Source organism: Pelodiscus sinensis, chromosome 5 (genome assembly GCF_049634645.1).
Source record: "Pelodiscus sinensis isolate JC-2024 chromosome 5, ASM4963464v1, whole genome shotgun sequence".
NCBI classification, from domain to species: Eukaryota; Metazoa; Chordata; order Testudines; family Trionychidae; genus Pelodiscus; species Pelodiscus sinensis.
Window position 1 is genome coordinate 48,075,124 of NC_134715.1, and position 144,179 is coordinate 48,219,302.

Sequence of the window (144,179 nt, forward strand, 5' to 3'; positions counted from 1 at the left end):
AAGGTACAAAAGCACCCAGAAAATTGGTTCCAAATCATTTTTACCAGTGTAAAACGTGGCTCATATTTTAATGGCACCTGGAAAAAATATGGTATGAGAAAGCAAAGAAGCTAGAGCTCACTTATTTAAAAATTCACCCATTTGCATGACAAATGATTACGTGACAAACTTTGAAAAAGTTGCTGACAGTTTTAACTTTTATACCCATTCAGTATAATGGGATCTGAAGAATTTTTTAAAAAGAAAAAAAATACCCAAAAACCTATGCAGAACCCTGAAATTGTCCCCTTTAGTGTAACTCGGTATTGATAAGATGGTGTACCTAATAGAGCTAATTTTGTATGCTAAAGGGTTGAAAGTAGGTGGTCCCCGTAAGCTGTACATATTATGCTGTTTATCTGAGAGGGAAAAATCTTTAACATGTGTTTTGCCTCCAGCATATTGCTAGTTTTGCACACCATTAACAATCAGCCTGCCACAGGTGTAACTGTGCATGACTTCATCTGCCAGAGCGAAAGAAAAGACTTAATGACTTTTTCTACATTTAAAAATCAGTTTGGAAATTAGCAAATGTTTATAGCAATACAAACTTCAAAAGTGAATATGACAATAACTAGGTTATTTCTCCAAAGAATTTACTACTTTATTGTTCCTTCACCCTCCAAAATGTATATAGAGCTCTTATATATCCCCTTATCAGGTAAGAATCAAAGGTGTTGGAAAATGACACAAAGAATATATAACTGTATAAAACAAGAGAGACTCTGAAAGTCCCTGACATTCCTTTATGAGTCAAACTGAAATTTAAGGGTGATGAACAAACACAATGAGTTTCATGTCAACTTCATACACACACCACATGGAAAACATCACAAAATGGGAGCACTCGTCTGGAAATTCCTTATGATTCCATCCTGGCCTCCTTCCACAAGAAGCAGACAGGGATAAGCTTTTCAGGCCCCAAAGCTCCATGAGGTATTCTTTCCACATGATTCCATCCAGTGTTTATCACCAGCTTAAACATCATACAAAGATATGGATCCATGTTTGAGAAGAGCATGGTCCTCTGTGCTGACTATAGCAGGGCTCTCTCTCCCCAGTGGCAGTAAATCTCCCACAGAATATTTGCTGTCATTGGCTGACCATCTACCTTTCGATCCCTCAACATGCCGGATTAGCTATGGAGGGTAGAAGACACTGAGCTATTTCTACCAATATTCATTTGCTAGAGTATTTTATGAGGAAATATTCTGGATTCAAGGGACTGCTCTCCAGTGCTTCTTCTCTAAGTGGCCCGTCTGATCTGCAAGATTCAGACCCATACTATTTGATGGTAAGCAGATTCTGAAGGAGGGAAGGAGAAGCACACAGCAAAGTACCTGCTGCACATCTTTCCTATTGCTCCCTGTACCAATCACCACATGTTCCCCAATTTTCTCCTCATCTCCCAAGGTGAGGAGTACCACATCTTAAGTAGGGATGAGAGAAATGGTTCACATAAAGTAAGATCCAGTCTAAACTGCTGCCAACCTTCAAAACAAATGCAATCTCTTTCCCGAAGCTTCAAAGTGTTGTAATCTTAAAAATAAATATTTATGTCTTTGCATTTCCTGGGATAAGCCAGGAGAAACAGCAGAAATTATTTGTAAAACAAAAACACAAATATGAGAGAGTCGGTTTTGGTGACGGTCCCATTCTGATTTTCAGATCAAGGGAGCTGGGAAGGGATACTTTTAAGATAAGCACCTGAATTTCTGGGTACTTTAAACCTTTAGATCTTTGTTTATCACTATAGTTTGCTCTTATCCTGAAATGGAAACATAAAAGGGAAAATCATTATAAAAAAGAGGGAAGAGAGCTTGTGTGTGTGAGCATGTGCATCTGTTGGGTGGAGGAAATTATTTTTTTCTATCTGATTCTTCGATATATGTCTGTTTTGAAGTGTGGCTAAAATAAATTAGGCAGAAGAGTGGCACAATATTCAATTCTTCAGATAGGCTACAGAGCTGAGAAAGCTGAGCACAGCTGAGGGAACAAGAAACTCCTCAATCCTAAACTTGCCTTTGCAACTGTCTAAGAGGGTGGAAAATCATTTAACCACTGCACATCTCACATTCCTCAGAGTGGTGTTAAGATTAATTATTTACTTTAATGTTTCTAAAAATAGTGGGGTTGTAAATGCTGCAATAATTATAAATAAAAATATGGTCATAATAAGAGAAAAAATAATTTCTTACTCAGTTTGAACTTCTAATCTTATAGTCTTCAGTTTTTGGAAGAAGTTTTGATTTCATGTGCCTAAATCTTCCCCAGTTTATATTTTAATTCCATTTCTTTCAGAGAATCAGAATAAGTATAACTGTAGCATTTGGGCTTGTGAAACCATAGGGCCCCATTTTTATTGTGTAGATAGCAAAATCATCTATTTCAGAATTTTGTATATGCTAAGAAATTTCAATAGGTAAACGGCATACAAATAATAAAACTAGTCTTGCTACAAATGTTTCACATTCTGATTAGAGAGTGTTGTAAACCAGGATGCTGGTTTGGGATCTGCACTTGCATTAAAAGAAAGGGTGGCCCTTAAGCAACATATTTTGTTAACTAGATTCCTTATTTTATCAAGAAGATCCCCAGAAAGAGTTATTTTAAAAGAACAGGGCAGGGCAGAAGAGAAGAACAATTATATATGAATTTTGGCTGGGGTGGGGTGAATTTCATACAACTACAATGATCACAACTGTTTGCCTCACTACACATTATTGAACACTTTTCACTTAATTAAAAATGTCCAGCTTAATGCACTGTACAAGATAAAACAAAAATAACTCGATACATAGATACAAGTTTTTATTTCTCTATTATTTGTATTTACTCTACTTATCTGGCTCTCCTTCCAACTCCTGCAATTTCCTTTCCCCATATTTGCTGGTTACTTTTGGAGAAAGCAGTAAGAGACAATTTTAGCAGTAATACTAAATAGTGCTATTAACCACTTTTGTACACCATCACTTTAGGTCTGACATTTAGCCTTACACTCTATGCAGTCAAATTTAAGATGGATCATTTAAATAATGATAAAGCTGTCAAGACTTTGATGTGATTTTCTTCTTCAGCAATTCACCTTCTATTACAGACTTTACTGTACTTTATAGTGGGCATCTGTAAATCTGTGGATTAGCTTAGTGCTCCTAATTTACACCCATTGCACGTACTACACAGTTTTAACTGACTTACTTTAGAAGGATTCACAGTAGTTGCTAGGAAACCTTTCTGTGTTCTTTTCACTTCTTATATAGCATTAGCTTTTCAATTGATAAGGCTGTACCTTTAGGTACAGAGGGATTTAAGCAGAATCAAACAATGACAGTAGGACTGCAGCATAGATAAGCAAAATAAAAAAAAAGTAAAATCCATGTTCTTTATTGAGGTAATACAGGGGATTAAAGGAAAAGGAAGGACATAGCATATTTTCTCTGAATATTTTGAAGGTATTTTGCATTGTATGAAAAAAAGACAACCCTCCATATTAAAGCTTAAAGTTTATATATTTGTCAATATTTGTAGCCAAGTGTCATTTCATTGTATTGCTTCAATTACAAATCTTGGTCTTCCTTGGGGATAATTATCAATGCCAGTGCTGTGATGAACATTTCTCTCTGAGGCAACAATGACTGGACACTTGTTCATGGTATTAAGAAAGTACTTTTCATGTTGAAAATATCTCAATTGCAAACATAATATCACCTAAAATAGTTCTTTTAGTTTTTCTGCTAAAACATAATTAGTGGTTGGCTGATGTTCTTGGGTTAGTAGACATCACATGAGAAATCGGTGAGGTGACAGAAGTATAAAGACATAATAGAGATTATAGTAAGCACAAATATGTTATCTGCTGTAAACAAACTCTCTCACTATTGTGTTTTACCACTGGGATATAGTACTCTGGTTTTCCATTCAAAGGCAAACCCTTCCCAATCATTGCTAGATATGCCCATGTATATTTGATATACAATAGTAACTTCTTCTGAAAAGAATATTTCATAATCTTTTCCTTCCAAACTATAGGTTCTTTTCAATAGCTTCAAATGACATTTTTAAAGGTTAACTGCAAAGGGCCTGCTGAATCTATTCCAGCTGCAAATCTTTTCCTATTTTCCTGAAAATGTTTCACAGACTTCATAGCATTGCTGTAGTTGTTCATCCATGACTAGGTTATACTGAGCTATGCTTATCAATTTATCCTAAACAATGCCTAATATGACCTTTTTGGAGTATATTGCATTGTTAGTTTTTGGGCAACAAGAAAACATTTCTCAGCTTTACAAAAGGGAAAAGATACTATTGTCATAACAGCCATTGCCACATTTGTTTCAAGTTGGACAGTTTGCCACTGTGCAGGTAGTAGCTCTTTCTTCTGTAATCTTGTTATTTTTGGAGATTCATAACTCTATATGTCCTAGATTCTGGCTCTCTAGCCCCATCACTTTTTCTGAAAAGAATTCACCAAATATCTCAGGTCAGCAAAATGGTGTTTACCAACTATTCTAAATTCTTGGCTCAGAAACATCCTTCATGCATCAAGGTTTCTCAGTAAGAATGGAAAGGAAGAAAGAAGTTCTTTTGCCCAGTATGACACTTCCAGATTCAGTCAGAAAAAAAGAATTAAGAGGAATGTGAAAACAACTATCAAGAATAAAAGCTATTGAAAAATGCTACCAAGGTTTGTAAACCCTTATAAGAAGTTTTTTGTGGTTTAATTTTTTGTGGTTTGATTTGGATGTAGGATGAAAATTTCTGATTCCTTTTATTTTTGCCTAGTTGGTACTTCCAACACCTAATGTCCAGTCATGACTTTCATTTGAGTTTCATTCATGCTGATAAAATTTCCACTAACCTCTCCTCTACACTGGTTATTATTTACATAGCTCCACAAATAGTTATGAAAATAGGTATGGAAATTATAACTATACAAAGTGTACCAGCGCTGAAGAGAAGGATAGATAAATAAGGGTCACATGATTAAGACTGTGTTGCATTCATTATTCATGTGTTGCATCTGGGAGACAGGAAGAGTCATTGTTATTATTATATCTATGTTTGTTTTCTGAAAGAGTCATAAATTCATAGAGTTTAAGGTCAGCAGGAACCATTAGATCCACTAGTCTGAGTTCTTTATCACAGACCATTAGATTACACAAGTTATCCCTATATTGACCATAATAATTTGTGCTTGCCTAATGCATTACTTCCATAAAGGCATCTGTGATGAAGCACATCAGTCCTGCACTCATCCTAATAGGATTAATTCCAGTCTTTGGGCTGAGGAGGCCACACCCCGAAGGCCATGCTGGCCATGCTCCAACCGAGGGCCATCTATAAAAGGGAGTAGCTCAGCTTCTGCAGGGCAGATGACCAGAAAGGAAGGACTTTTGGCAGATGTCCCTGCAGAACTACAGGTACCTTGGCCAGGATGTCCTGCATGCCCTGGAGAATCTACTTTGCGGAGAAATTCAGTGACCCCACTGGCCCATGGATGGTAGCCTCAAGACAAAGGATAAGGAGTGACCCAGAAAGGTTCAGGGAGTGTTACCACCCACCTGGGTGAGTCTGCTGAACCTGCAGTGGGCCTCCCCTCCATTATTAAGGCCCTATGTGGGGCCCAGGGAAATAGGGCCTCTGTGATTGACTTTGGCCATTAAACCACATTGTAGTGAAGGAGAGAGGTGCTGTCATTGTAGTGAAGGAGAGGACTCTGGCCATTAGGCTCATGCTGCTTTGGAGGAGAGGGCCACTGAGGTTGATTCTAGCCACTAGGCAGCACTAAGCTATTTAAGCCATTAGGCTGTGGTGTTCCAAATATAAGAGTTGCACCATGGCAAGTATAAATATCCTCTCCCTATTCCAAGTAGAACCATTGTGCATCCACCCCTCCAATCTTTTTTTTGAAAACGTTAAGAAATAGGGAGCTTACCACTATTTTGTAGCAGCAAAATGTGAGAGTGAGATATATCCAGCTAATCCTCATATGACCTGAAGATGTAACTGCCACTGGGCAGATTTGAACCTGGGACATCTGAAGCTGAGTATAGGAGCCTCTAACCTCTGAGCTAAAAGTCACTGGGCTCCCAGACCATGTTTTAGTGTAGAGGTCTCTTGATCTTAGCTGTTGCTGTGGTCTAGGTACCACTTGCATTGCTCAGTAACCACACTAGGGTTATGTCTACACTGGCGGATTCTTGCGCAGGAATATCTTGCTCAGGTATACTTGCGCAAGATCTCTTGCGCAAGAAAATGTCCACACTGGCCAGAACTGCATTGTAAGAACGCTGAGCTCTTGAACAAGAAAGCGTCCACACTGGCGGGAAGCCCTTGCACAAGAACATGTCTCTGGAAGCAAATCGGCCATGTCAAGAGGTCACAAGCAGCGTCTGTGGGCATGCGCCAGACCCCCACTGGGAAACGTACTTAAAGGGACTCCTGGATGGCCATTTCCCTGTGGCTGCGTGCTCACGCACCCTTTTGAGGGAGCGAGAGCCACAACAGCACCTGTCACCTCTGTTCCTGCAAGTGCCTTTGGGCACCCTCGCTGCCACCGTCACAGCCATGGAGCAGGAGGAGGACCCCAGCCAGCAACATCCACTCCTCATGGCCATTATAGAGGCTGTGAAGCTCCTCCACCAGGGAGCCACATTGCTCCAGCAGGAGCTGGAGACTGGGCAGCATGTGAAGGACCTCACCACGGCTGCAGCTGGGCTCGGGCACCCACACCTCACCACTGACAGATGCTTCTGGAGCAACGACACCAGTGGGGACTGGTGGGAGCGCCTGGTACTGGGACAATGGGGCGACCAGCAAAGGGTGCAGAACCTTTGGATGCTCAGGGGGACATTCCATGAGCTCTACACGCTGCGCTCCGGAAGCAGGACACCCTCCTGCGCCCCGCCATCCCTGTGGAGAAGAGGGTTGTGATTGCCCTCTGGAAACTGGCCACACCGGACAGCTACCGCTCCTTGGCGAACCAGTTAGGGGTGGGCAGGTCCACCGTTGGTGCAGTCGTCCGTCAGGTAAGGCCCTCTATGGACCATGAGCTCGTCCTGGGGAAGGGAAGGGGCCAGACCGGGCGGAGGGAAACTGTAGGGGCAGGGGGAAGCCCTGCACACAGGGGATCACGCTGTCCCTCCTGCACACAGCCCCGCTGGTGGGGGAGGGAGATCACGGAGGGAAGAGGGCCCTGGCCTGCATGGGGGAAAGGGCCATCAAACGGAGGGTGAGCACACCCCAGGGGCTCATGTACTCACTGTGTCTCATTCCATGCGTCCCCTGTGCTCCCATGTACCCCTCTGCAGGTCATCAATGCCATCAATGACGTGCTGCTCCAGAGGGTGATCTGCCCCCGGGACGTGGACACCACCATTGCCGGCTTCGCCAGCCTCAGGTTCCCGAACTGTGGGGGAGCTGTAGACGGGACCCACATCCCCATCTGGGCACCAGAGCACCAAGTGGCCCGGTACATAAACCGGAAGGGCTACTGCTCCGTGGTGCTCCAGGCACTAGTGGACCACCAGGGCCAGTTCCAGGACATTTATGTGGGGTGGTGTGGCCGGGCCCATGACGCTCGCATCTTCAGGAACTCAGGCCTGTGCCACAGGCTGGAGGCGGGTACCTATTTCCCCAGCGGGAATTCACCATTGGGGATGTCAGGATACCAGTCTGCATCCTGATGGCCTGGCTGATGCAGCCATATACCAGCCACCTGGACCACAGCCAGGGCACCTTCAACAGCCACCTGGACTGGGCCCGCAATCCCGTTGAGTGTGCCTTTGGCCATCTGAAGGCACGGTTTACGTGCCTCCTGACCCGCCTGGACATGGGGGTGCAGCACATCCTGGAGGTCATCTCAGTATGTTACGTGCTCCATAATATTATTGAGGGGAGGGGGGAAGCCTTCCTCCTGGGGTGGATGGTAGGTGAGGGCCAGGCCTACCAGCAGCCCCAAATGGCCGCCACCCGGCAGACCAACCGCCATGGGGTTCAGGTCCGGGAAGCCCTCCAGGTGATGCTGGACCAGGCCCCACAATAGGTCGCTCCTACACCTCTGACCACAGGGATGCCCCCATACCCTCACTTCCCGCTCCCATCACCCCCCCTTCGTGCCACCCTCCCAATAAATAAAATGCACTTGCTGTAGATAAATGATAGAAATGCAGCCATGTTAGTCTGGTGTATTATCTTTTATCATTAATTATCTTACCCATTACAAAGATAGCTTCCCCAATTATCACCTCTAATATCATTAACTCACAGACATTTACCTTCCCCCCTCCCCCGCATTCCCCTTCAGTTCTGAAATTTGATTTGTCCTTTTCATATGTGTTCATTTTTTTGAATTGTATCCTTTGGTATATATGGTTGTGACAATTTTCTTCCGCTATTTGATCTGAGGAAGTGGGTCTGGCCCATGAAAGGTCATCACCTAATAAACCATCTTGTTAGTCTTTAAAGTGCTCCTGTATTTTGTTTTGCTTTTTTATTTACATGGGGAAGGGAGTACACTATGGGGAGGAGGAGGAGGGAGCCCTGAACTGGGAAGGCCTCATGATTGATAAATGGAGGCCTCTCCCACCCCCACGGGTGCTGGGGTGCCTCTGCTCCTTGTGCCAGGTTGGGGCAGGCTGCACCAGGAGGTGCCGAGGGTGAGGGACCCCGGGAGAGGGCATGGGCAAGGCAGGGGGAGAAGCGGGCGGAGAGCTGGGAGTAGCAGAGGGGGGCCTGGCAGCATTGGGCTGCTGCACAGGGCCCATCCGGTCGGCAATGGTGCCCAGGAGAGTGCAGACACTCTCGCAGTGCTCCAGATACTAGCCCCACACCCGCTCCCGCCACTCTGCATCTGCGCGGCTCTTATCCGTCAGAACGTGCTCCATGCACTCAATCGTGCAGACGTGGCGGCGGAGCAGGTGGTGGAGGTCCCAGGAGCGCTGCGATGGGCCCTGGATCCTTTGCACTGGCGGGATGGGGCTGGAAGGTCACTCGCTGGCAGGGGGTCCCACTGCAGGAGAAGCAGAGGTGAGCAACATGGTCAGTGAGCCCTGCCCCAAATGGTGTTCCAGAGCCCTGTGCCCTCCTCCCAGCACGTCACAATGCCCGGGGACCGGTGTGGCTGGTGTGGGGGAATTCCTCTGGGGCATCAGGTGAGGGGGTCCCCAGGTGGCCCAGGAGCCCCAAGGGGGGGGCACATGTCCTTGGGGGGGCCTGTTGTGACTTCTCCAGGGGAAGCTACAGTGTCCCAGAAGTGTCCATGGATGTGTGCAGCACCCTTTAGGCTGTGTGGGGTTAGGCCTGTAACCTTGGGGCTGGCCTACTCCTGGCCAAACCTCCCTCTCCCCCCGCCCCGGTTTGGTCGAGCGGAATCCCTGGGGTCCCAGGCATGTGCTGGGGCTAGCTGCCACTTCTCTGTGCCACTTGGTCTGGCTGCATGTATGGTTGCCGGATGGTTTCAACAAAAATACCGGACACACTTGACATTACATGCCAGTCTACATTACATCTTAGTTAGAAAATACCAGACATATATACTTTCTCATTTATATCCTCTCAATTTGTTTCCCGAACAGAAAGCTCAAAGACTGGACTGTCTGGTTCCAAACTGGACACCTGGCAACCCTAGCTGCACGATGTTGCACATGCTGCATGCCTCTGCGCAGCATGTGGCCAGGCTGTGCCATGTGCCGATACCTCTCCCCCATCCTGTGGCCCTCCCCCTCCCTTCTCCAGCACACTTGTGAATGGTAGCCACTGCACTCACCAGACAATCCCTTGCCAGCTTCTGAGGATGCCTGGGACACATCCTGACTGCTGCTGGGCTGGGATGGTGAGGTCTGGCTGCTGTCCTCTGCCACCTCCTCCTCCTCGTCCGAGGTCCGATCTCCCTCCTTCTCCTCTGGTGGCCTGGGTCGGACCACTGGGGTGGCCACCGCCATGTCCACCTGGGACAGCAGGGGACTGGCCCCTTTGTCCCCCAAGATCTGGTGCAGGCGGTGATACTGGGGACAGACAATGGCTCCACTGCCCCCATGCTCACTAGCCCACACATAGGTGAGGCGCAGGTCTTTCACCTTGGCCCAGACCTGTTCCAGGGTCCAGGCTGGGTGTACCTTTGCAGCCAGTGCCTGGGCCATCTGGGTGAAATGTGTGCATTCCTCCTCTGGGACCACAAGTCCCGGAGGGCCTCCTCCTTTCCCCAGAGGTCCAGGAGGGCAGTCAGCTCAGCGGTGCTCCTGCATGAAGCCCGCTGCTTGGTGCCCCTTCGGGCCTGCTAGTTGCTCTGGGGTGGCTCCTCCGTGGGGTCTGAGGGACCTGGCTGAGGTTGGGCAGCTGCCATTCCTCCCTCTGGCTGCTACCTAGGCTGCACGTGGCAAATGGCTGTGCTCCATACCTGTGCCTTTAAGGGGGGCCCAATTAGGGGGAACCAACGATTGGTGATTGCCTGTACAGAGTGTCGGAGAGGCCACCTTCGCTGGAGGCCAATTCTTGCGCAAGTACGCGCTTGCCGAACGTCCACACTGCCCTCTTGCACAAGAGCATGAGAGCTTAAGCCTGATAGAAAACAGCGAAGCTCTTGCACAAGGAGCTGTCTTTTATCACACTGTACTGTACATTTATTTGCGCAAGAGCGGATGGGCAGCGTAGATTCTCTGCGGATTCTTGCGCAAGAATGGCTGTTCTTGCGTAAGAAGCCGCAAGTGTAGACATAGCCTTGGTGTGAGGGTTACATACTTCCCCCTGGGTGAGGAAGCACATCCTGAGCTTCAGAGACCCAGTTCAAATCGCAGACAAGCCCCCACTTGTAATCACTACTGGGGGCATCTGAATCTGGGCCCTCTGGAGCTGAGTATAGGAGCCTCTACCCTCTGAGCTAAAACCCAGCTGGCTCCTAACCTCTGCTGTAGAGGTCTCTTGATCTTAGCTGTTGCTTGGTCTAGGTAACACTTGCATTGCTCAGTAACCACACTATGTGTGTGGGTTACACATACATATGCTGCAGAGGCATGAAGGACTCTCCCCCCATCATAAATGTCATTGCCAATCTGACTTGGGGGAAGATTCCTTCTAAACTTTACATACAGTGATGAGTTAGAGCATATGTGCAAGAACTAGCCAGCTAGGCACCTGAGAAATAAAATGCTTAGTGCATGTCCGAGCCCTGGACCACCTTCTCCAAAGTTCCATCTCCAGCTGTGCCTATGTCTGTTGCTTCAGAGGGAGGAGACCAATCCCAACACTCTCTCCAGAATGTCCCTGAAAGATTACAGTGTTGTAAGGCAGTAGAACTGGAGCCTTCTAGCACAGTCTGAAAAAGTGGTTAAAAAAAAAGCCATAGAGAGCATGACTCATTCAATTGACACAATTATTCAGTTATCTTTTAAGAAGCTTCCGCTAGCTGGGTTCCTGTGTAGCTAAAACCACCAGGTACCCTCTCCTTGGTTGAATGTCTGGGAAAAATCTCTCCACTGCACAGTGGCTCATGCTGATATACAGAGTAGCTGTATATTACAGAGGTGAATTTAGCCTCCTCTTGTTATGGCTTTGGAGAATTTTATGGTCAATTCCATGTATCATATTGCCAGAAAAATGCGGAGAGGGAGCAACAATAAATAGACTTGATAACTGATTTCTCAAGAAAGATTTAAAGAGCTAATGATGAACAGGCATCCTGGCAATCTGTTTGTCATCAAAAACATGGAACTTGCATTTTTACATAGAATCTCTAGGGTTGGGTTTTTTTGTATTTTACTTTTTGTGAAGAAATAGAAACATATATTAAGTATTAATTAAATTTTACTGATAATACCAGTGTCATGTATATTCAGTACATGCAATCTCTCCTTCTGATTGATTTCTTTTTGAAGTACTTTAGATTTACATAGCTAAACATACTCAACTAGACTGCTTCCTGGCTGCATCTAGACTGGCAAGTTTTTCCGCAAAAGTGGTCGCTTTTGCGCAAAAACTTGCCAGCTGTCTACACTGGCCGCTTGATTTTGCACAAAAGCACTGACGATCTACTGTCCGAAATCAGTGCTTCTTGCACAAATGCTTTGACATTCCTGTTTGGGCAAAAGCCCTTTTCCGGAAATGTTTTTGCGCAAAAGGGCCAGTGTAGATAGGAAGCTAAGATGTTTTGCGCAAAAGCAGGCTAAGCAGAAAAAAGCCCTATGGGCGCTCTGAGGCTCCGTAGCCAGGATCAGTTCTCGGACTTCCTGGTAACCCGATCCTCCTTAAAGCAGATGCAGGCTGCTGAGGTCACCAGGCAGGACCCTTCCTTGGACCTCTGTGCTGAGGTCTGCCACGTGGCCCCTGCAATCCTCAGCAGCCACCCCAAAGCAGGATGGCAGCTCCAGGGGGGGATCAGCCACCCGCACCCCCCCCAGCGCAGGAGGCCCCCAGGGGCCGCAAATGAAGGGCCTCATCCTGGTCGTCGGGGGAGCTGGACAGCCTGCTCGGCCTCTGGCAGGAGGAGGAGGCCCTCTACAAGACCCGTTCTCGGTGCCGGAACGCCAACATCTTCGCCCACATGGCCCAGGTGCTCTCCCAAGCTAAAGTCAAGGAGCTGCGCCTGGGCTACGTGCGGGCCAGCGAGGGCCAGGGGGCAGGAGCAGACACCTGCCCCCACTACGACCGGCTCCACAGCATCCTGGGCCAGCCAGCCCCACAAGCCCCGGAGGTCCCCGTCAAAAGCAGCGTGCCCCCCCCCCCGTCACCAGGACCACCGAGGCGGGGGAAGGAGACAACAGCAGTGCATCGGACGATAAGGCCAGCACTGCCACCCTGCAGGCCCCCTCCGGTAACCTCGACATCTCCCACGCATCCTCGGAGGCCGGGGAAGGATCCACCAGTGAGTGTTGCACTTTGCACTCACAAGGGCGGGGGAGGAGGGAAGCCAGGCGCCCGGAGGGGGGAGGGGGAGAGCATGTCACTCAGACCACATGAGCTGCACGCTGTGTAGCATTAGGCAGGAAGTGCAACCATGTGCAGCCTGGTGACCGAGCGGCATGTGGCCGCGACAGGTAGCTCCAGGGCATGTCTGGGAACATGTTGCTCACACACATCCAGCAGGACCCAGGGGGAACGGGTGGATGCCGGCTGGAACCAGCCAGGGCCCCAGCGACTCAGGCCAGAGCCCGTACCTCTGCAAGGGTGCAGTACGCAGAACGGCACATTGTCCCATGCCTGGCTGTGAGGCACAGCCAGCTGCTCCTGGAAAAACCACAGCAGCACAGCCCTGTGAACGTGGCCCCCACTGAGCCAGTCACTCCCTGGTCACTCTCCTGGTTCCGTCCAGGAGATATCCCACATGATGGGGATATGAGAGCCCAGACCACGTCTGCCAGATGTGCTCCCAGGCACTGTGTGGGGATTCATCTCACTCCCTGTCAAACACCAGTGATTAGCCCAAAGCCTCACAGCCTCCACCAGCAGGGAGTTCCACAGGTTAATGCAACACCAGAACCCTCCCATCCTCCACGGGGCCAGGACACAGACCAGTGGTTACAATACATGGAGGAGGACCCTACTCCAGGGGCGGTCCTCTTTACAAACATACAATACAGTGGGCAGGGGAGGAACCGAGTGGGCCCAAGCCACACTACTGTGGTGTCACCTGGGATCGGGGGTGGAGGGCATGAGGTGTGGGGACAATGGCCATCCTGCCTGACTGACCCATCCTTTCTTCTCTTCCCTGCAGCGGGACCAAGCACAAGCCGGGAATCCTCCAGTCTGGCAGCAGCAGCAGCAGCAGTGCCACCCCCAGCTGCCCAACCACTGAGGCAGAGGATCTGCCACCAGGATCAGCTCCTTCGGCGCCACGTGCAAGCCATCGAGTGCATTGAGGCTGCCATTATGCAACGCGTCGAGGGGGACTTGCAGTGGTGCCAGGAGGCCTGGGGCGCCTTCCAGGCCCAGTGCACAAGGATGGCTGACTCTATCGCCACCCTCACCGCCCACATTGGCCATGCCATACATTATGGCATGGCCTTGCCCCACGCCGCCACCATCCCTCCCCTAGAACTGCCCCTGCCCCCTCCTGCAATGGCCACTCCTCCTCCTGTCCCTGCCCCTCCTGCAATGGCCCCTCCTGCCCCTGCCCCTCCTGCTCCTGCCACATAAGGCAGGGGTGAGTGTGTGCTCCCTTGGCCCCCCCCCGTGATTCCCTCTGTCCTCACGCGCACACACACACCAGGGCCCCTTCGCTCCATGGACCCCCCCCCCCCATCAGCAGGCCTGTGCAAGGAAGGGACGGCCCAAACCCCTGGATGACCCAGCCTGGAGTCTTGACTGCCCCTGGGCATGAAGTGCCACCGATCGGTAACTTTTCAGGGTGGCCAGCTTCCAAAGTGCCCGGTGGCTCTCTGGAGCACAGGGGCAAGCCAGGCACACAGCTCCAGGGACGTCTGCTTTCGCATGTGGAAGTTCCGGAGCTGTTGCTGGTCACCCCATTGACCCAGGACCAGCCGGTCCCACCAGTCGGTGCTGGTGTCCAGTCTCCACACCAGGGGTGGGGATGCCACAGAGATGCCATGGCCTCTCTGGTGAGGGAGTCCAAAGCGGTCTGCGCCTCCTGGTCCTGGAACGGGAGGGCACCAGCCTGGAGCAGCAGCTGCAGACACTCCAAAATGGCCGGCAAGGGCCAGAGCAGGCACATGGCTGCCCTTGGCTCCATGGCAGACAAAACAAGGCAAAAAAAAAAAAAAAAAACCCAGGCAAAAGCACTAGGTGGCAAAAGGCAGAGGGCAACCACCGAAACTGCTAGGGCTGTCAGTCCCTGCAAGAGGTCCTAAAGCACAGAGAAGCAGACAAACAGCTGCCCAGTGAGATCCCTTTAAGCACGTGTCTGAAAGGAGCTCCAGTCCCCGCCCCTGGAAAGGGCTGGTGCCGTTTTGCCCTCTTCAAAATGGTTCCGAGCTTCTGCTTTTGCGCAAAAGTGCGCTGCCAATCTAGACGTGCTTTTCCGCAAAAGCACATAATTATAATGATAAATCTGTGCCAGTCTAGACGCTCTTTTCTGCTAATACTTTTAACGGAAAAACTCTTCCGTTAAAAGCATTTGCGGAAAATCATGTCAGTCCAGACGTAGCCCCTTAGTATAGAGATTACTCAATGGCATATAGTGGTTTTTGCTTTATTGCCTCTCAAATTTCACTTCAGCCTCTAGAAGTGAGTAATCAAAATTATGAAATGACACCAAAAGCTTTAAAAATAATTCCTAAATACCATAATACTGAGTTTGGCAATGACAAATTTTATATTGATGACAAGGTCTATTCTTTACTGCATGTAGCAAACCTGTAGATTATGTTTGAAAGCAGACAGAATATATGGGAAGTGCTGAACATAAAATGAAAGAAACAATACAAAAACAAGACACTGACACAGGAGGACTATTGACAACAGTAAAGATACAATACACTGTGTCTGGATCATTCCAGCATTTTACAACTATAAATATATCAGTAAAATATTGTGTTTATCTGATACCTTATATATATTGTTTCTACAAAAGCTAAAGTTCAATGTTTTATTTTCAACACAAAGAATCCCCTACTAATTTTAATTTTTATTTATTGGAGAAATCGGGGGGGGGGGGGGGTATCATGGAAAACTAGGATTCCTGGTGAGTCCGAGTAGGAAACGGTGAACATAACAGCTGTTTACATATCTCTGAATGGTATGAATGGTATTAATATCTAGAGTTGCATATCTTAGGTCAACTTCCTCCAGTAGTGTGGACCTCACCTAAGGTTGTTCCGCTGGTAATGGGGGAGCAATATTTCAGGGATAATTTGTGGAGACTATGACTTTGCTATCAACAGAAACTAAGAGCCAGTATAATGTAAATTGCAATTTTTCAGACTATTTTTGCATTGTTTACTACCTCTACTGATTCATCAAATTTATGGGACTAGAGTTTGGCTCATAGGGTATATCTAGATTACATGCCTCTGTCGGCAGAGGCATGTAAAATAGGCTGCCCAACATAGTCAATGAAGCAAGGATTTAAATATCCCCAGCTTCATTAAAATAAAAATGGCCACCATGCAGTGCTGGCTCAGCTGATCGTCAGCACAGCGTGCAAGCCAACATGTGGATCGGTGACAAGGGAAGCCTTTGTCGACCACTCCCTTATGCCTTGTGAAACTTATTGGAATTAATAAGTTACCTGTCCCACAATGAGACACCTGGAATGAAATGGTATCTCCATTTAGAGATTCCACGCCTATGGAGGCCGAGTATCGATTCCAAAGTCCTGAAATCTATATGCTTTTGACTTTTGAGCAGATCAGAGGGGCTCTATGAATGCATGCTCACTTACTCTGATTTAAATATGTATATAAATATGACTCTTGGTGGGGAAATTGTATATAATTCTTTCTTGCAGTTCCCCAAATATAATTACTGCAGCTAGTCTTAAAAATAACAACAGATTGTAGCAGCATGTACAGTGAGCATTTGAAAACTGATGATTAAACAAGTTTGTTTTCTTTCCTTATGTCAAGAGGAAACTTGAGAAAGAAACAGCCTACACCAGTAGTAGTATTTGTTTTTGGATCAACATATAGCAGATGGCCTCACATTGATTTTTTCAAACACATGCACACATGTACTCCATGTAATAAAAATCTGGCTGCCCTTTGTTACTCCTGGAAATCATAAAGGTTGAATCTTTAGCCTGAAGGACAAAAAGGATCTTTTTCATCTAATAAAATTAATGGGACTGAGCATCATTCCCCTTGCAGGCAGCTATAATTTGTCGGCTAAGAGGCACAGAGATTTAAGAAGAATTGACGATGGAAAGTTTTTTGTCACCAACCTAAACACATTTTAAAAGCAGCTAGCAGTAGACTCACACTGAGAATTGTATGTTTGAGGCAATGCCAGTGGTACTTAGCACAGCTGCTCATGGCTGTGCGCCTAATTGAATGTTGTTTGTCTCAAGATTTTCCAGCAGACCATTTCAAGTGGCAGCACACAGCTGATGTGCCATATAACCCACATTAACACCTCACCTGCAAAATACATAATTACACTCAAATCTGCTGATTAGATGCAAAATGTGAATGCTTGCCAATGGTTGCATTTCAAAACCACCCAGGCCCATCCACAGCAGAGAAACAGAGTACATTGTTATCTAGAATTAGTCCCATATCCTTTCCAAATGAGATGATTGTCAGTTAAAGCAAGAATGGAATTTTCAAAATGATGAAATGGCTCCTTAAGGTTAGATAACTTTAATTATGTTTGTTTTACATAAAGTTATTTTGCATCCTAGCTTCAATGTGCAGCTTTTGTGTTTTTATAAAATATTTCAGTAAAACTAAAAAAGAAATCTCTCTTCCTCCTGTTCTGGCTGTGAAGCCAAACAAACCACATTTGATGCCATTGCTTTCCATATATAGAATTACCTGTCAAATTACCATGATTTATAAAATCAGAGGCTTTTAACTTAATATTTGCCTCTTGATAGAACTATGTCTCTGACTCCATACCTTTCCTTACTAGTAGATTTTTGTGTTGAATTTTTATTTTTATGTTTGTACTAATATTAATGCATATCCATTTAAAAATCCTGAATTCAAGCCATAATTTCTCCTTTGGGAATTCAGACAGACACATAGATTGTTGTTATGCCTTTAGGTTACATAATTTGATGGATGCTCCAACTGAGTCTTCACAGTCATTGTTACCGAGGAGTAACGGTAGTTCGAATTAGAAAGCCTAATTCAAACTACCTACTCTGTGCTGCGTGTAGCCGCGGGCATGGAGTCCGAACTACCGGGGATTTAAAAATGGTGGCGCCTGACAAGATGCAAATGAAGCCTGGGATATTTAAATCCCGGGCTTCATTTGCAACTTCGATTGACTACATTAACCACCCTAGTTCGAACTAGGGCAGTAGTGTAGACGTACCCAAAGAGAGAAGAGGAAAGGACAAACCATGGGCCAGAGCAGACAAACAACCGCATATAAAGGAATCCAATGCATCGGGGAAGGGCAGACAAATAAGCAGTGGCAAATTTTTAAAGTGCTTCTACACAAATGCTAGGAGTTTGACTAATAAGATTGGTGAACTAGAGTACCTCGTATTAAAGGAGGAGATTGACATAATAGGCATCACTGAAATCTGGTGGAATGACGAAAATCTGTGGGACACAATCATACCGGGATATAAAATATATAGAAAGGCTATAGTAGGCAATCTGGCTGCCCTTTGTTACTCCTGGAAATCATAAAGGTTGAATCTTTAGCCTGAAAGACAGAGTGGCACTGTATGTGAAAGATAATGTAGAATCAAATGAAATAAAAATATGTAACCCTTCTGTCAGGTAGGCCTGGCAGTAACCAGAGCTGGGTTCAATATTTTGGGATCCATCTCACACAGAACTGGCTCGAGCCCCCACCCAGTAATCTGGGAAATTCACACACCCCTGGGTGCCTCAGAGAGGAAATGCTTCCCCACTCACAAGTACTGAGTCTGAGTGTAGGAAAGAAACATTTAATGAGAAAAAGAGAGAAGTCATACGGCATTAACTTGGGGAAAACACCACAAACAAAGTTCATAACCCAAACATGAGCTAAGCCTCCCCCCCCCCCAGCCAAGAATCACCTGAAGTCCAAAGAGTCCGACACCCCAAAAGTCTCTGTCCCATGCCACCCAGAGTCCCAAAGTTAACTCACAGGATTTCACCTCCCAACCTGGGTAGAAATGGGGGTGGGGGGATAGATGGGGGCACCTTACGACACTCTGCCACGCTCCACCAACTGTCTTGTCCCATGCCACCGGACGCTCCGCTGGTCACCTGCCTCTGCTCCGCTCCATGCCGCTGGTCGCCGCTCCTTGCCTGAAACCGCTCCACGCCACGCTTCTGGTCACCGCGCCACACCACTGGTTGCCGCTCCTCGCCTGCCACCACTCCACGCCATACCGCTGATCGCTGCGCCTCGCCAGCCGCCACTCCTACTGGCCACGTTACACCAGCAGCCAGTGATTCCCACCAGCTACTCTGCTGACTGCCGCTGCTTCACTGGCTGCAGTGGGTCTGGCTCTCAGCCAAACCAGTGATTTCAGCTCTCCATGATTTCAACTCTTTAGCCACCAGCTGGACTGGCAAAGGAATCCAGCTTCCACTAGACTAGCAAAAGAAAAGACTCCTCAGGGAGTCTGCTTTAGGTCTGTCCTTAAAACAAAGGAAGTGGAGGAAAGGGCAGGTTGGGCCTTACAGACTACAGCTCACACCTGGCAGATGAAATTTAATGGCAAATGAAATTGAATGTGGATAAGTGTAAAGTAATGCACATCGGGAAAAATAAACCCAACTATATGTACAGTATAATGGGGGCTAATTTGGCTACGACAAATCAGGAAAGAGATCTTGGAGTTATCGTGGACAGTTCTCTGAAAACTTCCACACAGTGTGCAGCAGCGGTCAAAAAGGCAAATAGGATGCTAGGAATTATTAAGAAAGGGATAGAAAATAAGACACAGAATATCTTACTGCCCCTGTATAAAACTATGGTATGGTCACATCTTGAATATTTTGTATAGATGTGGTTTCCTCACCTCAAAAAAGATATTTTGGCCTTGGAAAGGGTTCAGAAAAGGCAACTAAAATGATTAAGGGTTTGGAACGGGTCCCATATGAAGAGAGTTTAAAGCGACTGGGACTCTTCAGTTTAGAAAAGAGGTTACTGATGGGGGATATGATAGAGGTATATAATATCATGAGTGGTGTGGAATGGGCGGATAAAGAAAAGTTATTTATTAGTTCCCATAATAGAAGAACTAGAGGACACCAAGTGAAATTAATGGGTAGCAGGTTTAAAACTAATAAAAGAAAGTTCTTCTTCACCCAGCGTGTAGTCAACCTGTGGAACTCCTTGCCAGAGAAGGCTGTGAAGGCTAGGACTATAACAGAGTTTAAAGAGAAGATAGATAATTTCATGGAGGTTAGGTCCATAAAAAGCTATTAGCTAGGGGATAGAAATGGTGTCTCTGGCCTCTGTTTGTCAGAGGCTGGAGAAGGATGGCAGGAAACAAATTACTTGATCATTGTCTTTGGTCCACCCTCTCTGGGGCACCTGGTACTGGCCACTGTCGGCAGACAGGCTACTGGGCTAGATGGATCTTTGGTCTGACCCAGTACAGCCGTTCTTATGTTCTTATAAATGAATTGATATTTGTGGAGCACTCAGATTTTATAGTGATGAATGGCATAGAAAAACCCAGGAAGAAATTAATAATTTTGTCTTCTGAGCAAGAGTTGAATAGTGTACTTTTCAGCGTGTAATTAAGGATGGGATCACACTGAAAATTGAGAAGAAAACAACATTTTGAATTACTGGTCATTAAGTAAGCACCAACCAAACTGTAATTGAGACAGAGTTTTATGGAAAATATAGTATGTGTTTATGTTATTAAAATACCCATGTATTAGATGATTGAAATAGGTTACACCGCAAACTTAATTCTGGTAGGTCCTAATTTTTGAGTTTTGCAATTTTATATTATTCATTATCATAATTTTATGATACACAAACACACACGCACACACATTTTTTAATTCACTAGCTGAAATTCCACAAACCGTGTAGTTTTTCCTTTCATTAAAATGGCAATCCTGCATTTAATAGCATCTAATAAATACCATTCCTTTTTCAAGGCTAGGCAAACAAAGTTTCTCACACTTTTCATATTGCCTTAGCATTTACAGTAAATAATAAGAAGGCACTTGTTCTAGTAGTACTAGTAGTACTTGCTAAAAACTATGTCACGCTGTCAGATGTAATAAAAAAAGGACTAAACTGTGGCTGCTAAGGCACTGTTTTGTAGCAAATGTGGCATCTAACTGAGTCATCTCACTCTCTCAATGGACATTTCACTCCAAGGAGACACAATTCAACAGAGCTCCCTTGTTGCACCGATAAGGAGGAGACTTTCTGGTACCCTTTCCTGTGCTGCAGAACATTGCTCACTATGCAGCTTTGCTTATTATTGTGGTGGATGAGGGCCAAGCCATGGCTTTACCCATTCCATGCCTCTCTTTACTCATTGGCTCTTTTGAGAGAACATCCAGGGTGCAGTGCCTACTCTGTCCCATGATAAACAGTCAGAAGAGTCCTACTATGGCCACAGAGAAGGGCTGGAAGAAGTAATAAATTGAATACTCCTGGTATAGCTGTGTATTGCCAGGTCTGAATTTATACTTTAGCACTTGCTCCTTACTCCCATATGAGTCAAAGGTCTCTGACTTTGTTGGTGTATAATCATGCTCCAAATGCCTGTTCTCTTAATTAAAATTCACCTTATGCTTCTCAGAACATGAATAGCCATGTCAAGAAGGTTTTCATTTTACAATTCTCTTTTCCATTTGCCACACTAATTCACGTCATCATGGTTTATTTTACCATGCAAGGCATCCACAGCATGCTTTAAATGGTTGAGAGGTGAAAAAAAACCCCCAAGGTTCCTCTATCAAGAGCTTACCATCTGAGCTTCACATGGTTTTAGTGTTCCAAAGGAGTGGGCAGAGGCTCAGCTCACTTCTTCAAGTCCCTCACATGCCTTGAATGGAAACACTTTGGGGCTCAGTGGCAATGGATGTACTGGATTTGAGCTTGTAGCTGCACAAAGATAGACTCTAGGAACTCAGTATAAACACTGAGTTTCAAGATGTTGGGATTTTAATAATAAATAAATAAATAATCAATCAAATAAATAAATAATAGCAAATCATAATTTTGTTCATTTTAATTTTAGTAATCCATAATCATAATATTTTATTTGAATAAAAATCCTATATTTTAAATGTTGAAGAAGGCAAAGGAATCATCCAGTTTCACAAATCCTACATCGGGAGCTACCAATAAATACTAAATAAAATATTTTAATTTAGTAATCCTTAGCTTACTCTTGAGACACACATGATTTATTGCTTTATAACTGAGCTCTTTCTTGAAAACCTTCCTTTGGGATTTTTTTCCAAATGCTTGTCTCTAAATGTTCATTGATCAAATAAATCCATATCAGCTTGTTTACACCTTGGTCAGATAATTAATATATGTTAGATTTAATGACAGTTTATAGAATTTTCATACTACTGTGTCTTGAGGTTAGCAATGGCAAAGGGGGGAAAAAAGCTATTCTGACAGAGAAACTATTTGGGAAAGGTAGCTTGAGAATTGCCAGCTGATTAAACTGAAATATACAGGCTGCTCAAACTTTTATGGAGCTATCATGTTTGATTAAACTTTGTAAAAAAGGTTAGCAATTTTCATAATTTCTGTTTACATGATTTGACATTAGAACCTCAGAGAACAAATTATTATGAGAATAACTTTTCATATTTCTTTGCTAAACAGAATTTTAAGGGGGACTTTGATGAAGCTTAACCCTTTTCACCTGCAAGGTAAGTGATAAAACCACCTTAATCATTTACTGGGTCTGGCTGATTTATTAATTGCCTCCTGGCCATAAGAAGCAGAACTAGGTCCTATAAATAGACTGTGGGGCAGTCACTGTGAAGGGAGAAAGGGCTGAGGCAATAAGAAGTTGCTGTGTGGCTTTAGGAGGTGATCTGGGTAGTCAGATTAAAGAAGATCAAAAGCACAGGAAACAGGGGGCAAGATAATAGAGAAAGTAGGCTTTTCCTCAAGAAGGAAATTTCACATAGGGCAGAGTAGGCTTCTCTGGAAGCATATGCTGAAACATGGTTTGTAAATAGAGAGGAGAGACCTTCAGAAACCCAAGAAGGCAGAAGAATTCTTTAGTTTTGTTTAGGCTCCTTTTTGGACCTGTTTGAGACCATACAAGGGCACTGAAGTTAGATGATTTAGCTGGAAATTTGAGTCACATAAGTAAGTGACTATCTTCTTGATGTAAGACTATCTTCTTACAATAAAACCTTTACTGTAAAGATCTAGAACAGGATTCATGAATCTATACTCTGAGTTATAATAACACAGCTTTACATATAAGGCTTCTCTTCATATGAAGAATTTGAAATCTTGACTCTACTTTTTTGTCACTAAGTTTTGTGAAATACTGATTAGAGATATTAACAACTCTTAAATATTTTATTTTTAATAGTCAGTGTCTTAGACATGGAGTTGCAAAAAAATGACTTAATATATTTAAGGAGGTTATTTTTTCATTTACATGGTGTGTGAGCTCTGCTAAGATACAGTAATTTTATTATCATACATATATCTTTTTAAGCCCTTATGTATTTAAATTTTTACCATGTACTAACTCCAACATTCTTAAAGACTCTTTGTAGGATTTTAACTGTGACACTTAAATCAAATATACAGCTCTGAAACTTCAGCAACAAGGCCAAATGTGTCAGTAAATGCATACCCTCAACAACCACATATGGAAAACAGCATTTGCACACATTTAAAGTAAATTGATGTGCAACTACTCAATTCATAGGCCCACTTTTTTTTTAAGAGATTATCTCCAAGCCTGATTAGATTTCTTTGCATTGCTCCCTTGTAGATATATACAACTGCAATACAAAACATTTCACTGATTGATCATCTAAGCCAAAACTCTTGGAATGATATAAAGTATTTGTTTAAAAGTGTTTGGGAAGGAGGCGGAGAAGAGCCCACTGAGTGTCTTATAATCTCCTTTCTTCCCACTAACGTGGTTTCTAGGTTGGTCTATATGGAGAAGCTGATAAGAGTGATAGCCACATAGCTAAATGTTATGATTTTTCCTCAATATCTATATTCCAATGTGTATACCTCTTCTTTAATCAGTCAACAGGTTAAATGTTACATTTAACACATTAGACCAAGGGTTCTCAAATTTTATGATACTGTGACCCCCCTCTAAGTTGCTCGTGACCCCCCCCGGGGGGGGGGGGGGTCGGGGCCCACAGTTTGAGAAACAATGCATTAACCAATGGGATTTTACATCCCTAATGTAGAGCTAGATGGACCTTTTGTATGACCCAGTATAGCTGTTCTGATTGACAAAAAAGCTCCAACTACAGTAACTATCTAGGAGTTTGTTAAATGCACATACTCCATGTAAAGTAAAGTCTTGTTTAGACATTAGGGCTGTGTTTACATTGGCATCCCTTTCCGGAAAAGGGATGCTAATGAGACACATCGCAATTGCAAATCCGCGGGAGATTTAAATATCCCCCTACTTTGAAAGTAGGAATAAGAGATCCGAAAAAGGGCTTATTTTCCGGAGAATCACGTCTAGACTGGTGCTTTTCTCCGGCTTATCCCCAAGCCGGAAAAAAGCGGCAGCCATGTAAATGCAAATGCCGTGGGGGATATTTAAATCTCCTGCGGATTTGCAATTGCGATGTGTCTCATTAGCATCCCTTTTCCGGAAAGGGATGCCAATGTAGACACAACCTAAATGTCTTGAGGGTCACCAGGGCCATCCTCTGACAAGTATGGGTTTGGCCTCTTGTCTTCTGTGCATTATCTAGCCTGTTTTAATATAATGAAAGGATTCAGCAGTTTCCTCGGGAGAGGATTCCACTGTCAAGTGCCATGCAGTGATCTACTGTCTGTCTTCCTTAGAACTAGCAATGTATAGGTTTGATCACTGCACTAGGTTTAACACCATATAAGAATTATTACATGCTGACCAGAAATTAAAGTGGGAACTTGTAAAAGTTGAGACTCTCTAAACTAGCATACTCTGGTCTAGTGGACTATGGATTTTCAGAATGTTCGCCTACAGTCAGTCTTAGGATCAATCCTATTCAACATATTCATAAATGATCTGGAGAAAGGGGTAAACAGTGAGGTGGCAAAGTTTCCAGACAATACTAAACTGCTCAAGGTAGTTAAGACCAAAGCAGATTGTGAAGAACTTCAAAAAGATCTCACAAAACTATGTGACTGGGCAACAAAATGGCATATGAAATTTAATGTGGATAAATGTAAAGTAATGCAAATTGGAAAAAATAACCCCAACTAGACATATAATATGATGGGGGCTAATTTAGCAACAACTAATAAGGAAAGAGATATTGGAGTAATTGTGGATAGTTCTCTGAAGACATCCATGCAATGTGCAGCAGTAGCCAAAAAAGCAAAACAACATGTTAGGAATCATTAAAAAATGGATAGAAAATAAGACGGAGAATATCTTATTGCCCTTATATAAATCCATGGTACGCCCACATCTGCAATACTGTGTACAGATGTGGTCTCATCTCAAAAAAGATATACTGGCATTAGAAAAGTTTCAGAGAAGGGCAACTAAAATGATTAGGGGTTTGGAATGGATCCCATATGAGGAGAGATTAACGAGACTGGGACTTTTCAGCTTAGAAAAGAGGAGACTAAGGGGGGATATGATAGAGGTCTATAAAATCATGAGTGGGATGGAGAAAATGAATAAGGAAAAGTTATTTATTTGTTCCCATAATATAAGAACTAGGGGCCACCAAATGAAACTAATGGGCAGCATGTTTAAAACAAATAAAAGGAAGTTCTTCACGCAGCGCATTGTCTATCTATGGAACTCCTTGTCTGAGGAGGTTGTGAAAGCTAGGACTATAACAAGGTTTAAAATAGAAATAGATAAATTCAAGTCCATAAATAGCTATTAGCCAGTATGGGTAAGGAATGGTGTCCTTAGCCTCTGTTTGTCAGAGGATGGAGATGGATGGCAGGAGAGAGATAGCTTGATCATTACTTGTTTGATTCACTCCCTCTGGGACACCTGGTATTGGCCACTATTGGCAGATAGGGTACTGGGCTGGATGGACCTTTGGTCTGACCCAGTATGCCATTCTTATGTTCTTGTATTGGGTTGGGGGGAAGTTCACTTATTTTAGAATAGTTGCAAAAAAATTATAGTAACTTAGGGTATATCTACACTGCATCCCTAGTTCGAACTAGGGATGCAAATGGAGACAATCGAACTAGTTAATGAAGCGGGGATTTAAATATCCCACGCTCCATTAACATGATCTCGTCGGCGAGCTAGTTCGAATCACAGCTGATTCGAACCAGGAAGTGCGCGCCGGGACGCGTTAGTTCGGACTAAAGCCCTTAGTCCGAACTAATGTTACTCCTCAAAAAATGAGGAGTAACATTAGTTCGGACTAAGGGCTTTAGTCCGAACTAACGTGTCCCGGCGCGCACTTCCTGGTTCGAATCAGCTGTGATTCGAACTAGCGCGCCGGCGAGATCATGTTAATGGAGCACGGGATATTTAAATCCCCGCTTCATTAACTAGTTCGATTGTCTCCATTTGCATCCCTAGTTTGAACTAGGGATGCAGTGTAGACATACCCTTAGAGTTCAATCACAAGACTTCAGAAATGATAACATTTTTATCATTTAGAAAAAGTGAATCACATTGGTTTCAAGTACAGTCTGTTATTCATCCTGACTACAAACAGTTAAATTCACAAACCTGGACTTTCCAAATCAACAGTACAGAGCAACTTTTAGCTGTATAAGCTATTTTCTACCATTTAAGTTTTCTTCGGTGCAATTGTTTAAAAAGTAATTTCCCCTGTTAGTGGCGAACTGCTTTGCACTTGAGCTAGCAGGTTTTTAGAGATGATTTGAACTTCCTTTTGGAATCAAAGGGGAAAAAACACTTTGATTTTTTTTCTAAACAAGAGACTGCAGGACAGATGCTTAGCTGCTGTAAATCATCATCACTCTAAGCCAGTGGAAGTATGCTAATTCACCTTGTCTATTTTTACTTCTGTTTTTTCCATGCTCTTTACAGTAAAAACACTTAAGGCACATCTACACTGCAGGGCAAAGGCCAAATTAAGATAACACAACTTCAGCTACATCAGCTGAAGTTGAAATAGCTTATTTCGGCTTTTGACATCATCTACACAGTAGGAAATCGAAGTAAGAACACTCTTCCTTCGACTTCCCTTACCCCTCATGAAATGAGAGTTACAGAAGTCAGAGTAAGAAGGCTGCTATCTTGAAACTATTTCAAAATAATGGCTTGCTGTGTAGACATACCCTTAAGGAAAAAAGCTTCTCCTGGATCTAGAGTCACACTCCAAGCTTGGGTGATCTGGTAAAACAAAGAATTTGAAACCGTCGCTGATATGAAACTCCTTTGTATTTCTTTGGACCACACAATTATCATATAAATCAGTAATCTAGAGGTGTCTGACAATGCCCCTTTGAGTATTTATCCCTCTTCCTCCTAGTACCAAACCTGTGACAGGTTTATTTCCCTTACTCTTCTTCCCCCATGCTTGATAGACGTGGTTTATGAATATAAGATTACTTAACTTGAAGAAGCTTAAAAATGACAGTTTTAAGTATTTTGTCTAAATGTTACCATCTACTGGATCTGCATATGTTTGTTTGGGTGTATGTATCAATATTGCTTGTGCCTTATGTGGAGGAGACCAGAGAATCTGGCCCAGCGAGACAGGCTGGTGGGGAGGTCCTGAGAGCAAAAGCAAGTGTCAATGGCATAATCAGAACACTAGGGAACAGCCCCAAGAGGTCTTCTGTGATATCATTCTGTCACAAAACTATTGTAGCAGATTTTTTTTTAAAGGTTAAAATCCAAGTAAAATAAATCAGTTGTTACATTCATACACTGATACTACTGTATAACTGCTCATGTACGCAATATTCATAACTGAAGAATGGAGTATTTCACTCATCAGTGGAGAGTAGTTTTAGTAGAGCACAGAAAAATGGAATGTTGAAAGCAGAGCTGAATATTTCCAAAACTTCATTTCAAATGTGTTACTGAGCTGTTGAATTCCCGTTTGGTTGGTTATGTTCTCTACAGGTGCTCATAGAGAAACAAGGCTCAGCCAGGAGCAGCTTTCTACGAACTGAAGCTCTGTTGAAGAGGCCAGAAAAAGAGCAATATGTCTTCTCTCACAAAATGGCTGTGCCAACCACTTCATATGTAGAAAGTTTCATTAACAATATTTCTTCCCTCTGCTTCCATATGTGCACACTCATATATGATCTGTTGAAGGGTTTATTGGAATGAATTTTGGAAAGGTACACTGTTCACTTAACCTCATACTGGTAGAGAACAGCTTGAAAACATGCACGTTAAAGACAAACCCAGAAGGCAAGTTGGTTTTAAAATCAATGCAATTTTTAAATTATTGTGCCCATCTTCAGATTTTATTTTGGGAGAGTTCACTCATGATTTTTAAATGTATGGTGTTGACCGTAGTACTAATGGGGCTTGTTAGGAATCCAGCAAAAGTGTTCAGTACTAAATAGCTTCAATTTCTATTCCTGAAGGAGTAGGAATTACTAAACCTAAGTATTGACTCTGTTTCCATGAAAAATAATAATAATTGATCTGAGTCTGCATCTTGTCTACCACTGGTTTCAGAAGGGTGTCACTTGGAGGTAGAGATGTGTTGTCCAGTTCATTGGATTCCTGAAAGGCTGTTTTAAACTGTTTATAGATTTGGGATGTCAGAATATAATGAATCCTAGGAGGAGAAAAATGAATAGACAGGGAAGGTGAGATAATGAAGGTGCATGACAGATTTATTTTATCACATGGCTCTGAATTGTTTTCCATGTATGTGAATTTATATTTTTCATATACACACAGTGTTAACTTTGCCTTCAGATGCACACCTAGGTAGTTGGTTGAATTTAAGTCCCTTGGGGTCATAGCTACAAATAGGTCACATGAGCCCATGTATCATGAATCCTTTATCCTCATTATGGCATATACATAACAGAAGAACTTGATTTTTTTACGTGATTTGCTGTTGGGTCCATAGAATCATAGAATCATAGGACTGGAAGGGACCTCAAGAGGTCATCGAGTCCAGCCCCCCCGCCCTTAAGGCAGGACCAAGCTCCGTCTACACCATCCCTGACAGATGTCTATCTAACCTGTTCTTAAATATCTCCAGAGAGGGAGATTCCACCACCTCCCTTGGCAATTTATTCCAATATTTGACCACCCTGACAGTTAGGAATTTTTTCCTAATGTCCAATCTAAACCTCCCTTGCTGCACTTTAAGCCCATTACTCCTTGTCCTGTCCTCAGAAACCAAGAGGAACAAATTTTCTCCTTCCTCCTTGTGACACCCTTTTAGATATTTGAAAACCACTATCATGTCCCCCCTTAATCTTCTTTTTTCCAAACTAAACAAGCCCAGTTCATGAAGCCTGGCTTCATAGGTCATGTTCTCTAAACCTTTAATCATTCTTGTCGCTCTTCTCTGTACCCTTTCCAATTTCTCCACATCTTTCTTGAAATGTGGCGCCCTGAACTTGACACAGTACTCCAGTTGAGGCCTAACTAGTGCAGAGTAGAGCGGCAGAATGACTTCACGAGTTTTGCTTACAACACACCTGTTGATACAACCTAGAATCATATTTGCTTTTTTTGCAACAGCATCACACTGTTGACTCATATTCAACTTGTGGTCCACTATGACCCCTAGATCCCTTTCCTCCATGCTCCTTCCTAGACAGTCGCTTCCCATCTTGTATGTATGGAACTGTTTATTCCTTCCTAAGTGGAGCACTTTGCATTTCTCTTTATTAAACTTCATCCTGTTTACCTCTGACCATTTCTCTAACTTGCTAAGGTCATTTTGAATTATGTCCCTATCCTCCAAAGAAGTTGCAACCCCACCCAGTTTGGTATCATCTGCAAACTTAATAAGCGTACTCTCTATCCCAATATCTACATCATTGATGAAGATATTGAACAGTACGGGTCCCAAAACAGACCCTTGCGGAACTCCACTTGTTATCCCTTTCTAGCAGGATTTAGCACCGTTAACAACAACTCTCTGACTACGGTTATCCAGCCAATTATGCACCCACCTTATTGTGGCCCTATCTAAGTTATATTTGCCTAGTTTATCAATAAGAATATCATGCGAGACCGTATCAAATGCCTTACTAAAGTCTAGGTATATGACATCCACCGCTTCTCCCTTATCCACAAGGCTCGTTATCCTATCAAAGAAAGCTATCAGATTAGTTTGGCATGACTTGTTCTTCACAAACCCATGCTGGCTATTCCCTATCACTTTATTACCTTCCAAGTGTTTGCATATGATTTCCTTAATTACCTGCTCCATTATCTTCCCTGGGACAGACATTAAATTGACGGGTCTCTGTTGACGGGTCTGTAGTTTCCTGGGTTGTTCTTGTTCCCCTTGTTATAGGGTAGTTGATCTCTGTGGAATGACTGAGCTCACTGCCCATGGACTGGAACAAGTGAGCCAATCCAGATAAATAACGAGACTTGGACTACAGCTGGGTTACTAAAGGATTGCTAGTAGGAAGGACTGAGACAGTCTGAGCTGTGGGGTGGGAAAGCCAGAGTGCAGTAAAACTAGGTCCTCTGGCCGATCCCAAGAGCAAGGTGTCACTGGGTTAGGAAAGCAGACTTGAAGCTGCTGCCATAGGAAAGGGGTAGAGCTGACTGGGTCTGCTAGGAATTAGTGCCAGAAGCTCCCATGTAGGCTGACCAGATGGCAAAAATGAAAAATCAGGACGTGTCTCTGCGTGCAAGACAAAGCTCCTAATATTAGGAAATCTTATCACTCTAGACCCCTGGTCAGGTTGGCCCTGAAGCCAGTTGCCAAGAATTGAGTTAAAATTGTGTTCTGTCTGTCTGTGAACCACTTACAAAACTAAACATCCTTGATTAAGAGTAGGCATATCAGAGCATGCTTTGGAGTTAGGAGAGAAGCAAAGGCCCCAGTAACAGACTCTGTTCGGTTATCTCTTACTTATCCTTTCAAAAGTGACCCTTCCTGATAATGAATTATGCATAACAGGAAAAGTATGGGTGTGGGGAGGTGATGGGTGAAGGTATAAAGGTGGGAGTCTTTAATGAAAAGGTACTTCCAATTACTGATACCAAATATCTTAAGTTATTTTGCTAATGTTATAAAAGGGGGATCTATATAGGTCTCATTTATACCCTAGCTACATATATTGCTTATGACGTTCATTTACTTCCAGGGTCTCTGCCTTTGTTTCCTCTTTATGTAGTCCTATTCTGGATGATGTCAAAGCATCTGTTCGTTTAGAAATTTTTGGGAAGAGTGGGTGTTACATGAAGAAGAATTAAGGAGAAAGATGAAGAAAAATAATCAAGCAAAGCCACTGGAAAATGAACCTTTAATTTTATAGCTCACAATCTTTCAAACAAATTAAAGAAAAACAAAATAAAATATTATGGAAACAAAAGCAGATGAAATTGAGACGGCGGCAATTTCCAGAATTGGAGCCATCAGTACTTGAAAGAGGTTTTTTAACCCACAGGAATGTTTAAAAGCTGGTGTACTTCAGAATATAGAAACATCTCATGGTTTTATACTCAGTTTGGAATGCAGCATAATATGAAATTTCTTTTGAGGTTCTTTGGGTCTTAGACAATGTTGTGATAGTTGCCAATACAAACGCCTAAATTAGACTGAAAATTATTTGTTTTTCTATTTGCAATAACTTCCCTCCCCCCCCCCCCCCCCCATACAACTGCAGCTTTGTCTAGATGGGGAACTACAGAAAACTCTTGAAAACATACCAATAGAACCTATTATATTCTAGACTAGAGATTAGAAAAATGTCAACTCCTCTTTCCTGGAGTGATACAAAGATCCCCCTGCAATTAGATGTAGCTGGGGTGTGATATCCAGATATTTGGAAAGGGTTAGAGGGCAATCCTGTTTTTCATTTATCCGTTTTCCAAATAAAACAAATGTAACAATTATGGTAATCATAATCCTCTTTATTTCCAATCTCTATCAGGATAAAAGGAGGGGAAAGGGAAGCAACATTTTTTAGGGAGACATTATTCATGTAGATCCTGATGATAAACAGCCCAGCATGCCATTCCTTTGTTAACTGCAAAATCCAAATCAATATTTTGGGGAATTGATGTTTCCCTTTTTTTGTAGGATTAATTTTTATCAGGGAAGAGGGCAAGATCAGATGAAACTTAATGATCCTCACAGCCTGTTACGTTTCAGTTTTATAGTAATCATCACTGGAACCTTTGAGCCTGAATCTATGAAGAAGCAACATCTCATAAAGGAATGATACATAATCAAGTGACAGATTTTTACATAGGTGCTCCTTTGCCATGTGTTAAGGTAATAAGAAGTAAAATAATAACTATTCAAACCAAATAGGAAAGGGAAAAAGCTAACACATGAGCAAGCGCACCCATCAGTTTGTTTACTGCAAACATATCGGGGTCTCAGAACAATGTATAAATTCAATTTAAATAATTCCAAATAATTCCATAGATTTCTCATCTTTCAATGGAGGAGGTTGTAGACTTCTGAGGTCTGCCTGCTGTGGGCAACTGAATATTATCTTCTCTCCATTCCTAATATGAAGTGTTTTTGGACATTTAACATTAGCCTATAGTCAGATCCAACACTTTAGCAGTTTAAGGACAAGTTTGGGAGGTTTGCTGTCTCTACTCCCCGAAGGATGTGGATAATCCAGACATTACATATATGTGAGTGGCTTTCTAGATCAATTAACTTGGTTGTAACGTTATTTTTCATATTCTGTCTTCTTTGAAATAATCTTCCGCTTTTGATATTCTGTGATCTGTTTCACTCATCCTTCTAGATAGAGCTTGAATTGCATATGAAATCTCTGTTCTGTTGGTCCATAATATGGAAACAGACTTAATATTGTTACAATGCACAGCCACACATTATAGTACAGCCATCAGCAGCATTCCATGTGGTTTAGGCACTTGTAGAAGGTATGGACACAATCCCCCTTTTCTTGCACTTTCAGATTTGGAGAGTAAGATTCTGAACATTTCAAGAGAGGATGGGAGACGATTTCAGTAGTCAGGCACAATATTTCTAAGGGTTATATGGTAGTAGGGAATCCCCTATGAGTTGCTTCAGAGTACAAGCAACTTACAACATTCATCAGAGTATCCTTTGATGTTCCAGGACAACCCTTTGAGGAATGGATCTGCTGCAGTATTGTACGAATTTACTGTTCTGTTAATTATTATTAACAATTTGCTAAGCATTGATAATGCTCAGCATTGTAGAAAATATGGGGACAGATTGAGACCAATAAACATCACAATGTAAGTATTCTGAAGGAGGAAAAGACCAGGAAGGTAAAGGAAACAGAATGGAAGAACTGACCGATGAGTGAGAGGAGGATACTATTAGTAGAGAAAAAGGATCTAGGATGTAGGGAATTAAGAAAAGACTAGAATGGAGATTGGCCAGAGCACAATTCCATGTAGCTTTAGGAAAAGTTTAAGCATTGCATAAGGGAAGAAGAGGCCAGTGTAAAAATATTATGGAAGGGAAAGGATTTTCTCAGCAGTGATTTGGAAAGAATGTAGGAGAGCAAGGTTGAGATCAGGGAGACGACATTTCTGGAGGTTATAGTGCACAAGCACACAAATGATCAAAGTTTGGATGAGAGTTATGGTTTGTAGAAATAGAAAGGAAAGATAATGCTGATTCACAGGAATAAATGCCAGGATTTAGTGGCAACTAGATGTGAAGAAAAGTGTTGAACATAACACAGAAGTTGTAAGCCTGAGTGACAGGGAAGATGACTAAAGTGTTGATAAATGTTCAAGAGGATAAAGTCAGCAACATAGATATGATGACACTGAGGAGGAGACCTTGCAGGAGGAGAGAGAGAGATACATGAGACATCACAGTAGAGATGGAAGCGAAAGCAATGAGAGATGGTGGGAGAAGTAGAGATGAGCCAAGAACTAAGACCTGCAGGATGCCTATAGGGAAAGGGAGGGCAAAAAACCCAGGAAGAGGAGCTACTAAGGTGGACTAAAAAGAAGTAAGGATAGGACAAGCTAATTAGGCATAGACTCATAAGGAGAAGTTCGAAGAGGGGGTATGGTAAAGGGGGCTAAATCTGTATCAAAGTGTGTACTTTATTTTCTAGATCTGTAAATATTTGTCAACTTCATTTTGCCTTTTGAGAAGAACACCTTTGTATGCTTAAGAGTAGTCTATTATACTGATTTCCAGACAAGCACTCTGCTCTGGAAACGTACTTGATACCTCATTGAAGTACTGTGTCTCAGACCATCAGAAGAGCAATTAAGGGTCTGACTCAACTGTTGGCTCACTCACACAGAGCAAGGTGAATGTTGTTTTTGTTGAGAGAGTGGGGAGGAGGAACTCTGTCCAGTGTGAACACCAACACAATTCAGACCCTGAGTCAGGTTGAGATCAGACAAGGAGAGGATACATGTCAAGGAGAGGATACATGTCAAGACTTTAAAAAAAAATAGAGCTATAGCCCTAAAGTGCTTTCAAGAGTAAAGTTTCTGTGGTTAAGAAATTCCACATCTTCAAAGAAGTTAAACTAGAAAGCAGAGTACTGTCGACCTACACAGAGCACTCAGAAAGCCTAAGGCACTAGTTTCAAGGTCTATGGTGGCTGGACTGTGAAGTGCCATCTCCCAAGGAAAGAACTGCAAAAGCCTTCTGAGCCTGGAAGCGTGCCTTCCAGACTCCTATTTAGAAGCAGTGATTAAACTGTATACAAGGGGCCAGTTGGCTTATGACTCAGCAGTTGGATCCATTTAAAATCAGCTAGTGTCTATACAGAACATGATACGGGAGGAAGAAGACCAGTTAAAGGTGATGAAAATAGAAAAGAGGCCCTTTTGTATTGGTTTAGCGATGACCTCAGGAACGGGCAGCAGCAGTGAAATATGTAGGGGACAGATTAATTATGGGGGTACTAAGGAGGAATTTAGAGAAGCCAAATAGTATAGATGACATGCTTAGGAAGTTTGGGGGCAAGTGGGAAGGAGGAGAAAGTCAAGTGATGAAACTGAAGGAAGAGAACACACATTTTTAGAAGGGGAAACCACATGTTCTTTTCTTAAATGCTTTGCAGTGTGGAAATTATTGGAAGAGTAGCCCACCTAAGGGGCATGCCAATGACAGAGACTGAATTAAGCAGATAGTGGAAACGAGATGTGTGGAAGAAGATAGTCAAAGAAGAGCAGATCTTATATTGTTAGACAGGAAGTTTAGATCGGGGTGGGGAACTTTTTTGGGGAAAATTAGTTGGGGACCACACACAAGTGAGAATCAAACCTTCCTCCCCCCAAAAAATAAAACCCCAAACCCTTACTGACGTGGCCCCTGACTGAAAAGGAAAAAAACTCTCCACATTCAGCTCGCACATCAGAGCTGGAGGGGAGGAGAGGAGCAGGCTAATAGATTTTGTGTGCTCCAGCCCCATGGGGGAATAGCAGGAAGGCTGGAGTGCTAGCGTGGGCTCTCCAGTGCTGGGGGGAGCCCAAGGCTCAGGGGCCAGATCAAGGCAAGCCGAGGGCTACATCCCAGGCTATGTTCCCCACCTCTGAAGTAGAGGAAATACAGAAACAAGAGAGACAATGCAGTGTTTAGATTGATTTTTTTTTCATGTAACTGACCTGAGAGAGACCATCAGATCAGATGAGCTTCAAACTTCATTCATACAAATGATATTTACAAAACCTATGATCAATTGAGATGTATTCATGAAGATTAGAGAAAATTCCCTGCTTGTCAAGTCATGAAGTACATGCTAAAATCTAACCATAGAAAGACTTTAGACATTGCATCATAAAACTCCAGACCAAACATTATAGCATTATTAACATAACCTGAAAATGAAATTGATTAGTCCATTTTCAATATTCAAATGATGAAAAATGTGAGAGGTAAATAAGCAGCATACAGATTTTTTTTTCTTTCAATACTTTCTGTTTCAGTAAACTCATCTGCAGCTTTTAATATTTATTTAAAAAATAAGGGGCTACATCTTCAGCTGGTGTAAATGGATATATATCCGTTTAAGTCACTAGAAATACATTTGTTTGTGCCAGCTGAAAATCAGCCAGCCCATGACCTTTAACCACATAGTTCCCTTTGAAATCAGTATTCTATCAATGGTTTAGAGCACAACTCAATGTTCCACCACTGGAACTTTTCACCGCAGGTGAGAAAGCTAGATTTGTGACTTTAATGTGTGATTTTTTTTTGACATTTTCCCCTCTATATTTTGATCATAAGTCAGTATGCTTCAATAACTAAAGTGCTCTGTGTGAATAACATGAAGTTTTAAATACTTGTGTCTAGACTACATCCCTCTGTCGGCAAAGGGATGTAAATGAAGCACTTTGAAAGTGCAAATCAAGCGGGGATTTAAATATCCTGCACTTCATTTGCATAATCACGTAATGGCACTCTTTCGAAAAAGCGCTATTTTGAAATTGAAATGCAGTCTAGACGCGGTTCTTTTGAAAACAGGGTGCTTTTTCGAAAGATGATTTTTTGAGGTTTACAGGCTCTTTCGAAAAAGTGCTCCATTTTTGAAAGAACTGCGTCTAAACTGAGGTTTCAATTTTGAAATAGCACGTTTTTGAAAGAGCACCATTATGTGATTATGCAAACGAAGTGTCGGATATTTAAATCCCCGCTTCATTTGCACTTTCAAAGTGCTTCATTTACATGCTTCTGCCGACAGAGGGATGTAGTCTAGACACACTCCTAGAGAAATACTCAAGACATTGTGAAACAAAACAGCAAGATAAAAACAAACAAACAAAAAACCCTTCTGATAGCTCATGAGTCAGATAATATTCCTGTTCTAGCCTTCATGCTACCTTCAGACTAGCATCACAGGCAGAAATGTGAAGTTGAGGGTCACTGTTCTCTGTGAATTTTAAAACAGTAGAAACTTTTTGTGCTGCTCTACTGTGGAATACAGAATTAAATAGCCCTTACAATTTTCACTTCTTACATGTGGTCCACTGTTTGTGCACTATCCTGTAGATTTCATCATGCAAATAAATGGTTCAAGACAGTGTTTTAAACCAATATAGTATCAATAGTCTTTGCATGGGACTCTTATTAATGTTGTCTTATATACTAATGGCACGCAGCTAGTATGAAGGTCATCTAAGTATTGAAAAGTAGAATTCATAACATCGGGGGACATACACTTTTGTGCAGCAATCCTATGCAGAACTCACATCAGAAAATGGTTTCTACCTTTTCACTCTATTTGATGTGATATTTAGTTTTTTATAACAATGTTACTGTGTCAATGCAGCCTAAGGGCTCTTCACTGGGCTGTAATAAGACACAAGGACATTTTTAAAAAAACCCACACCTGTGGATCACTGTCATGTAAGGAAAACCCTTTCCCACTCCTTTTTACTCCTCTATGCCCTTCTCTACAATGTCAGGAGCAGGGTGTCTTAACAGAGTTTGTCAGAGTTCTATCCCAGACATTAGGAGGCTTTGGCAAACATTGGCAGTCCTGTTATATTTCTGTAACCTTTTTCACTTCTTCAGGGGTTGGTCAGAGTGAAAACCTAGGACAGAGCCTCTTTTTTTCCCTGTCTCACAAGCAACAACGGGCTTGTCTTCACTATAGCTTTAGTGGATTTTTCACACCACTGAGGGACATATTTATACCAATACAGATTTGTAGTGTAGTTCTGGCAAAACACTCCAACCTGCCAAGTAAATGTATTTACCTGCCTCTGAAAGGCAACAAATATAAATACAGTAAGGTCCAGAGTCTACACTGCAGACCTATATTAGTATAAATTTCACTCAAGGGAGCAAAAAATCCCACCAGTATAGTATTTTAAGTGTAGACTTACCCTAACAGGTGAGACACTCAAGTTCTTTGACACTACTAGTCAGACATTTGGAGCTGGTTATAGATAGAGGCTGTCTGTGTGTGCAAGTGAGAGGTGCAAGGATCCTCTCTGTACTTGTCATCCCTATACAAGGGCAGCCAGTCTCAAGTCTTATTCCCTGTGGAATGTGGAGGCTGCTAAGAGAAAATACTCTTAACCTTTTCTCAATTGTGCATTGATTATGGGGAGGTAAGGCCCTGACCAACCCTACCCACAATACTGGGAAGTGTGCTCTTTGGGTGCATCTAGACTGTCTACACTGGCTGCTTGAATTTGCGCAAGAGCACTGATGTTTTAATGTAAGAATTCAGTGCTTCTTGCGCAAATATTTAGATGCTTCCGCTCAGGGATAAGTCCTCTTGCACAAGAATACTTACGCAAGAGGGCCAGTGTAGACAGGCACCTTAATTTTTTGCGCAAGAAAGCCCGATGGCTAAAATGGCCATCAGAGCTTTCTTGTACAAAAGCGTGTCTATACTGGGCATGGATGCTTTTGCGCAAAAGCATCCGTGCCAATCTAGACGCTCTTTTGCGAAAATATTTTAATGGAAAAACTTTTCCGTTAAAAGTATTTCTGCAAAATCATGCCAATCTAGATGCAGCCCTCGTGTTCGCAAGGTGCTCTGGAAGTCATTGCACCTCTTGTAGGTTCCCTGGGGTCGTATAGCTACCTTATTCAGAGACCATTCGCACTTTTCCTATTGCCCTGGAAATTGTTACCTTGTTAGTAGCAAAGATGAAATTAAGCCCATACGATGCACCAGCAAGAGAGTGGCAGGCTGGTCAGCACCAGGGATCTGGTGGCTAGGGATTCATGATCCTTGTGCCCCAGCCATCTCTGGCAGCCAGGACAGTGTGGTAGCCACACTCCCATCCCCAAGCTCCCCCACTCTCTCAATCCCAGCCTGTGCCTCCCCACATGCTACACACCCTGCCTGACTCCTGCACCCCCTCACATCCCTACGCTTTTCCCCTTATCCCCTCCACATTCCCTCCAATCCCCTGCCCTGAGCCCCCTACACTATATCCCAAATTTAAATTGCTTACATGTTCTAATGTATCACAAACCCCTGACCTGAGCCCCTGTCACAATATGACAATTCCTATAAGAAACTTTCACCCCTGGTCATAAGAACAATGGGTTGGGAATGAAGTTTGAAGAACTTTACTATTAGGGCCTGTGATTGAAGAATTTCTATTTTCCTGCCTGACCAAACTGCACTGGCTTCAGTGCGAGTTTCAGCTGGTTAAGGACAACAGTAATAGTACTAGTCTCACTACAATTAATGACGTACCATACAAAGCATTGATTTATAAAAATAAAACTGTGATAATACTGCCATCAGTACTGCAAGAGCTATGTGTCACTGGCTTATTATTACAACTGAGTGGAGAGTCACTGAGGAAATGGTAGTCTACATTCTCTCCTTCCAAAACAGTTCACTGCAGGTAATTTTAATGGGGCTGTTAATAACCTGGCACGAGTCCCAGCCAGATGTAGCACATCTAAATGTTGTCCTTATAGCTATGTCACAACTGTTGACATTGCATGTCAGTAATGGAAAATTGCCACTGCACCAAACAACCATCTTCATTATATGGAATCACATTGTTAATCTGCAGCCAAATGCAACCTGAGGCGGAAAGAGAGTTTAGATTGCACCCATCTGTATACTATCACTCCAGGTGGCAGGTCATTCTTCAGGATTAGAGATTGAATCAGTCTTTCCATCATCAATAAGCCCTCCTCCACAACAAGTGCCTGTCAATCCAATATTTTATTTTCAGCACCAAGAGGACTGCACAGCATGGTAATGAAATTTCTCTATAAGCAGGCCAGGGGCATTTATACCAGAGGGATACATCTCTTTAAAAAGCTCAGTGAAATGAGACAGTGTATTGCGCACTGTGGACAATAACTTGGTTTCAATCGTGAGCCTAACCATTTAGGGATACATATCTACAAGTTAAACTAAATTTGAATACTTGGGCTATTTTATTATAGTAATTAGTGCTGGGCATATAGCTGTTATTGCGTGCTGGCCTTAAAGAAATCCATTTCTGTAACAGTTTATCCCTCCTTTATACTTTCTGCACTTTAACTTTTTTTCCAAAGCAGACTGCAAATGACCTTGTCTGAAACTGATCCTCTTAAAGTTCCCACAGCTAAAATTGACTATGGGTTGCAAGCTATTAAGATTATTCTTAGAGGAGGCTACTCAGTCTTCCCTAGTAGCAAGAGGAACCTCCATAGTTCTCCAGCCAGCTCTCCCAGGGTATGTCTACACTACCACCCTAGTTCGAACTAGGGTAGTTAATGTAGGCAACTGAAGTTGCAAATGAAGCCCAGGATTTAAATATCCCGGGCTTTGTTTGCATCTTGCCGGGCGCCGCCATTTTTAAATCCCCGGTAGTTTGGACTCCGTGCCCGCGGCTACATGCGGCACGGAGTAGGTAGTTCGAATTAGGCTTTCTAATTCAAACTACCGGTACACCTTTTTCCATGAGGTGTAACGGTAGTTTGAATTAGAAAGCCTAATTCAAATTACCTACTCCGTGCCGCGTGTAGCCGCGGGCACAGAGTCCGAACTACCGGGGATTTAAAAATGGCAGCGCCCGGCAAGATGCAAATGAAGCCCGGCATAGTTAAATCCCGGGCTTCATTTGCAACTTCAGTTGCCTACATTAACCACCCTAGTTCGAACTAGGGTGGTAGTGTAGACATACTCCCAGACAGTTTAGCCATATTGGGATAGCTACTGCCTTTTAAATAGTCCTTAAATCTTTAAAGTCTTTAAATATTGATCAGTTTCCTCCTTTCTTCTTAGGTGCAGGAAGTCAGGGTGCATGGGGTGCTGCAGCAAGTCAGGGTCCCAGCTGTCAGCCCATAACCAGGGGAGGCTACTGCTATCTAGGGTCCTGGCCACCAACACGAGAGGTTCCCAATCGTTAGCCCAATTGGCTCTGGAGTCCCAACCACTAGCGCTATGGACTCTGATGTCAGCCTGGGGTCCTGACCACCAGGGACTCTGCAGCCACAGACTGGGACAGTGAGGGTATGTCTACACTACAGTGTTATTTCAAAATTACTTCGAAATAGCTTATTCCAAAATAACGCATCTACACACAAAATGCATTTTGAAATATCACATCCACACTGAGTGGACTCTGAATCGCATTTAAGGCTGGCTGGGACTAGTTCCGGCAGGCCAGGTCAGGACTTACTGTGTGGGGCTGCTGCCTGAGGCTATCTGAGGTCTGTGCTTAAAGGGACCCTTCCTCCCCAGACACCTAGTTCTCTGGTTTCCCTGATTGCTTGTCTGCCTTGATGAGGAACAGCAAAGCATTTTGTCTCTGCGTGCTCTGATTGACCTCACTCGGGATACCACAGCACTCTGCAACATGGAGCCAGAGCTGCCCCTGGGCACTTTGATGCTTCTCGTAGATGCATTGCTGCGAGCCTGGCTGCACTTCCTGCATGCTGCCATCTGGGAGGTCCATCAAGGGGCTGTCAGTATTCAGGAAGCCCTGTGGGAGAGCTTCTACCCTGAGGAGCACTAAGAGCCTCCCTGGTCTGCCCCACTGGGGACTTGTGCCTCATTCCTCCCTCACGTCCCTTCCACTTACCCTTCCCTAACCTCCCTTCCTGATGTAAAATAAAATACACATATTTTCATGAACACAAACTCTCTTTATTTAACAAAACTGGGGGTAGGGGGAAATGAAACTCTGGTGAGACCGGGGAAAGGAGGCAGGAGAGGGGAGAAGAGAGGGTGGGAGGGGAGAGGGAAACCTGGGAGGAGGGAGCTGGAAGGGGGAAGCAAGGGGAAAAAGGGGGAGGGGAAACTCAGGGCTCAGGGTTGGGAGTCTCGCCGGACCAACTTGATTCTCATGCAAACCTGCTCCTGGGTTCGCATGTGGCCTTTGGTGGCCAGGCTGGAAGCTATCCTGCCATAGAACACCGCATTCCTCCATCTAGTGCAGAGATCATGGACATTGGGGGCATCCCCCCAAACCTGGATAAGGTCCATGATCTCCACCCTGGACCAGGAAGGCACCTGCCTTCTCTGGGCCTTGGCAGGCTCCTGGGTGCTGGAAGACTGCTTCTAGGGAGTGGTGGAGGGTTGGCTGCCAGTGGCTTGCTGGCTCGTGTTTTGGGGCCACTGGGTCGGGGCAGTGACTGCTGGCTCTGGGCTGGCAGGCTTGGAGCTGGCACAGGAATCGTGGCCAGACTCTACCTTTTTAAGGGCTCCAGGGAGGGGGGAGGAAGAGAAATGTTCTTGGTTGAGGCTTGAGTGGCCACCAGGGCACCCTGAGAAGGCTGGAGGCCCTCTATTTTGAAATAAGTGTCTACACAGCACTTATTTCGAAATAGCTATTTCAAATTTGATGTTATTCCTCATAGAATGAGGTTTACCAAATTCAAAATAAGGTTTGCCTGTGTAGACGCTAGGAAAGTATTTCGAAATAAGGGTTGTTATTTCAAAATAACTTTGCTGTGTAGACATACCCTGAGAGATGTGGATTGGGTAAGGAAGTTCAGCACCCTCCCCCCCAACCTAAAAATTGTTCCAGCACCACTGCCTCTTTGACTAAGTTACCAGGTGAAAGTTTATGCTGCCATACAGGTATACAACAGATATATGTTTATGCTGCCATGCAGGGGGTTTAAAAACCCCCCATAAATGTCTGATTACAAACATTGCACAGACAAACCACAAGTCCCAGACTGTGTCTGCACAGCTGACATAGCACTGTGCACACCAGTGCTTCTGTCAATGTAACTTTGTAGATCAGCAGGTGTTTTTTCATCACCCCTTCCCCCTTCCTGAGCAATGTAAGTTGTACTGACTAAAATGCTAGTGAAGACATAGCCTCAGTGATGATTAAACCTGATGATAATCTACACAAAGAAAGCTGTCAGAATTCTTGCAGCTGTTTCCATTGTTTTACACTGTCTCAGACATTCTAGACAACAGACTAATGCACAGACTGACAATTTTGAAATTTCATATGGCCTTACCATGGCATTTTTTTCATCATCCTTTTTTTAAGAGGATTGATTCAGTATCTAAGGCATTCAGATACTGTAGTGATAGGCTTAGTATTAAAAACCTATACATGATAGATTAGTTATAGCAAACAGAGTTTGTGGATAACACTACAGATAAATTAAAATACACTGTCTTTCTAATCATGTCAATATTTACAGGCATTTACTCCTTAGCTCCACTTGATTATGTTATCACTTTCGGAGTAATTTTTTCCCCATGGGACAAGTTTTAAAAACAAGTGGATAACTGAAATATGTTTCCTTAAAGCGCTGAAATATACAAAAATATCTGCATTTTGCAGTATTTCACAATCTGTTGTTAATTTGCAAGGTCATACAAGATATGTGTAGGTTTCTGCTAAACTTCCCGCAAACTCAATCTAACAATTATGATCATTTAACTGAAGTGACTATGTGACACTTTCCCAGACTGTTAAAAATAGGAAAGTAGCTGAAACAAAAGAAAAATGCAGGACAATGTAGCACTTTAAAGACTAACAAGATGGTTTATTAGATGATGAGCTTTCGTGGGCCAGACCCACTTCGTGGGTCTGGCCCACGAAAGCTCATCATCTAATAAACCATCTTGTTAGTCTTTAAAGTGCTACATTGTCCTGCATTTTGCTTCAACTACCCCAGACTAACACGGCTACATTTCTATCACTATGAAACAAAAGAGATACTGACAAAGGAACAATAGAAGCAATAGAAAGAATCTAAAGAAAAACTCTATGAAGAAAACGGAAAAGCAGATAGAAATAAATACCAGAAAACATCAGGTGCCTGAGAGAACTGGCATAAAATTGTTTGGTTATGGCTTACTACAGTGACAATGAAAGAAAATGCTTTTTAGATACTGTTGGGTGGTGTTTTAATTATATTTTCTTAAGATGTAGAACAGATTCTTTTTTTTAACTTCAGCCATTTTGTGTTGCTCAAGTGATACAAAGGGGGCAGAATTTATAACTGTCAGTGAAGTTGCTTCCAGTGTCAATTGCTCCCCTGATCCCATCTGCCTGATGTAGGGAGAGAAGGGAAGAGCCATTTTGGAGCTCTATTTGGCTGATCTACTGATGTGTGGCTTTTATGAACAGTGATATAAAAGTTAGAACTATCTATAGGCTGCTCTAGCATGAGGACTAGGAAAGGTGCAAATCGCTCACAGAATCAGGGTTCCATAGGAACATCCTTAATGCTCCATGTATCTTGCAGTGAGAAGAGCTTGTACACAGGAGAAAATCTAGCCCGACATTTTTGTCTGTTATTATTATAACCAAGCAGAGGTGCAATAGTTAAATGACATAGTATTAAATTGGTATCTATATTGAGCTACAATGGAGTATTATGCTTTCTGGACATAGTGATCCATAGCATCAGTCTGAGGGCTTTTATCAGAAATATTGCAGAAACAAAACCAGCAGCTTTGTATTGACCATTATCTGTGAAATGATTGAAGTATGAAGCTTTCCTTCCATTCTTACCAGTGGTCCTGTCATCTGTAAATCAGTAAGATCCTTTCCCTCTGTATGTCTTACTGATTTTACAGAAGATAGAAAAATTGGATGCTCTGAAAAGAAATTTCCACATTCCAGTAAGAAAAGTCTTGTGGCTAAAGCGCAGTGCACGGAGTCAGAAAATTTGAGCTGTACTTCAATTCTAATACACATTTTCTCTCTGACCTTAGACAAATTACTTGACCTCATTGTGGCTGTTTCTTCCTCATAAAATGGGGATAGTAAACTCAGCATACAAGAGTATTGTGAAGTTAAATTAACTAAAAGTTACAGTGTATTTGAAGGTCTCTAGATAGGAGGCAAGTGATACATTCAGTGTATTATTTTAGCAATTTTATAGTGATTATTGACATGGCAAATGAACATTTTATATATTGGGGTTTAGAAAGTATAACATTATAAAAACTAAAAATCAGTTTGAATATTAAACTGAAACCAATAGCCCTCATTTCATGCTCTGAAGCTTACTAGCCTAGGACAGTGAGTGGCTTCCAAAGGCAGTAAATTCTAACAGTAAAATCCAGTTCCCTTTGAAGTCAATGGGCATTTCAATATTGAAACTTCACATGAAAAGCTTTGAGCCACATTTGTGTTTTCTATGTTCCATGCATGCACATGAAACAGAATGTATCAAATTTTGGTCTAGGCAAGATTCACCAGTCACTCATATCTGATATGTAACTCATTTTCTGGAGGGTCATCAGAGTAAAGCTTTTTCCAGTATTACTGAAAAGCTCTTTAATGTATGATGAATAAGCCACAGCATTTACTGTGTGTGCTTTTCTAAGAGAAAGGCAGAGGAGAGGTAGGCCATTCTTATAGCAAAGACTGACATTAATTTTGAAAGAACTCTTGGAGCCAGGACATTGATTCCAACTGATAAATATATTTATATGAATTATAATATAAACTGTTACTGTATATCATAATATATTTTCTGTAATATATGTACTCGCACTATGGTGATAGGTATGGAAGAGATAAAAAATGTAATTACATTTTGATTTGCCAGTTTTCTGGAAATATTAAATCCCCTTTACTAGAGTTCTACAATATGCTGACTGAACAGAAAAATGCACAGTACATACAGAACTGTGATTTCTACTGCTAAATAAGTAAATGTCAGCCTTGTTACATGTGTTCAGTGATTTTCTTAATGAAAACGTCAGCATAACCTTGGCATTTTCTGCCTTTCATTTAATTCTTGCACTCTTTTTTCAACTGTTAGTTGACCTTTGCATGTATTTGGTAGTTTGCCTACGGTGCTGTCACACCTCCAGTGCTATCCTCTAATGATGGTCTTTTGCTGCCAAATTCAAATGGAATCTCTAGTAAGGATTTTCAGGGCCTTGTTCCCAATTGAGTTCAATGATGAACATTTCAAAACGTTGTTATTATGACTTAACTCCTTTTCTCAGATGGAATGACTGACCACTACCTCCTCTCCCATCAATGCATAATCTTTCCAAACAGCATTCTAGAACTGAAAGAGCTGTGATCATTGAAGAAACAGCCTTGGTACCAATACTATGAAACCACTGGAGAATAACTGTTGTATGAGTCAGCCAGATGTATTGTGGCAGGGTGTTGCCTTGCACTGGCCCTTTAAGGGGCTGAGACCTGGAGTCAGGGGGAAGCCCAGCTGAGGCAGGTAATGAGGGCCCAGCTGGAGGCCATATAGAGCAGCTCCTGGGAGGAGGAGGAGAGAGACTTGTCTGCCTGCCTGCAATGAGAGAGCCTTCGGCCTAGCAAACCCAGGTTACCTGGCCTGAGGCTGTAGGGGCTGCAAGGAGGCAGCTGTGGTAGGCTGGGGGAGTATGATCCAGGGAAGCCCCAGGCCATCAGTCCGCAAGGGATGGTTGCAGGCGGCAACTGGGTAGGCAGAGTGGGAGAAGAACTGGGGGTCCTAGGCAGTAGGAAGGACCCTGGAAGAGGAGCAGAGAAAGAACAATGACTCTCCCTCCTCTCCCCCCAGAAGGGGGCACGGACCTAGACAAGAGCGGTCACTGCCAGAAGGTGGTGCCCTGAAGACACCACACCCAAAGGGGGTGCATCGGAACAGCCAGCTACTTCCCCAAAGCTACCATGAGGGAAGAAGCCATGCTGAAAGTGAATTGAACCCACTACAGTATCTTCTTAGCAGAAACCTAAGGGATGATGTACAATTAATTCTGGAGGAGTTTTATAGACGAGACAATGACAATCAGAAATAATAACACATTACTTAGACTAATACCATGCATAATGTTATGTAGAAGAGAAAAAATATCAATTAGTATTATTGAGTCAGAAGTGACACTGAAAGATCAGTACTCTGTCTAGAGGCAGTGAAACCTTGAGTAATACAGAATCATAGAAATGTAGAGCTGAAAGGGACTTAAAGAGATCATCTAGACCAGCTTCCAATGCCAAGGCAGGGCAAGTACTCCTAGATTATCTCTTAACAGTGGTTATCCAATCTTTACTTAAAAGTCTGACAGTGATTCCACATTTTCTCTTGATAACCTATTAAAATTAAAATTAACCATGCATGGTTGAGGAAGCCACAGACCTTCTGCTGATGTCAAATGCACAGACATGTTTTTATCTCTGAGTTGCATGTTTTTCTACTATGGTCCTTACCTTCAACTGGTTGGAAGAATGAGAAAAACGCATACATCTTGGACCTCTTTACCCTTGCTCCCAAAACCACAACTCCACAAACTATATTTTGAAATTATATCATCTAGCATAAATAAGGGAAATTAGCTTAAGCCCTATATATATGGAACAAAAAGCAGGATGAAAACTTCTTTCAGCTATGTAGGTTGGTTCTGCACAGTATTGATTATTGGATTAAGCAACTCTGTCTCCACTGATTTATCAGGACCCACAAGTTGGCTTGGAGACAAGGAATTCATTTTGCCTATAAGCAACCTTCTGCATTGTTTGACCAAACTCTTTCTACATGCAAGCATCTTTGATGATTGGCAAGACATTGAGGATACAGTAAACTCTATGCCAAGAGGGGAGTTACATGCAACAGCACAACATCTTTGTGCTTCACTGGGGTAGCTTTGAGTTTAAGAGGATATAAATTTCTCTAAAACTGACTGTCACTCAGCCAAACAGAATGCTTGCACTCAACTCCTGAATATCAGGGAAGATACTGAATAGATGAATTGTATCACTTTATCCCACGCCAACCTCCTGTACTTATGGACTTTGCTCATAGGCTGAGAAAGGGGTTGGGAAGCAATGAAAGCTGGACTGTGCAAGTCAAGCAACCTCTGCCTCACAAATATGCCACTACCTTGATTTGTCTCTAATGAGTTTCATTAACACATACAGAAGTGAAAGGAAGTGTTTTTTAATTGAATTCTTGCTTAAGGAACACAGCAATAAGAAAATAAATTGCCAATGCCAGAAATAGTTAAATACAACAGAAAGGTGACCTATTTGAGGAAAAGAATGATCTGTTATTTAAATGTGTTTTCTATATGGCATAACAAAACATGTTTAATAAAACAACTAGGTTATACATTTGACAGGTTTCTTCTGTATAACAACTCTATTACTGTTGCTCAACTTTCTACCTGTAATACCTATAATCAGTATTTTCTCCTGAAAATATGGATCAAAAGAAGTTGGAATGTGGCATATAGCAAGGTGTTGAACATAATAACTAGGCTAAAGTAATCAAAGTTTTAACTCTATTTTTCCATTTTTAGCATGTTAGTGTATGTTTGAAAACAAGAAATTGTTAACTTAATGTGATTTGGTCCACGGAACTCTACATATCTACTATTAGACTGAATATGGTTGAATCAAGATGAGCAGAAATTTGGAAGTGAAGGCATCTATTAATTTACTTGTAGCCATTAGCAGTGGTGGCAGAATGACACCCATTTACAATTCACCCTGTTTCATGACTTATTGTTTTCTTACCTCACTGTTCCCTGCACACACTTCCTACATGAGTGGGACAGGTGTGTGTTTGAAGGACGAGGAAAAGACATTTCTACAGAATCTTTGTGCTCCTCTAATCTGAGGAGTATTGGAGTGTGCCTACACAGCAAAGTTATTTTGGAATAACGGCCATTATTGTGAAATAACTATGCGAGTGTCTTCTCAGCAGTTCTGTTATTTTGACATCTGTAAACCTCCTTCTATGAAGAATAATGCCTATTCCCAAACAGCTATTTCGAAATAAGCTATGTGTAAATGCTCCACTTCTGCTATTTTGAAATAGAATGGTGCTTGTGAGGGACTAACTTATTCCTCCTCGGGTTCTAAATCGAGATAGCATATCTACATTAGGGAAACCTGCCTTGGACTAATTTTGAGGCTTCCCTGCAGTGTAGATGTGTTATTTCAAAATAAGCTATTTTGGAATAACTATTTCAAAATAACTGTGCAGTGTAGACGTAGCCTTCGGGATCTAGTTTGGGTTGGAATAAGGAAATCTGTCTCAGATGAGCTCAAATCACTAGCTGTCCAGTAATATCTAGTAATGGGACATTATCTCATTCAGAGATTACCATTCCACAGTAACTCACCAGTTATAGTCTGCTTCTTTGATAATATCTTTTCTGCCAGAGACAGGACATGAGAATCTGTGAAGGTTGGGAAAGGCTATATTGATTGTACACTAACCAAGGAGTTACCCACACTAAGAGAACCCTCAGATGCTCAGTTAGGATTGCTTTTCAGTCCATTTGCTGTGCTCAGTGTTCTAAAAGGGCCACAGCTTGGGGCAGGATCTGACCCATGCCTCTCCATACCTAAAGGCTAGTAACGAGGTTGTGATGCACACAGTTGTTTCACACATTATCTTGATTCACCTGATTGTTTGCTAATATTTACAACATGCAGTTCAATTTTACAAACTTCTGGTGCAGTTCTTAGTCACTAACTTTATGCTGAGCATATCGTAGCGGACTGTGCATTTTAAAATCTTATGATGACAATATAACAAACAGCACAAGAAGATCAGTAGGATTTACTACATTTGCAAAAGACTAGTCCTCTAATTTATTGGGTTAATTGTGGAGGTCCACATAAAAGGCATGAATAGAAAAGACATTTTTTTAAATCAAATTACCACTGCTGTCATATATAAACAAACAAACAAAACCTGCTCTTCAATTATAAAGGAGTTATACAGAGAAAGGGATAAAGTACCACAAGGCCTCATCTCGCTTCTTTCTGAAAAAAAAAAACCCTACAAAAATTAAGTAATCATTACAATATGTCATGATGAGAACACCTGGATTTTTTTCAGATCAAAAGTTCTAGAGTTGAGGAGCCCCTGGTGGAAAACACTCCACTGCCAGCCCTTTTTGCTTTAGTTCCAAATGAAAACTAGCACAAATAACTCCAATACTCAGTCTATGAAATAATATGCAGAGAGATGGTCTCTATGGTAACCTGGGTTCAGGGCTTTATAGTTAAGTAGCATCCTTAATTCCATGCAGAATATACTTAATAGCCAATGCTGATATCAGAATGCTAGTGCCATTTATCTGTGAAACACTGCTAAATAATGTAATTTCTTGCCAACAGAGATGGTGTACTACAGACTTGGCGACAGTTAAAACCTGAATGCTTATAAATACATATATAATAAAATCCCCCATTTGCCAACCTAAATAATAAATCATAGGTGCAAGGTTAATATGAATATCATCAATTCTTCTAGCAGTGTCCCTAATTTATATGTGCTACCTCATTCTCATTTCTGGCTTACTACTCTGTCACCAAGCATCTGAGAGGAAATCTTATATAGGCACTGGTAAACAATTCAGTTGCACCATTTATACCAGACATGATGGAGACATTATGCAACAGTTCCAAACGTTCTCATTCTAACTGTTGAACAGAAGGAGCAGTAGGCTGAAGAGATGCAATGTTCTGCATAGGAGAACCTTCTGGTCCAAAATATACTCCATTTTATTTTGTTCAGAAGATACAGGATACTAAGCTGTCTATTGGGCATTTAGAATAGGAGACTCACCACTTGTATTTGATGTGAAGCTGACAAAATGATGGTGGGTTTAATGTTTATTTCATTTCAGTGATTTCTATTCCCAACATGCTTGGATTAAAAGAAAAAAAGAAGGTATTTTGTTCAGTCCTGGCTCACTCCGGGTCCAGCAGCCAGTAGGAGTTAAAGAACTGTGTACGTGCAAGTTTAGGGGTGGTGAGACACGCATTTCCCCCTTCCCCTTTTCCCTATATATGATGAGCCAGCAGCAAGTCTCTAGGAATATATGCCATTCCAGATAAGCAATGGTGCCAGTATAGAAAAAGCAAGTGGTAGATAAGGGTAAAGGGCAGGAACACATAAACAGTCCTGTTTACCGTAATGTACTGATTGTGTAAACAAGGCCAAAGAACAAGTAGAACTAGATCAGAATCAGACTGATAGTTAACAGCTAAGCCCTACAAGAGAATGTAATGAGTAACTCCTGAAAATTTCCAAACTAAAAACAAAGTAGAGAGACTGTATTTAAAGCTGCACCAGAGCACAGCATTTTGAACCTTACCAATGGGCTTTTGGGTACTCGTGACTCGGAAGCTGACATGGTCTCCCACTTTGTCTGCAACCAAAATAAGGTTCTCAGTTTGCAGAAGGGGAATAAGATGTCACTTTTCCTATCATGTTGTTCTTTTAGTTAAGGGGTGCAGCTGTTAGCTGTCAGAAAATAAACTGCTTGTGTTTGAAAGATACATGTGTAGTGTCTCTTTGTACTTTGAGAGCCCAGTGTCGGACCTGAGACTTACTCTTGCAGGCAACACAGCCCCTGTCCACAAGGGGTCCCAGCAGAGAGCTGGGAACCCTGTTAACAAGGACTGATGGCACAAAGCAGCCCCTGTCCACAGTGGCCCAGGCTGGTTGCAAGCAGAGGCTTCTCTGGCAGCAGGTCCTGTTCATGGCCAACTCAGGCCACCATGACCAGGGGCTGCTGCCAGACCAGCTTGGGCCCACCATGGACATAGGCTGCTTTGTGACAGCCCCCTCTGCTATGCACTGCCTCTGATAAAGGCAACAGTGAGGGTGTGGATGAGCAAGCAGCACTATGGAGATGGTGCCAGGGGGAACTGGCTTTTAAACGTTCCCTCCAGCACCAGCTCCTGCTTCCCCCCACCTTGCTGCATCTGATACAGAAGCACCTGTGGGGAGGAGGGTAGAGAGAAATTAATAATCGAGTTAGTCGACTACTCAACTACTCGCTTGCATCCCTAGTTCATAGATGTTGATTATCCACTAGAACAATCTACCAGGGGAAGTGGCAGATTCTCCAACTCTTGGAGAATGGTGTGTATAAATTAATAGGTTTTCAAATAAAGTCTGGAAGATATGCTTTAGTCAAACTCAAGTAATTGGATTCAATGCATGGGCATTGACAGAGTCAGGCCAAAGATCTGCAGGAGAGTATTTCTACTGGGCTGGGTCTACACTGGGCCACTTATTCCGGAAAATCAACCGCTTTTCCGGAATAAGCTGCGAGCTGTCTACACTGGCCCTTGAATTTCCGGAAAAGCAACAACGCTCTACTGTACAAAATCAGCCGCTATTCTGGAAAAGCTACGCTGCTCCTGCTCGGGCATAAGTCCTTATTCCGGAACACTGTAAACAGTCCAGTAGTCTTTTCCGGAAAAAAGCCCCGATCGCGAAAATGACTATTGGGGCTTACACCCACCCACATATAAAGGACCTTCCATAGAATCATAGAATCATAGAACTGGAAGAGACCTCAGAAGGTCATCAAGTCCAGCCCCCTGCTCTAGGCAGGACCAATTCCAACTAAATCAACCCGGCCAGGGCTTTGTCAAGCCGAGACTTAAACACCTCTAGGGATGGAAACTCTACTACTTCCCTAGGTAACCCATTCCAGTGCTTCACCACCCTCCTAGTGAAATAGTTTTTCCTAATATCCAACCTGGACCTCTCCCACCACAACTTGAGACCATTGCTCCTTGTTCTGCCATCTGTCACTACTGAGAACAGCCTCTCTCCATCCTCTTTGGAACCTCTCTTCAGGAAGTTGAAGGCTGCTACCAAATCCCCCCTCACTCTTCGCTTCTGCAGACTAAACAGACCCAAGTCCCTCAGCCTCTCCTCATAAGTCATATGCTCCAGCCCCCTAATCATTTTGGTTGCCCTCCACTGTACCCTCTCCAATGCGTCCACATCCTTTTTGTAATGGGAGGCCCAGAACTGGACACAATACTCCAGATGCGGTCTCACCAAAGCCGAATAAAGGGGAATGATGACATCTCTGGATCTGCTGGCAATGCTCCTCTTAATGCAACCTAATATGCCATTAGCCTTCTTGGCTACAAGGGCACACTGTTGACTCATATCTAGCTTCTCATCCACTGTAACCCCCAGGTCCTTGTCTGCAGAACTACTACTTAACCGGTTGGTCCCCAGCTTGTAACTATGCTTGGGATTCTTCCGTCCCAAGTGCAGGACTCTACACTTGTCCTTGTTGAACTTCATCAGATTTCTTGTGGTCCAATCCTCCAATTTGTCTAAGTCATTCTGTACCCTATCTCTGCCCTTAAGACTATCTACCTCTCCCCCCAGCTTAGTGTCATCCGCAAACTTGCTGAGGGTGCAATCCATCCCCTCATCCAGATCATTAATAAAGATATTGAACAAAACCGGTCCTAGAACTGAACCTTGGGGCACTCCACTAGAAACCGACTGCCATCCTGACATCGAGCCATTGATCACTACCCACTGAGCCCGGCCTTCTAGCCATCTTTCTATCCATCTTACCGTCCATTTATCCAATCCACAATCCCTTAACTTGCTGGCAAGAATATTGTGGGGACCATATCAAAAGCCTTGCTAAAGTCAAAGTATATCATCCACTGACTTCCCCATGGCCACCGAGCCAGTTACCTCATCATAGAAGCTAATCAGATTGGTCAGGCACGACTTGCCCTTTGTGAATCCATGCTGACTATTCCTAATCACTTTCCTCTCAGCCAACTTCTACTCCCTGGACTTGTAAATGGCCATCTTGGCCATAGCCAGGAGAAGGTTGACAAGGAGGTCCCATGACTTTGTGGGGCTGTGGATGTGGTATGCATAAATTAATAGGTGAGGGGAGAAGTTCAACCAGAACCTCAATGAGAGGTCCTGGAGGAGATGAAAGAGGGGCTGTAACTTGGCTCACTCAAGGTAGACATGAGCTTGGGTCTCCCTACAGGGGAGTAGTAGAAGGGAAATATATAAGAATAAGTTGAGACTGGTTAAAAAAGGGTCCTCTTCTGTTAGCTTAGAATGAGCTGAGGAGCTGAGAATAGAAGGAGCTGTGGAGGATCTGGGAAAAGTAAGTGTAACTCATATTCCTAGTCTCGTTCACTTAAGTGCAAACCTGTGGTAAGGAACGTGCTGGAGAAGGCTGTGGATAAGTGGCCCAGGGTATCGTAGATGTCACATAGCTGTTATTGGAGATCTTTGCAAGCAACTGATTTTGAAGGGTGTCTGTACTAGAACCCAGAATAGGGGAGGATTTGGGTTCCCTCCACTTCCCATTTCAGCACCGGTAAAGGACTGGCTTTAAGAAAAGGGTATGTCCATCCCTGTACCATATGGAGGGGCCATAGAGATTACTAAGTTTGGTATCTCCTTTTTCCCGACGCTGGCCAATTATGAGAATAGTTCAACAAATAGCAAATGGGTGCAGTAGAGAATGTTCCTAAACTGAGCCTGCTGTGAGCCTGTAAGGCAAGCAGTCCATCTGAAAGCACAGGACCCACCAAGGTTGAGGAGGAACTTGTCACACTGAAAGAAATTATTTCCCCTGTGTTATGCAGGAGGTCAGACTAGCTGATCAAATGCCCCCTTCTGGCCTTAAAATCTATTAATCTTTCTGAACATGTGTTTTCCTATCATGCCCTGAAAAACATCTGTTCAACTCTATTCCCTTCAATAGGTGTACACAGATTTAATTGAATAGAATGTGATAAACAATTCTACTGATGCTGCACAAGAGAAAATAGAATATAATTCACTCTAGCTGTGTTGACTCTGCAGGGCCAACAAGTGAGAAGACTGCTTTAAAAGCTTATTTTTCTCTCTCCCAATAAGGTCAACAGTCAGGACTTGGAATATGGATCGAGAGCAGTTCTCTTGAGTAATAGGGCAGTTATACATTATCACTGATCAGAACAAAAGTTCATTATAACTTTGCATCCGTACCAATAGTGTCCAAATATACTGGACCAGTACTTGCCACACTGTAAGGCCTGTGATAGCCTGTTGTTCCCTCAAAGAAACTGATCATGGATGCATTGAATTAAAATTAAACAGAGTGGATAAACCTAAAAAGTTTTAAAAATCAATTTTAATGTAGATCAGATTTGATTTGAATCACATTTTTAATATTTAATTTAAAGTATAGTTTTATTTTAAAATACACCAATTTAGAATTACATTAAAATTTGGCAAGTTATATTAAGGTCTCATCTTATTATACCCTATTAAAATAACTTGTAAAATTATTAAAAATGAGTGATTTAAATCATTTTAATTTACATCAATCCATCTTGAAATAAATAGATTTTGGTGTGATTATTAACTATAACAACTTGAATGGCATGAATTGTGTTAGTTAGTTGTATTCACTTCTTGCCACTATGAATTTGTATTATAAACAATCATACATTATGTATAATATATTGGATATTGGCCCTGGACAGTTGAGGATCCTATCATTAACTTTGTTTACAAAAGTATTAATACATGTGTTACCTCAGTTTATGGTTATGAGTTATAGGTTATGTGTGTAAGGTGTGTTATGTGTTATGAGTGCTAGCTATGTCGAATTAAGCAATAGATTCGACCTAATAGGAAGCTGAACTACTAGTTAATTTGAACTATCTATATTAGTTCGGACTAAGGAAAGGGAATAGATAGGGGCTTCCCGCCTTTTTCCAGCTGCACACGGCACTTAAGCTTTGCACCCCTCCCTAATCTTTTGCACTAAGCCCCAATTGGCTTTGCACTCAGTTCAAAACCTGTGCACTCAGTTCATAACCTTTGCACTCAGTTCAAAAACCTGTACACACCACCCTTAGCAGCGTGCACGCCGCACCCTTAAGTTTTTCCCACCTTAGAAAGTTTATATACCCTGGTCTAACAGGAGTTCGGGTTCTGGATTCTTTACTCCATCCGAGAAGGGTTACTCCAGTTTTGTTCCAGTTCCATGTTTCTTTTTGGTTCCGTAGAATGTTTTCCCTTTTCAATGTATGAATGAGCGAGAGACAGAGTGAGAGAAAGAGTGTGAGTGTGGACAGTGTTGTGGTGGTGTGAAAGTGGTAGGTATTTTTGGGTTTTGCTGGCGACCTATGGAGAACTCCTGGGTCTAAAAACCATCGGGTTCCCACCGGATTACATTTGAAGAGCGCAAGGCCTTCGACGGATAATCCACTGCCTGCCTGCATCTATCCTGAGGGCTTGATCGTGGGATCTCCTCACAGTTCCTCTGCCAAAGCTTGCAATTAGCTACGGTATTGAGGTCGTGAGCTCCTCAGCTGTCTACACCATGTGATTGTAAAGTATATTCCTTGTGTACCTAGGGATCTTTTCTATCTTCTTATATTCAGGGATAGGGAGGAAACTGTTTGGAACGTTATTACCTGCTGTTCTGTATTTCAAATTTTACAATATATGGTTTGGCCCCAAATTGAGCCTCTGTGTTTTATTTGGAAAACCACATGCCGGTGATAGATACGGCCTCGAGCAATCGGCCTCAGGCAAGCTCTCTGCTGGGACTTGGAACATTTAAGATCAATCTCAAGTTAGAGCGCGTCCGAATTAGCTAATAAATTAATTGTTACTGCGTCCCAGGGTAACACATGTATTACATGTGTTCTAGTAACTACTGAAGTGCAGATGACCAAATTCAGAAAAGGGATTAGACCCAGTCTGGAATATCTTCAAAGTTCTGTATTGCTGTCATTAAGCATTCTGACTCTGTTAATTAGAGAAAATGGCCTCGGTTTCAAAATTCAGACTTGTTTCTGGAAATTCTCTTTCTTGAAGTTTGAGGGTAACCTAGTGTTTCAGTTTGGGCTCATCTCTTTTTCCAAAGCTATCATCATTTTTTTTCAAAGATAAGTGACTAAAGTTAGATAATATAATCTATAAGCAACAGGCATCTAAAAATTGAACAGCATTTACAAACATTCTGAGCACCCACCACTTTTTACCAACTTTAAACATCTATACTTAAAAATGTTGACCATTTATTTATATAAATGGTATAGTTTAACTAAATGACAAAGCTCTATAATTAATTATTCTCTACAGTGTTGAATGCTAGAGGGCAGCTTGTTGTTTTTTAACAGTGTAACGTGATACCCTTTCAAGGATAATCTTACAGTAGAATGCAAGGATTTTCACTGTCATGAACAATGAAATAGAACCTTGAGATTTCATTGACTAAGGAGCCAAACATGATCCCCTAGTGATGAAGAATAAGAGATTTATTGTATGCAGGTACCACTTGGTTACACAAATATCCATTTTGTTTAATTGAATTTCATGGAAACACAGGATTTTTCATAATAAACATCTAGATTATCGAGTCCAGTATCCTGCTTTGGGAGACACTTGCTTTGAAGGAAAGCAATACACAAATATACACGTTATGGTTTTATTTTAGTTTATAAACTAGTGCCTGCAACCAGTGGTGCAATGAAGTAACAAAGTTTACAGATGATACAAAATTAAGTCCAAAGCCCCGTATAAGTAATTGAAGAGATATCACAAAAGTGGGTGACTGGGCAACAAAATAGGAGATGAAATTCAGTGGCCAGTGCAAATTAATGAACCTTGGGACAAAATTCTCTGGCTGCGTCTAGACCGGCAAGTTTTTAGACTTGCCAGCTGTCTACACTGGCCGCTTGAATTTCCGCAAGAACACTGACGATCTCATGTAAGATTGTCAGTGTTCTTGCGGAAGTGCTATGCTGCTTCCGTTCGGGCAAAAGCCCTCTTGCGCAAATGTTTTTGCACAAGAGGGCCAGTGTAGGCAACGCGGTATTGTTTTGCGCAAAAAAAAGCCCTGATTGCAAAAATGGCGATCAGGGCTTTCTTGTGCAAAACCGCATCTAGATTGGCATGGACGCTTTTCCGCAAAAAGTGCTTTTGCAGAAAAGTGTCCGTGCCAATCTAGACACTCTTTTCCGCAAATGCTTTTAATGGAAAAACTTTTCCGTTAAAAGCATTTGCGGAAAATCATGCCAGTCTAGACGTAGCCTCTATATATAGGCATGGGTTTATATATCTATTGTATATTTTAGAAACTTTGTCTACCTCTGTGTCCATCTGTCTGAGAGTCCGTTTGTTCAAGAACTCCTTTTGAAACACAAAAAGAAAGATTATAAGAAGTAGAAACTTAGACAGATGACTAGGGAGGAGTATAAATATATTGCTCAAGAATGCAGGGGAGTTATCAGGAATGCTAAAATGCAGTTGGAATTGCAGCTAGTAAGGGATGTGAAGGATAACAAGAAAGGTTTCTACAAGCATGCTAGCAATAAGAGGATGATCAGAGAGGGTGTGGGGCCCTTACTGGATGAAAGAGGTAATCTAGGGACAGATGATGTCAGAAAAGCTGAAGTACTCAATGTTTTCTTTGCCTCTGTCTTGACAGACAAGGCACATGCACTAGGCAATGCAGTATGGGAAGGAGGTGGACAGCCCTAGCTGGGGAAAGAACAAGTTAGGAACTATTTAGAAAAGCTAAACATATACAAATCCATGAGCCCGGATTTAATGCATCCGAGGGTAATGAGGGAGTTGGCAAATGACAATGAGGAGCCTTTGGCCATTATCTCTGAAAACTCGTGGAGATCGGGAGATTATTCTGGGAGGGGTGGGTGAGATTCTGTGACCTGCACTGTGCAGGGGGTCAGACTAGATGATCATAATGGTCCCTTCTGACCTTAAAGTCCTATGAGATATCCTGGATGATTGGAAAAAGGCAAATATCGTGCCCATCTTTAAAAAAGAAAAGAAGAAAAATCCAGGGTACTACAGACCAGTCAGCCTTAATTCAGTCCCTTGAAAAATCATGGAGGTGATCCTTAAGGAATCATTTTAAAGCACTTGGAAGCGGGGAAAGTGATCAGGAATAGTCAACGTGGATTCACGAAGGGCAAGTCGTGCCTGACCAATCTGATTAGCTTTTATGATGAGGTAACTGGCTCTGTGGGTATGGGAAAGTCGGTGGATGTGATATACCTTGAATTTAGCAAAGCTTTTGATACGGTCTCCCAAAATATTCTTGCCAGCAAGTTAAGGGAATATGGATTGGATAAATGGACTGTAAGATGGATAGAAATCTGACTAGACTGTTGGGCCCAACAAGTAGTGATCAATGGCTCGATGCAAGATTTGCAGTCGGTTTCCAGCGGAGTGCCCCAAGGATCTATTCTTGGACCAGGTTAGTTCAATATCTTTATTAATGACCTGGATGACAGGATGGATTGCACCCTCAACAAGTTCACAGATGACACTAAGCTAGGGCGAGAGGTAGATACGCTGGAGGGCAGGGATAGGGTTCAGAGTGACCTGGACAGATTAGAGGATTGGGCCAAAAGAAATCTGAGGTTCAACAAGGACAAGTGTAGTGTCCTGTAGGGTGTGTCTAGACTACATGGCTCCGTCGACAGAGCGATGTAAAATAGTTTATTCACCATAGTCAAAGAAGCTGGGATTTAAATAATTCACCTTCATTAAAAAAAACATGGCTGCCGTGCTGTACCGACAATCAGCTGATTCAGAACAGAGCGGCAGTCTAGACACGGCACGGTCGACAATGGAAGCCTTTGTTGACCGCTCCAGTAAACCTGATTTCCTGAGGCTTCCTTTGTCAACCATGCTGTGTCTAGGCTGCCATGCTGTTCCGGATCAGCTGATCATCGACACAGCATGGCGGCCATGTTTATTTTAATGAAGCGTGGCTTATTTAAATCCCTGCTTCTTTGACTCTGCCAAATAAACTAATTTACATGGCTCTGTTGACGGAGCCATGTAGTCTGGAAAGAGGCTGGAAGAATCCCTAGCATTGTTACAGGCTGGAGACTGAATGGCTAAGTAGTAGTTCTGCAGAAAAGGACCTGGGGGTTACAGTGGATGAGAAGCTAGATATGAATCAACAGTGCGCCCTTGTAGCCAAGAAGTCCAATGGCATATTAGGGTGCATTAAGAGGAGAATTGCCAGCAGATCCAGAGAAGTGAGTATTCCCCTTTATTTGGCTCTGGTGAGACCACATCTGGAATACTGTGTCCAGTTCTGGGCCCCCCACTATAGAAAGGATGTGGACGCATTGGAGATATCAGAGTCCCAAGCTTCTCACCCTTCAGGCACCCTTTAAATAGCTCAAGGAGAAGTTGAAGCTTCCCCTCCCCCCTGATCTATACAAGAATATTGCTGGCTGTTCCCTTTCATCTAAGAGTGAGGGGAAAATGCACCAATTTTGTGCATTTCTCAATCAGGATGGGAAGCACAGGGGACAGATGAACCTGGATCTGCCCCAGCTGGGGGAAATATTGTACCACAGGCTATGTGTTTATCAAAAATGGGGGGTGGGTGTTAAAAAACTACTGACTCCACAATAAAGGTGAACAGAGTTGGAATAAATAACTTTTTAAATAAGCATATAGAAGTTTGTTGAAGGAAAAGTGTAAAAGTTCAATATATGAGCACTGACTTTATTCTCTCCAGCCATCTCAATCACAGAGTTAAAGGGTTTAGGATGAATGACAGAAAAGCAGAAAGTTGGAATTAAAATAAACAAATAATACCATCTCTACTGGGCACTGGTGGCCTTCTTCTTTTCTAAAATGTCTTATGTTCCTAAGACCTTATGAAAATGCTTTTTAAAATCTATATCAAATTCACTGTAGGAAAATGTAAAGATTGTTGGTGAGGGTTTGAAACAAACTGACAAAGTCTCAGAGGGGTAGCGATGTTAGCCTGTAACTTTAAAAACAATAAATAATCTTGTGTGTGTGTGTATAGTATCTTGAGCATTTGTAGGCAAAACCCACTTCCTCAGATGAGCAGAGTGGAGAGAAAAGGGGAGGGGGCTTACAATTCATAACAAAAAAAGAAGTGAGAGGGAGAAAAAAAATCTTGTCAATTTGCAGTGCTGTTAAGTGTGGCTAATGAGGTTAATTGAGTAGACTAGAAGTATCCCATTGTTGACTTTTGCTGTCAATTGGGTGATGAATGTAAAGAAAGCAGGTTTTATAATGGGCCATCCAGTTCAGATCTTCATTCAAGCCACAAGAATGTCAAATCTTTAAATATCCTAACTGGAAGAAAAGCTCTGCGTAATCATGGAAGTTTGTGTATCTCACCATCAGAAGTTGGTCCAATGAAAGATATTACCTCACCCACTTCGTCTCTGTCATACTTTCATGACAGCACTTTCAATATACATTCCAAAATCTAATGATGGTGACTCACCATTTTGAACAGAGTTAATGTCATTGTTAACCATACGAAGTATAGTTGACATTTTTTTCAAGCCCTGGAAGAATTAAACTAAATTTTTGTACTGGTAAAGGACAAAATCCTAGTAGGCTCATAATCCAAAAGGCTCAAAAATATGTTCCATTTCTGTGACCCTTTGCCCTTTTCCCAAAAGGAAGGAAAAAATTGCAATTACAATGCATTTTAAAGAATGCAGTCCCAGTTGTGTTTTACCTTATAATATGAACTAGACTAGATTTATCAGAATTTTTCTTATTTCAGCACTGCAGAGAAAAAGAATAAAATCTACTAAATACATGAAGAAACACATTTTTAATGAAGTTTTTGTATTTCTGCCTCATTCAAGCTAAATGTGACTTCACATTACATCTTTTCTTTAAAAAATACTGCATTTTTTTCAGGCTAAAATATTGGGTGGGATTCACAAGAGCTTTAATGAATCAGAATGAAATAGCCATTTCTACAGGAGACCATTAATGAAGTTTGCCTAACTAATTCTGGCATTTTTTTACACTAATTGTTAATCTGTGTAACAGATTGCTCATTAATTTAAATATTTCAGTCTATTTTGTGAGTTTCAAGCTCTCTAAGATATTCTTCGAGAATTACCCCCAGCAATCCTGAAAATTTTCAAACATTAAGCACATTAACATTTTAAATAGCTATCTGTTTGTAGTTAGAAGTAGTGATTTATGACTTAATCTAGTGTACAAATTTTAAAAGATTAAGGGAGAAAATTTTAAAAACTTTCATTCTGAAGAACATTCCCCATATTTGAAGGAAATACTGTAAATATCTATTAGTTCTGCTGCTTCATATATTTTTTCTTTGTTGCTTAGGAGAGGCTGTCCTTATCAATCTATGATGATAGCCACATTTATGAAAAGTATCTCATTATGCTCAATGAACAATTCCAAACAATCATGTTGTCACTGATGTAATAATTTACAAGTTCAGTTTGATAATTTGAAGAGAATATTTTAGAAAGAAACATTTTCCTGAGCAAAGAAAAGTCTGAAGTACTTGTTAGAATCTGCCCATGAACATTAAGTTCTTGATCATGGGAAGTAGTCAAGCAAATGCTTAAATTTTAGGCATGAGTAGCTGATCTACTCATGCTTACAGTGAAATTGCCAATGGTATATAGCATCATGCAATATACAATAGTATCAAACTGTTATAATCAGAAATATATATTATCGTGTGGACCTGATCTTGCACACTCTGAATCAGTGTGATATATTTGCTCTTGATTTCAAGAGGAACAAGCTAAGGAGCAAAGGCTTAACACGTTCAGTCACTTAAATTCCATCAAAATCAGTGGGAGCTAGGTGCCTAAATATCATCAAGGATCTGCACTTCAATTGGTAGGGGTATTATCTAGTACACTGAGAGCTAAAAGTAAAAGACATAATGGCATTCTCACAGAGCAAAAATTATAAACCAGCTAGAATCTGTATTATCTCTATAGACATATCTACCCACATCATCTTTTCTTTCCAGAATTATGTCTGCTGACTGTGTGCAGTCTCAAAACTTACTAGCTAGAAAGCAAATTATTGCACATAAACAATACTGGCAGAATAGTGACAGTTTACAAAATTAGTCAAATCAGCATACAAAAAAAGTTTTCTTCAGGTAACAAAACTTGTTAAAATGAACTCTTTATGCACAACATGTCACCATAATATGCAAATTTCAGTTACATATTTAATGTGAATTCAACATTTCAATGTGAACTCCATTTTCCATCAGCAGCTTGAATGTCCAGCTCCCTTTTTGAAAATAATTAGTAATAATCCATCGCAGCATAACAATGTTTATGATGTATTTAAGCAGGGAATATAATTTAGAATGTTTATATCTGGTGTTCATTAAAAGTCCGTACAAAATATTTCTTGAGTGCATCGGAAGTCTTGTATTCCTTGGTTAAGAAGCAAGAAAGAATCAAATTGTACTGTGTTTGTATTTATTGGCAGTTAAATTCAGAATATCACCATCTCATGCTTCTATGTAGGAATATGAGCTAGTTCAGTGTTGATAAAACCAAGATGGACTGACAACTGTAAACAATGTTTATACCACCCTCTATTGAGAAAGGACATAACCTGCTGAAAAAAAAATGTACTAAGGTTATCCACTGATATTATTAACTAGTTCTGTGATATCCTGGCATGAGAAGAACAAATTCAGCAGTCCTTTCTCCAGCAAATCTTTCATTGTCCCGAGGAGTCTTGGAGGGGAAATCCAGCCATTCATATGAGATTCAGATGGCTCCTTGGCAGCAGAATTATTTTAAAGTGGATGTTGGAGGAGGGCAGTGGCTACAAAGAGTTTGGGGTTGTCTGCATGGCATGGAGATCTGTACTATAGATCTGATTAAGTTGTATGGGATGTATGCATTTTCCTTGGATTATTGTATTATTTATTATTTACATGTCTCAGAATTTCCTTTAACTTTTGTGATGTGAAGGAAATGTGGAAATAAAGTTGATTTATTCCAGCCTTCTTAAAGGAGCTGAAACAATGATGAAGAATGTCTTCTTTGTATAGCTTTCAAATACATTCTAATTTAAGGAAGTTGATCATTTCTTTAAGAGTTTGTTCATCATAGCAACTCTTCTGCTAGTTAGTAGTATTAGAAGCTATAGTACCGACAGCACACGGTATTCATGATAACATTAATGTTCATAAAATCTGTTTCTATGTTCATCATTCTTTTTATTAATTTCTGCTAATATTCATTTTAGCAAAAGAATGTTCATGGAATGAGAAAGTGTTGCAAATACACCGATGTATGTTTATATGCTATTTTTTTACACCAGACGTATTCTAACTATGTATGTTTATATCGCACTTATTTGTCTGACTGTTGACCAAAAAACTGACTTATTGAAGTTAGAGAAAATCAAAATTATTCATGAAAACTTCTTTTCATTTAAAGATGCAGATTCACAAATTGTTCCTATCAACCTGAATGTGGGTAATTTTTAATTAACTGTTTCAGTTTAAAAAAAGAAAAGGAAAACAATGGAAATACTGAAATGGTTGTTTTTGCCATTTCCTAAATTACATCACTGTAAAAGGTGCTAAAAAGTAGTATTCAGCCTAATACATTTAAAATGTGGGTCAACAAACAAAAAAAGTAAACCTTTTATTATTACTGAGAATTACAATATTCTAACAATGTTGCTTGATTTTTTTTTGGTTGTGAATTGTCTCATAAGCTTTTCTAAATAAAAGTTCTGTACTCAGTCTCAGAAAAGTAAACTGAAGATTCCATTTTAGATTCTTGTAGTGCATGTGTGTTCATTTATTTATAGAATATAGCAAGGAAAGTGAACATTTATTCTAACTCTACATCTTATGCAGCTTAGATTGCTGGATGTTCTCTTTCTAAACTTGTAAAACATAAAAAAGTCTCTTTTAAAGAAAGACTAATAAAGAGGATGCATTCTGCTTTTGATTAGAAGGGAATAAATATGTCTGCTTTAGGCTAATAAATAACACCCTTTAATAAATTAACTGCTTTTAAAGTGCTAACTAAAATTATTTTGGAACAAAACACAGCATTGGAAATGCAACATGACCTCTAGTTTTATCAGTAAATAATGTCCTATCAAAATCCACTGTCAGCAGTTATTTATTGTGCTCTCCTTCTATGAATTATTTTTTGTATTACCACCCAAAAGTTTATTTGTAAAATCATGTGTTTGAAAGGGGGATTTATGGTATTAATAGCAGCAACATATATACCTTTCTCCGACATTGAAAAAAATAGTTAGGGTATGTCTACACTTGCACCGTCTTTTGAGAGAGGGATGGAAATGAAGACATTTGAAATTGCAAATGAATCTGGGATTTAAATATCCCATGCTTCATTTGCATATTTGCATTATGGCGCTATTTCGAAATAACAGATGCTGTTAAGACGTGGTTATTTCGAGAGAAAACCCTTCTGTTGAAATTAACCCTTATTCCTCATACAGTGAGGTTTATTTCAAGAGAAGGGTTTTCTCTCAAAATAACCACGTCTTAACAGCATCTGTTATTTCGAAATAGTGCTATTTTGAAATAGCACCATAATGCAATATTTAAATCCTGGCTTCATTTACAATTTCAAATGTCTTCATTTGCATCCCTCTCTAGAAAGAGGATGCAAGTGTAGACATACCCTTAGGGACTAGTACAATGCTCATCACCTAAATGCCTTGTCTTGAAAAAGTATTTCTGGGATAATTTTAAGATGCTGTTCCCTGGATTCACTTTAGGTTTTGCATATACAATAAAGGGCAAATGTCTCTGCAGTTCCCTGCTGAAATCAGCATAGGTCTTGTTCAGACTTCATAGTCTCACAGCTGGGAAGAAGGCCATTATCAATAAGCACAGAAAAGAGAAATGAGCCACTGCAAAGAAAGTCAACAGTGAAGATATACTTCACATCAATTTGGGTATGAATCTGAGCCCTTATGAACAGATAACAGAGAAAAACCTGAGGATTACCTTTCTCGTAATCATACAAATAAATATATGTATTGCAGAAAAGACTAGGACTGCTAGATACTTTTTTTAAAATTTGTAAAGATGTTAAAAGATATGAATGAAAGCTCCAAGAGCAGCTGTATCTCAGTAAAGCCATTATTTCCCCCACAAGGCAATATATTAAAGAATACTATACTAGTATTCCTGTAAATAATTTGAGTGATAGCTTACAAAAACATGATAGTTTATTTCCCACTTGGTGATGGAGAAAAAGGCAAAAAGATGTCAGTCTGATGAAGGACTAGGAAAACTCTTACAATATTCTTTGATAATTACACCAGAAAGCACAAATATAACATGAAATTGCAATCCAAATAGTCAATTTTTTTTTTCCAAAAATCAGTTTCAAATCTCACAAAATATAGATCTGAAAATTCCACTGAAGTATTATTCTTCTGGATTATGTCATATTTTAGAATAATTAAGAATTGAAGGATGGACGGCTGTGTTGCCCAGTAATGGTTTCAGAGCCTTTCACCTTCTATTCTAATTGGTTACGTCTAGACTGGCATGATTTTCCACAAATGCTTTTAACGGAAAAGTTTTCTGTTAAAAGCATTTGTGAAACAGAGCGTCCGTGCCAATCTAGATGCAGTTTTGCGCAAGAAAGCCCCGATCGCCATTTTCACGATCGGGGCTTTTTTGCACAAAACAAATCTGAGCTCTCTACGCTGTCCCTTTTGCGCAAAAGCTTTCCCTGAATGGGAGCAGCATAGTATTTCCGCAAGAAGCACTGATTTCTTACATGAGATCGTCAGTGTTCTTGCGGAAATTCAAGCAGGCAGTGTAGACAGCTGGCAAGTTTTTCCGCAAAAGCACCTGCTTTTGTGGAAAAACTTGCCAGTCTAGACACAGCCATTCAGTATAACTCAGTAGTGACCTGAAGTCATTATTAGCTGACAGCTTTTTAGTGTAGCCTCTCAAAATCTAGTTCCAAATCCATATCACAGAACAACTTCTCTAATAAGCACAAATCAGCACATTTGACTTCTCTTAGCAAATAAATGCAGTAATTATCAGGCACATCTGGGGGCAGTGATCACAAAGCAATTAAAGTAGAACTTTTGCTTTATTGTTTATTTGATTAATAGGGGCAGTGCAGAAAAAACAAGAGCTTTACAGCTACCTATACTACGTCTGGAAGCCCAGCCTTCAAAAGCACATCTCCCAGTGCTCAACTGGACCAAGAAAAGACTCATTTATTGTTTACTGATTCTGGGGCTCGTACTGAAATGTCCTGGTCCATGGTGAGGTTTAGCATATCTTCAGGGTTGATTATGGCTCTGAGGAGCTGATGTGTCAGTTGTATACCAGTGAAGCACTTCCTTTGGACAAGACAAATTAGAGAAGGTTTTACAATATGAATAATATACACTGTTTAATTATTTTACAGTATACATAGTCTTATCAATTCCTACCACCAATGACATCTTTTCTGGGTCATTGTTGGCACATTGGTCACAATATATGTAAACAAAGTGAATAAACCAATAAACATCTAAAAGTGTCTTCCTTTATAACATAATTGTAGGCTTTTTAAAAAAAATGTTAATATCTTGCTAAAATAGTATGTTTACGCAGTGCATACTTACAGTGAGAAAATCTAATTCATATGTCAGGGGGATAAGAATGGTTCACTTAGTGTATTTGAGAGCCAAATAATAAGCTTTCATTTTAAGAAAATAAATAATACAGGACAACCAAAACCTCTCAAAACACTTTCCTATGCAAGGTATTGACCCTTGCCAAAGAGGCAGAGTGCAAGCCACATGTGAGCTGTGATTCAGCCTCATACATTTGATGTAAATAAAGGTGCCATTACTCTAAGGTACAAGGTTTTTTCCCCTCTTTCTTGCATGAGAGTCTAGGAGCCATTAAGGATTGATCAGAGCCAACAACTTAGTGAGAATATTTATTTTCAGAGTATTTAATTTCTTTCCTGCCTGACATATATTTAGTGCTTTTGAAAAGATACTGATAGAATATGCTCACATGCTCCGTTAGAGGGACAGTGAAAAGTGAGAACTGAAAGTCATAATTTTTGCTTTTCCTACTTTTAATACATCATTAAAGAGATGTTGTAAATATTTAAAAAAATACCACAGGCACCAGGCAGTACTACTATGAATTGCACATTGCCGATTATTGGATATGTTTATGTAACTGCAGCTGCTCCCATTCTTTTTGTGTGTGCTTACAGCCCAGATTCAAATCCTAAAATTAAGAGGAAAGAAAAAAGTGGATTACATATGTTCTGAGTGGATTCAGATTACAGTACAGAACATTATCATCTGAAGGGAAGCTGCTTTAAAGCTTCAGTCAGCATTATCTAACTAGAACTAGAAGATTAATCCTTAGATAACCTATCACTGGAGGCATTAACTAGGAATCTGTAATACAATCAAAAGCATTCACTACTTCAACATTAGCAGCTCTGTTAAATTGCTGCCAAGCCCTACCAATAAAGTATACACTGACACCAAGTCGGTCCTTTGTAAAGATCTATACAAAATTGCATTGTTTCCTACCAATCAGCAGTTTTAGGCCAGATTCTATGAATCCAAATTACCTTGTCTATCATCAAATTAAATGTAAAGCACTGGTGAATTGAAAGGAAGCCTTACCAATACAGAATAATAATTTAAGAATTACATGCTGTGATATCTAAAAGAGCAGACTATTTTGTAAAAGTACAAGCATCGATGTAGTAGATCAGATTATCTACACCAGCATCTCTGAAATTCAATTTCCTTTGTTTAAATCATTGCAAAGGGAGATGGACAACGTTTTGCCAAGTTTGCAATTTGGCAATGATGGAATTGCCCCATGAATGTGATGAAAGTTAGATGCCTGTTTAGAATTTCATGTATTTTGTGAGAGAACAGAAGGAAGAATTATCTGTGGTCCTTTAAAGTGCAAGAAAAGAGGGGAAATTGGCTACAAGTTGAAATACCAGAGGAATGGGCAAGCTGGAATGATTTAGAAGAATGCTGGCAAAAGATTAAGTGCCTCACAATTTCAAATCAATCAAAGAATTGATAATGGAGAGGCTGGAGAGTGAAAAAGAAAAATCTGCAAATACATTTTTATTTTGCTTCTGCTACAAGATGGGGAAATAGGAACAAAGAAATTAAAATCGGTTGAGAGAGTGAAATTTGAGGGATTGATACTAACCTTTAGTATCTGGAAGTTTGCCTGAGAACAGAATTGGACTCTTAAATGTAAAAAGTTTTTGGAGAAAATTGAATTGTAAACAACAACCAACATTGTAATACAAATGTTTTAAAAATTGCCAAGTATACATAGATCTAAATAATTGAAAAGATAATCAAATGAAAAACAAACAAACCTTTAAATGCAAAAAATAACATAACCATATACTGATCCACCGAACATTGAACTGTGATTTGAGTGTTCTCTGTAAACAGTAATTCTACTATAGACATTAGTACATAGGATGCCATATTACAAAAGTAAATTAATACATTGAAGAGAAACATTTTGTAGTAAATGGAATTGTCCAAATTACTTATCTGTTTTCAGGCTAACAAGGTTATTTAAATATTTAACAATATGCTGTGTCTCTGTCTTATAACTCTTATCATTGATGGTTTCATTTATTTATTGTAATAGAAGCAGCAGAATCCATATTTCTTCCTGCATCTCAAATACATTCCTGTAGTATTGTTCAGCAATGCAATTATTTAAAAATCTCAATTGCAATGTTACAATACCTGAAGTGCAAGGTTTATAATTCTCCCTACTGTTTATTTTATAGTCCAAATTTTCCATGTACCAAATAGTTCATTTGAAACATTAGCAACATTGTAATTTCTAGATACTGATACAATTCTCAAAATATGTTATGTAAGGGAAGGGGACAAAAGCACAAACAACTGATGCTTTTTTCAGCTAATGATGTTTTTTTCCTCAGTTTCACTACAAATGACCTGCAACACATTTGGCAGGTTTGAGACAGAAGTTATGTATGTGATTATTGCAAAGCTGAAAGAGAAAAGGTACTATTTAGAAGGGAGGTGAAGGGAATGAGTAACAATATGGTCAGGTTGTGCCTTTAAGAACCAGGGCCATAAAGAAGGCTTTTCAGAGCCTCCTCATTACTGAAGGAGCTTGGAGCTGTCAAACTGTAACAAGCTTCTGTGTGTGTGTGTGTGTACAGGGATTATATGGCAGTTGATCTGCAAGTGATGAGGGAGGCTGGCTCTTGTGCTCTCCTACAACCTGTCTACTGTGAATGGCATCCCATGTAGACAGAGCTTATTTTGGATAGTGATTAGAACAGCAGTGGGCAATCTAGGTTAGCGAATGTCCTGCATGAGTGGCCCTCCTTCATCTCAGATGATCACAAGATTGACATAACCAAGATGGTCTCCCAGAATACGGTTGTTTTGCTAACTGCACTTGCATACCTAGAATTTGTGGGGGTGCTGATTTGAACGATAGGTGTTCTTTCATTGGATGCATAGAAAGCACACAGATCTTATTGTCAATGTTTTGTGAAATCAGTACACACCTCACTTCATATACCCTTGCTTGTCATGAATGTCACTTCAGTAATACTGCTAGAAAAAAAACTATGGAATCCAGCAGAATCTGGCAACCCTGCTCTAGGGCAATGGAAAACAAAATGTCTCACAGGAACACATAGAACCCTCGTGGACTGTGTGTGGCCCTCGGACCACAGATTGCCCACCACTGGTGTAAAAAAGTGTGTGTATTCTTCTATCTGACACAAAGGCTATGTCTAGACCCGTGGTCACCAACCGGTAGATCGCGATCTACCGGTAGATCTCAGGGGCTCTAAGAGTAGCTCTTCAGCCCTCTCTGAACTGCACACCTGTGCAGTACATTTACATTAGATTTCCTCATGTAATGTAGGCGGAGCTTCAAGGAAGGGGCTTCAAGGAAGATCTTTGCCTGTTCTGAGACTTAAAAAGTGATCTTGGGTGTAAAAAGGTTGGAGACCACTGGTCTAGACTATGTTCAAAAGAGGAAGATTTGCATATCTTCTTCTGATCTCACTTTTGAAAGCAGATCTTTTGAAAGTGAAAGTAGCCTGTATGCAGTTTTTTCGGGAGGAAAAAACCCCTTTTTTGAAAAAAAAACGGTTTTTCTTAAAAAATTAGGATTATGCGATTTTTTTGAAAAACGGTTTTTCCTGAAAAACTGCATCCAGACTACTTTCACTTTCGAAAGATTCGCTTTCAAAAGTGAGATCGGAAGAAGATATGCAAATTCCCACAGAATTTTCATATCCTCTTTCGAAAATAGAACTTAGTTTAGACGTACCCTTATAGAGGGTTGTTTTAAAGCAATAAGACTCCCAGAAGGAGAAGAATGCATGGCTGAATATCCAAGAGATAATTACTTCTGACCAAACTGGGAAATATCCAGATACCTTGAATAGCTTCATTATTAGGTTATCTGTGATTATTTCTCTAACAATTTACTCACCCTGAGAAGCAAGTCAGGTAGAATACAGAGGTTAATAAACTGAAATCTGGCATGGCCTCCAGAGATTCTGCTAATCAAACACCTCTGTTAACAAAGGAAGCAAATAAAAACAATGCCCTTCATCGAAGATAATGTGTCAACCCAATCTTCACTAAGCCCCAACTCAAATGTTTATAAATTTGAGGTAAATTCTAGCTGAGTTAACCAAAGAAAGAATTTACCCCAGGATGGACTACTTAAGATTGTTAGAGACAAGATTGGTGAGGTAATATCTTTTATTGGTTCACTTTTTAAGAAAATCATCTTGTCTCTTGAATGTCCTGGACAAACGCTACTACAACATCACTCTACAGTTAAGCTTGTGACAGTTGTTAGGAGGTGACAGACATTGTTGTAAATTTTAAAATTGAATCCTAATTAGATAGGGAATTGATTTTTGTCAACTGCTTTAGCCTATGAAAAATAAAATGACTTTAAATGCTGAAGGGCATGAAAAAGGCCATACAGTGTACAGAGCTTCTTGACTCCATCTGTATATTATCCACAATATATGCATAGTCCAAGATGGAGTCTTTATTGCTGAACTTTGTGTACATTTAACTGGTATGATAGGTTAAGAAAAAATCCATTAGTCTGTTCCAAATGTCCCCTATTTGGAAGTTCTTCATATGCCTGGAACTACAATTATCTGAAATATGTGTAACTAATGTGGTCTTCTATAAATATTTCTACAGACTCTGAATACAAAATCTTTTTTTAACTGCCCTCGATATACACATATATATTTACAAAACAAGAGATTGAAGATGATGATATTATTTACATGGTTTGTAATATCTTGTTTACAAGAACATAATCATTTCAATGATTAATGTTTGCATCCTATGGAAGCATGCTTTCAATTTTGCCCTTGACTTATCTATCAAGCAATGTTGCCAATGCGTATTATTTCTTGTCATACACTTCACTGAATGTGGAATCCGTAGGCAGAATAATGTTTGTCTTAAACAAAACACCCTCCCTTTTAAAAAGCATTCCCCTCCATTTTCCAGTGTTGTTGTTGAAATAAAAGTGTAGTTTCCTTGCTAATACGTGGTATCATCTCATCTGCTCACAGAAACAGCAGTAGTGACCGAAATCAAGTGTTATGGATGGTGGGATAGGTAAGCAGAACAAACAAATGTTCAAACCATGGAAGTTATTGGTGCAGCTGGCACTGCTGAAAACCAAAGCATAATTAGATTCCTAATTATTAGTGTTAGAAGCAATGTGTTTATTAATAGCAATTTTATGTATATGTACTAATAAAGGTTTGCATGGGGTTATACTGTTGATCATAATGGCATCTCTGTTTCATGAATCTTAAGACTCTGGCTATAAGGGACAGAGACTTCCTTTCTTCGATTATATGAACACACACACAATTTCAAATTTAAATCCAAAGGATACTAACTCCTTTGTTTGTTGTTCTGGGGAAAAGGGAGGAGGGAAGGGAAAAGAGGGAGAATCAGAAACTGTCTATTTTCCTTTACCATAAATGATGGTAACAACAAAAACTGTGATTTCCACATCCATGTGTTTGAGTTTCAGTTTTGGGGCATTTTACGGTATTTGCTGAAATGAGAATTAATTGTTTTGTCAGTTAACTGCTTTATTGAAAAAATACTGAGTTTAGTGATTATGAATCTTCTTTTTTTCTTTTTTCTTTTTTTTCCTTTTTCTTGCCATATTTATATTTATGTTTATGTCCTTCAACAAGTTAAAAAGCAGAAGGAGCCTAATCTTTGATCTTATCCTAGTCATTTAATATAATTCCAAATAACCCAAAGAAATGTTAGGCATGGATAGGTGAAGAAGCTTTTGTTTTTTTGGAAACTGAAGCCCTCTATTTAGTCATAAAGTCATGATAAGAGATATCAGCAGTGCAGCCTTCTCCTCGCTATCCTTTGCCTTTCCAGAGAATTGGATTCAGCAAAATATCCATTTAGTTTCTGACTGAGACCACCTAAAATGCTGCCAATTCTGGTCTTGTGGATTTATTATAATAACAAAATGGTAGCAGCTCTCAACGACTACCATTAATCCAAGATGTCTTATACCTGGTTTGCTAGAAGTATGAGGCTCCAATATCCCATTAATGGTCCCTTGATCCTTTGTCCTGCATCACTGAGTTCTACAATAGTAACCATGGTCAATTACACCATTCCAAGGAGTCAGTTGGAAAAGAGGCAATGCTGCAGTCATCAGTAAAAGGCACGAAAGCCTTCAGTATTATTGTTTTAGTCTGGTACACATCCACTCCATTGGATGACACTTTTGTGGCAATGAGCAGTAGGAACATATGTTCTTGCTTTCTCCCTTCTTCCCTCTCACCACCTTCTACTTTAGTATAATTCAGAGAATAAAAAGCTGACCTCATTTTTACCCTTCCTTTTCCAAACACCAGCATAATCTCTTCTAGATCTACTTAAAAACTCAAAAGAAAAACTAAGGTTAATTATGTTACTTGACCAGTTTAGTTATTTATGAAATAACATACAGTATTTCATAAATACAGTATGATCAGTTATATTCTCATCTTAAAGTCCTCTAAAGGTTTGAACCTAGTTATAAATGGGAAATCTCTTCCGTATTTGACTATGTACATAAATAATCTTAAATTTTAAACTTACGTCTCCATGAGAAATATCTTTAACAATCTTTATTTTTTTCCATCATGGAATGTAATTTGGGTTTTGGCCAGGCTTATTCTGGAATTCCTGAAGAAGGGCTGAAAAATGAGTCCAAAAATCTATAGTTTACCAATTAACAATTTTCATTCTAAGCATGTATATTCATATTCCAGAATGAATTTGAATCTGTAATTGAGACCTCAACCATCTGATAGACAAAAAACAGTTCTGCATTATCAGATGTAATAGGAACAAATTCAATAACAGGGGCAAACACAGATGACTAGTTTTCTGAGTGGTGGTAAAATTATTAAATGTGAAATCAGATCCTAGTCTAATGCAACAACTATAGATGTGTATTTGTATTAGTGTGTATTGTTTGTATCTGACTGATAAAGATACAATTTACTTAATATGATTTATTGTTCCATAAAAAGGTGCCAAAGGGACTTACCAAAAACAAATATTCTATGCCATATTTTATTGATTTTCAAAAATTCCTTATTGCCTTCAACTTTAATTTTGGGGGGTACATTTTGGCAGTGAGAAAGGAGAATCTTTGTTTATAAAAAAAGGCAGTTACAGCAGAGAACTTTGGAGGTAAGACAGATGAGAGCGCATCTCTAGAAGACAAAAGTCCAACAGCTATTTTCATATAACCACAACAAATCAAGGAAACTGGCAATAAAAATTTCCTTGGTGTGATGTTCACATAAGCTTATAACATCAATTTTTATCCTTTTCCCAAGCCGGAAAAAAAGCGGTGGACATGTTTATTTAAATCCGCGAGGGATATTTAAATATCCTGCGGATTTCCCTATTCCCACTTTCAAAATTAGCATGCCCCTTCCGAAAAAGGGGCCAGTGTAGACGTAGCCGTACAGAAAGGGTGCACTCTATATTGCACCCGTAGCTCAAAATAAGCTACACAATTTGAGTTATGCAAATTGTGTAGCTTATTTCAAGTCAATTTTGAAATAGCTTATTTCGTATTTTGGCACTGTTTACCCAGGACCAAATTTAGAAATAACCCGCTATTCCAAAACATCCCTTACTCCTCAAGGAATGAGGTTTACAGGGACATCTAAATAGCGAGTCTGTTACATTTTGAAATAACAGGCTTGCTGTTAAGATGTGGGATAGCTATTTTGGGATACCTCTGGTATCCTGAAATAGTGTTGCAGTGTAGATGTAGCCAACTGACCACTTCTCTTTGACCTAGATTACCAGCTTTATGGTATGATTATAGAATCACAGAACTGGAAGGAACCTGGAGAGGTCTTCAAGTCAAGTCCCATGCGTTCATAGCAGGACCAAGCACCATCCACACCATCCTTATTTTCCAAACTTCTCTTAAAAATCTACAGTGTTTAAGATCTCATAACCTCCATAGACAATTTATTCCAGTACAGGTTGTAACTCCCTTAACTGGAACTCTGTGATCCAAAAATATCCATGGTCCAGCAGGCCACAGGGCAGGAGCAGGAGAGAAGGGGTGTGACTTAGCTAGGAGCCTCACGTTGAGAGAGAGGGGCTGTTGCCGGCAAGAGTAATTCTCAGATCCTATACTGGGTTCTCTAAGTACAAAATATGCTGTACAAGAATCTGTCAAACACAATCTATTTCCTGACAGATTTCAACTGCACTATTTAACTAAAAGAAGAACACGATAGGAAAAGTGGCATCTTATGTTCCTTCTGCAAGCTGGAGACCCTGTTTCATCTGCGTATGAGTGGGAGATCGTTTAGGCTTCTGAAGCACCGGTATCAGAGTCCAAATGGCTATATTGTAGTGCAGCTTTGAATACAGTGTCTCTACCTTGTTTTGCAGTTTGGAAATTTCCGGAGGCTACATATTACTTACTAATGTATGGCTCATCTGTTAATTATTGATCTGGTACTACTTGTCCTTTGACCTTGTTTACATGATCAGTACATCTGGGTAAACAAGATTGTTATGTGTTCTTGTTCTTTCTCCTACTCTAATCTTATAAGTTGTTTAGTTACAATGGCACCAACGCTTATTTTAAATGGCGTGTGTTCCTGGAGGCTTGTTTCTGGCTCATCAGATATAGGAGAAGGGGGGAATGTGTGCCTCACCACCCCTACGCTTTTGCACGTACATAATTCTTCAGCACTTAAACCCTACAGGGGCACAGTAGGGAGTTCTAGCCCCTGCTACCGGGAGATAGTGGGGGGCGGGCAGTGGCCACAGAATCCCAGCAGTCATGGAGCCTCAATCCTAGCTGTTTCAGAAGCTGTGGCAGCCCCTGAGCTCTGGAAACTCCAGAAACCATGGAAACCCAACAGCCTTGGCTGCCTTAGAAGGCTGCGACAGCCCTAGAGCCCCAGCAGTCCCAGCAGCTATGGAGCTCCAGCGTGGAGAGCCATGGCTGAGAAGGCAGCAGCAGAGCTTGTCTGGAGTCTTAGCTGGAGGGAAGCACGGGCCATGCTGGGAGGGATCTCACTTGGCAAATATCCTTTTTCAGGACCAGTCATGTCCCAAGGGTGCAGGACGAGAGAAGTACAACCTGTACTTAACTACTCTAAGGATAAGACAAGAAGCAATGGGCTTAAATTGCATCAAGGGAGGTTTTGGTTGGATATTGGGAAACACTTCCTAAATGTCTGAGTTTAAGGAAAATAGTTTTTTCTCCCTCCTCCTTGTAGCAACCTTTGAGGTACATGCAAGCTGCTACTATGTCCCCTCTCAGTCTTCTCTTCTCCAGACTAAACAAACCAATTCTTTCATTTTTCCTCCATGCATCATGTTTTCTAGACCTTTCATCATTTTTGTTGCTCTTCTCTTTACCGTCTCCAATTTGTTCACATCTATCTTGAAATGTGGCACTCAGAACTTGACACAGTATTCCAGCTGAGGCTTAATCAATGCAAAATAGAGCAGAAGAGCTAATTCTTATGTTTTACTTGCAACACTCCTGTTTCTACATACCACAATGATGTTATGTGCTTGGATTTGCAAATATGACTCTCTTACTATACTGGAGGTCATATGCTTGCAACTAACAGTTTAATTTAGCTCTTAATGTTTGATGTAAGAGGGCATTTGCAGTGGATATCTTGGCCACTGTACCAGTGTATCATACATATAAATTGTATAGCTACACACACACACATTTAATAGGAAAGTAACTTTATATAGTGTTACCTGTCTTTTTTCTAATTAGTGATCCTTCATATTTTGGCATCATTTTATTTAGAATTAGAGGCAAGTAAAGATAATCTATAATGGTAAGAATGCTTAATCCTATTGTATATTATATACTTTATTAAATTATGTATTTTCAGATTCAGTCTCATGAATTGCAGCAAAGACATATTGAACTGGTCTTATATATCAATTAAAAGCCTTACTCAAATGCTAATCATTTGCAATTAACCTACTTTAATTAGTTATGAAACCACAAATTGTTCACTTCAAGAAAAGAGAATATATTCATGTGCTGATTAAAAAGGAACAGTAACCTTCAAAGTGTGTAACTCACAACTGATGTGCAATTTTGCTATCTCATCTTTTATCTTTTAACCATTTAAGGAACTGATTGAGAAGAACAAGCTTCTGAAAACTTCTCAAAAGATGTATTGGCAATGAGCAGAGAGAAGGATTTACTGAGCATTTATGAGTTCAAATGTTCACACATTAAATGTTTTCCCACTCCCTCAGAATCATAGAGTGCAATTTGTGAAGCTTGAAAATTCTATTAGGAAAATGATATTTTCCTCCATTGTCTCTTCTCGCAATCAAATTTAAATGACTTTATAATATGGAATATAATCAGAGTGCAACACTTTTAAGGCTAGTTTGTAGCTCTTTTTAAAAAGAGATGTCACAGAACACTTGTGTTTAGATGACTTCCAAAAACTCTAGATGGACATACAAATCTTTGATTAATACAGAACAGCCTTAGTAGCCATTGTGTTCTGTGCTACAGGACAATTTAAGATTATCTTAAATCATATATTGTTTTTAAAACATTTGGAAATAACTAGACATACACATTTAATTTCAATCATTTATTTCCATTGAAAACTTATAGAAGGATGGACTTTCTTTGTATTACATGTATGTATAATGCCTACCACAGCAGAGGGCTGCTTCTTGATGGGCACTAATAGGTCCATCAAAAAAAGCAATAACAAAATATAAATAATTTACTTTTTGCAAATATCTAGTTCTTACAAGGTAAACTGGTGCTTTCTATAGTTTGTGCCCAAAACAAGTGACTGCTGCACCCATACAGTAATTCATATCTTTGCCAACAACTACATTAATAAAATATCATATTGTATGATACATTCATAGGAGCTCTATAAACATTGTATAAGATCTAAAGAAGGGATCCCACACAATGTCAATTCAAATGTCTCTTTAATTTCATATATTCTATTAGGTTTATTAACACTGTGCTGGCTCTGGAAGAATTGTTTGTCATACACAGCGATCACGAAAAATATTTTTCAATGGTGTTGACTAAATTTAAACTGTTAAAATATAAGCAAAAATATTATTGCAATAGTGAAGCGGGATATATTATTTTTTTACATTCTTTTTAATAGTCTTTTGACGGTGTAACAACATGTTTTAATTGTAGTCAGACTTTTGATAGTCTCACATGACATTATCATAAGCTAACTGAGGAAATGTGATCTTGTCAAAATTACTATAAGCTAGTGCAATCTAGTTGAAAGACCATTCTCAAAGAGCAGTTATCAGTTGTTCAGTGTTAAAGTGGAAGAACATATCTAGTGCAGATTCCTAAATGAGTCTGCCCTGGGTCTGGTGCTATATGATATTTCCCTTAATGAGTCAGATAATGGACTGAAGATCACAGTTATAAAACCTGCAGCTGATACCAAGATGAAAGGGGATGAAAGCATTTTGGCTACAGGATTAGAAAGCAAAATGATCTTGACAAATAGAAGAATGGGAAATTAACTGGAATACATTCAGTATAAACAAGTGCACTATGTACTATACTTAGGAAGGGGGAAAAATCAAATACACAAATATATAAGGAATAACTCACCAGGCAGTATTACAGCAGAGGCGGCTCTGAGGATTATAATGGATCATAATTTGAATAAGCTAACAATATGATGTCATTGTAACATGTAATGACAAGAATGTTCTTTTTTGGATATGGGAGATAACTGCCCCCATCTACTTGATACTAGTGAGTCCTCAGCTAGAACATTTTATCCAGGTCTGTGTGCCACACTTTAGCAAATAGGCAGACACATTTTAAAAAGGTTTAGAAACTTCACATAGGAGGATGGTTAAAAAATGTGCCATGTTTAGTCTTGAGGAAAGAAGATTGTAGGGGAGCCTGATAACTGCATTCAAATACATTAAGGGGATGGTGATCAATTATTCTCCAGATCCGATTAAGGCAGGACAAGAAGTAATTGGTCTAATCGGTAATAAGGGAGATTTAGGTTAGATAGAAGGGAAAATATTCTAGCTATAAGGATAGTTAACAGAAATAGATTTCCAAGGGAGGTTATGAAATCTTTATAATTAGAGATTTTAAAGAAAATTTTAGACAACCCCCTTTCTGGAATGATCTATGTATAGTTGACTCTGCCTCAGTGTGGGGTGGCTGGTCTAGATGATCCCTCAAAATAGCCCTACTTGTCTACAATCCTATGTTAATATTGTATTGCACAAAACATTAAACTAGTTTAAATGAAGTCAATTTACATTTTAATTCACTTATGATTTGAGACTATAACATGTAGCTTTCAAGATCACCTGCCCTTAGCAGTTCTATTCATTAGATCATATGTTAGCAACATAGAGCTAGGGCACAATAGGTATCTTGGTGCCTAACTGACACCTTAGCCACCCAAAACTAACATGTAGGTGCCACTGACATTCACAAATCCGCTATTCAATTGCCACCTAATCCTGTAGATTCACTCTAAACTTTAACTGGTTTCTGCCAGTGGCCATGCACAGCTACTTAAGTCTTGACACTACAAAGCACTAAACCCCAACAACATCCACAATCAAGATCCTCCCCTGCCTATCTCCTTAATGGGGAATAATCCAACAACTATATTCTGAACACACCTAACCCAGGGGGGGAAAAAAGAAGGCAGTATCTCATTTATATCCCATAACCAGTGACTTTTCAGCATGGAAAAGACATGACTAAGGGGGAGATATGATTGAGGTGTTTAAAATCATGACTGTGGTGGAGAAATCAAATAAGGAAGTATTATTTACTCCCTCTCATAACTCAGTAATTAGGGGTCACCAAAAGAAATTAATAGGAAGCGGCTTTAAATCAAACAAAAAAGTATTTCCTCACATGATGCAGAGTCAATCTGTGGAATTGTTTGCCAGAGGATATTGTGAAAGCCAAGACTTTCACAGAGTTCAAACAAGAACAAGAGAAATTCATGATGGATAGATCCATCGGTGGCTATTAGCCAGGACAAGAAGAGATAATATCCCTAGCCTCTGTTTGTCAGAAGCTGTGATTGGTTGACAGGTGATGGATCACTTGATGATTGCCTGCTCTGTTAAATCTTACCGAAGCACCTAGCCTTGGCTATGATTGGAGGACACTAGATTCGGTTAGATGGACTTTGATACATCTAGAATGTGGCCAATCTAAAGTTATTAATATTTCAATATAAAAAATCAACACAAATTTTTAAGATTAATATCTAAGAATAAGATGATGAGAATTAGTTTGATTCCTGCACATACTTAGTAACATATTAGGAAAAAGGGACAGAGGAGACCTGGTGATTACATATTGGAGGAAGCCCTCTTCAGTGAGGAGAACTGTTAGTAAAAAGAAGTGGCAGAATTATCAGACATTGCTATGCTGCTGTTTAAATAGTGTTCTCATATTACTTTAATATTACAGGACAAATACTGATCCTATGAAAGTGATTGGCAAAGTTCCTTTTCACTGCGCTATGACCAAGATTTAATGCTAAGTCTATTAACAAATTAAACCCACCACATCTCTGTCATCTATTTAGAAATCTATTTATACCTGAGTGACTGAGACTTCCTGATAACTTCTTAATTCCATAAGTCTAGACTGAACAACTTTTGCATCAACAAACACTCACAAGTTAGTACCAAAATCAGCTGATTCAAATAGATGGCCTTCAACATGAGTAAGGGTTGTACAACCTTTTTTCTAATGTGTTAGTGTAAATAGGGTGTAATAGAGTTATTTAAGAAAGAGTTTTATTTTTGTTAGCTCTTTGGAGGGTTTTTTTAGCTAGGAAGATAAAATGAAGCAGGTCACAGAGGATACGTCTATATTACAGGGTTGCGTCTAGACTGGCAAGTTTTTCCGCAAAAGCAAAACTTGCCAGCTGTCTACACTGGCAGCTTGAATTTCCACAAGAACACTGACGATCTCATGTAAGATTGTCAGTGTTCTTGAGGAAATGCTATGCTGCTCCCATTCGGGAAAAAACCCTCTTGCACAAATGCTTATGCACAAGAGGGCCAGTGTAGACAACACGGTATTGTTTTGCACAAAAAAGCCCCGATTGTGAAAATGGCGATCGGGGCTTTCTTGCGCAAAACCATGTCTAGATTGGCATGGACGCTTTTCCGCAAAAAGAGCTTTTGCGGAAAAGCGTCTGTGCCAATCTAGATGCTCTTTTCCACAAATGCTTTTAACGGAAAAACTTTTTCCGTTAAAAGAATTTGCGGAAAATCACGCCAGTCTAGAGGTAGCCCAGAGGTTTTGCGCAAAAATGGCTGGTTTTGGGCAAAAACCCGCAGAGCATCCACACCTCAAGTGCTTTTTTGCACAAGAAAATTTACAGTAGAACGGCAATGTCATATATGCTTAGCAGCTCTTTGAAATTAAGCCATAGCAAAAGCACAGACATCTATGTTTAAGAGGAAGTAGCCTAACTGCAGACTACATGCATTGCTTTTTTTAGCTGTTAAGAAGGAGTATATTAGGAAATGTGTTAGGAAACATGATAACTTAGGATAAGCAGTACATTTATAAGAGTAAAAATCCTCATCTGAGTGGCTAGCTTTTGAGTAACATACCAAATTTGGTGTAAGAAAAAAAAATTGCCTTTAATTACAAGAGCTTCATCTAATTCACTAGCTCATGAGTAACACACCAAATTTGGTGTAAGAGAAAAATATTTTTTGCATCTACTTACAAGATCCTCAGCTAATTCGCTAGCCCTTAAGACAAAATAATTGTTTGCATCTCAAATTAACCACAGAACTGAATAGACAATAAGAGATCAGGACATAAATACCCTGAAGTAATGACTGCAGATACCCCATCATCTACAACTCATTCTGGAAACTGAACTCACGTGCTGCTCTCTGACGACAAGAGGCAGGAGGTCCATACCAGTAGAGACATGCTGCTACACCTGATAGGGTGAGTCAAAAAACGTAACAAAAGACTCTGAAAAGCTTAACAAAAAGAGTCAAAGTCTAACAAAAAGAGCCTAAAAAAAAAATCAAGAAAAACAAAATAATCTCGATAAGCTATAAAATCAAGGATCCTCATAGTTGCAGTTCTTTTTAAAAATTAATCTAGAAGAAATTTAAAAAACTAGATAACGAGTTAGCTGACGTCACTAAGTATCCTTGTAATCACGGTAGCAGAAACAATTTGCTTTTTGTATTTTTCGTGTATGATGTTCTTTTTATCTTTTGACTTTGTTATTCATTAAGTGGCAACATCAATAAAGTTATGTTCATTAATTAAAACACAAATTGGTAGTTGGTCTAAATTTATTGACGACTTCCCAGGTAAGCAAGGGGGCAGACCAGAGTTCTGCACAGTCCTAGCGAACCCAAGGGAAGGGGGCGGTTTGCTTAATAGCGACCACTCACGGCAGGCAGAACAGAGGGCTTTTTGCTGTATAAGTGTACCTCTTTCCACGAGGAATAACTCCTTTTTGCACAAAAGTTCTTGCACAAAAAGGTGTGTGTGGATGTTCAACAGGGGTTTCTTGTGCAGAAAAAGCACATGTGCTCTGATGACCATTCTGTTAATGGCAGTCAGAGCTTTCTTGTGCAAAAGCGTCCAGGCAGTGTGAAAGCTCTCTTGCACAAAAGCACATTGCTTTTGCAATGCGGTTTTGTAGCGTGGATGTGCTCTTGAGCAAGAAGTTTTTGTGGAAGATCTCTTCCACAAAAAGCTTCTTGCGCAAAAAGCCTGCAGTGTAGACATAGCCTGAGAATATATTATATTCCTTGCTGAAAGCAAGATCTGGGAGCATTTTTGTGCCTTTGCGCATTCAAACATTGCTGTTAAGGATAACAGATCTTTGGATAAGTTCAGAGACTAGAAAATTTCAATCAAAAGACACAGGAGCTGTATTTCTCAGCTAAATTTACTTTGTACCTCTCTTTGCTCTTATTTATGTCTGTGTTTTGGAGCATAATTCTAGTTATTTTCAGAAATCAAACTTTGTAATATGTCTCCTACTTGTTCATCAGTTGTACCCAGCTGTGCAACAGACTAGCAAACAGAATCAACCATAAAAGCACTGTCTGTTGTTTGCAGAAATTGGGATTGATGGTGCCTAATAAACATGCATTTTGAACTATACACATTCAGATGAAAATAAATAAATAATTATAGCTAACATGGCCAAATTTGAACCAGCATACAATAGGATGTTGCTATGGTTGCATTAAAACATGTCTTCTATTTTATCTTCTGTGTGTGTGTGGTGTGTGTGTCTGTGTGTCTAAACAAGTCAGCAAATATATATATTCAGATTTCAGGATGGGGGAGGTTAGTACAACTCAATATGCCATGGGAATAGACTGGAAACATAGACACTGAGGCTACATCTATACTGCAGTCTTCTTGTACAAGTAGCTTTTTGCGGAAGAGATCTTCCGCAAAAACTTCTTGCGCAAAAGCATGTCCACACTACAAAAGTACATCCAAAAAAAATGCATTTTTGTGCAAAAGAGCATCCAGACTGCACGGAGGCTCTCTCGAAAGAAAGTTCTGATTGATTCACAGAATAGCTACTGGATCACCTGTTCTTTTGTCAATTGGCTCTTTTTGCACAACCCCCCCCCCCCCCTGTTACCCGTCCACCTACTCCTTTTTGCGCAAGGACTCTTGCTCAAAAAGGAGTTACTCCTCATGGAAAGAGGGAATGCCTACACCACAAAAACTCCTCTGTTCTTTTGATTTATTGTAGATTTACTTGTGCAAAAATGCACTTGAGGTGTGGATGTTCCACAGGTTTTTATGCAAGAACCCTGTAACGTAGATGTAGCCTGAGTGAGATTCTTTTGGTGTTATAAAGCTATGCTTTTTGCCAGACCCAAAGTTGGTGTGGGCAAATATGGCTTAAAGCCAATCCTAGGGACAACTGATGGCTCATTTGTTTCCTGGCCTAAAATAGAGCATTTTTAGGGCTTCTATAATCTACATCAGCTGAAGTACACTCATGGATAATTTCAGATATCACCAGAGCACGAGGTTTTCTGGCCATATCCGTCTTTTGGTCTCCTTGCTGAACTGTTCTAGGAGCAGGAATAAGCTTTGACACATGAAGATTCCCTGTCTTCATTTATTAATTCTCCCTGACAACAGGTACGCTCAGACCATGTGCCATTTTACATGAGAAAATGCACTTGGAAAGAGGTGTCAAATAGATTAACTCCTAAGTCTTGGTTCTTGGAGTGATCTTAATATGTGCATATATAGTTGCATTTATCTCTTTCTATAGATATGTGTAATTTTTTAAAAAATTGAATGCATAGTCTTAATGTTTTTGCAGAAAAAAGACCTCTCTTCTCCTATTCAAGTAGGAATAAGAGATCCTCCGGAAAAGGGCTTTATTCCGGAGGATCGCGCCAGTCTAGATGCTTTTTTCCGGCTTTTCCCCAAGCCGGAAAAAAAGCAGCGGACATGTTTATTTAAATCCCGTGGGGGATATTTAAATCCCCCGCGGATTTCCCTATTCTGACTTACCTGCTTTGCATGACTTTTCCGGAATTAGGGGCCAGTCTAGACGTAGCCCAGGTGTGTGTCCCTATGCAAGAGTGATGCATAGCTGCCAGGAGGGTCCTTTGGGGCTATAAGCATCTGGACTAACAGAATTCACCCTGCTCTAATTTGTACTGAACCTATCTAGTCAATCCCTGAATTTGGAAAATGTAAAAGTGTCTTAAATCCACCTTTGCCCGCAATATCATCCCCTCTTACACTTTGGCCTGAGTACTAAATCTAGTCTGTTGTTTATACCCATGTTTAGATAAACATCTGCAGTTTTATAGATACAATGGACCGTGCATACTTTATACGATGCACATTGTGTTTGAGCTTTATAGAGTGCATCTGGCACTAATACATATTTTATGAACCATGCATGGGCTTTGTAGCCATTGGGCCATTGATCTGAATCACTGAAATGCTTTAGCTCCACAGGGTGAGAAGGAATGAGATAACAGGAGACCTGAGAGAAGAAACAGGTCTCATCCTTCTACCATGGGAAATCTTTTTTTAAAGAAGTGGAATGATCTTTTATAGATTACTATATCTGCGGCATTAATGAGAAGAGTGCTATGGTAAAATATCCTCCCTGACTTTCCAGCTCAATCTTTTGCTTGTTCAGTTAAGTGAACCAGATTTTCATTTTATGTATATGTTTTACTGTGCTGCTCAGAATGAAAAGTTTGGCCTAGGAGAATGCACAACAGTTTGGCTTGTCTCTGATAAAGTAGATCTCTTAGGGACTGGAAGTGTGTTGTGCCAGCAGCATGCTAAGTACAACTGCACTCTGGGACTCTCGGTGGAGAAAGAGTGCTTCTCCCTCCATGCAAAAGATGGACAGATGGTACTTAAGCAACAGCCAGCAATTGACAGCTCCACAAAATGTAGCACTTTAACCTTGACGTTTTCCCTGGTTAATTCTGTTTCCATGTACTGTTTGTGAACTAATTCTGTATTACAAAAAAGAAACTCACTCAACTCTTTAATATCATATGGAGACATTAGAATCACCTGTGCAAGCACAATAATCATCGTACATTTCTCAAGTGCTTTACTCTGCAAAGTCCTGATTGAATCTTGACTATATTTTTAGCATTAGAAGGCATCATTTGTGACTCCTCCTCACTCTGTCCAAATAACCAGGATAGCTACAATAAATGGATGACTTGATGCTCATTTATCTCATCTAGCTGTTCTTATGGTATATTTTCATGGACATTTGGTATCAGGGATTGATTTACCTAATAGAGAACTAGTTTTGTATTCAAATGTTATTTTTTTAATCCCAGCCATTTATCCTAAGAATAGTTCCCATGTTTGTAATTATTTCAAAGGAATAATACAAATAATGTTGCAAAATAACAATATACTATATAATAGATTGACTAACGCATTTACAGCCAAAATAGTTTTTTAATTTGTAAAGGATACACTGATTAGCTACAATGAAGTAGTTACTCAGATAACATATAAGCAGTGTTCACTTAAGCTGTGGGGCAGCACAGCTTCACAGGTGATTAATCAGCCCCACCCAGTCAGGAGCTCAGGGTTCAGTGCAGGGAGCTGACTGACTGGGCAGGGCTGATTAATCACCTGGAACACTGCATATAAGCCTCATTTTTTACAAGAGCCACCTCATTCTCACTGCACAGGGTGGGTACTGATCTCCCCTACCCCCTCCAGGAGCATCCTACATCTTAGCCTGGTAATCCTGGTCCTGGAGGGGGGAATGGAGAATGGGCTCACTCCTCACTCATCCCACAGCTGCAGGGCAGGAGAACATTGTGACAGCTGCAACTTAGCACTTGGAATTGTTGTGTCACTCATTCAAATTTGGCTTGACTGTCTCTCCAGCTTGACAGAGATGTAGCTAGGCCAAATCTGAGACTGACAATCAGTTCAAGAGCACCCACCACACATTGAATTATCTTGCCCTGATGTGTAGGATTGCAATTTTATTCATGAACACTCAGCGTTCTGAAATGCAGGACACTTAGAGTATTTCTAGACTACATGGCTCCATAGTGATGCAGTGATTTAAATAATTGTCACTTCATTTACATCATAATGGCCACTGCTCTGTGCCAAGGCATACCAGAGCGGTCGACAAAGGCTTCCCTTGTCGACCGTGACGCGTCCAGAGTGCCCTGCTGTGCCGCCAAACAGCTTCATTTTCCTAATATCTAGTAAACTCATTTACATGGCTCCATCAACAGAGCCATTTAGTCTAGACATACCCTTAGTGTGCACATAAAACATACACAGCTCCCTAAACTTGGAATAGGTTGTTTTGCTGTCCACACAGTACCAAATTTCAAAATAATGCACTATTTCGAGCCATCCCTGAACCCTCTTGCAAGGGTTACAGGGATGGTGAAATAGCATGTCCGTTATTTCAAAAATATTTTGAAATAATGAGCGTTTTTGTGAGACGCAAGGTAGTTATTTCAAGATACCTCTGTATCCCAATATATCTCTGCTATGTAGACATACACTTACTTATCTATTAAGGATCCAAGAGCCTAACTTTTGATACCTTTAAGAGAGGGGGAAGAGACTCTTGATTTTATAATGAAACTAGCACATTTACCAGCATTGCTCGTGTCCTTATCTCAATTAAGTTATTTTTTTAATAAAAGAAAAATATACATGCTTTATTTAAATGATTATGGGTTTTTTTTTCAAAGAATAGTGTGTTAATTTTATGAAGTTGCTTTTTACTTTTGATATCTTAAAAAATATTTTTATTTTTCCATGTAATTGTTAGTGCTTTTTTTAAAATGGGAATTTCATCAAATGTATTTTTTTCTTCATCCCTATAAATGCAAATCTCCCCAGCCAGAGTCAGGAATGCAGCAAACTGTGGACTTTCCCTGTGTGCTCTGAGGCTACATCTACACTGCAGAGCTACTTCAGGATACCAGAGCTATCCCAAAATAGCTATTCTGTGTCTTTTGAGTGTGCCCATTATTTCAAAATATAATGGGCTTGCTATTCTGACGTCCCTGTAAACCTCATTCCATGAAGAATAAGGGACGTTTCGACTCTACAGTGCAATGTAGTTGCTCCTAGACAGTGATGAAGGGGAATAGTCAGCAATGTTCCTATGTGAATCTTGGGAGGGGGAAATTCAGCCCCCACTCACGCTCCCTAAAGAGGGGTGGGAGGCTTATGACTGGAGCAGTTCCTGATGGGGTGGGACACCCCCATCAAAATCTTTCACCTGCCTAATGTTTCTGTCTCTTTTCTGTATGGTTTTCTGAGCAGCACATCCCATTTTCCTGGCACAACTAAACCTTTATATATTGCTTTCCATTATTACAAGAAGAAGTTGTATACTGAATTTGGTGGTCCTAGCTCTTACTACTTAGGAGGAGTTCTTGAACAAACAAACATACAGTCAGAGGGACATACAAGCTCTCTCAAATATATAGTAGATTTAGAATGAGAAAGTAGGATTTGTGTTAACTGTCTGAAAGTTAAAACATTACCTAAAATGAGCTAATTATTTCCAGTAAAAATTTAGGGACACAGTTTTATCAGCATAAATATGCAAAAAAAATATTTTTTTGTTTGGAAACATCTCAGAAAATACTACGATGAGAGTAAACATAACATTAATTTAAAACTTTTAACAGGTTCAATATTCTTTTTAAGCCTTTCAAGAAAAAAAACTTTTATAGTTTTAGCCACATAAACTGCTTGGGCATCATTAATTAAATCATTACCTTTGAAAAGGGACAGCTGGTTGGCCTTTTCTTTAGTGCTGGCTTCTCTGGTTCCAGCATAACACTTTTAATCAAATTTTCTGTAACTAAATAAATGAGGGCCAAACATCTCTTGTAACAATTGTATACAATGGTATCTCTTCTATCAATGGTACATGTTAACAATGAGGATGAAATTTACTCTTACAATGTTCCACTATGTATTGAAAGTCCTGATGAAACAATTCTGGATCTTTTTAAGACTCCAGAAAATATTCCTTAAATTTGCAAAGAATTGGCATGCTTTGTTTTTGTTGGTGGAAGTGGTAATTGTCCATATTTTGCTTTCATATTAAAGAATACTAGAGATTGGTTGAAATATAAGACAAGTACTAATTGGATACAAAGTTTCTTGATATTTATTTTTATGAGGGCTGTACTTTATAGTTGTGAGTACAGTGCTTTTGAACGGGGAAGAAAATGCAGAAGCAATAATTTCAAAACTCAAAAAAATTTCTAGGCAGAATATTTTAAGATAGGGTTCAGCTTGCAACCATTTAAGGGTGAAATTCACCCAAGTGCACATCACCAATATAAAGCCTATGTGCTACTTAATTCTTGTGAATAGTACTTACATAGGACTTAAGAGGTGCTGCACAAGAAGGGTACATCTACACATCAACGCTTAACTCAAAATAATCTATGCAAATTGAGCTACGTCAATTGCATAGTTTTTTTCAAAATAGCTGATTTTGAAATTGGGGGTGTCTACACAGCATTTATTTCTAAATAGAGCACTCTTCCTCTGACTTCCCTTACTCCACGTACAATGAGGGTTACATGAGTCAGAGTAAGAAGTTCTCCAGCTTGACAGTATTTTGACATTATTTCGAAATAACTGCCTGCTATGTAGACGCGGACTAAGTTATTTCGAAATAACACTAGTTATTTTGAAATAATGTTCCTGTGTAGAGTACCTGAAGAGAATTCCCTTTTGATGGGTAAAAGTCTACTTTTGAAAACCATATATATGTTAGAGATACTGAAATATAAAGTTAAAGATTAAATTTTAAATATTGTAGGAAATATGAAACTACAGACCTTGAGAAACCAAAAGAAAACTTTGACTACAGATTTCCTATATAATATTTGTGTTTCTTGCAAAACCTATAATGTCCCTTTAGGTGTTTTATATCTTAAATAACTGATAGATATTTACAATCTTAACATGAGCTTAATGACTTTTTAAAACTGAGAATTTAAATAAAGCCTTTTCCAAGCACTATAAGAACATAAGAACGGCTGTACTGGGTCAGACCAGAGGTCCATCTAGCCCAGTATCCTGTCTGCCAACAGTGCCCAGCACCAGGTGCTCCAGAGAGGGTGGACTGAAGACAATGATCAAGCGATTTGTCTCCTGCCATCCCTCTCCAGCCTTTGACAAACAGAGGCCAAGGACATCATTTTATCCCCTGGCTAATAGCCTTTTATAGACCTAACCTCCATGAAATTATCTAGCTTCTCTTTAAACTCTATTATAGTCCTAGCCTTCACAGGCTCCTCTGGCAAGGAGTTCCACAGGTTGACTACACGCTGTGTGAAGAAGAATTTTCTTTTATTAGTTTTAAACCTGCTCCCCATTAATTTCATTTGGTGTCCTCTAGTTCTTCTATTTAGGGAACTAATAAATAACTTTTCTTTATCAGCCCTCTCCAAACCACTCATGATTTTATATACCTCTACCATATCCCCCCTCAGTCTCCTCTATTCTAAACTGAAAAGTCCCAGTCGCTTTAACCCAACTATGGAACTATAATTAAAAGATAAATTTCATTTACAGGTCCAAGTCATAAAGAGAGTTAAATACAAATGTACAAAGATAGAAAAGGAAATCTGAGCCAGATTTCTGGAAACAAAACAATAAAATAATCTATTATGAGAAGAAATACACATACATAACAGGTAAACAAAGGAGTTGGAGAGATTAAAAACCAATAATAATCCATTGATTCCCATGGAATGATGCCAATTTCAATCAATTGATATTCTAGTCCACAATTTCTATTTGCCCCTAAGTAAGTTTATCAACTAAGTTTTTCTTATTTTCAGACTTTGTATCTAGCTATTCATGCATTCAAACCATTTACGGTTCTGTGGAGAAATAGAAATATTGTCCCTTTCTAAAAGACTCATACGTTAACCTCCCAATCTGAATGACTACTCATTTAAGGTGAAATCAGCAAACTCAGACTCTATAGAAATTGAATGTTGAGGGGCTGGGGCATTTTAACCTCAAATCTAGAGTGAAAGATAAGTATTTCCTGTGTGTTTATGTGGATCTCAAGAGAAATTCAGATGTTGTTTAGCTGATTAGCAGAGTGCTCACAGCTACTCTGGTTTTGTGTTTCTATTGGTGGTGCATATTCATATCCACCTCAGTACACACAAAAAATTATTATGCACCTGGATGGAAAAAATCAGTGAGAACATTAGTGAACAGGATGCTATCCAGTTTGTAGAGGCTGCAGAACACAGGTTTGGCCAGAGTTCACTATAAAGTCATATTTGAGGGACAGATTGGAGGTGGGTGAAAATCAACATAGTTCCATCAATGTCAATATGCAAATTTACAGCAGCTGAGGATCTAGCTCATTGCATTTAGATGTGATTTTCCCTGGGAATAGGATTGTTTTCTATAATAAATGTTGCTAATTAGGTAAGCCACTGGAAAATCTAACAGATTGAGCAAGGGGCATAGACGTAGTATATGAATTTCTTTGTCTATAAATGTTAGAGCGATCAAAAATGAACATTATTTATATGAGGTATATTCAATGATTAGCATAATCTGTAATTACTAATTAAATTAGAAAATGGATCTTTTTCATATATCCTACATCAGTTGTAAGGGAAAAGTACAGCATTACTTCTCAAAATGCCCTCAAAGCACTAAGTGTTAAATGTGTTTTATTGTAGCATAAATACATGTGCATACTGGAGTCAACGGAACATTTTGGTGAATTGTTTGTAAACTTGTAAGAAATTTAAATATTTTAATATATTTAAAATGCTTCCATTTTTCATTTTGAGATTACTTTTAAAGAAGGTAATAAACTTCAAATGACACTAAGGCCATGTCTACACCGCAGCTTTATTTCAGAATAATGGATGTTATTCCGAAATAATAAAATGTGTGTCTACACAGCAAGCATTTATTTCAAAATAATGTCAAGTTAGAGGACTTCTTACTCCAACTTCTGTAACCCTCATTTCATGAGGAGTGAGGGAAGTTGAAGGAAGAGCATTCTTCCTTCAACTTCCTGCTGTATAGACAGAGCCAAAAGCCGAAATAAGCTATTTTGACTTAAGCTATTTAATTGTCATAGCTGAAGTTGTGAAGCTTATTTTGACTTAAGCATTGCTGTGTATATGTGCCCTAAATGAAATAAAATGTTTTCAGCTTTTTAGTTTGCTGAAAAATTTGAAAGGTTTTTGGTTTGGGTCAACTTAAAATAATTCTTTCCCTCTGACAGTTTTCAGTTTGGCCCGTAAAAAGAAATGTCAGTATTTGCACATCTATAGTTGTAGTACTTTCTCTTAGCACATGATTTCTCTTAGCATATTTTTGCAATGAGACTGGACTTAAAAAAAAATGCTTTTTTTTTTTTTTTCCAGAGACGCATCACATCACAGGAGAAGGGATACAGTTCTGGAGCCATAAAGTTCTATCTGACCTGCAGGCTAAATTTCATGAAATGACACTGAAGTGCCATAAAGATGACAGTCCTTTTCTGCAAAAGAAGTTTAATTTTAAAGCTCTAGGACTGTAGTATAATTCCTCTTATACTATATGCTAGAGTGAGAACCTACACTCTAGGGAAAGATGAACTGAGTTTACAGTCAGGTGGCCATGAGTTCCACCTAATCAATATCTACTGTAAATATTCCATCCTACAGTTCAGTGCCAGTTGTAGTAAACAAGACTTCTACCCCATCTTAGAAAGGAGTTGCGTTCCCTACTTTATGAATAAGTTAACTGTTAAGTTGTTCCAGTCATTTCAAGCAGATCCAGGAATAGAGATCAGACCTTTAATGTGGCAGATATGAGTCTTAATCATTCAGTTATATTGCACAACATAACCCAAAAATCTTCTCATCAAGGTCCATTTGATCGTGAAATAATCCAGAACAACAGCAAATGTTGAAAGCTTGGGTCTTTCAAAGTTCAGTTACCAAACACAATTCAGTAAACATTCTTTCATTAACAGACAAATCAACAGGGTGATCCTACAAGTCTTTTCTATCCCTGCCTTCTATGATTATATGATTTAATTGATCAAGAAAAGAAATATGAGAAATGTAAGATAACAATATTATGGATGGCACAGAGAATCTTTTTTAGAAGTGCATTTTCCTGCTTAAAAAGAAATCCACTACACTCAAAAGGTCTGAATTTTTATACAGAGTGGTTTAAAAAAACAAATATGAAAATAGCTTATTGATATGAATGCCATGTAATTGGTTCCTCTGGTAGTTTATTGTAAGTAATGGTTGCAACAGCAAAATATATTGTTTTTCTCTATATATAGGATATTATCTGGAAAAGATCATTAAAATTCCCAAGGATATATCCATAGAAGAGGGCCCTGGACAGAGAAAACAAGGTCAAGTTTTCTCAGTTTCCCATAATTATTCTGTTGTGGTGATGTTTGCTCCTCCGTGAAAAGTACAGGGTGCTTCATTCTTAGAACCATTCTTAGAGATCTTCACAGGAGAGACAGTGACATCAGTGTAAAGGCTATGAATGACATTCTCATCCCTGCTCTGGCTCTTGTGAACTTGGTAAAGGGACTCTAAAAGCCCTGAATCCAGCAGCCACAGAATAATTCCGTTAGCACAGAAACTGAGGAAGAGGATGCAAGCTGTTTCCTGAGGATCCCCTTCACTAGTCCTAGCACAGGAGAGGGGCATGTTTACACTAGGAAATTATTTTGAAATAACTGAATTTGACTTAACTTCTGATTTTACAAAAATGAAATAGCATGTCCCCACTATGGAGAAGCCTCAAAATTTGTCTGAGGCAGGCTCTGTTAATATGGACATGCTACCTCGGTTTGGAGCCCCAGGAAGCACTCAGGAGTAATTAGTTCAAATTACTCTGGGGAGTACTTATTTCAAAACAATGGTACTAGAGCATCCATACTAACACTATTTAGAAATTAGTGTCATTCCCTGAGGAAGAAGGAGTACAGATTTTGAAATAAGTAGCCTGTTATTTTAAAATAATGGTATTTGTAGTGTGGACACTCCGCTTATAAATTTGACCTAAGGAGGTTATTTTGAAATAATGCCCTAGTGTAGACCAGTGCAGGGTGTGCTGGGGTTGTGGCTGGGGAAAGAGTCATGTCAGAATCGGGGTCACAATACATATGGCAGCATGAAGGCATATCAGCAGCCAGTGACATGCTGCCATAATTTGGACAGCTCTTAAGGACTCTCAGGGGGAATGTCTACATAAACATTTAGTTTGCAGCAAACTGGGGTGTGAAACTATTTGGCACTAGCGTACCATGAATTAGCTGTCCATGTGGAGCCTCCTGGAGCACACTAACAGTTTGTGAGTGCACTTTAATCTATTCTTCTTTCAAAGCAAGGTAGATAAAAGAGCATTATCACACTATTAGTAAACCTCAGGAGGGTTCAGTGTGGGATACATTCACACACACCAGCTTTCTGTGTATTAAATGTTCATGTAGACAAGCCCTAAATTACATTGGGGTCTGCTCTGGTGCAAACACTAATCAGGTGAGAATCAGGTGAGCATAAAGATAACATAAAGCTACATTAGTCCCAGTATTGCTATTACTACTACAGCCAGGCTCCAAACTGCTCTGTACCTTTTAGGAACAGCATAGACTCATACCCCATGTGCCTTTGTATCTGTTCTGCCCTCCCTCACCCCCCACTCTGTTACTCCTTAGTAGTATGTGGTTACCATGGAAATATACTGACATGTTTTCCCATGACTGCAGTTGCTCTTGATATCCCCATTTCAGGGAGCCTCCTACTACATTAACATATGGTTGAATCCCTGTGGACACACACTGGGAGCCTTTCCACTAGCCCCAAATAGCTCTCACCTCTCTATGTAAGACTGTGGCTGCAAACAAAAGGGTTTCAGCCACAGCCTTACCAGTTATATCCCTCTTCAGAGGAACCAGCGAAGGCTCCTCTTCATCTGTGTGGAGAAGAGGGAAGTTGGGTAATAAGGAGCTCCTTCATTAAGTGTAGAAGGAAGTCAGACTTTCAATCTGGTAGTCCCAATGACATTCTGCAAGAAAGGTAATACAACCTAGACGTGTATTGCCTTTCCCATAGAGCCCCAGCTATGGTACGAATTAACCATGAAGAGGGGTTCCCAGGAACAGCTATGGCTTCTTGGGGACTCCTTGGGAAAACAAATTCAATAGAGAAGGGTTCTGAGGAACTTCTGGTGATGTCAAGCCATGGGACTCCCATATGTTTGCCCCTTACATTCTGCTGACTGTTTTGGATCCATGCAATCTGAGAGATATGCAGAGACCAGAGGCTACTCCCATGGTTTTGGTCTCATGGCTTCTTCTAAGAAGGAGAAGAAATAAACCTTGTCCCACACAAACCTCACCCTTCCAACAAAAATATACTGAGAGAACATCAGAGATTTTCTTTCTTTTAATACCTTGCCACTGAACTTTCATGAAAGAAGGATGTACTCTAGAAGGGGCAATCCAGCCTCTTATTTAGACCGAGAGAAAGAGAGAGTGAGAGAGAGAGATCCTTCTTTGATCCTGGGTGAAAAATCTCTATATATTGGAACACAATTTCAGGGATGAAAGACCATTTGAAAGACCAGTGCTATAAGACCATTTATTTGGCTCCGGATCCTGTTTTTGTTTAAGCCAATGGGAATGTTGCCATTTACTTCAAACGAAGTAGGATTGGGCTGTTGGTTATCAGCTACTAAAACATTCAGATCAGCTGGACAGGGCATCTCAATTCCTCCTCTTATCTCTTGCTACTCAGAAGCTTAAACAATCATTTGAATAAGCCAGTATAGATTTTTCTTAATATGTTTTTGTCAAATGATAGGCAGTACAAAGACCAACTGAAACATATCTGTACATTTTAACCTTGTATTTTTTCGTCTGAAAACCTAAGTGGATAAAATGTTCTATTACATAGAACAAATAACAATTAAAAAACCAACAGAAAAGCTGCAAATGAGTCTCTATAAGACCAGACCTCATTTTCAATCACATGCTAAAACAGTGCTTACTGTTTTTCTTTGTTACTTCAGTGCACTTCTTGTTATTCTTATGTCACAGCATAAGATAAAAAGAGCTTTAACCTTTGATAGAAATTACTGTTGCCCTGAATTACATGCCAGTCATCAACATGCTATGAAATCTCAGAATGGCTGGGCTGTCTTTTAAACAGTCAGGCTTCACCTCCACTAAGATTACTAAATTTGCAAAATTGTCATGAATCCCAGCTTTTTCAGACCCTTTTTCAGACCCTGCCAAATGTCAAAAGAATTTAAAAGTAACCCTTTCTAAAGGACAGAGTGGAAGAGGAGAAACTTTTGTTAGATCATATATAGCCTATTTCCTCCCCATTCTCAGAATAGCAAATTGACCTTTGTATATCTTGCTCTAGATGTTTAACAGTTTATTCTGAATAAATTGGGCACATATCTGTTTTGTCTGAGAACTAATTTCTGCAAGAAATTAAAGGCGCAAGACTAAGCAAAGGAGGCCCCTTTAAAATAGCTAGTTTTGTTTCTGTTGTCCATATGAATTTATTTGAGATCATTCAGTTACAAATTCTGCCTTGTGTCAAAATGTCTCAGCTCCCAGGTGCAGAGTGGAATCATGACCACTACTACATACCATGCAGCATGCTTCCTTCTCCAGACAGTTCCACTGGTGCAAAGGAGACAGAACCATAGCTCCTCTTATTCTCCACTCTTGCCATCCTTTGTAATGTGCTGTACATCCCCAGGAGAATGGCAATGGTACTGCATCTGTTACTCCTATATTCAGTTTTGCACTGATTGCACAGGTGAGGGATAGTTACCAAAAAAATGAGAACTCTCATTATCCTAGTATCCTGTGCTAAATTTACACACACAAGGATGAAGTGAAAAAAACAAACCATTTGTATCTTCCTAAATTCAAGGTTCTGACTGGAATGTCACTCGGTATGATGCAACCCTAATCATACTCTCTTTATACTTGGTACTACTATCTTTCTTGACTGAAATGAATAGGCTACTCACAGCTATGTAACAGTCCTGTAAGAATGGCAGAGTTGGGACTCCTTCTCTAATTAGATTCCTCTCATCAGGAATGCAGATGGCCATATTCATCCCTCTGAAGTCAGAGAGGGCTGCCCAAAAATGCAAGATCCTAGGGCCATTACTAAGGTACATTTGCTTAAAAGGAGGGAGGGAGAGTGAGGATTAGGCAAAACTGTTGTTAAGCTGCTCCATGTGCCTAATAGCTGGGAGTATGATGCATCCCCTTCAGGGATGCACAGATTAATTTTCCCTGTGAAAATGGGGAGCTTCAGGAGCCTCTCGCCGCCCACCACAATGTGCCCCTTACAATGGACTGTGTTTCAAGGAGACTACATCAGAGCAAGGTTCCAGACATCAAGAATCAGAATGATAAATCTTTGTCTTTTGTTTCATATTTTAAAAGTAGATAAAAACAGATTTCCCAGCCCTATTGCCTCCATGACTGCACAAAGATTTTAGCTGCCTTCTTCCAAGTGAGCAGGTTGGCATGGGATAAGAGGGAAGGTCCTTTCGTGGATTGATAACTGGTTAAAAGACAGGAAACAGAGTGGAGAGAGGTAACTAGTGGGGTCCCCCAAGGGTCTGTCCTGGAACATCTTCTATTTAACTTATTTATAAAAGATCTATAGAAAGGGGTAAACAGTGAGGTGTCAAAATTTGCAGATGATACTAAACTACTCAAGATAGTTAAGACCAAGCCAGACTGTGAAGAGCTTCAAAAAGATCTCTCCAAACTAGTGATTGGGCAACAAAATGCCAGATTAAATTTTATGTTGATAAATATAAACTAATGCACATTGGAAAAAATAATCCCAACTATATATACAAAATGATGGGGACAAATTTGGCTACAACTACTCAAGAGAAAGATTTTGGGGTCATTGTGGATAGTTCTCTGAAAACATCCACTCATTGTGCAGTGGCAGTCAAAAAAACAAATAGAATGTTAATGTCATTAAAAAATTGATAGGGAATAAGACGGAGAATATCTTATTGCCTCTATATAAAACCATGGTACACATACATCTTCAATACTGCATAGATGTGGCCACTTCATCTCAAAAATATATATGTTGGCATTAGAAAAGGTTCAGGAAAGGGCAACAAATATGATTAGGGGTTTGGAACTGGTCCCATATGAAGAGAGATTAAAAAGACTTGGATTTTTCATCTTAGAAAAGAGGAGACTAAGGGAGGGATATGATAGAGGTCTATAAAATCATGACTGGTATAGAGAAAGTGAATAAGGAAAATGTATTTACTTATTCCCACAATAAAAGAACTAGGGGTCACCAAATAAAATTAATTGGCAGCAGATTTAAAACAAATAAAAAGAAGTTTTTCTTCATTCAGTGTACAGTCAACATGTGGAACTCCTTGCCAGAGGATGTGGTGAAGGCTAGAACTTGAACAGGATTCAAAAAACAGCTAGATAGATTCATGGAGGTTAGGTCCATCAATGGCTATTTGCCAGGATGGGTAGCAATGATGTCCTTGGCCTTTGTTTCTCTGGAGGTGGGTGACAGTGGAGGGATCACGTGAGGATTACCTGCTATGCCCTCTGGGGCATCTGGTGTTAGCCACCGTTGACAGACAGGATACTGAGCTAGATGGATCTTCGGTCTGACCCAGTATGTCTGTTCTTATGTTCTTAGGTTCTAGAGGCAAAAGATATATCTTCAATAAAACTCACGTACAAACATTTTAAACCATTTTAGCTACATCGTAATCCTGTTTTAGGCAGCCACACAAGGAACTAAGGGTACATCTAGACTACATGCCTCTGGGGACAGAGGCATGTAGATTAAGCTACCTGGCATAGGAAAATGAAGCAGCGATTTAAATAATCGCCGCTTCATTTAAATTTAAATGGCTGCCACGCTGAGCCGATCAGCTGTTTGTCGGCTCAGCGTGGTAGTCTAGATGCTCCGCGGTCGACATCAAAGGCATTTGTCGACCTTCCAGGTATGCGTCCTGGGATGAGGTTTACCTGGGAGGTCGACAAATGCCTTTGATGTCAACTGTGGAGCATCCAGACTACCGTGCTGAGCCGACAAACAGCTGATCAGCTCAGCGTGGCAGCCATTTAAATTTAAATGAAGCGGCAATTATTTAAATTGCTGCTTCATTTTCCGATGCCGGGTAGCCTAATCTACATGCCTCTGTCGCTAGAGGCATGTAGTCTAGACGTACCCTAAATGAATGTAATATCTCCCTAACTCCTATTCCTCATACCCTTGCATAGGCAAGTAAGGTGTAACTATATTCTGCAGGTCTCAGAGGTAAAATCATATTAGTCTGTAACTTTTTTTAAAGTAATCCTGTAGCACCTTAAGGCACGTCTACACTGTAGGGCAAAAGTCGAATTAAGATACGTAACTTCAGCTACATCAATTGCATAACTGAAGTTGAAATAGCTTAATCTGGCTTTTGGCACTGTCTAGAGAGCAGGAAATTGAAGGAGGAACACTCTTCCTTCGACTTCTCTTACTCCTGATGAAATGAGGGTTAAAGGAATCAGAGTAAGAAGTCCTCCATCTCAAAATTAGTTTGCCACTGTGTAGACATAGTCTTAGAGCAAACCCACTTCCTCAGATGCGTAATCGAGTTTGCTCTGGAGCTCAGCGCCTGTATTCTGGCTATTTCCCTGCATAATGCTTCCTCCCTACATTCCTGAGCAAGAAACAAGCAGGCAATGCTTCACAATTCCTGGGCAGAGCACCCCACATTAATCTGACAGAAGCCTAAGTGTTTCATTGTCCTGGCTAACTAAAATCATGCTGGACCACTGATGGTTCCAGACCAGAGAGGGTCAACCAGTATTTCTACAATATTTGTAAATATACGGTTTAACATTCTAAAGCCTTTCATCTTACAGAGGGTAGAGAATGAATTGAGATTTTCACATGTCACCAGCATATTTGAAGGCATATATGATTCATTTGGAAATAGAAAGTACAGTTTATCCTACTGTATTATTTGATGAAAAGTGATTAAACAGAGTCTGACAAGATGCTAGACATAAATTTATGACATTTTGAGGGACAAACTTGGAATATTAATGAACTGCTTCCAACCCATGTATTTAAACAGCTTGTAAAACTGAAAATACATTCCTATAACCATAATATTAATATTTGTTTGAGTTCTCACTAATGATAAGAAAGTGGTAATACAGTCAAAGGATTTAGCCCACTTCTAAAATAGAAGAAACAGAAACACATTTTTTTTTTACCCTGATAGTTAAAATAGTTTGATGCCACTCAGGATCAACATATTCTTAGATAAACTAGAAACCAAGCATGAGAGTTGCATCTCCACTTCTGATTTCTCACATTTGAACTTTTTCTGCCTTATCAATACTGCTACTAAAAGCTTAGTAAATACTGCTAGAGTGGAATCTTTCACTGCAGTTCTGACTGAAAACTTAATTGTTCACATCCACTTCTAGCAGCAACCCATGCCTGCAGACTTGTGATAAATCCAACTGCAAAATAGGGCAAACTAGGCAATATATGCAAATAAAATATTAACCTACATCAGTAAGAGTTATTGTGTCCAATTATATTATACATATTATGCACATAACTTAATTTGATTTTTGCTTTAAATTGAATGCCCTCATCAAAATGAGAAATACATTACCTAAATTTCAAGCAATATGGGTCATTTTAAATATGCGTTATGTTACCATGTCCTTAGCAAATTTTTCCTGTCATTTAGATCAAAGGAATACATTTGCAGCATTCTCTATGCCTGTCCTACCGATACAATACCATTGCTTTCAAATGAGCCAGGTACTAATGCTATTGTAATTGTTCAGAAAATTCTAAAATCACAGAATTGAATTCTGTGAAAGATTCTCTTTAATAAAATATCTCTTTGCTTTTTCTTATGGCTATGCCATTATTTATTCTATTCATGCAGTACTTTTCAGAAATTTCACAGTGTTTGACAACAAAAATCAATTAAAACCCCAAAGACAACAATACAACATGAAAGACAAATAATATAAATTAAATACATAGTTCTGAATTATTCAAATTAAAAATTATTATAGGTGTCCATAATAGAAAAACAATCTTCAAAGAAACAAAAAAGGCAACAAAGGATTTGCAGACTGATATTTGTTTTAATATCTGTAATTAATTTAGTATTTTGGCAATATTTTGCCTCAGTTATAACTGGCAACTGACTATTGCTTGCAATGAGAAAATTATATATGCAGTTACATAAAAATCCATGGTTTCTTCATGTCTAGTTATGCACCTTTTCTACAGCTTTCAATCTGATTCTGTCTGAATATAGTGATTATATTTTGCATCTCTCTGGAACCTCTTATCCAAGGATCTCAAACTATTCTAATTACATGTTGAACTCCCACAACTTCCTTTATGATAAAAACAATACACATTTGGGAGAAATTGAAGCACAAAATTTAATGCTGGCATTTTCAAATTTGGGTTCCTATCATTAGCAATCTACATGCATATGTCGGAATCCCTATGAAAGCAGTCCAATATTGAGAAGTTCTAGTCATCCACCATTTGCACTGAAATCATTGAGTGCTACAGAGTCTCACTGCCTCAGAAAATTAGGCCACTCTATTGAGGTTTCAAAATATGGAAGTGAACACTAATCCTAACATCATCAAGATTGCATTAGTAACAGGTGTAAAAAATTGAGTAACATTCAACTTTCTTACACCTAATACTAAGGATCTGATTCTGTCCTGAGGATCCCGGATTCCCAGCTAGAGCAGTTGTTAGCTACCCCAATGAGCAGTGGCAGAGTCAGAGTATTGGCTGCCAGGGCTGCTGGAATAGGAGCTGCCAGGTCAGCCCTGGGAACTTCTGGAGCAGTAGCTTGGGCTAGGTCAGCCCCATGGCCCATAGCAATTGTCATCACCACAGGAGTAGCCCCTGGGGTGATCAGTCAGCTCCTGGGGCTGGGTCAATGCAAGAAGATGAGCAGGGGGGCTGGAGAAGCTTCCAGAAGTCAGCTCCCAGCCAGGTTCTGACTGAGAGACCCACTTTTATTAAAAATCAATGGCAGGTCTTGGACTTTAATGAATTTTTGTTCATTGCCCACAACCATAAGAACAGCCATACTGGGTCAGACTAATGGTCCATCTAGCCCAGTATCCCGTCCTCTGACAATGACCAAAGCCAGATGCCCCAGAGGGAGTGACCAGAAACAAGTAATCATCAAGTGATGCTGTCGTCCATTTCCAGCCCCTGACAACCAGAGGCTAGGGACACCATTCCTATCCATTCTGCTAAAAACCATGGTGTTTACCAAACATACCTATGACAAAATCTTAACCTTACCTATTACCAGGGTGATATTCTTGACATTGTTACATTGCCATCATTCATACATTCGGTTCCTTTTACTTCAAGAAAGAAACCACTAGTTGCAACTTCTTCCATTCTTTTTTTGAAAAGTTCTTTCTAGGGACACCTTTATTAAAGGCACATTGTAGATCATCATACGTTGTCACTTTTAACTGCTCAAAAGTTATAATATGCTTTTGAATACCCTAATTTTCAACTGTCGGCTTACTAATTCAGCCGTCAAGCCTTAATATTGAATTATCATTTTAATAACCAAGTATCATTTTAGAGACAATATGATCTATCAAGCAGTTTATAATTTCATCAGATTACATTTAAGGATTTTATCCATCTTCTACATGAAATCCTAGTCTTTGCGCAATTTCATGTATGTGAAAATGTGCATTTCCTCTAACTTTACTTTAGATTTATTTGTTCTCTTTGATTTTTGTACGCTGAACACCCAGTTTGAATTTGCTGCTCCACACCAGCCTCAATGGGCTGAATAAGAGCCTTTTTACAAGGGATTTCTGCCATATCCTTCACTTATTTCACATTTTCTGAAGTGTCATCTTCTTTGATACTCTGTGACCAGGGTTAATGTGTTGATTCATTTTCCCAAGGAAAGTGATAATGAAAAAATATTCAGGAGAAGGCATTCATGCATAGACAAAAAAGTGTCAATGTGTAATTGAGATATCAGGGCAAATTATGTAAAACTGTTATTAAGCTGGACTGCAGAATAGCAACATAAATATTTGCTGGATACTGTGGCCAGAATTTTTTTCTTTTTTTTGAGATTTCTAAAAAGTGTTATGTACACATATACAGATCCTTTCCTCTAATGTTATTCAGAGATGACATCCTTGTGTGGTTTAAAGCTTAGGGTAGGTGATGAGCATTCTCTGGCAAGCCAATAAAGTGTTGATCATAACCTAAGAGAGAAGTGATTTTAAAAGTTTGTTTACTTCATTAACCATAAGGAAAGAAGAGAGTGTTTATTTCTATTCAGGCTCTCTCTAAACTTTGTCAAGTCATTGAACACTTCTGTGACTCAGTTTACCTTTGCAAACAATAAGTATGGCCATACTTTACTCATTATATCTTACACAGCGGTTGTGAATCTTAATTAATTAGGACTAAATTTTGCTTTCTGATACATATTGACTCTTGGAGGGAGTTATATCTGAAAGCAAAGTTTGGCCCTTAACATTCAAAAAGCGCTTGATATCCTCAGAACAAGAGCACCTATGGAAGTGAACACTTTCATTTGATTAAGTTATTTTTTATGAGACTAGCGAGGAGTCCTGTGGCACCTTAAAGATTCATTTGGGCATAAGCTTTCATGGGTAAAAATCACTTTGTCAGATGTGCAACTACTTTGTTGCATCTGGTGAAGCGTTTTTTGACCACAGAAGTTTATGCCCCAAAAGTTCAACTTGCTTTTGCAGATACTAGTTAACACAGCTACCCTTCTGAGACTTATTCTGTATGGTGTTGATTGGAACAAGGGTTTTCAAACTCTGGATTCCCTCTTGTAAAAGCAAGCTGCCTGCTGGCTGCAAGGTACTTTGTTTACCTGAGCAGCCACAGATATGACCACTCGCAGCTCCCACTGTCCATAGTACACTGTTCCTGGCCAATGGGAGCTGCAGAAAGCAGTGTCCCAGAACACACCACTCCCCACAGCTCCCATTGGCCAGGAACAGTGTTTTGCGACGACAGGGAGCTGCAAGCGACCATGCCTGCAGATGCTCAGATAAACAAAGAGTCTCATAGCCAGCTAACAGCTTGTCCTTAGAAACCATGATCCAGAGTTTGAAACCCCCTGGATTAGGACATTTAAGCTAATCATTAACATTTGTCTTTCAACATAATCCCAAAGAAAAAAAAATGTTACTGATGTATATCTTGATAATTCTATGATGTTTTAACAGGTATTAACAGAGTTTCCCTGTTTACTGTTTATGTCAATATTCTGAATGTTTTCTGAGTAGGTGTTTATTTTGATGATGCGTACTTTTTATTGTTTGTGTTTTCAGGCAATCTTTTTTCAGAGCTTCTTCACCTTTGCTTACTTCCTGAATTAAATGATGTGAGAAAAGGGCTTACAGATACATTTTACTGCTGATGCTATATAAAGGTGACTGCTGAGTGCTAGTTATTGAGAATGGCTTTACTGAGTAAAGCTTTCCCATAGTACATTACATGAATAAAAGGAACTTTTCACTGCAGATGTGATCTGTTTTATAAAATCATTTGCATTCTTACATATGTCACATCTTTGTCAGACTCATAATCAGTGTCCCAACAAGACAGTCACTGCTGAATATACTTTTATCTGTGCAATGTTGTGTACCTAAATTGTGTTATGAAGGGGGGAAAATACCACTTTCCAATTAAAGATTAGTGTAATACATACATTTCTGATTAGGTATTAGGCATGTTTTCTATTTAATAACATGCATACAAGATGAGTTTTTTCTCCATAGGGATTCAACTAATCTTTGTCAGTAGTGATTTTATACCAGCATCTAGCCCCTGTTGGGCAAACTTAGTTATTTTATATTAGAAGGAAAGAATCTAAAAATCATGTTTGCTTTGCTTGTCAACCAGGCCCTCATAATATGAATGCTAAAAAAATTTTTGTAAATAGAATTAAAGAAAACAAAACAACAACAACAAAAAAGGAGCAATAACATGGAGATAAACGTCTTAACTCGATTTCTTCAATAAACTTTTGTCTTCAGGAAAATCTTGAGGTTTATATGGTGAAAGGAATGGATAATTAAATGAGAAATTGTTACTAGTGAATAATTTCTTGCAAGTCACATAGGGTATGTCTACACTACAAAGTTAATTTGAACTAACAGCCGTTAGTTCGAATTAACTTTCATAAGCGCTACACAGGCAAACTGCAAGTTCGAACTTAATTTGAACTAGCGAAGCGCTTAATTCGAACTAGGTAAACCTCATTCCACGACGACTAATGCCTAGTTCAAATTAAGTAGTTCAAATTAAGGGCTGTGTAGCCACTTAATTCAAACTAGTGAGAGGATAGCCCTTCCCAGCTTGCCCTGGTGGCCACTCTGGGCACAACCAGGGAAACTCTTCTGCCCCCCTCCTGGTCCCGGAGCCCTTAAAGGGGCACGGTCTGGCTACGGTGCCCATGCCAGGTGCAAGACTGCCAGCACCCAGCCAGCAGACCCTGCACCTGGCAAAGCATGAATCAGCCACCCACTGCCACCCAGCCCTCCGCCTCTTCCCGGGACCAGGCTGGTGGCTCCCAGGAGCCTGCCCGGGGCCGCAAGAGGTGGGCGCCTGGCTGGTCTAGTGCGGAGATTGTGGACCTCATCCAGGTTTGGGGGGAGGCGTCCAATGTCCACAACCTCCGCACTAGGCACAGTAAAGTGGCCGTCTAAGGCAGGAGAGCTGCCAGTCTGGCCACCCAGGAGCAGGTGTGCATGAAAATCAAGGTGGTCCAGTAAGACCCCGGACCCTGAGCTTAGAACATAAGAACATAAGAATGGCAGTACTGGGTCAGACCAAAGGTCCATCTAGCCCAGTAGCCTGTCTGCCGACAGCGGCCAACACTAGGTACCCTGGAGGGGATGGACCGAAGACAATGACCAAGCCATTTGTCTTGTGCCATCCATCTCCAGCCTTCCACAAACAGAGGCCAGGGACACTATTTCTACCCCCTGGCTAATACCACTCTATGGACCTAATCTCCATGACTTTATCTAACTTCTCTTTAAACTCTGTTATAGTTCTAGCCTTCACAGCCTCCTATAGCAAGGAGTTCCACAGGTTGACTATTTGCTTTATGAAGAAGAACTGTCTGTTATTAGTCTGAAGTGTGCTACCCATTCTTTTAATTTGGTGTCCTCTAGTCCTTCTATTATAGGAACTAATGAAGAACTTTTCTTTATGCACCCTTTCCACACCACTCATGCTTTTATAGACCTCTATCAGATCCCCCCTCCGTCTCCTCTTTTCTAAGCTGAAAAGTCCCAGTCTCTTTAGCCTCTCTTCTTATGGGACCTGTTCCAAACCCCTGATCATTTTAGTTGCCCTTTTCAGAACCCTTTCCAAGGCCAAAATATCTTTTCTGGGGTGAGGAGATCACATCTGTACACAGTCCTGAAGATATGGCGTACCATAGTTTGATACTTCCCCTCCTCCTTGTTCCCCTGGCTTCCCCCTTCCAGCTCCCTCCTCCCAGGTTTTCCCCTCCCCTCTCCCACCCTCTCTCTTCCCCTCTCCCACCTCCTTTTCCCAGTATCCTCCAGTTTTGTTCAATAAAGAGAGATTCTGTTTTTGACCACACGTGTCCTTTATTTTGTACATCAGGAAGGGGGGCTAGGGAGGGGTAAGTGGAAGGAGTTGAGGGAGGAATGGGATACGAGCCCCCGATGAGGAGGACTGGGGTGGCTCTGCAGGCTCCTCGGGGTGAAAACTCTCCTGCAGCCTCCCGATTGACCCGCCCCGGATTGCAGCCTGTGGCAAGTGCAGCCGGGCTGATGTCCGAGTGCTGTGATGTGCCAAGTGTGGGCACTCAGGGCACTCCAAGTCAGGACTGCTTTGCTGTCCCTCATTGAGGTAGACAAGCAAGAGGGGAACCCTGAGAACTGGCTGTCTGGGGTGGGGGTCGGGTCCCTTTAAGCACAGCCCTCAGCTAGCCTGAGACAGCAGCTCCACGCTCTAAGTCCTAACCTGATACCCTGCCGGCACTGCTTTCGGCCAGCCTTAACTTTGGTTCAGGGTCCACTCAATGTGGACATGTTAGTTCGAATTAGCAAAATGCTAATTCGAACTAGTTTTTAGGTCTAAATGCACTAGTTCGAATTAGCTTAGTTGGAATTAACTAATTCGAATTAAGTTAGTTTGAATTAGTGCTGTATTGTAGACATACCCATATAGAGGGAGTTGTGTATGACTCATAAAGCATCTTACTATCCCTTTGATTGTAAAGTTTTAATTGTTGACTTACACAAATCTTTCTATGGGAAAAGGGATTAAGTAATCTTAACTGATAGTATATATATTTTCAGTCATCACTGATTTATATACAGTGTTCTTGGTTACTTCACAGTTATAAAGGACTTGTTCCTTTTTGGTATGGTTGGCATTAGACCTTGTACTTTCAAAAGTTCTCAGGATTGGCCCAGCTCTGCTTAGCTTGGAAGTTTTACCTTTGACTTTAAATGGAGCAAAGGCAGGCTAAATTTCAGCCTTTTTGAAAATTGACTCTAAAAACTAAAATGTGAAGAGAATTTATGTTCTCTGTTCAGTGTTAATTTTGGCATAATGAGATATCTACATTTGTGGGTAGAACTGTGCTCTGCATAAGATCTTATACCCTTAGATACTTTGTAGAGAAGCACTTATGTGTTACTTTGATATGAGAATCTGAGATTTAAAAAATCTTAATTCAAAGTCTTCCCATATCTTCTAAGATAGAAAACTATTAACATCCCTATTTTGTAGGGATATATGAAGGCTAGAGCTCTGAGTGTTCTTCGGTATGGATAGTTCACCAGTTTATAGGTTCCCTTCAATAGGCATGTTTATAAAAGATAATATATAACGATTCTGCATAATAATGACTGACATGATAAGCAAAACTGGAGATGAGTGTATAAAAGATGGAATAAATATATTATATCATTTGCATACTAATTGGCAAAGTTTGGTTTGGACTCTAGTTTGGACTGGAAAGTACTGACTGTTTTTGTGGTGATCTCCTAGAGTAGTTAGGGCACTTAGCTGGGATGAGGGAGACCCAACTTCAAATCCTGGCACTGCCTGAAGTGAAGTAGGGATTTGAAAGTGGATCTTTCACATTTCAGCTCAGTGCACTAGTCACTATGTGTGCTATACAGTAAGGCTCACTGAATATTTCATGATTTATAAAAAAAGGAACAGCCTAAAGAAAAGAGATTGAGACACCCACCCTAGAATACCAAGGTGGTTAAGTCAATCACTGGAGCATGGCTTTCAATCCCTGCTCAAAACCAGGGGTATGTCTGCACAGCAGGCCAATATTTCAAAATACTGACAAGTTGGAGGACTTCTTACTCTGACACCTGTGATCAACATTGTATGAGGAGTAAGAGTAGTCGGAGGAAGAGAGTCCTATTTTGAAATAAGTGCAGCCTGTGAAGATGCTCCCGATTTCGAAATAAGCTACGTAATTGATAACACAATTTGCATAGCTTATTTTGAGCTAAGCCCTGCTGTGTAGACACACCTTGGGTGCATCTAGACTGGCAAGATTTTGCACAAAAGAGGCCGCTTTTGTGCAAAAACTTGCCACCTGTCTACACTGGCCGCAAGTATTTTCACAAGAAGACTGTCTTTGTACTGTACAAAATCAGTAGTTCTTGTGCAAATACTCCAATGCTCCCACTCAGGGATAAGCCCTCTTGCACAAGTATTCTTGCGCAAGAGGGCCAGTGTAGACAGCCAAGTTAACTTCTTGCGCAAGAAAGCCCTATGGCTAAAATGGCCATTGGAGCTTTCTTGCGCAAGAAAGCGTCTACACCGGCACTGATGCTTTTGCACAAAAGCAAATCTTTTGCGCAAAGGCACATGCCAGTATAGATGTTCTCTTGCAGAAATACTTTTAACGGAAAAATTTTTCCATTAAAAGTATTTGTGCAAAATCATGCCAGTCTAGACACAGCCCTAGTGTCTCCCAAACCCAGGCAAGTGCCCTGGCCACTAGCATAGACACATGCACCCCAAAACCTTTTTGCGTGCTTACCCGTAGCTATAATTTGTTATGGATATTAGGTTGCAGACATGCTCTTAACATGCCCATAAGTTCAGGACCAGATAGTGAAAGAGGCAGGAGAATGCCTCATTTAAAAATTCACCTCCAGGCCACCTGAGTTATATTTTATTTGATCTGGGGCTCCAAGCAACTTTGTTGGCTTTGGAGCAGCAATAGGGCTAAGCTGGCTTTGTCAACAACAGTAACTTGAGTAGCTTTTCGGTACCACATCAGTGGTCCCTAACTGGTGAATTTAGCAGCCTAAAGAGGCAAATAGGAAGTTAGGAGCTAAATACTTTTAGGAATCTGGTCCTTGATAAGTAAGCTAAGTGTTCTTAGGCAGCTCTGTGTGATCCCATGTCATTTTATATCTGTTTAATTGTATTACAACTTCACTAGTACTCTATAAAAGGTATAAGATTTCCATTTCATCTGTAAACTTTATGGATAGCATTTCCGAAGGCGCTCCGAGAGTAATATTTCAAACCTCCATTAGAACTGAGTAGTTAACCAGATTAGGTGTCTTTCAAAATCCCATCAGATAAGACTAAATCACACTAGCCTTCATCTCATTTTAATCACTTAAAAATTTCATTGACCCTAATAGGTGAGTATTATTTTTTCATCTTTTGTTTAGCCAAATCTTGATTTGGTCCATTTCAGTGAGTTGTGTATGACAAGGGGTTAATTTGAATATAATTGGATGAAATATTTGTTGTCATTAATTGGAAAGCAGAAAAGTCATGTCTAACAAATTTAGTTTCATTGCTTCCACTCAGAAATATATTTCAGTATGATATAATTCTTCTGCTAAGGGATGACTATTATAAGTTCTGATTTTCAGTATTAAAGGTCTTGGTGATTGCTTATTAATCTAATTAATCCCTTGAAAACAATTTTTCTCAAAGCCATTCTCAAGATTCTTTGTCCAAAATCCAAAACTATTTAGATCTTAACATTTCATATAATAATATTAAACAGTATTTTATAGCACTTCCAGTAAATTGCCTATTTTTTTTGAATTGGTGAAGTTGAAATTAGTGAAGTCTGCAGCAAATTTTCAGTAATTCATTTTACACTTCAGAAATTCCAGTCAATTAAATATTTTCTTATTGAAACAGGTATGGAAAAATGGTTTTGTGTGTCAGGAAGATGAATTAGTAGACCTAATCTATCTTCCTATATCCAAGCTTTAAAAGGATCTTCTATATATAGGGTTTTTTTCCTAAAGTATATAAAGGAGTCTCAGATGTCTATGCTTAATCAGTGGGATGTTTTTATAAGTCCAGCAAGTGGTATCAGTAGAAATAGAATTGAAAGAATTCCCTTTGCTCATAATTCATACTCTGTTCACTACACCAAGTTGTTTCATGGAAATAAAATCTTGATCTCCAGAAGAAATGGTGTACAGTCAAAGAATCATAGAATCCTAAAATACTAGAACTGGAAGAGACTTCAAGAGGTCATCAGGTCTGTCTACTGCCCTCATGGCAGGACTGAGCACCATATAGATCATCCCTGATAAATGTTTATCTAACTTGCTCTTAAAAATCTTCAATGATGGAGATGCCATAACCTCTCTAGGCAATTTTTCCAGTGCTTAATCACCCTGACAAGACGTTTTTCCTAATATCCAACCTAAGCCTTCCTTGCTGTAGTTTAAACCCGTTGCATCTTGTCCTATCATCAGAGGTCAAGGAGAACAGTTTTTCTCCCTCCTCCTTGTAACACCCTCGTAGCTACTTGAAAGCGCCTATCATGTCACCTCTTGAAAATATACAAGAGCTATTTTTGAAGCAAAAGCAGATTTTTGATCTGACAAATATATATTGAGAAAATATTTCATGCCAATGAAATTGATTTTTTGGAAACCATTCATATAAAATTTTTAGACACATGCTGCAATTTTCTAATTTAAACTTAAACATAGTTTGATTTCTATGACAAATATTTCATCCACCTCTAAAGGATACAGATTGGCTTTTTCAATTACTGCTTTTTATTATTTTTGTTGTTGTTGTTTCTCTTTAGGTTTGCTGTTTAAAAGAACTACTTCCAAGAAACTACTTGTTTCTTTATAATACATTTTTTTATAATAAATCATAAGTTTATATATCCTGAATGATTAAAATTCTCATTGTATCCAAATGATATGACAGACTGTAGATTGGCTAACACAATTTTCCAATAATTCCATAGCTCTGGTTAGAACTTTTAAAAAGAGATGCTTTCTTTCAATAAAAATCAGGAAAATGTTCTCAGCCAGTGCATTATCTTTATTTCATGCCTCAGTTTTAAGCAACATAATTAATTTGATTTCTAGTAGCTAATTAATTAAAAATGCAGCTTTCTTTCACCATTTAAGGAACAATTAAATAAAAATGATAAACTTTTTTGATACTTTCACAGTTATTATATTTTCCTCTTATTACTATAGTAAGAAAGCTGTTACCAAGGAGCTTAAATCTTATTTGGTTTACCCACTGATTTTTGGCTCCCTGCCAGCAGCACAAGCAGTCTTTACTGCAGAGCCCTCTCGGTATGTTTACACTTAAAAGCCAACGGCTGGCCTGAGCAACTGAGTCAGGCTTGCAGAGCTCAGACTGTGGGGCTTTATAATTGCAATTGTAGGCTTCTGGGTTCAAGCTGTAGCCGGACCTCTAGGACCCTGTGAAGTATTCTCAGGAGCTGATACTATGGCAAGTCTCAGGATCTATTTAAAGAAAAGATTAAACCTTTAGAAATATTAAGTACCATACTGCACAATTACAGATAATTACACATGCAGAGTCAATAAAGGGCCTGCTAAATTTTGGTGGAAATGCATCTAGGAAACTGAAATAGATTGAGAACATTTACAAAGAACATGGTAAGAACTAGCAAGATACATTTAGGAATTGATCAAGGGGATGTGAGTGAAAGTCACACACATATACTACTAGAGGATATATTTGAAATATTATCTGGAGCAGTAATAGTCAATATATTTTAATTATAGATAAAATTGATTTACTACAAGATAACAGTTCCTCTTACCTTGCAATAACAACAGAAACTATGTAATCTATGCTTTGAATACATTTTTCTTAGTGACTTTTTAATAGTGATGGCCAGAAAGCTTTTGTTATAGTACAGGCAGTCCCCGACTTACGCGGATGCGACTTACGTCGGATCCGCAGTTACGAACGGGGGCTGCCCCAGAGTACACGGACTGCGGGACCTCGCGGTCCTGCCGCCCGTGTACTCTGGGGCTTTCTCTACGTCTCCCTGGTCTCCAGGGGGGAGGCTCAGGCAGCGGGGCACCCCAGGCGCGCCTGGGCTGCTCCGCTGCTGGCTTCCCTACGGCTTTGCAAAGCCGCGGGGGAAGCCGGCAGCGGGACAGCCCAGACGCCCCGCAGCTATCCCGCTGCCGGTGTCCTCAGAGGCTTTGCTCCCCGTCTCCCTGGTCTGCTGGTCTCCAGCAGACCAGGGAGACGGGGAGCAAAGCCGCGGAGGACCCAGGCAGCGGGACCGCGGTGCGTCTCGGTCCGCCGCCCGTGTCTTCCTGGTCTGCTGGGGTGGGGGGGCGCAGCTAGTAGCCCTCCCCCCGCAGACTAGGCTTTTCTCCGGACGCCTGTGGCAGAGCAGCTGGGGTCCTGATTCAGCTGCGGCTGGTCAGTTTCAGCAGCGGCTGAATCAGGACGCCTGGGGCAGAGCAGCTGGGGTGCTGCTGGGTTGGTCCAGAAGTGCCGAGGAGCGGCGCTACTGGAGCAACCCAGCAGCACCCCAGCTGCTCTGCCCCAGGCGTCCCCAAGTCAGCTTCTGCTGAAACAGACCAGCACTGACTACAGGAAGCCCGAGGCAGAGTTGCTCTGCCCCGGGCTTCCTGGAATCAGCTGCTGATCAGTTTCAGCAGCAGCTGACTTGGGGACGCTTGGGGTTCTTAAGTTGATTCTGTATGTAAGTCAGAACTGGCGGTCAGTTTCAGCAGCGGCTGAATCTGGACGCCAGTTCCGACTTACATACAGATTCAACTTAAGAACAAACCTACAGTCCCAATCTTGTACGTAACCTGGGGACTGCCTGTACATCTAAAAACATCAATGTGTAGGTGAAGTAGTTCAGAGGAAGTCAGGGTATGTCTACACTACCCCACTAGTTCGAACTAGCGGGGTAATGTATGCATACCGAACTTGCTAATGAAGCCCGGGATTTGAATTTCCCGGGCTTCATTAGCATAAAGCCGGCGCCGCCATTTTTAAAAGCCGGCTAGTGCGAACCCAGTGCCGCGCGGCTACACGCGGCATGGGCTAGATAGTTCGAACTAGCTAGCTATTCCGAACTATCTGTACACCTCGTTCGAACTATCTAGCCCGTGCCGCGTGTAGCCACGCGGCACTGGGTTCACACTAGCCGGCTTTTAAAAATGGCGGCGCCGGCTTTATGCTAATGAAGCCCGGGAAATTCAAATCCCGGGCTTCATTAGCAAGTTCGGTATGCATACATTACCCCGCTAGTTCGAACTAGCGGGGTAGTGTAGACATACCCTCAGAGATTAGTATATATGGGCTGATGCTGACATCCTACAGCCCAAAGCATTTCAGGCTAATCAAACTTCATGTTGGCAGGGTGTTGCTGCACTCCGATAGTGGACGGCCTCTTAGGAGAGTGACTACAGAGCTGGTATAAATGTGCTCATTCAACCCCTTCCATGGATGTAAAAATGATGCATGCCCCCCAGATCTCTGCATGAGACAAGCGGTCTTTCAAAATGACTGACACAGAGATAGTGCAGGCGCAAACAGCTCACTTTTTGTCATCCTCCAAGTACTGGAGCTGTCAGGAAGCTCAGAAATGAATTTGTACCATATTATAGTTATGTTTAAATAATGCCAGAGGATGGGAGAAAGGTGAAAGATTAATGATGTAACTATATGCACACACAATGTTATTGAATACTGTTAATTCTGTACTAACGTATGCATCTATATGTGTAATTATGCTTTAATGTAAATGACCCAGATAAGAAACTAAGGTAGGCACACTCTGTTCCCTATAAACCTTTTGTTCAACACCCTTCTACTGAAACCACTGTTTTTGAGTAGGTTCTCATGGAACATCCTATATCCCCATAGATAGGGATCTCTTCCTCCTGTGTGGTGTTTTGTAGGGGAGACAAAAGAGTCAGGAGCAGGGAAGACAACTGCTCAGAAAATCAAATTAATCTTATATTCATAGATATATCTTTATACTGTTTTAATTGGATTTCAAACAGGTGGGATTGTTTCTTGGATTTAAACAAGCACTCTCCTATATTGTGTACAATCCAAACATCAGTCAGGAAGGGTGTGACGGGGTGCCGATACCCCGCACTGAACCCCGGGGGGGGGGAGCATCTTATTGGCGCTGCCGGGGAGCGCTTACTGGCCATGCGCCGGATGCTCCCGGGCCACAGCGCTGCTGGGGAACGCTGCCGGAAGGGGAAGGAGTTGACCACCTGGCACGTTGGCGTTGGGGGCAGGGCCTGTGCCGGTGATGTCAAAGGGACGCCCGGCCAGCGTCCGGGGCGGCGGGAAATTTAAAACCCTCATGGACAGCAGAGTGGGGAAGAGCGAGGGGGAGCCGACCCAATGGAGGGAGGAGAGGCACCCGGAGACGCCTTGCAGGAGGGACTTGAAGAGACGATAAGGCTCATCCCAGAAGGGAGAGCGGCGAGCACGGGAAGGGGGACAAGGAGGAGAAAGGAAGTAGCCCAGGGCATGGCGGTGAACCAAGGCCGTGGGCTGACACTTTTAGGGTCACAACCCCGTCAGCCAGACTGGCCCCTTTCTCCTCCATCCCGGGTGGAGGCCAGACTCTGTGAGACACCTGGGTGAGCGAATAAAACCAGTGTACAAGGAAAAGCTTGTTGGCCAGGCTTAAGAGGGCCTGACGCCCCAAAACTCGATAGGGGGGGGACCAGAGACGGCGGACCCACTCCAGGGGTGTGATCACAAACGGTATGGGGGTGAAAATTTTGTTACACTCTAAGTAAAGAATATTCTCCCTGACACACTTTTCACAAATCCCAATCTTGCAGTGTTAAATATCCTCTGTTGAAACATGTATAAATAAATCAGTTATATAGGCCTATAATATATACTTTTTAATTTTATGGTAAATGTAAAGATGTTATACTTTAAATAATGGGACATCAACATGAAAATGTTGAGAAACACTATGAGAACAGGAAATAAAATGGACTATAAATAAAAGTAAATGTAACTGTCTACATTGAGAGAAATGCCAATAATATAAAGAATTACAGAGAAGAAGCAAATTCAATTTTTAAATTCTTTAAGTTTTAATAACCTAAGGCTATTTTAATACAAAATAAGGATTATTTTAAATGAAAGTATAAGGTCCAAATGAATCAGTTATCTATTATACATCTATTGATTTAAGTATTCCACAAACTGAACACTGAAAATGAAAAATATGAGGCAAGCAGACAAGGATTTTCCATGTCTCTAATGATATCCCTGAATGATGAGGAAGAATTTCACTTTGAATTCCCACTGAGCCCTTCAAATTGTTAAACCAAAAGCTACTAGCACTATCTCTGGCTATTTCCATTGTAACACTGGAATTTAATATGCTAATTCTGCACTATGGATTAGATTCAATGTACTCAAAGTTGAAGGTGGGGCTGGAGGGGGGGTGGTTTCTACTGACTTTAATAGATGTTGCATCAGACGACTTCAGAGGCAGAATCTCTCTTCACTTGCTATACCAAAGACTGACTTTCTGGTGTTAGACTTAGCAGGTCTAGTATAGACCATTAAATCAAATGCTATGGGCAGCTCCAGCTGGTCCCTACACTCCTTGCAGTCGTGAGAAGTAAGGGAAGCCAAAGGGTGTGTGTGGATGCAGCTAAGCTCGGCTTAAGGTAAGCCGACTCCAACTACATATTCTAGGTTTAGAGTAGACCTGACCTCACTGTATTAGTAGACAGAGATGTGAAGTTACAGACCTGAGCATTAATGGCTGAACTCTAGGTTTTGCTTCATTAATATTTTCAAGAACAAACGTACACTAATTTTTGCAAGAATGTGTGTATTACTGAAAAGGGGAATAATGTATTATGGTATTTAAAAAGTAAGTGAAAACATCATTTGGCCACGTGAGCACATGATGGCAATTTTGACAAATACTGCAGATTTTACTCTTATCCTTGCAGATGCCAGCCTTTATAATCAATGCTTGCAAGAGCGGAATCTGATCTTTGCAAAAGCACACAGCTGAAGGGTAGACTTCAGTTTCTAACGTAGGGTGAGTGATGTGGATGTCATCTGAGTGAATGCCAATGTGTCAGCTCAAAGAGGGAAGTTTTATGGAGATTAAGAGATTATTATTCTCTCTGCAAGAAATAATTAAAAGGGAAGGAAGCTTAATTTCAGTAATTCCTAAAATGGAATTGGAAAGAGTTGAATATTTGTAGCTTCATTATTGATATAAATATTAATATGTGGTAGGCATAGTAGGCTGACTGCACATCTGCCCTAATATATAACCAAAACAGCACCTGCTGAGGAAACCATTTGGCACTCTATAAATACACATTGCTATTCATTAAATATGGGCCTTGTTTGATAGTTGGTATTTAGATTAACTTTTTATTCAACAATTACTTAAAAATTAGGAATGACACAAGTTGAAACAGAAAGAAAGGGATTTAGGACACCTTTTGATACTCCAAACCAAACCAGATCCCAGCAGCAAATTTAGGACTGTGCCATTTCAATTCCCATTAAGCTAGATACTTCCTTACTCTTCTTTAAGGGGAAAGCCTCCTTCTCCTGTCTTGTACCACCCATGTTTGTGACTGTGTGAAATCACAGTTCCTGTGCTTTGGGGGGCATAAATCTACTCTTGCATTACGCCTCTGTTGGTTCATAGTGCACCAGAACAGATAGGAGGGTGCGGAGTGTTGGCAAAATTATACAGCCACCAGTCATATAACTGAGTTGGGGAGGACAAGGTATGTCTTTCGCCTCTGATCTACACTAGGTGATAAGCTACACAATTAATGTAGCTGAAATTGCATATCCTAATGTGAAATTAAGTCAAAATATCTTAACTTAAATTTTGGCACCATCCACACTGTGGGAGATTGAAGGGAGAACACTCTTCCTTAGACTTCCCTTACCCCTCATAGAAGCAGGACTACCAGCATTAATGGGAGTACCCCTCTCAGTTGAATCAGCATGTCTTCACTAGGCCCACTAATTGGAACCCCAGAAGATCAACTATGGCTGCTTCAAACTTATCTGTACTGTAGACATGGCTTCAGAATGGTTGTTGTGTTCTCCAATAGGCATGGGAAGCTCTGGAAGACAGAGCTGCAAGTCTCTTGTGTTTCTTCTGTGTAATGAAGCTCCACAGTGTCCCTGCAAGGCACAATCTAGTTTTCAATGAACATAGTCACCAATTCACTTTGCTGTTTTCTTACACAGCCAAAAAAGGTAATCATTAATCCCATAGTAGAAATGTTAAATATCTCAGCTCTGTTGTGGTTGTGGGCTTCATAATTTCACATTTCAAGACAATTTGCTCTATGTCTTTACTCTGTTATGGGGCATCCTAGGGTATGTCTACACTGCAATGCTATTTCGTCATAAAGGAGTATCCCGAAATACTATCCATATCTTCACAGCCAGCCTGTTATTTTGGGCTCGCTAGTCTGACATCCCTGTAAACCTCATTCTACAAGGAATAAGGGATGTTTCAGAATAGCGCTTTATTTTGAAATTTGGCACTGTTTAGATAGCGCCAAATGATGAAATAAGCTATTTTGAAATAGTATCGAAATAAGATACTCAATTTGCATTGCTCAAATTGTGTATCTTATTTCAAGTTATGGTGTAGTGTAGATGTACTCCTAGAGTCCCTAATGACCTAATCTAGTCTTGTAAGTGGGTGCAATTTAATTAAAGCTTGTGTACTCATAGATTTTAGAGCCAGAAGAGGTCAATGTCATTATGTAGTCTGACCTGGTGCTCCTGCATTCCATCTGATTCCGACATCGCACTCATAGACTCATAGATTGACTCCTCTTTTAGAAAGAAATGCAATCTTGATCTAAAATTGGAGTGATGGAGGATCTACCACATTCCTAAGTAAATTGTTCCAGAGGTTAATTAAAAATGAGCACCTTAATTCTCATCTGAATTTGTATAGCTTCAGGGGCTAGGCATCAGTTTGGTTTAGAATATTTAAATATTGCTGGGTGGTTATGCTCTTTTATTTGTAACTGGCTGTCCATTCTGATTTCTTCATTGTCTGTCATCACCCTAATATACCCAGATGGCAAAATATTAACTAGTAATGATTTGGATTCAAGACAGTTAATATATGTCTTAAACAAAACTAAAGCAGAGACGCTCTCCTGAAGCAATCAGTCATGAGTGGAAGAATTGATGACCCTGGACTGAAAAAAGTCAGATAATCCTAACCCAGTCAGGAATGAGATGTACTTATTTTGGGATATAAATCTATTTTAGATTCACTGTGTAGAAATAGACCCAAATCATAACGTCGGAAGGGGTTTGTTTTATTGTTTTTCATGCCATCTCTACTGAAAAGTTAATCGCTGGCAGGGGAAAAGGAGAAGTAGAAATGGTGACTCAGACATGTCCAGAAGTGTCATCCACTTGCCTGTAAAGGCATTGTCATTCTCTCCCCTATGCATAACCCTTTCCACCAAGCCATTTGCCATCTGAGCTTAGAGAAAACAAGCCCTAGAGGCCATGGATACTCAAGCCTGCAACAGGAAAAGTAAGCAGAACTCTCAGCCCTGGTCTACACTAGGACATTATTTTGAAATAACCACCTAAAGTCGAATTTATAAGTGGAGCATCCACACTACCAAGCCCATTATCTTGAAGTAACGGGCCACTTAATTCAAAATCTGTGCTTTCGAATCATCAGGAGTACAGTGTATAGTTGCTGGTGAACCAGGAACCAATCCATGCAACAAACCTCAGTGCCAACTCTGCCCACATATATATACCAGCAACACCATCACAGGACCTAACCAGATCAGCCATACCATCACTGGTTCATTCTCCTGCACATCTACTAACGTTATATATGCCATCATGTGCCAACAATGTCCCACTGTTATACACATCGGCCAAACTGGACAGTCCCTACGTAAAAGAATAAATGGACACAAATCAGATATTAGGAATGGAAATATACAAAAACCTGTAGGGGAACACTTCCATCTCCCTGGACACACAATTGCAGATCTAAAGGTAGCCATCCTACAGCAAAAAAACTTCAAGAGCAGATTTCAAAGAGAAACCGATGAGCTACAGTTCATCTTCAAGTTTGACACAATCAGCTCAGGATTAAACAAAGACTGTGAATGGCTAGCTAACTTTGTATTCACACCTCCAGATCAGCTACTAGAAGTGGGCCTCATCCTCCCTGATTGGATCCATCTCATCATCTCTAGCCTGATTCTGGCCTGCATATTTATACCTGCCTCTGGAAATTTCCACTACATGCATCTGACAAAGTGGGTCTTTGCCCACGAAAGCTTATGCTCCAACACTTCAGTTAGGGTATGTCTACACTACCCTCCTAGTTCGAACTAGGAGGGTAATGTAGGCATATCGCACTTGCAAATGAAGCCCGGAATTTGAATTTCCCGGGCTTCATTTGCATAAGCGGGGCGCCGCCATTTTTAAAACCCCACTGGTTCGAACCCCGTGCAGCGCGGCTACACGGGGCACGAACTAGATAGTTCGAACTAGGCTTCCTACACCTAGTTTGTGCCCTGTGTAGCCGCGCTGCTTGGGGTTCGAACCACCGGGGTAGTGTAGACATACCCTTAGTCTATAAGGTGCCACAGGACTCCTTGCCACTTTTGAAGATTCAGACTAACATCGCTACCCCTCTGATACTTGAATTTCAAAATAGTTATTTCAAAATAATTGTAATGTGGATGCTCTGGTACCACTATTTTGAAATATTTACTCCCCCAGGGTAATTCAAACTAATTACTCCCAGTGCTTCCTGGGGCTCTAAATCCAAGGTATCACGTCCATATTAATGAAGCCTGCCTCAAATTAAATAATGTGTACATGCTAGCTCAATTTAGTTAAATTGGAAGTTTTTAAATCACATGTACTAATTTTGAAACAGGTTCCTAGTGTAGACATGGCCTTAGACACTGCTGATGTTATCAGATTGCTTTTTTCTATTTTTAATCTGGAGATTTTTTTCTCCTCTATGTTGAGTGGCTGTTTACTATATCCCCTTGGCCTCACAGTTTCTTCACATTACCCTTCCTTTACCTGCCTTCTATGGTCCCCTCTTTCCTTCCCTTCTTCATGGCCTCTGCCCTGTGTCTCTTGCCCTCGTCCCTTCAATATCTCCTTCTTTCTTCTTTTGTTTTTCCATTTAGTTAATTCTAACCAAATCCTTAAAGAATTTAAAACAAAACCAGAGATACATAACACTGGCAAAACAGGGGAAAAATCAGAACAAAACACAGCACTAAAACAACATCTCCAGATTACTTGTCTTCATTCTTCTTTCTGATGTTTTGATCCTTTTACCTTTCCTTTGTGCTTCTTGTCTCTTTAGACAATAAACTTTTTTGGGAAAGGACTATCCATTACTTGATACTTGTATGTTGGCTAGCAATTTGCAGTTTGCTCCTAATTATTAGCATAACACAAATAATAATAGCAACTACTCATTGGCACAAACTACCAGGAGCCTCTTTGTGTCTCTCCTACATCTTTTTCTCCTACATCTCTCCACTGCAAGTAATCTACCACCAAACACACTTGTACGAAGAAAAAAAAATCCAACAGAATGTAATAGAGGATAAACCTTTTCCAAAGGATTATTTTATCCAGCCTATGTAATTCTAGAGAAAGGATGAATTCTAAATGCAGTTAAAAATCTGTTAAAAATAATTTCACATTAAATTGATAAATTTTAAACATACTCTCTCTTCAATCATATTTAATTTATTTGAACTCTACCCTTTTGTCCCTATAATATGCTATATAGCTTTGTTCATAATAAATAATTTTTAAAATAACATATTTGTAGGGCCCTATTTTTTACTATCCAGAATAAAAAAACAGTTTTTTCTGCATGAGCAACAAGGCAGTTAAGATGCAGTGGTTAGAAAAATGAAAAATGCACACAAACATCAAATGCTTATTATTAAGTACAAAACCCTCCTTTATGTTTATTACAGCAATTCCACAAATGATAGAGAAGCAACATCCAAATAACCAAATATCTACACAGTACATGAGTTTAAATAGCAAATAATAAAAATGCAAAATGTCCAGAAAATAAGATTCAGACAATAAAGCTCTAAACTAAGCCAATAAACTCCTTTTATCCAAGTCTAGATGGTACACTCAGGCAGCCTCAGAGAATCCCAGCAAACTTGACGCCTAATGGACTAGATCAGGGATCAGAGCCGAATAGATGGAGCATCTGGCATCTGTATAGACAGTACAATCCTTGAACAGTGCTTCATTGGTTACTAAGGTTAATGCCAGAGCTCTAGCAATAGAGTGAAATCAGCAGGCAGCCCCTCAAAGGGGCTTCGCATACCAAAACCCCAGAATTACCTGCAATGCAGTAAAGTGGCAGGGGACAAGAAAACACAAAAGATGTTAAAAATGCAGAGAACCAAGAAAAATAGCAATGATCAACAAATAAACCTGCAGCTGTAGTGGTTTTAAATAACAAGACAAGATACTGATGGCTGATGAAAAAATTAAGAGTTACGAATTACAGAGGATAATAGAAAATGCATGACATTTCTAAAATGAAATGTGCATATACACACATACATACATGCACAGATTCCAAAACTAGATGGAATTCCTCTGATCCAACCTCCTGCATAATGCAGGCCATAGAACTCCCTCAAAATAACTCTTAGTTCAGATCTTTTAGAAAAATAATCCCAATTTTGATTTTAAAATCACTGGTGAACGAATATTCACCATAAGTCTCAATACGTTGTTTTAAAACTTAATTAAATCCCTCTTAAAACTGTACACTTTATTTCCAGTATGAATTCATCTAACTTCAACTTCCAGCCATTGAATGCTCTGTCTTGGGGTACATCTAGACTGCTGGCTTCTTTCGGAAGAAGCTTTTCTGTAAGAGATCTTCCAAAAAAACTTCTTCCAAAAGCGAGTGTCCACACCGCCAAAGCAATCTGCTTTTTTGAAAGATAGTGACCACACTGAATGGATGCTATATCACATTTAAGCTGTGATTACTATGGACAGAAAGGCCACCAGGACACCTGTGCTTTTTCCTCTTTCCTCTTCTTCCGAAAAAACTCCCTCTTCCCCATTCACACACGCCGTTTTCCGAAAGAGCTCTTTCAGAAAAAGGCTTCTTCCTTGTAGAATGAGGTTTACCAATATCAGAAAAACCCCTCTGTTCTTTCAATTTTCTTTTGAAAGAACACAATAGCAGTGTGGACGTAAGTGAAGTTTTTTTTTTTTGGAAAAACAGCCAATTTTCTGGAAAAAAAAAAGAACCCTGCAGTCTAGACACAGCCTTGGTATGAATATTTTTCTACAGATAGGTGCTTATTAATTGTGCTAAATTATTCCTTAACTTACGATCAAAGGCTATCTTGTACAATTTTTATTGTCATCTGAAAGGCCTTCTGGATGTGTAAACAAGGGGAATCTCAATAGTCATACAGAGGCCATTTAATCTCTGTATTTGGCATTGCTGGACCACTGTCCATTCTGTATTAAAAATTCAAAAAAGATCTTGATGAATTGGAAAGGAGTGACACTTCTTTCTGTCACAGGAAGGCTACGTCTACACTGGCCCCTTTTCCGGAAGGGGCATGTAAATTTCACCAGTCGTCGTAGGGAAATCCGCGGGGGATTTAAATATCCCCCGCGGCATTTAAATAAAAATGTCCGCCGCTTTTTTCCGGCTTTTAAAAAAGCCGGAAAAGAGCGTCTACACTGGCCCCGATCCTCCGGAAAAAGTGCCCTTTTCCGGAGGGTCTTATTCCTACTTCAAAGTAGGGGCCAGTGTAGACGCTCTTTTCCGGCTTTTTTAAAAGCCGGAAAAAAGCGGCGGACATTTTTATTTAAATGCCGCGGGGGATATTTAAATCCCCCGCGGATTTCCCTACGACGACTGGTGAAATTTACATGCCCCTTCCGGAAAAGGGGCCAGTGTAGACGTAGCCGAAAAGTCTTAACTATGATTGTGTTAAACAGGAAGAAAGGAAATATGGATACCATTCTTTGCAAGGAACTATCTGCTTTTAGTTTTAGTTGTTCATGCTCAGATGCGATTTTCACCTAAAGAAGGGTCATTAAAAATGCAAGTGAATTTCAAGGAAATCTCAGTATTAATTTCATAGACTTTCAAAAAGCATTAGATAGTGTAACTAGGGATACAATGTGGAAAATTATTAAGCAGTATGGAATTTCAATGACCCTTACCAACATAATGAAGGCATTTTACACTAACTCCTAATATTTTACTAAAACGGATACAGGATTATGGGTGCATATACACAGAACCCTAAACTCGAAATAAGATATGCAATTTGTGCTATGCACAGCATTAAATTTTGAAATAAAGATATATTTTGAGCCATCCTGTATCCTTCGTGAAATGAGGTTTACCAGGATGGTGAAATAGTGTGCCTATTATTTCGAAAAGTATTTTGAAATAACAGGCGGCTTGTGTAGACAAGCTATTTCGGGATACTAGAGGTATCTCCTCTGAGTTTTGGACTCCAGTTATAATTTAAAAAATGTTTTACAATCCAATCATAACTACCTGAGATCATTAAAATCGCTTTATCATGAGTCCTCCACAGTTCTCACTGGAGGCTCTATTCCCTGATTTCTAACTTCATAGTTCTGGTATATATTTTGTATTAATTTCTTCCTTCTGTTCTCAGTTGAACATTTTAGCCAGGCCAAATTGGAGTTTTGGCATGTCCATAAAGAAAGATTTAAAATATATATACATATTTTTGCAAATCTTACAAATTTAGTCAGATATACCCAGAGATCTAACATCTTCTTATTCATATTTTTATTTTATTGCTTTTAATTTGTTGACTCACTATATATTAACAATGAGAATCAGTACATCTCTTGAATCTTTCTGTGTCAAAAAGAACAATATACTAATAATGAATTAAACTATTATCCCAATTTTATAGATGAGGACACTGAGCACAGAGAGAGAGATCCATGGAGTATGTCTACACTGCAGAGTTTTTTCAGAAAAATGGCCGTTTTTCCAAAAAACTTCACTTATGTCCACACTGCAATCGCATTCTTTTGAAAAAAAATTGAAAGAACAGAGCAGATCTTCTGACATTGGTGAACCTTTTTCTATGAGGAAGAAGCCTTTTTCTGAATTAGCTATTTTGGAAAAAGGTATGTGTGGAAGGGAAAGAGGGAGTTCTTTCAAAAGAAGAGGAAAGAGGAAAAAGCACAAGTGCCCTGGTAGCCACAGCTTAAATGTGAGATAGCGTCCATTGAGTGTGGATGCTATCTTTTGTAAAAGCAGATCGCTTTTTTGATGTGATTTTTCTGTGTAGATGCTCTCTTTTGGAAGAAGTTTTTTCTCTTTCGGAAAAGCTTCTACTGAAAGAAGCCTGTAGTCTAGACATAGCCTCAGAGAGGATTTAAGCTCAGTGTTGCAATCCTTAACTTTAGGCATCTTGCCATTTATTGGAATCCACAGCCCTCAGTAAGGTATCTAGGTTCCAATGAAAGCTGTTAGGCACTTAATAATGGAAGCAAAAAAACCCAGAACACTAGTTGGAGAACTGTCTAATCAGTCATTGGGAAATACCAAGGATAATAGTGTGACCTAAACACTGTCTTTGAAAGGAGTTGGACATCTAAGTCTGGGTTGGAGGGAATTGTCTATCTCTGCTTGAGATTCAAATGCATGAACCCTCTCATGGGGTGTGTTTCGACTACATGACTCCGTTGACGGAGCCATGAAAAGTAGTTACCTGACATAGTCAATGAAGCGGGGATTTAAATAATTCCCACTTCATTAAAATCAAAATGGCCACCGCGCTGTGCCAACAATCAGCTGATCTGGCACAGCGCGGAAGTCTAGACACAGATCAGTCGACAAGAGACGCTTTTGTTGATTGCTCTGGCAAATCTCGTTTCACGAGGCATAACGGAGTGTTCAACAAAGGCTTCCCTTGTCAACTGATCCGCGTCTAGACTGCCGCTTAAGCCCTTTCTTGCAAAATTAGTAGAAGAAGGTACCCTCTTTAACTCTGTCACTCAGGTTATGCAAGACATAGGTTCAGATCCTCTCTGCCTGATTTGGAATAAGGGTTTCAATGTCGGTCTCCAACATTCTAGAATAGTTCTCTATTTGCTGAGCTATAGAATGTTCTGTGTTGGATCTCAGTTTCTCCATTTGAAATTTTTCCTGTGTCATTGGTTCAATGACTTTTTAAATGTTTTATACTCAGTCGGTGGAAGGGCCCTCATCTGGGATGTACCAAACTCAAGTCTTCCTTTGAACAGAGAGGTATCAGATATTTAGGCACCAAAGGGACTTTATTGGCAAAAGGAAAGCTTAAGTGGGAGTGGCTCATCAACTCTACACATGTCCCTCCTAGTTTCTTCTAACCCATTCCTATATATGTGGCTGGGGGAGAGTGCTGTGTTATCTCACAATATTCAGGCACTGGAATCTGCCTTGACCATTTCTACTGCCCTTGCACAGCTTGGCCATGAAGGAATAATTGACGGGCTCTCATTTACTAGGTCCGGACAAGGATACAAGGGCACCTTCCTTTGGCACCTGTGGCTGGTGAGCAGTCATTTGAGCTCTGTTCTGGCCTCCTCCTTTATGTAATGAGCTTGCTTTCTGATGATGCCAGGGGGTCTACACAGACCACTAGTTTTGGGTCCAGAAGAGATTTTTCCCATATGACAATACTTGCAAATTTCAGCCTGAGGTTGTTCTTCCCCTTCTCTCCCCAACTTTCCACAGGCATCTCAGAGGTCTGGTTTGTGGCATCTCAGAAATTACATTGCTGAACCTTTGTTGGGATTTGATACAGTTGGTGTCTTAGGGTATGTCTACACTACCACCCTAGTTTGAACTAGGGTGGTTAATGTAGGCATTCGGAATTGCAAATGAAGCCTGGGATTTAAATATCCTGGGCTTCATTTGCACCTTGCCGGGCGCCGCCATTTTTAAATCCCCATTAGTGCGGACTCCGTGCCCGTGGCTACACGCGGCACGGAGCAGGTAGTTTGAATTAGGCTTTCTAATTCGAACTACTGGTACACTTCGTTCCACGAGGAGTAATGGTAGTTCAAATTAGAAAGCCTAATTCGAACTACCTACTCCATGCCGCGTGTAGTCTGCACTAACAGGGATTTAAAAATAGCAGCGCCTGGCAAGATGCAAATGAAGCCCGGGATATTTAAATCCCGGGCTTCATTTGCAACTTCAAATGCCTACATTAACCACCCTAGTTCGAACTAGGGTGGTAGTGTAGACATATCCTTAAAGAAAGTCCATTGGGACGACCCTGTAACTCAATGGACTACTTTGCAATATCAATAAATTATGACATTGCACAGTAAGGGTGCATCTACTCTGCGCCCTTAGCTCAAAATAAGTTACATAATTTGGACTATGCAAATTTCATAACTTATTTTGAGTTAATTTTGAAATAGAGCATGTGGTGGATTTGTCCCAGTGCGAGCATGCAGCCCTGAATCCTGGGGCGCAGCCCTGAGAGCCCACCGCCTTAGAGTCTTTCCGCGGGTCCTTATTGTGGGTGCAAGCTCCCGGGGCCTCTGCGGAGGTGTCACGGGGCCCTGCAAGCCCTTATTGTCCTGGTGCCTCCCTTGGGGGTCCTCTGGCCCTCGATGTCCACACCCAGCGGTTTGGTTCCTAGCGCCCTGGTCCTTTGCCCTTGGCGGAGCGTGGGGAGTATCCCCGAGCGGGGAGCGGTGGCTAGGGGGACCCAGGCCCTCCCTCTCCCTCTCCACTGGGTCTCAGCCCGGGGCCCTAGGGGTTTGGGTCGCGCACCTTACCCAGCTGACGGGATCCCACCCCGTTACGTGTCAGTCCACGGGTGCCATAAAGGCCCTACCCTGGGCTGCTTCCTAACCACCCCGTACTCTGCAATTCTGTGGCCCATGTCCCTGGATCTCACCTCCTGGTTGGGGTTGCTCCTGTGGATTACTCTCAGAGTCCGACAAGGACCCTTCACTGCCTGTCTCCAATGAGGAGGGGGAGAAGGAATCGCCTCCTTGGAGTCCTTCCTCGGGCTCCGGTGTGGAGGTGATTTTAAACCTCCCGCAGGGAGTCATGCCGCCTTCTGATGCCCTGCCCCCGGTGTTGCTGCTGTCCCACCGCCGGTACGTCAGCGGAGTCACGTCGGGGGCGGAGTGCCTATTGCCGCTGCGGCGTGCCCGGCAGCTCTGCTTGCTATGACCACGGCTTCCCCGTCCCCGCTGGGTTTGGCGGGGGCCGTATCCAGGGGCTGTCCAGGTTACTCCGCCCGGGCCTCCCCCCGGGGCTGGCACGGCGGCCTCCCTGATCCTAGTGCGGGCCAGCGCTGGCCCATCACAGAGCACTATTCTGAAATGTCCTTTAATTCTCATGAACGAGGTTTACAAGGATGTTGGAATCTCACACCTATTATTTCAAAAGCTATTTCAAAATAATGGGTGCTCTATCAAAATGCAGAAAATGCTATTTTGGGATACCAGTAGTATCCCATAATAGTGCCGCTCTCTAGACGCACCCTAAGGAAAATGTGCCTTTATGTCTTGTGTAAACTATGGCCCCCCTTGTATTACTTCCTGCATCAGGAAGGAGAACAGGCCCCACAGGAATCTGGCTTCCAGCCAGGCTCTTTAGACATTCCTGAGAGGGAAGAAAGGCCATTATCCATCCTTACATTGCAGAGCTCAGAACCAGCAGAACACAATTAAAATCAGCATTGGCCCAGAACTGTTAGATAGTTTGGGGTAGCGGTTTTCCATTGGATAGCCTTTTTTTTTTTTTCATAAAGTTGTAACCCATGGTATATATATTTCATTGTTTCCATGTCTGCATCAAATACTGTTGTATGATACAATATGATATTTCCGTTGATTTTTTTCATAAATTGAAGTAAAAAGATGACACTTATTTTCAAAAGTAATAATTATCTGTTAAGAGTGACCATTATTCAGCAAACTACAGATAGCTGTGACTAAAGGGTAGTTTTTAGTGGCTGCATCTCTCCTTAAAACTGACAGACGCTACATATTCACAAGCTGAATGCTATTATTATTTTGAAGCTGGAATGACATCTTTGCATTAACCCAGTACGAAATCGTGACACCAATTTTCATGCCATGTTATTTTGTTTTTGTCAGGTCACTGATTTTCAATTTCATCAATTCTATATGAAACTAGAGAAGGTAATAGAATAAGAATTGTCCACTTAGATTCCACTACTAAAACTAGACCAACATTGCTGTTTCTATGGTTCCTAACAAGCTGATTTACCAACTGAAAATATAGGTTACTTTGGTTCTCAAACAATGACAATTTCTAAGCACACAGGTGACAGAAATACCATTATAAATTATATTTTGGTACATTAATATACAATCAGTATGAACCTAAGTTTGTGTGACTTACAACTTACTTCCATCCTTCTAGCATGCAGAAGGAAAAATGACAAAGAGGGTATAAAACAGGGCTAAGGTAAATAGGCAAAAAAAATGGTAGACTTGGTTTTCACCCCGTTGTTACAATTTCCCCTTCTACAAAGCCCCTCGAATTTTTAACATACACCTATCTCCCCTTACAGAAGGGGTGGGGAGCCTTCTTTGGGTCAGGGGCCACTGACCCACAGAAATATCAATTTTGGGCTGCACACACATGAAAAACTGATGTGGGCCACAACTGAGAAGGAGAAAGACACTCCCCATATTCCCCTCACTCACCAGAGCCTAGAGTGGCCCAGGCTAGTAAATGCTATGTGTTCCTCAAGGGGGCAATGGGTGGACTGGAGCACCAGCATGAGCTCCCCAATTCTGGGTAGGGGAAGCCCCGAGTCTTGGGGGCTGGGTCCAGACATGCTGGGGGGCTGCATTCAACCCCTGGGCCTTAGGTTCTCCACCCTTGCCTTATAGCCACTCCATTCAAAGTGACAGACCTATTTACAGCACCTCTTGAATTAGTCCTATTTTTTCTTTGTTTTGTAAACTGCACTTACGTCATTTTTGCTGTGCCATCAGGACAAGTCAGACATGCCCTGAAAAGCAGGCCACAACAAAATGGCAATTCCACTGAGAATAAAATTAAACCATTTAAAAAGTGTGGTGCCGTGCTAACATATTTGTGCAAAGATGGGCTCATCTGTATAGCTACCACCCTCTGTTCTTTCAAGCCCTTCCTCAGGAGAAATATTACAGAGGAGGAATGTGCAGTTCCCCTAGGATGGCCTGGCCTGGCCTGCTCCACAGGTTCATATCAAGGGAAGAGATGGTATTGTCTCACCTCTAGTGGGTGACTTGTGCCCCTTTAGGGACTGTTGCTGGACCTGGCGCTTCTGTAGGAGCTCAAATAAGGCTTTTAACTTGTCCCTTTCTACTCTTAGTGCATCCATTCAGTGGCCAGCCGCAATATGGCCTTTTATATTTGAGTTTCAGTGATTTAAAACTGGAATCATCCCATCCCTTTTTGTGAATCATTAATTAATACTTAATTAATTTTTCTTTACTGCTAGATCAACATGCATGTAACATCACTTATTTTCTACATGATAAATGTGGAATAGTATATGAAGAGCATATATATATTAATAATGTCTAGCCACTTTTTCTAATTGTAATCACATGTTCCATTTGACACATCATGAATTTATTTGTATCATACATATTAGAAGTATTATATTAATAATTCTTTCCTTATGTTCTGCAAAGGCATAAAAAATGAAATGCCATCCTATATCTATTTAATTCTCTTATATTTCAAAGTACACGTCCATTTCTTAATCACTCAGTATTGATGCAGGTAACTATAGAAAAACAAAACTGAATGTAGCACTTCCACATTTATGGGTTTTTTGTTTGTTTGTTTATTTGTATGTGTGTTTGTTTGTTTAAAGAGCACTTAAACTTCTTTTCCCTGAGGGCAAATTGTAACAACCACAAAAATTTACATATCTATGATGTACAAAATGCTAAAACAGGACACAGTACACTTCTATTATGTAGGACCTTATCCTGTAAAGTATTGAGCAATTTCCATCAGCCCCAGTCCTTTTTCTGTAATAGTCAGACACACCACTTAATGAGGCAAGTCCAAAACATTTAAATTCAGGGAAACAGAGGTCCTCAGCACTTTGCTGGCAGTGCTCAATAGTTACTGTTAGGATGTCCATTTTTTTCAGTGTATATAATTCTTTCTACTATGTGCTGTATTTTGTCATCTCTATGAATTATGAACCTATCCTCCAAAGCATTTGGAACCCCTCCCAGCTTAGTATCATCTGCAAATTTAATAAACATACTCTCTATGCCAATATCTAAATCATTGATGAAGATATTGAACACAACCAGTCCGAAAACTGACCCTGCAGAACCCCAGGGCTGTGTCTACATTGGCACCCCTTTCCAGAAAAGGGATGCTAATGAGACACTTCGGAATTGCAAATGCCACAGGGGATTTAAAAATTCCCCGCGGTATTTGCATGAACATGGCTGCCGCTTTTTTCTGGCTCGGGGTTTTGACGGAGAAAAGCGCCAGTCTAGACGGGATCTTTCTGGAAGATCCCTTATTCCTACTTGAAATAAGGACCTCTACTTGAAAGTAGGAATAAGGGATCTTCCGGAAAAGAGTTTATTTTCTGCAAGATCCCATCTAGACTGGCGCTTTTCTTCGGCAAAACCCCGAGACGGAAAAAAGCGGCAGCCATGTTCATGCAAATATCGTGGGGGATATTTAAATCCCCCGTGGCATTTGCAATTCCGAAGTGTCTCATTAGCATCCCTTTTACGGAAAAGGGTGCCAATGTAGACACAGCCCACTTGTTTTGCCCTTCCAGGATGACTCTGAAACATGAATAACTAGTCTCTGTGAATGGTTATCCAGCTAGTTATGCAACCACCTTATAGTAACCCCATCTAGGTTATATTTCTAAATTTAAAATAAAAATAAATTAATGGAGATTGCCTATCTCCTAGAACTAGAAGGGACCTTGAAAGATCATTGAGTCCAGTCCCCTGCCTTCAAAGCAAGACCAATAACCATCCCTGACAAATTTTTGCCCCAAATGGCCTCCACAAGGATTGAACTCAAAACCCTGGGTTTAGTAGGCCAATGCTTAAACCACTGAGCTATCCCTCCTCCCCAATAGCAATTTCTCTGGTTTATTGATAAGAAGGTCATGCATGACCATATCAAATGCTTTACTAAAGTCTAGGTATACCACGTGAATTGCTTTCCCTTTATCCACAAGACTTGATATCCTATCAAAGAAAATTATCAGATTGGTTTGACATGATTTGTTCTTTGTAAATCCATGTTGGCTGTTACCTATCACCTTATTATTTTCCAGATGTTTGCCGATGAATTATTTAATTACTTGCTCCATTATTTTTCCTGGTACAGAAATTAAGATGACTAGTCTGTAGTGTCCTAGGTTGTTCTTATTTCCCTTTTTATAGATGGGCACTACATTTGCCCTTTTCCCATCTTCTGGAATCTCTCACAACTTCCATGACTTTTAAAAGATGATAGCTAATGGCTCAGATACTTCCTCTATCAGCTCCTTAAGTATTCTAGGACGCGTTTCTTCAGGCCCTTGTGATTTGAAGACATCTAACTTTTCTAAATAATTTTTAACTTGTTCTTTTTTTATTTTAACTTCTAAATCTTCCCCATTTCCACTAGCATTCACTATGTTAGGAATCCATCAGTCTTCTTGATAAAGCCTGAAACAAAGAAGTCATTAAGCACCTCTGCCATTTCTGTTTCCTCTTCTTGTTTCTCCCTTCTCACTGAGCAATGGGCCTACCTTTTCTTTGGTCTTCCTCTTCCTTCTAATATATTTGTAGAATATTTTCTTGTTACCCTTTATGTCTCTAGCTAGATTGAGCTTGTGTTGTGCTTTTGCCTTTCTAATCTTGCCCCCACATACTTGTGTAATTTCCTTATTTTCATCCTTTTTAATTGGCTGACCTAGTTTCCACTTTTTATATGACCACTTTTTGATTTTTAGGTCATGTAAGACCTCTTGCTTAAGCTAAGATGGTCTATTGCTATAATGTCTATCTTTCCTAAACAATGGAATAGTTTGCTTTTGGGTCCTTAATAATGTCCCTTAAAAAAACTGCCAACTGTCTTCAATTGTTTTTCCTCTTATTATTCCTTCTCATGGTACTTTACCTACCAGCTGTCTGAGTTTACTAAACTATGCCTTCCTGAAATCTACTGTCTCTATTTTGCTGTTCTCCCTTCTACCATTCCTTAAAATCATGAACTCTATGCCTTCCACTTTCAAATTTTCAACCAGTTCCTCCCTATTTATTAAAATCAGTTCTAGAACAGCTTCCCTCAGTAGCTTTCTCAACCTTCTAAAATAACAAAAACTGTTTCCAATACAGTCCCAGAACTTGTTGGATAGACGGTGCCATGCTGTGTTAATTTCCCAACAGCTGTGTGGATAGTTGAAGTCCCCCATCAAAACCAACTCTTGTGCTATGGATGATTTTTTAGTATTTTTTTAAAGCCTCATCCACCTATTTTGCCTTAGTAGGAGGTCAGTAGTAAACACCTAGCATGAGATCACCCTTGCTTTTTACACTTTTAACCTAACCCAGAGATTCTCAACAAGTCTTTCTCCTATGTCCATCTCCACCTCAGTGCAAGTGTACATATTTTTAATATGTAAGGCAGCACCTTCTCCCCTTTTTCCTTGCCTGTCCTTCCTGAGCAAGCGGTACTCTTCTATACCAATATTCCAATTGTGAGTATTATCTCACAAAGTCTCTGTAATAGCAACTATGTCATAGTTGTATTTATTTAGTAGCACTTCAAGTTCTTCCTTCTTATTCCCCACACTTCTTGCATGTATATACAAGCATCTAAGATACTGATTTGATTTTGCCCCCCAGTTCTGCCTTGTCCCTCCTTTATCTCTGCTGTTATAGCCCACGTTCTCTCCCATTTCTGTCTCATCACCCAAGTCTCCATGTTTTTCATGGGCTTTGATCATCTGCCTCCATCAACTTAGTTTAAAGCCTTCCTCACTAGGTTAGCTTGTCTGTATCCAAATACTCTCTTTCCCTAGATAGTGGAAATATGCACAAACAGGAGGTAAAAGGGACATGAACCAAGCAGTCATTTAGAATTGGAAAAAAAACCTTGTTCAGGGACATTGAGTCAGAACTCCAGGAACAGACCTGGCTGAAACCGATAGATCTTTTCCTGACAATATAATAAATTATTGGAATATAAATCATGAAACAAAAATACATTTTGGGACAATTAACATTCAGTAGTGTGAAAGCAAAATTTATTGGCAAACACAGACCAATATTTTAATACAAGAAAGGAATTAGAACAGTGTATACAAAGTCAAGATTCAAAACAGCAGCTCTTAGAATACAAAGCATGGCTCAGAATGACTTAAACTATCCCACCCCCACTCCTGAATCTCCTAAACACCTTATCATGCAAAATATTAAAAGGTAATCCACATTAATATTTTATTGAAATTCTTTCACAGAGGACTCATATACATTATGCTTCCAAGATGAAATGCAGACTATTTTAGCAGCAGAAGATAGAAATATATTGGACTATAGATTAAATTTAACTTCAAGTATTTTTTTCTTGTGTGAATCAAAATTTGTTTAGTGATAGTCAAGTAGACCAGTGTGGCTAAGAGATCAATAGATAATATTCTGTATTGTAGCTATGGGACATACAGATAACCCTAAGTCAACACTGCTGCTTCTCGGCTGTGTAAACACTGACAAAGTCAAAGAAATAATTTAAAATAATAGACTTCGATAAGCTGGTGATCAAGCTATATTAATGGAGACTGCCGCCACATTATATGACGGCTTTAATTTACCTGGTGTGGAAATGATATATTTACAATAGTAGAATAAGAAAATGGCACAGATTTCATAAATTATATTATAATTCTTGTTTCTTCCTTCTACCTATAGGCTATGAATAAATATAATCACTTAGATATATAACATTTATTTTCTGGCTGCAACTTAGCATACCCAAGGTAGAAGGGAACCATGGTTTCCCTGATACCTCAAAAGGGATGAGTCAGGAATGGAGGTGAATAATGTCAGGTATATGCCTACACTCATGGCTCCATCAATGAGGAACCAACCAATATCCGTTAAAGTCTGGGAAAGAGTAAAATACAGAATTCCTCACTTTCCAGTGTGCCACCACTTAGTGTTGAGCTGAGACATGAGGGTGTGGAAATGAAAGGTATGGAGAAAGTATGTATGGTTATTTCCTTGTCACAACTCAGAGACAGACCAACTGTGGGTCATTTATCTGGTTTGGTTGTTGGGGGACGGGACAGTGAGGGAGTTCACAGGACCAGGGCCAAATGGTGTGCTTTGGAGGGTTGAGGTGAGGTGCAGGCATGGCCCACCTTTCCACAGGACCTACTCAAGGAAGGCCCAAGAAGCCAGGAGTAAGTATGTTCTCACTTCCTCGAGTATACCACACGGGACAAGAAAGTTGGAGAACCCATGCACTGACTAGGTGCCAGGAGGTCCACACAGTCCATCACTTAATCATTAAAAGGGTTAAGAGCAGGGAGAGCTGGGTGGTTTGAGCATTGGCCTGATAAACCCAGGGTTGTGAGTACAATCCTTGAGGGGGTCATTTAGGGATCTGGTGCTTAGCTGTTGGGAATGGTGCTTGGTCCTGCTGTGAGGGCAGGGGACTGGACTTGATGACTGTGAAGGTCCCTTCCAGTTCTGTGTGATAAGTATGTCTTCACATATAAAAATTTCCCTGTCATAGGAGGAGGCTTGTGATTCAATCTCTCCTATTCTCTGACTGTAGCATATAATACTCTAGTCTCCAGTGGATTCTCATTTATTTTGGTATCATTTTGGTGGTTATGTTAATGTGAGAGCTCAAGGTGGTGTTGGTAGCAAGTAATAGGCCAAACATGTAAACAGACCAGAGCATCTGTGGATCTCTTCTTGCATTTACCTGTGAGAACACAGTAGAACCCAATCATTTGGCGACCAGAATCATTGTGGAAAATGAGCCATGGCACAGACTGAAAAGATAGCTGAGCCTGGAGAATTTTTAAGATTGTTTATTTGCATTCCGCAGAGCATCATCCTTTTTATGCTATTCTTGTGAGACAGAAAATGAGCAATCCCCATTCCGTGGAGAAGCAGAATTTATTTTCATGATAATGGGAGGCTGTACGTTCCAATGGCTAAAGATAAAAAATCATCTTCCCTTTCACAACCCTAACACATGACATACTACATCAGCTATTTTTCTTTATATAGGGATGTGGATGGAGGAACTGAAGTATTTTTTCTCATGTGGGAGAGAATAACTCAATGTATATGGATTTCAGAAACTATTTTTGAAGGCCTTTCAAATCCATTTATTTCAAATATCACTGACTCAGGAGTAATGAATGCACAACTCTGTAGGGACAGAGCAAAGTGTTTAATCTTGATGCAAGAGGCTGCACAGTTGCTAAACAAGAGACCCTCAGAATTTGTTTCTCCGTGCCAAAAAAAGAGGAGGAATTTATTCAAGATACTTTGTGATCTCCAGAGGAGCTAGGAGATTTGTGCCAATTTTGGACATATAGATAGACTAAAGGAGTTTATTGTGCACAGATATTCTGTATATGTGCCTAATAAAAGGTAATTCAATATTCTTCAGAGATGAAAGTGGGTAGGAGAAATAGTTCATTTTTGTTTGTTTTGTAATAGATGTGGTACACAGATGCTATTGTTACATATAGTTATTCCAAATAGCTTATTTCAAAATAGCATGTCTACTCTGCAGGGAAGCCTCAAAATTAGTCCGAGGCAGTCTTTCCTAATGTGCCATCTCGAGTTAAAGCCTCAGGAACTCGGGGGAATAACTTACAATGGCCCTGGTGAGGGGCTATTTTGAAATAGCAGCAGTAGAGTGTCTACACAGGCCTTATCTTGAAATAGTTATTTTGGAATGGGAGTTATTCTTTGTAGAATGAGGCTTACAGGTTCAGAATAAGCCATCTGTTATTTTGAAACTATTTCAAAATAACAGAATGGCTGTGTAGACACTAGCATTGTTATTTCGAAATAATGCTAGTTATCTCTAAATAATGTTGCAATGTAGACAAACCCTTAGTGACTTATTACTGTTCAACATATCTTTTGTTCCAAGTTCTCCTCTCTTGAGATATCAGTCTGGGACATTTCCTCAGATTTCTCATTCCTCCTACTATATACAGGTTACAATTTATCATGGCAAGTTACTAGTTTCTAAATCTGCTAGAAATCATGTCTGCTGTTATCCCAATACTCATTCATGTACAATTGCACACAAAATAAGTCTTTGGTGTAGCTCTTCCAGTTAGAGGCATGAGCACCAAGACTTCAACAATTAGACAAACAGGAAAACAACCAGTTTATGCGAAACAATTAATGGAGAAACCTGAGGATTTTTCTTCCAGCAGATAAAGTGACCAATTGGGACAAGTATGGATAAAAAGGTCAACAATAGTCTAGAAACTAGGGCTATTTTCAAAGCCATCTTATATTTCCACTTTTAGCTGTAAACAAAAATAATCAATCTGAAATCAGGCAGCAGTTAAACCAAGAAAGATGGAAGGATGCGATCAGGATCCTTTTATATTTTAACATGAACAGTCTGGAATCTTTGCATACACATTCAAGATGCACCTGATGTTCTATGACATTCTACATCAAATTAACTGCTCGGCAGACAACCTGAATCATAATAGGCCACACATGTAAATGGGAATCAGAAAACATTATTTGATGCTTTTATTGTTCTAAACAGCCAGAATTGTCACTTATTTTCTTTTCACTCTATTTTAAGAAAAGCTTTAAATTTCAGAGTTAAAAATAGACACACATGTAATGTATTTAGGATATTTAAAATACATTTGGTATGCTGTCAACTTTACAAATATTTTAAAGCATATGCTTAGCCATTATTTTTAAAATGAACAACTCTTCTTGGAATAAACATATGGGAGAGGGAGGAAGAATGAAACATATTTGTTTTCTTAACATATATAAATGTAAAGATATGAATGTGTTCTGCAAGAATTAGCCATCTGCAAAGAAAATTTTTTCAAGATAAATTTAAATGTGTCTAGAATCCAGAGAAAGAAGTTAAAGAAACTTAAAAGCAAGTCAAGAATAGCAGACTGTGGGACCATTGTGACACAACTCAGAAGTCATTTAGTAGCCCAAGACATTTTTGTAAATGGAATGATGACACCAGGCATGACATCAGCATGAACAGCACTGGTAAGAACAATCAAAAGACATCACTTTAAAAGAACCTGGCACAATACCAGCCTTAGCAGCAGGCCTAGGATGAAAATAAGCAGGAACAATCCTAGTAGCAATTGTGGGGGTGTCTAGCCAGCAAAAAAGGATTTGTTTGCAGTAGTTAATTCTACAAATACAAAACTAAGGCAGATTGTTATCTATTGAAAGTTTTATATAGATTTACATCCTGTTACCCTGGCTTTCACTACTGTATATGAACTCAGAATCACATACTTTTTATCAAATCAATCTAAAAAGCCCTTCTGGAATACAATTGTGTATGTATGTTAACGCAATAGTTCCCTTTAAGGTGTCAATATCTATCATCAATGAAGCAGATTATGTATTGCACCTGTCAGCATACAAAGAACAACCAGGCACAATGCTTCTCTAATTCTGGACTGTCTCTTGGGACTTGTGCAGTAGCAGATGTAAATTGGAGCAGCCCTTGGGCTGCTCTAACTTATGGAACATTTTCATGGCGGGGTATAAATTGCTCCACAGCCAACTATACACAGATCACTTTGCATTCTAGCTAGCTCTTCTCAAGTATCTAACCCATTTCCCATTGCTACTCACACCATTATGTTAGAGGCATTATTGAAGGTTGGGGTGTAGGCTACCTAAAATCAGTTGCACAACCCTAGAGGAGTTCCATAAAGGGCCATTGCAGCAACTTATACCACTGGAATATCGTAAATGGCCAACAATGAGGGCCAGAATCTGGCTCAGTTACTACATTGTGTGTTTGAGATAGTGGACAGTTCTTATTTTAAAATAATAAATACTGTGATATCTTATTTAAGGTAACGGAGGGCTAAATATAGCAAGTGTGATATTTACAGAAGGAAGGTGTAGTGGAATTAAGTGACAATAAACTGATAATTAGGAAAAGAATTAATACAAAATCCAGTTTTAAAAACAAAACAACAAACACAATAAATTATATCTGTGGTTATAAAAAACAAACTTAAGTCAGGCATTCAACACAGGCTATGTCTAGACTACACTGATCTATCAGAAAAAGGTACGCAAATTGTACTCCGCAATTTGCATACCTTTTTCCAATATTTTTTTTGGAAGAGGCTTTTCTGAAACTTGGTCCATCTACACTGGGCCAAATTTTGAAATAGCCTCCTCTTTCGGAAGAGCCCTTCTTCCTCGTGGAAGGAGGAAGACGGGGCTTCCGAAAGAGCGCATCTACTCTTCCACCAAAAAAGGAGGAAGACCAGACGCAGTCCCTGGACACAGAGGAGTTTTTCTGGGATAGCTCGGGTATCCCAGAAAAACCTAATAGTGTAGACCTATCCCCAGTGTTCTCACTGTAGATTATTCCTGAACAGGGTAATGTAGATTCTTCTGTTAATGTGTCTTTCTGCTTGCCTCCCTATCAATGCTTTATTCTGTTCCCCACCCCAGTTCTCTGTGGTTTCTTGAAAATGTGACTCTTGCAGGGCTATCATGAATTCCTCCTGCCCCTAGGATTGTTCTCAGGCAGTATAGTGGAGGAGATGTCATCAGCATCAAGCCTAACAAAGTACAAGTTACTGCATGCTGCTTATGTCATAGCTTTATTTGTTCAGCCATCCATGCCCCTTGACCTGGCCCCACAGTTTCCCAAATTGCAAAAGATTCTCTGCAGATCTGGAATCCTTTCAAAGAGGAACATCCTGTGAATGCCTCCACATCAGAGCATTAGGTATACAAACTGTTCATTGGAGCTGATTGAAACTTGGGATTTCCAGGTAGTGGGAAAATTTTGAATTTGTTTTTGCTAAGGACCAGCCACACGGGTTGTATCTTCGATGAATCTGCTGCCTGGGACCAGCAGCTGCCTTGGAACCAGCAGTGACTGCCTGAAATTGGCATGATTCTTATCAGTTTTACGGCTGCTGTTCAGCTAGTTGAGAGTCAGGAGGACTCGGGAACCAGTTGGCATGAGAACCTGGTAGGGATGCCTTGCAGTTGTCGACCCTGGAAGTCCATGACAGGATTTCTAAGCTCACTGATTTGGAGTTGGGAGCCATATCCTTGTCTGGGCTCTTAGAGCTTTCAGGCTCCTGGTTCCATTACACAGAACCTAGAAGCTTTGGCCTGATCCCCAGATAAATTGCACTGATGGGCTGTCCTGGAGGCAAAAACCCTGGAATCTACTCCTCCCTGCCCCAGCAGCCTGCCAAAAAACTAGGCAGTTTTCCAATAGAGACCTTTCAGTAATTTCACAAGAAATTATTGAATCTGAGATATTTCTGTGAAACATTTGGAGGTCAACAAATAAGCATTTTCCAACAAATCTGTTTCATTGGGAAATTCCCAATTAGTTCTATGTTAAACGAAGGACAGTTCAATTCCCATTGTATTAAATCTGTGTGATCCATGATACTGCTACTGTGCAATTTTTATGCTTTACTTTCCTCCGTTTTTCTTTCTCTTTTATTTCTTGCTCACTTTCTCCATGGGGACTGCCACTTTACGGATCTTGAATCCATTTTCTGGAAGTAGCACTTCTTATCTGTGACAGACAGTTAGGATTCACAAAAGGATTAGACATTGGTATGAGTAATACAAATATAGATTGCAGTAACACTAGCTAGGATAAACATTTTTAAGGGGAATCAACCATCTTGCTTCAATATCCAAGGTAGCCATTGAGTTCCAGGGGCTAGGAAGAAACTGACCATAGGAACAGTATTATTACATACTACCTCTTCTGGGTGGGTCAGATAGAGGTATATATTTTTCTTTGAATTATCTGATCTTGGGCTTTGTCAGATTACCCTGGATTAGATGAGTGATTGATCTGCAGGAATCCAAAAAATCTGTCTGTTACAGAAAAATACAGAATTTGTGGTTTTTGCAGGGAATCTTTACTTTTTATATTTTGTGAAACAATAAAAACACATATTAATTACATTTTATTGCAAGGACCTGTACATCACTGATTCAAGATGCACAACCTCTCCATCTTGTGGTTGATTTATAAACATGCTTTAAATTTACAGTGGTAGCCCGATGTCATTGGGACCAGGATATCAGGCCCATACAGTAGTGACTTGGCCCATGCCCACCATGTGGGACTGTCTATCAGTAGAGCCCAGTGCAGATACAAATTACTACTTGCGGATGTGGATATTTATGGATAGAAATCAGTATATGTTGATCTGCAAGCCTCTACTCCCAGGATACACTGCAGCCAAAGGAGAGGAATGTGTCAGCAGCACTCTCAGGAGCCAGTACCCTTCATCAGTAGCTTTTTCCAGCTGTGTGGCTATACTATACTATACTATACTATACTATACTATACTATACTATACTATACTATACTATACTATACTATACTATACCAGCTGCAAGCAGGGCTGTATAACCGCAGACAGGAGATACAGCTGCTGGTGGTAGGACTGGGAATGGTACAGCTTCATGGCTAGGAGGTGCTGCCAGTGTGGGGTTCTTGCTTCTGGGAGTGGTGGCATCACATTCCTCTCCTTTGGCCCGTGCTGTATCCTGGGACTAGAGCCCTGCAGATTAGCAGATACTGATTTCTGTCTGCAGATATCCACATACACAGGAAGAAATTTGTATTTGCACAGGGTTCTAGCCATCAAGCACAGGCAATGATTGTCAGAGCCCACACAGCCTAAGAGTGACTTTCTTACCCTGTGAGCCCTGGATAGCTGGTGTTTTGGTTAATATGAGAAGCGGAATAAAGAAGGCTTAGATAAATGAGGTTCAAGTATAAACAACAAAACATCATGTTGATGTTTAGATGTTAGACATCTACAGGGATGATATAGACCATGCTTGGTCCTGCCATGAGGGCAGGGGTTTGAACTTGATGATCTCTCAAGGTCCCTTTCAGTTCTTGTATTGTATGATTCTATGATTCTATGATCACGTGCAACTCACTACTAGCACTCCTGCCCAATTATGTGAGAGGAAGACACAGCAAACTTGCAGAAACTACCCACAATGGGGTTCAAGAATGTAAGGGGTGACTTGTAACTTTTGACTCCATTTTGCTAGAACACAAGAATAACAACCATCTGGCCCTAAATAATTATCAGAAATCACATTGAGAGAATATTAATTTTATGCAAAATGTAGGTAATGTAGGCTTACAATTTAAAGATGTTTAGGTGCTTAAAGGTCAGGCAGGTGCCTAGTGTGATTTTCAATATCACCTAGATGCCTGAGTGCCATGGTAGTTAGACATTTAGGAGCTGTTGAAAATTCCATTATGTGCCTGGCTTCAACTTTAAGTGATTAAGTAATTTTTAAAAGCTGGTCCTTTTTACTCATGTTATTCATGTCCCAGTCTAAAAAAAAGAGATATTTGAGAAATATTTTAGTAAGTACAAGTAGTCACATTGTGTAAGGATTGCAAGACTAGAATACTCACCATGACTTAAGTTTGTAGAAGTGCACACTTTTAACATCACAAGTACAGTTAGTATGCTCTGGAGCGTGATCAAAATAGTCTGAAAGAAGAAAAAAGAAAAAATGCCAATATCATACACAAAAAAAATGCTTCATCTTATTTATATTCAGCATGATATATTTTTGCTTAATACTACCTAAACCAGCATTTAGCACCTATTATATATGTAATTACACTGTTATGATTCAATTATGTATTTAAGATGAAAATTTAAAACAAAACAAAATATGATTAAATGCAACAACAAATAAATAGGATTGGAAAAGACAAGTAGTATGGGTTTAAATAAAATTTACATTCACTTTTCATATACTTTATTATATTTGTTCTATAAAATGTATTATATTTGACACTCAAATAGCTAACTTTTATTGTGTGTTTATAAGAAAAGCAACATCTATAGCTATTGAACATATGACTAAATTCAGTTCCTGTGACTTCTGTCCTTCAGAATTAACAGAAAAAGTACAGTTCATTCTGAGCAAGATGAACTTGGAGGACATCAAGAGTACCTCTCTCTCTCTCTCTCTCTCTCTCTCTCTCTCTCTCAAATAATGAAAATATACTTTTTCAGATTTGTGGGAAAAGTCAACATTTTTCAACTCACTCTAATACATTTTCTATGTGTGCATATTGCAAGGAATGGTAAGGATTGATGTTATAAATAAACTTTGGAAGTCATAGAAACAGTGAGTCATAGAACTGGAAGGAACTGGAGAGGTCATCAATCCCAGTCCTCTGAATTCATGGAAGGACTGATCATCCCTGACAGATGTTTGTCTACCTTGCTCTTTAAAATCTCCATTGACAGAGATTCACCAATCTCTGCAGGCAATTTATTCCAGTGCTTACCTACTCTGACAATTAGGGAATTTTATCTCATGTCCAATCTTTCAATAATTTTTGTTTCTCTTTGGACTTTTTTCTACTTCTCCATATCTTTCCTGAAATGTGGCACCCAGCATTGGACACACTTTTCCAGCTGAGGCCTGGAGTCGAACAGAAGAATTACTTTTTTCGTCTTGCTTACTATACTCCTATTAATTCATCCCAGAATGTTTCCTTTTTTTGCAACAGTGTCTCACTGTTGACTCACGATTAGCTCCTTTTCTGAAATATTCTTTCCTAGGTAGTCATTTCCCATTTTGTATGTGTGCAACTTACTGCTCCTTCTTAAGTGGAGTACCTTGCATTTGTCCTTATTGAATTTCATCCTATTTACGTCAGACCATCTCTCTAGTTTGTCATTTTGAATTTTAATCCTGTCTTCCAAAGGACTTGCAAAACATTTGCAAGCCTGTATGCTGTTTTTGTTCCTAATATGCTTTTAACACAGAAAATAGCTGAGACTTGCTTTATTTATAAATGTTTTTACAAGGGGTCCTCCTGAATTTTGTCTATGTCCATAGTTCCTTTTTGAAAAACAATGGCCAAATTATGTCTCAATTATTTTCACCCAAGACATGATGTCTGTTTGGCTGCACAGTGGTATAAATGAGTGCTCAGAAAGTGGACAAGTCCTACATTGCTCATTTCTATTGCTCATGAGCAGATTAGAGCACTAATTTTGCAATGACTGGGGGTATTTTGTATGTGTTTTTATCATACATGCTCCTCAGATGGGATATTAAGGCCATATGAACATACCAATCAACTCATTCAAAATACTGCAAACAGTACCATAAATATCATATGTTCAAAAAACCCCAATGAATCTGTGCATAATAAGTCTGTACAATTTAATATAAAAACAGCATGCTTCAGAATTCTGTGATGAAATGCTCCTATTTTATTAAACTCACGAGGATAACAATCAGTGTCAATAAATGATGCTTGTCCCAAACCCATAAGAGTATGAAATGGTGCCTGAACTGAGAAGTGAGATTTTTATGATTAACTATACCTTCAAATATAAGATATGGTGATGTAGAAAATAAAGCTTTGTATCTTCTTGAAGACTAAAACACTAATCCCACCAGCAGTATTAATCTATGCAGTTGGATTATCCACATAAAATTTGTGAATTATTTGCCTCATTAGAAGGATATATACATTATAGTCTCTGCATTCTTGGCCAAAAAACTTTGTTAAATTATAGTTAATGTTGACTGGGTGTCCAACTCAGCTGATGACGTTTTTTGAAAAAATGCATTTGAAATGTAATAGTTCTTAAAAGAGTAATTTTGAAAATCCAAAATTAAGCATTTTCCCCGCTAAACCTAGGAGATGGTTCGATGCAAGGGATTGATCTAAAGACAATTAAAATCAATGGGAGTCTTTCAGTGGGTTTCAGAGATCATTGGATCAGGCCTCCTCAAGCCACATTAATACCAACTGAATAGCAAGTTTCCTATATTTGGAGATACCATGGAAGTCAACCATGTTCATGCTGGTGCAAAAATTCTCTGCTGGGATTCTTCACGATTTTTAATGCCCTCACGTTCCTTTGTTAGCAATTTGAGTTAAGGGCTTTTAACAAGAAGTATTCAACACCT